The sequence below is a fragment of the Dama dama genome, chromosome 15, assembly GCF_033118175.1.
Source record: "Dama dama isolate Ldn47 chromosome 15, ASM3311817v1, whole genome shotgun sequence".
Lineage (NCBI taxonomy): Eukaryota > Metazoa > Chordata > Mammalia > Artiodactyla > Cervidae > Dama > Dama dama.
Genome location: NC_083695.1, coordinates 55,377,458 through 55,521,636, shown reverse-complemented (window position 1 = coordinate 55,521,636; position 144,179 = coordinate 55,377,458). Strand labels below are relative to the sequence as shown.

General features: G+C 37.8%; 1 protein-coding gene across 6 annotated transcripts; it reads right to left on the bottom strand.

Annotated features, from left to right (window-relative positions):
• Nucleotides 1-28,116: 28,116 nt before the first annotated feature.
• On the bottom strand, nt 28,117-115,216 carry A1CF (APOBEC1 complementation factor). Of its 6 annotated transcripts, XM_061162085.1 has the most exons (14): nt 115,129-115,204; nt 94,495-94,690; nt 85,126-85,269; nt 69,021-69,155; nt 67,116-67,246; nt 61,842-62,080; nt 55,166-55,330; nt 49,542-49,639; nt 44,640-44,913; nt 42,476-42,681; nt 39,436-39,572; nt 38,593-38,741; nt 35,210-35,300; nt 28,117-34,193 (listed from the first exon to the last, which is right to left on the bottom strand). In XM_061162085.1, the coding sequence occupies exons 3-14, from the start codon at nt 85,222-85,224 to the stop codon at nt 34,187-34,189; spliced, it is 1,731 nt and encodes a 576-aa protein (XP_061018068.1). In that variant the 5' UTR covers nt 85,225-85,269; nt 94,495-94,690; nt 115,129-115,204; the 3' UTR covers nt 28,117-34,186. The 6 variants fall into 6 exon arrangements, with proteins under 6 accessions (XP_061018068.1, XP_061018063.1, XP_061018067.1 ...); XM_061162080.1 differs by having other exon boundaries at nt 28,117-35,300; XM_061162084.1 differs by having other exon boundaries at nt 28,117-35,300; nt 42,476-42,657.
• Nucleotides 115,217-144,179: the final 28,963 nt, after the last annotated feature.

Sequence of the window (144,179 nt, the reverse complement as noted above, 5' to 3'; positions counted from 1 at the left end):
GACTGAGATCACATTTTCTTTACATTTTCCCATTTATTATTCATATATTTTTCATTGTAGTTAGTTGTGTGTCTATTTTTCTTAGGTTTTGTTTTATTAATTAAAATTTTAGCTATTTTATTGACATAAATATTATATATAAGTTGTATTAATTTCAGGTGTACAGTGTGTTGATTTGATACTTGTATGTATTATGAAATACTGTAAAATGATCACCACAGTAAGTCTAGTTAACATCTGTTATCATACATAGTTATACAACTTTTTTCTTATAATTAAAACTTTTAAGACCTGTTCTAGCAAGTCTTGAATATCCAATGGTATGTGTATATACATATGTTTGCATGTGTGTGTGCATACTCAATCAATTCTAGCTATTTGTGACCCCATGGACTATAGTCTGCTGGGCTCTTCCATGGATTGTCCAGGCAAAAATACTAGAGTGAGTTGCCATTTCCTCCTCCAGGGAATTTGCTTGAACCAGGGATCGAACCCACATCTCCTGCATTGGTAAGTGGATTCTTTACTGCTCAGCCATCTGGGAATTCCCATGTATATGAATATCACATTTTATTTATCCATTGATGAACACTTAGCTTGCTTCCATATCTTGGCTGTTGTAAATAATGCTGCAATAAACATGAGGGTACAGATATATTTCCAAGTTAAAGTTTTCATTTTCTTTGGATAAATACACAGAAGTGGATTTTGCTGGATTGCAGGGTAGTTTTATTTTTAATTTTCAAAGATACTCTGTACTGTTTTCCATAGTGGCCCCATCTGTTAACATTCCCACCAATAGTACACATGGGTTCCCTTTATGTCCTTACCACACGTGTGGACTTTACTGCATATGTTTTCTTCTAGGCTTTTAAAGTTTCAGGTCTGGTGCTCAAGTATTTAATCCATTTTGAATCTAGTTTTATTTTATAGTGTACAATAGTGGGCCAGTTTCATTCTTTTTGCATGTCCAGTTTTCCCAAGGCCATTTATTGAAGAGACTGTCCTTTCCCCCTTATATATATTTTTGGCTTCTTTGTTGTAAATGTATGCATTGTTTTATTTTTAGGCTCTGTGTTCTCTTCCATTGATCTTTGTGTCTGATTTTATGCCAATACTATACTGTTTGATTACTGTAACTTTGTATAGTTTGGAATCAGGAATATTTTTCTTAAGTTTTAGACAGTCTTTACATATTTGGTATATTGGCCCTTATCCAGCAATTTGATTAGTTTTTTCCCCCCAGTTTGTTCCTTGTCTTTGACTTTGTTTATAGTAGTTTTTTTCCGTGTTAACTTAAAGTTTTATTAGCTGTATATTACTTATTATTTTTTTGTACCTGGATTTTGAGTAAAGAAAATTTTCTCTGCTTCTAAGCCTTAAAGGAATTTACCCATGTGATCTTCTAGTGCTTACCTGGCTTCATTATTTACATTTAGAAGTCTAATCCATTTGAATTTACCTTGGTGTATGGATCATACACCATTCCGTCTTTTCAAATGACTATCCAACTGTCCTAATACTGACTTGTCTTATCTATTCTTCACTGATTTGAGATTCTGTCTTTATTAACTACTAAATCTTTAATGCACTTGGATATAAGGACTTGGACCTCTAGATATTTGTCAAAAGTTTAAATTCCAGTATATTGCTTCCTTGGCATCCATTTTGTGCAGTCAAGTGTCTTGCAGGGGCCATCAACTGACACTAGCCCATTCTGTGCATGCTCTAGATAATTGTCCACAGAATCATAAGTAGATGTAAATTCCCGATATGACTTTCTCAGTGATCCTTATGCGAGAACAATGCCCCTCATCTTCCAGGGCACTCACAATTTGTGCCCCTTAGATAAGACCTTGCAGAGCTCACTGAAACCCTGGTCTTTTGGGGTTTTAATTAACCCATCTGGCCTTAGCTTTGGCATTCTTTTTAAATTTTTTTGGTCAAGTATCTTTCTTACATCTATGGAGTGATTATATGATTTTTCTGTTTAACTCTATTAATATATTCCATATTCATAGAGCTTCTAATATTGAGCACTTTTGCACTCCTGAAATAAAAATAACTTTGTAATGATGTACTTTTTAATATACTGTAGAATTATATCCTCAAAATATTTACGATTTCTGCAACAATATTTGTAGATGAAATTGATCTCTTTTGTGTGTATGTTTTCAGTATTTTCCTGAAAATAGTAACAATGTTATACTGAATTTATATAAAGATTTTGAAAATCTGAAGCTGTTTTTCCCTTTTTGTACTTTAGACCATTTAAAATGTTTCAAGGATTACATAATAGTTTAATGTTTTATATAATGCTCTTGTGGAAACATAGGCCTGGTGGCTTTATTTTATTTTTAAAAATTTATGGGAAGCTCTTTGACATTATTACTTCTGTAGAGATTGGTCAATTTAAACTTTCAACTAATTTCCTAGGCAGTTATCAATTTTATCTAAGTTCTATTTATTTGATAGCATTGTACAAAACAGTCTCTCATGATATTTAAAAATTTCCCTTTGTTTTTCATGTGCTCTTTCTCATATTTGTACTTCTCTCTCTTATCTTGGCTTCCCTGGTAGCTCAGCTGGTAAAGAATCCACCTGCAATGCGGGAGACCTGGATTCTTCCCCTGGGTTGGGAAGATCCCCTGGAGAAGGGAACAGCTACCCACTCCAGTATTCTGGCCTAGAGAATTCCAGGGACTATATAGTCCATGGAGTCGCAAAGAGTTCAACACAACTGAGTGACTTTCACTTTCGTCCACTCTTATCATGTAATTGAATTTCCCCTTATCAGAGGCACCCTCCTTGGTCACCCTATCTAACATAGCTCCCTCCCCCTCTCATGTCTGTTTTACTTCCTTCCCAGCAATTGTCACCTTATGAAACTGACCTGTGGAATTGTTTGTCTTATTTACTGTTGTGGTCTCAGTACCTAGAACATGGCCTGATTAATAACTTTTCTGAAATGAATGAGAAAATGAAAGAGTGAATGCATCTTTTATGTGCCCAGAGATAGACACAAGTTTTAGAAGAGAAGAGTACTACAATTTCTGTCCTATTTTTGGTGCCTTTCTCCCCAGGCAGAAATTATATATCTCCTTAATCTGCTATAGAAGAGGATGATCAGTCTTTTGGTTAGGCCTTGATGTAACTTTGAAATTAAAGTTCTTTCCAAATACAAGGGTATTCACTGCAGATGGTGACTCTAGCCATGAAATTAAAAGATGCTTACTCCTTGGAAGAAAAGTTATGACCAACCTATATAGCATATTAAAAAGCACAGACATTACTTTGCCAACAAAGGTCCATCTAGTCAAGGCTATGGTTTCTCCAGTAGTCATGTATGGATGTGAGAGTTGGGCTATAAAGAATGCTGAGCACTGAAGAATTGATGCTTTTGAACTGTGGTGTTGGAGAAGACTCTTGAGAGTCCCTTGGACTGGGAGGAGATCAAACCAGTCAATCCCAAAGCAAATCAGTCCTGAATATTCACTGGAAGGACTGATGCTGAAGCTCCAATACTTTGGCCACATGATGCAAAGAAACGAATTATTGGAAACGACCCTGATGCTGGGAAAGATTGAAGGCAGGAGGAGAAGGGGATGGCAGAGGATGAGATGGTTGGGTGGCATCACTGACTCGATGGACATGAGTTTGAGAAAGCTCTGGGAGTTGGTGATGGACAGGGAAGCCTGGTGTGTTGCAGTCCATGGGGTTGCAGAGTTGGACACGACTGAGGGACTGAACTGAAATGAACTGAACTGAAGCACACAGTCAGGGCGGTAAATGTTTCTACACAGATAACAGCAGACTGCTCAGGATGATCAGTTAGAGTGTAAGAACAATATGTGTCTTTAGCTGGAGCCCAAACAACTGTGCACTCTGACCACATTGGCAGAGAGGTCAGCACAGCAGTGCACCTTGGCCCACAGTTTGAGGCTCACCACTGCCCTCAGTGGTTCTCAGCCCTGCGGTTCTCACCATTGCTTTGAGGTTCTCCACCTTTTCTGTACATCAGAAATACCCAAGGAATGCTTTCAAAATATACTGATGCCTTGAACCTACTGCTGACATTTTCCTTTTATTGCTGGGATAAGAGTCCCAAAGTCAGTGGGCTTTAAAATATCCTGAATAGGGGACTTTTTCCTGGTGGTCCATTGGCTAAGAGTCTGGCTAAGGCTCCCAATGGAGGGGGCCTGGGTTTGATCTCTGGTCAGAGAACTAGATCCCACATGTCACAACTAAAGATCCTGTATGAAGACCCAGTGCAACCAAATAAATAAATTAAATAAATAAATCTTAAAATCTCCCAGGTGCTTTGAATGGGCAGCCAGAATTTAGATGCACTGTTAAAGGTGTTATTACTACATTGTAAGAAGAATAAAGGAGTGATGGACTCAAGGGAGTTTGTATCAATGGTAACAAGTGCTATCTTGCAATTCACCTTATTTACACTTCTTTCAATATAATCCCATCTTTTAGTAATGGGGCACAATTTTAATTTTATCCTTGGAGTATGTCAGTTCTTTTCTGAAGCTATTTAGGGGATCTGGAACTCCCCCTAGAAGCTAGAGGAGTCCACTAATGAATTTCTGATAGACCCTAGAAAACTCTGGAGAATTCAAGAGAGCACATATTGGCTGAGCTCCTAGGAACAAGGCATTGTACCAAGTGTGGAGATTAGGGAAAAAGCCACGTGAATATGATATTGGGGAGAAAGGCTATTGATTACAGTATAGTTTTTAATTTTGAAAAAATAGCAAAATAACCCGTCTTTCAACAGAATAAATGGATTACTAAACTATGGTATTCCATACAAGGAGATGCTATAAAAAAGTTAACATGTGTGAACTAGGGTGGAACTCAAGGTAATTTATCAAAATATGAGGAAAAACATGGTAAGTTGCAGATCATATGTACTACATGTTAGTAGAATACCATTTAGATAGTTCTAAAATGTACCAAAGAACAGTATATGCTATTTTTGGATATATACAACGTGATAACAGAGAAAAGATATGAGAAAAAAATTGGAATGATACTTCTGTGTGTAAGCTCCATGAAAGCACAGGGTGTTGTTTCTTTTACTGATGTACTCTCATTCCTAGACCAGTGTCTGGCATTTAGTAGTGCTTGAAAAATTTTTGCTGACTAGAACAGCCGGTAAAAGGGAGGGAAATGAAGTCTGGAATGAATTTACAAGGTCTTGAACTCTAAATGGTACTTTTCTTTCTTAAAAAACATTAAGGAATAATAGCAAAACACAAGTATTTGATAGAGCTTAAAGGTGGATACATGGGTGTCCATTATGTTATTCTTTTAATTTTTTTCTATATGCTTAAAATACTGCATTGATAATTTTGAAAACACCACAGATGCAGAACAGACAGGAATGAACATAATTGATGGGAATGGGGTGAGGGGGCTTCCCTGGTGGTCCAGTGGTTAAGAATTCGCCTGCCTAGACAGAGGACACAGGTTCAGTCCCTGCTCCTGGAAGATACCACATGCCACGGATCAGCTAAGCCCATGAGCCACAACTACTGAGCCAGTGCTCTAGAGCCCTCCAGCCGCAGCTACTGAAGCGTGCATGCCTGGAGCCTGTCTCTGCTCAGTAGCAAGAGAAGCCACCACAGTGAGAAGCCTGCGCACCGCAACTAGAGAGTAGCTCCCGCTATCTGTAACTAGAGAAAGCTCGTGTGGCAGTGACAAAAATCCAGCACAGCCAAAAATAAATAAACAGATAAATCTTAAAAAAAAAAAAGAAAGGGGTGAAAAAAAGTGGGAGTCAAAAATGATTGAGATTTCAAATCTGGGTGGCTGCAGAATAGCAATGCCTCTAAGTTGCCATTGCTAAATGGAAATCAGGAAGGAAACAGAGGATGACAGCACCTCTTTTGGATGTATAATACTTAAAATTCAGGCTGCATTTCATCTAGAAATGCCCCCTGACTTCCTGGAAATGTTCATTCTGATACCATCAGTTTTGAGAAGAAAAGTATCAGGATGTCGTTTAAGGGCTTCACACTCAGCTTTTCCTGATGTATTTTCAGAGCAACACAATTAGAAGTTGAAAACTGTGGGAAGTTCCTGAAAAGCAGTATTAATGAAGGGACCTGCCATTTGGCTCAAAATTAATACCTGATCACCTTAAGTGCCAAGGGATTAAAAGCCTTGGCATATGGAGGTGGTGAACTCTGGGGAAGGAGCGACGAGAGGGCAGCAGAACAGGATTTTGTTGGATCAAGATAAAATTGGCCTGCCAGGCTGGTTGCACAAATAACTCTAGGCCCCCATAGACAGCTTTTGGGCTTAACTTCTGCCTATTTTTGTCCACCTCGTTCTCTCCATGTGGGTAATTGGTTCATGTGAGAACAGAAACACCCCTAGCACTTAAATTATCTGGACTTGGTTCTCAGGACTTGTACTTAAATAGCCTGGCTCTTAGCAGGAGGAGATGTAGACTGGGTGGAATGAAAACTCTTCAGTGAGAGTCAAAAGGCCTGGATCCCTGTCCTGGTCCTGTCATAAACCAGCTGGTGAGTTTTCGATAGGTTTCTTTGTGTCTCACCAAGCATTTGTCCTTGAAGTCTCTGAACTCTATGGCTGATATTATAAGTAGATTTCATCTTTAGTGCTCTTGTAGACTGATAGTAGCTACTTGGAGAAGTGTACGGAAGAGAATTGAGAGGTGGTGTATGGGTCCAGTGGGAAATTGTGATCTCATTGATTTGCACTGTCTAACGTCTGTGGGGACTAGATTGTGTGAGCTTGTGTTCAGTCATGTTTGACTCTTTGTGACACCATGGACTGTCGCCCGCCAGACTCTTCTGTCCATGGGAATCTCCAGGCAAGAATAACATTTCTTATCCAACTTCAACCTTCCCCTCCAGCAAAATACACCACTGATAGATAATAGCCTCTCCTAGAGAGAGGAAGGGTGAATCTACATTTACTCTGTGGGATTTTTCCCTGTGTTAAATCTACAGTGCCATCTACTGAATCAGGTAGGAAATAATACAAAGACTGTAAAAGCATTTTACAGTCAAAGGATGGGATGGCTGGATGGCATCACCGGTGCAATTGACATGAACTTAGGCAAACTTAAGGAGATGGTGAGGGACAGGGAGACCTGGCATGCTGCAGTCCATGGGGTTGCAAAGAGTCAGACATGACTGGGCAACTGAACAACAAAAAAGCATTGCAGATGACAATGAAAGGAAATCTTTTCATTTAAGACCATATGTTTTAATCTCATAATTTAGCTGCAGTTTCATTATAATATTTTGATATGAGAACACTTTTGAAAAACTCACAGTGTTTTTAAATCCATGTAAACAATCATGAGTATGTTGTTGATACATGTTGAATCACCTGTTTCCCTTTTTTAAATTAGTTTTTTAAATCATAGAGTCAAAGATTAAAAACTCAAAACCCCAAAGTACATTTCTGATGTCCTTGTAGACACAGTAAGGTTTGTTTGAGTCTATTAGGTTTTGCTCCAAATTAGTATTGGCAGAACTGTTTAAACTAGTGTCATGAAAACAGCTTCATGATCCAGTAAATTTGGGAACTACTGTATGCTCAGCCCCCATCTCACAGATTCACAATGTACATTATAATCATAGAGGTTTTCAGACATTCTGAAGACCAAAAATGTATTTAATTTGTCTAATTCGGTGCTTCCTAAAGTTCGTTGAAGCACTTCAAATTTTAGGCTTCACTAGTGAGTGACTCAGTGGTAAAGAATCCTCCTGCCAATGCAGGAGACTTGGGTTCAATCCCAGGTTGAGAAGATCCCCTGGAGAAGGAAAACGGCAACCCACTCCAGTATTCTTTCCTGGGAAATCTCATGGACAGAGGAGCCTGGGAGGCTCCAGTCCACAGGGTCACAAAAGAGTCTGACATGACTTAATAACTAGATGGCAATGATTTCAAATATTGGTCTTTCGTATGCCAGACACAGTGTTGGGTGCTTCACATATGTTAACTGATTCATGCTTCATTATAGTCATTTGATTCTGAATTGTTGAAATGGTTGAAACATTTGTGGAGCATATGATTAGAATGTGGCAGTGTTAGACTTAAAACCCAGGCCTGCCTGCTTCCTCAGAAGCTGCTGTTTCTAACTGTATCATGGGATCTCTCAACAAGGCCTTTCAGGTACCGAATAGCTGAGGACAGAATCTTCTGCTTGACAAGGGGATGGGAGTCACAAGAGCCCTGCTTTCAGTTGGCCTTTCCCTGGGGTAGAGACACTGTCAAAGTCTGCTTTTGTAGAAGCAGCTGATTCTCTTCTCCTGAAGGTAAGAAATCATGGCCTGCTGAGCTAGCTGGTCTTTGCATGTTACTCCTCAGAACCTTCACCATCTACTTCCACAGCTGCCCTTGTTTTGGAGAATACCTGGAGAGAAACAGTGTCCCTAGGGAACTCTTAATTTGCATAAGATGTTTTGCCTCTAGTCTCTTTCCAGGTCTGTACCAGGCACTGGTTTTGTTAGCCATGAAAGCAAAATTTATAGTTTAATTCTCTGAGATTCAGTTTTCAAAGTCACTTCCCTGAAGAGATCATAGCTTTTATACCTTACTAGTAAAGAACAGCTATTAAAGAACAGATAACTTCAGAAGGTCACTTGTCAAGAAGCTATTTTTAGGGATACTATTTTGGGGACTTTCTGTAGGAAAGTTGGATGAGAGCAGGCCTTTAGGACAGAGGACAGGAAAAGATGGGCTCTTTAAAACCTGGCTGAGACTCTTGCTTTCTGTGTGATTCTCAGAGTCTCAGTTTCCTCAGGTGTTGAAAGGAAGTGAATGTACCTAGTACTTGAGGCTGAATTCAGTACCAAATGAGATCCTGAAAATCTGTTTTCTCCCACTCCAAGTTGTTATAAGTCTATAAAATCCAGCAAAGACAACAATGTGGGCAAACAATTGACAAGGTTTATTAATATGGTGAAGGAAACTTGCATGTCTGACCCATGATATAGAAAATGTTTTGGATTCTCTCACCTCTTCAAATGGTAGATTAAAAGGAAAGTGAATTTCAACAGTTTGATCTGGAGAGAGGCAGCCAAGATGGTGAAATAGGAAGACCCTGAACTCGTCTCCTCCCATGGGTGCACCAAAATTACAACTACTTGCTGAGATCTATGAGAATGACCTGAAGACTAGCAGAAAAGATTTTTCCACAACTAGACACAGAGAATGGAATCACAATGAGACAGGTAGGAGGGACAGAGGCACAGTATAGTCAGGACACACTCCCCAGGGTTGTTGCTCCACAAACAGGAGGAGTATGACAATTGTAGAAGTCCTCCTCGAGGAATGAGGGGTCCAAGTCCCACATCAGACTCCACACCTTGGGAGTCCTGCATTGGGAAGACAAATTCCCAGAATGTCTGGATTTGAAAGCCATCAGGGCTTATGTTTGGGAGAGCCAGAGAGTTATGGGAAATAGACTCTATTCTTAGAGGGTACAAGCAAAATCTCACACTCTTGAAGTCCAGGTAGAGAGGTAGAAGATTGAAAGAAACCTGGATCAGACCCACTTGCTGATCCAGGAGGCAACAGGGACCGCCCCTGGGGATGGAGATGCTAGTGGCAGGTCTATTTGAGAGCTCATTCTACCATAATAACATTGATTCTGGCAAGCAGTATTTTAGAACTCTCTCTAGACTATTAACCCTAGAAGTCCAGTCCTACCTTCCACAAGACTGACATCAGCTCCATGTCCCCCCCATGCCCGGGTCATACAGCCAACCATGCAAGAAAGCTACATTTATCTCCAGCAGTCCTGCAGCCACTACACAAGCCTCAGCCTTACAACCAACCAGACTGGAGGCCATCCTCGCCTAGCACATCCAGAATAGTCAGCCCACTACAACAGAAAGACACATGCAGCCCACATAGAGGGCACACCTACAGTACACAGCTCTGGTGACCGCAGGGGACAGAGCCATTGAGCCACATAGGACATCTATATGAGGCCACTTGTCCAAAACTGGGAAATACAACCAACCTACCACCTAGCACAGAGACACAGAATTGGGCAAAATGAGGGCATAGGGAAATATATTTCTGATAGAGGAATGAGACATAATCTCAGACAAAGAACTAAAAAGTAGAGATATTCTATCCAATAAAGAGTTAAAGGTTACGATCATAAAGATGCTCACTGACGCAGGAGAAAAATGGATGAACATTGAGAATGTCAACAAGGAGATGTTATAAAGAACCAAGCAAAGTCGAGGGTCCCCTTGTGCCTCAGATGGTAAAGAATCTACCTGCAATGTGGGAGACCCAGGTTCAATCTCTGAGTTGGGAAGATCCCCTGGAGAAGGGAAGGGGTACCCACTCCAGTGTTCTTGCCTGGAGAATTCCAAGCACAGAAGAGTCTGGTGGGCTTAAGTCCATGGGCTCGCAAAGAGTCACACATGATCAAGTGACTAACACTAAACAGAGCAGAAGAATATAATGACTGAAATAAAAAACACAGTAGAAGGAATCCACAATAGGTTAGATGATAAAGAGGCATGAATCAGTGAACTGGAAGACAAAGTTGGGGAAATCATCCAAGCTGAAAAGAAAAAAAAGAATTTTTTAAAAAATTAGTATAGTCTGAGACCTCTTGGACAACATCAAGTGTACTAACATTGGCATTTTAGGAATCCCAGAACGAGAAGAGAGTAAGTGGTATTTCTTCTTATTTGAAGAAATAATAGCAGAAAATTTCCCTAATCTGGGAAAAGAAATAAACATCCAGGTTCAGGAAATACAGACAGTCCCAAACAAGATGAAGCCAAAGAAGTCCACATCAAGATACATTATAATTTTAAAAATTCATTAATTTATTTTAATTGGAGTATAATTACTTAATAATATTGTGATGGTTTTTGCCATACATCAACATAAACCAGCCATGGTATACTTGTGTCCACCCACATCCTGAAACCTCTGACCTCCCTCCTCACCCTGTCTCTCTACGTTGTCCCAGAGCACCAGCTTTGGGTGCCCTGCTTTATGCATCGAATTTGCACTGGTCATCTATTTTATATATGGTAATGTACATGTTTCAATGCTATTCTCTCAAATCATCCCACCCTCACTTTCTCCCACTGAGTCCAAAAGTCTGTTCTTCACATCTGTGTCTCCTTTGCTGCCTTACATGTAAGATTGTCAGTACCATCTTTCTAAATTCTATATATATGTGATAATATTCAGTATTTGTCTTTCTTTCTGACTTACTTCACTCTGTATAAAATGGCAAAAGTTAGAGATAAACAGAGAATCTTAAAAGCAGCAATAGGAAAGCAACTACTTACACACAAGAGAAGTCCCATAAGTCATGTGTGACTCTTTGCGACCCCGTGGACTTAAGTCCGCCAGACTCTTGCTGACTTTTCAGCAGAAACATTACAGGCCAAAAGGGAGTGGCATGATATACTCAAAGTGATGAAATGAGAGAAACCTATAATCAAGAATACTTAGCAAGACTATCATTCAGAGACAAGATAAAGAGTTCAGACAAGCAAAAGCTAAAAGAGTTCGGAACCACTAAACAAGCTTTACCAGAAATGCTAACATGACTTCTCTAAGTGGAAAAGAAAAGGCCACAACTAGAAATATGAAAATTACGAAAGGAAAAATCTCACTGGTAAAGCAAACATACACTGAAGATAGTGGATCAGCCACTTATGAAGATAGGAGGAAGTTAAAAAGACACAGGTAGCAAAATCATCTGTATCTATAAGTAGGTAAGGGATATACCAAACAAAAGTATGTAAAATATGTAATAGAAAATGTGGTGGAGGGAGGAGTTAAAATGCAGGGTAGCTAGAGTGCATATGAATTAGATCAGTTTAAAACAGTTATATGTAGGTTGCTACATGTGGACCTCATGGTAACCATAAAGCAAAAACCCATAATAGATACACAAATGAAAAAGAAAAAGGAATCCAAACATAACACTAAAGACAGTCATCAAATCATAAGGGAAAGGAGTAAGAGAAGAAGAAAGGAACAACCAAGAACAATAAAAACAACCAGAAAACAAGCAACAAAATGGCAATGTGTTTAAAACTCCAGAGATTCAAGGTCAAACCTGCCAGAGGTCTAGTTGCCTGAGAAATTCAGGTGCCTGAGGTGAGAGAAAATTGACCCTCGCGGCTCAGCTCATCTGCAAAACTACTCTTGGTTCTGGGGAAATCATTTAAACATCACAACCCTCCTTGATGGGAAGGAGTTCAGTCTGTTAGGGGGGTTGCTGTGCATCTTCTTCCTGGAGAGATGAGAGCAGCTGCAAGGGAGGGGTTAAGGAATGTCTTAGGGTGTGGGGGTCCTCAGCTTGGCTTCTAGCCTAGCTTCCTGCAGAACAACTCTTTGTCCTTGGAGGAGGGGAGCTGTAACACAAGATTTAATCTAACAGAGGGGTTGTGTTAGTTTGGAGTATATGAGAATCAGCTGCCAGGTATTTTGCCTTTACAAGAGCCCGGTAATAAGCCCAGAGCTGATTCTTCATTTGCAGTTCTTATTAGTGAAAGATGGAGGCAGGATGGTCAGAGAGAGAGATTTGAAGATGCTTTACCACTGATTTTTAAGATGGAGGAAAGGCCTTGAGCCAAAGAATGCTGGCAGCTTCTAGAAGCTGGAGAAGATAAGGAAACACATTTCCCCTTGGTTTCCGGAAGGAATACAGTCTTGCCAACACCTTGATTTTAGCTGGTGAGATCCATCTTGAACATCTGATTATACTGGTAAGATACTAAATTTGAGTTTGTTTTAAGCTATTAAATTATAGAAGTGCTAGGAAACCAAACTGATATCCTGAGTTTGGCCCTTCTCTAGGGATTTTTCCCAAAATGTTACATCTTATGTTTCAAAAATGCTTTTGAATCAGTTCTTTCTTTTTTAAAATATATGTATTTGGCTGTGCTGGGTCTTAGTTGTGGCTTGCAAACTCTTGGTTGTAGCATGTGGGATCTAGTTCCCTGACCAGGGATGAACCCTGGGGCCCCCTGCCTTGGGAACATGGAGTGTTAGCCACTGGACCATCAGGAAGTCCTCAGTTAATTCTTTCTTATCCAGCCTCACAGTTTTGCCCCTGGGTCAAGCAAACTTGCAGTCTAACCCCAGGGTCTCTGGAGGACCTGCTTGTACCTACTAGGTGATTCTTCCTGTCCTTTCTGGGGATATAATTTCTTTTCTCTCTTATTGAGCCCAGCATGGTCCAAGCTGAATTATGCTGGATTTAACCCTATCTATCATCCTGGCAGTTAGGAGAGGAGGTGGGAGCATCACTTTGGGAGTTACCTGTTGGAGTAGGAAGGAGAAACTTTGGTAGTGTCTTCTCACACAGGAGAAGTACTAGTTCTTATTGTGGATGGGACCTCTGGAAACTCTTGGGGAAAGGTCTATGGCATGAAATCCTTGAGGGAATCCACCCAAATGTGTCCATCCCACATTTCTAGGATCCTGTGTTTTCTCAATCAGAGCCCTGGCTTTAGCTTAACTGACATATTTTGGCTGAGTCTTGAAATGTGAGTAACTATAAATCCAAGGGCAGCACTGTAAGAGTCAGACAAGTTATATACTGTGCACAGTGGACAATCAGTATTAATGAAATAAAGAGGAATAGAGTAGACACCCTCCGATACTTCTGAGAGTACTATGTGGACTCGAATAAAAGATGAGAACAGGTGCTAGAACCACCAATGATGTTTTGTTTCTTACTGAAATATCTTTGGAGTTCTGCAACACTATTAACTTCTAAACATGCTCTTCAGCTGTGTTTGCTTTTCCCCTGCAAGAAATAAGCTACCAAAAAGGCCCTCTGCTTCTCTCAGCCAGCCAGCAACCACCACACCTGTTTCACATTACTCCTCTGTGGCGCACTAGAACAACTTGGTAACTAACTCCAGAGACTAATTCTCTTGTCTTTGTAGGAATTGTTCCCCAATAACTTTCAAATACCTGAGTCATTGTACGGCCAAGAGCATTTCCTTCCTACAGAGCATTTTCCAGATCAGCCCCGGTGAGATCTTCAGCAGCTGGACTGCGCCCTGTGCCAGGGACTGTCTGCGCTCTGCAGTCTCTTCAGCATGGAGTCATCCCTGACATTCGGGTAGTGAGTGAGCCAGTCCTGACACTTTGTAACACTGCCTGTTTTCTTGGACCACTTCTGGTATCACCTGGGTGATCCAGGAAGCAGATACCAAGATGAGATTAGACATCCAAGAGATTTATTGGGGAAAATACACATTTAGGGAAGGGAACAGAAGCAGGTTAGAGAACCTGAAGGCTGTGGTGCAGACCTGGCGTTTGTAAGAGGAGAGAGGGAGGGAAGGAATGATGGCATAGGAAACTCCCCAGACCACAATGCAGTCCTGGGAAAGGCTTGGTTAGTCTGATAGGGAATCTCTGAGCAAAGTCTGATTGATAGAGGAGTCCTGTGCTGGGCGATGATGGCCCAGTTCTAATATTTCTGCTGGCTCTTTGTCTGGGAGCAGCCTGGGGCAGGTGTAACCTAGACATGAATGACCTGGTAGATCCAACCACGCTTCCTGTTCTCTTAAAGAAGGTCTGAGTGGTGGCCTTCCATGGCCATGACAGTGCTCAGAGTTTGAAGTTTATTTGTGCCATTTATTTGCTCTTTGGTTATTCATTTCTCTAAGCCCCAGTGATCACATCTAAAATCGTGAGGTTTATAGTAAACCTCACAGGCAAGCTGTGAGGCTTAAAGGGTTAAAACATGTGAAATGCATAGAAGACAGATTTTCACATGGAATAATCAATGATAGTAGACAAAATAGGATTGGTGACTCTGGAACCTATTCTCCTCTTTGAGTCTACTTATTGCTCTTGTGAATATTGTAGGGTGTCCACTCTATTCTTCTTTAGTTATTTTACAAATACAAAAAGTACCCTAGGCACAGTTTAGAGTGTTGCTGACTCTTGTAGTACTGTTTTAGGATTTGTGAAGCTCAGGGGTGAGTTCTCTGGAATCCTCATAAGCTTGAACTGTGTGGCTACCACTCAGGGTCCCTTTCTGGTTCTTAGCTAGATTCTTTCCTCCTGTGGTGTTTATATGGTAGAGAAAAATCTCATTTGTACACATCAACATCTCAAGTAGTTTTCCTAGGAATTTGAAGTTTAAAGCTGTTCCTATATCCTCATACTGTGCAACATCAAAGTAGTTCACATACATTTTATTTCATTCCTTCTTTACTTGGCTGTTCCAGGTCTTCAGTCTTTAGTTGCAGCATGTGAACTCTTTGTTGCAGCATGCAAGATCTAGTTCCCTGACCAGGGATTGAACCCAGGCCCCATGCATTGGAAGTTCAGAGTCTTAGCCAGTGGGCCACCAGGGAAATTCCATTCCTCAAATGTTTATTGAGTATAGTCAGTGGTCAGGCATGAAGATGAAATATTAGTAAGATGATTGAAATACTCAGAAACTGTAGTCTCCAGGTGAAGTTAGATAAGGACACTACTCTGAATTTAATGTGAAAAGCCCAATTAAAAGAAAAGCCATGAAAAAGACAAAAAGATATAGTGAAGTGATTCCCAGGAGACTTCAGGGAAAAGATGGCAGCAGGGACAAATCCAGAATCATATGTAGAGAATGTCAAGAGATTTTGTCTGACTGCAGTTCAAGCATCTCAGACTTTATGGCAATATCACATTCTTCTTCATATATTTCTTCCAAAGCCCTTTTGCAAATAGTAACTTGGAAACAGTGCTGGGGATACTGTGGCTTACAACGAGTATGCAAATTGACTCTGATAAGAGTTTAGGGCCCTGTGTATATATGTATGTAATGTGATTTAGCAATACAAGTAATACATGCTTTCTGTGTGTGTTGGTGATACCTACAGTGGTTCCTTGAGCACCATTTTGGTTCTAGGTATTAGCTAGTCAACCTGCTCTTGGGCTTCCTAGTGGCTCAGCAGTAAAGAATCTGCCTGCTAATGCAGGAGACTTGCGTTCAATCCCTGGGTCAGGAAGATCCCCTGGAGAAGGAAATGGCAACCCATTCCAGTATTCTTGCTGGGAAATCCCATGGACAGAGGAGCTTGGAGGGCTATAGTCCATGGGGTCGCGAAAGAGTCAGATACGACTTAGTGACTAACTACAACAGCAACCTGCTACCACTTTTGGAGAGGTGGAGCAAGACTCCCTAGTTAAATTTAACCGAAAATGAATAAGAGCAGTCTTACATCCAAAGCCAACATGGAGCAGCACTTGTGAAATTGTTACTCCAATAGATGAATAATAAAATCCCTGGAAAGAACCAAGTTTTGTGCTAGAAATACTCTTTTCATAGCTGTCTCAACACAGTGCAATCCTCCAATTAAACTATAAAGTAAAGTGGCCTGGGTGGGGCATTTCTTCCCATCAGAGGAAATTTTAGATAAACATTATTTTTTCCTTTTTGGCCGTGCTGTAGGGCTTGCAGGAAACCAGGGGTTGAACCTACAAGTCCTAACCACTGGTCCACTAGGGGAGTCCCTAGATATACATTTCTTTGGAGAAAGGAACACATGAGGACAGGACTCTGAGCAAAATTACTGAATTCATGTGGGATTATTTTCATTCTCCTAGATGACCAGATTTTTCTTGACTTAAATTAGAGGTGTTAAAAGATAGATCGAAGCATATTAAAAATTTTCAGAGTTTATTTGAGCAAAAATCAATTGGATTTGGGCAGCACCAGATTGGAAGTGGGCTCTCTGTCCATAGGAACCAAGAGAAAGACATATATAGAAAATGCCAAAGCAAATTATTTGATTGACTACAACTTGGCTATGATCAGTTATCTATAGATTTCTATTTCATATCTAGACATTTACAGGCTTAGAGTTAGGTTTCCTTATGTAGGCCATCATAGCATTAGAGCCACCTCAGTCCAGTGGCCTCCTTGTTTAACAGAAATAAATTTTACTTCCAAAGATTTTCCTATTGGAAATTTTGAATTTGAGAGGTAGCAGTTTTCAGGAAAGAAACAGTTTTATGCTGATCATGATCTGGATTGCCTGTGGAACCTATCAGGTGTGTCTGAACAGTTTTCTTAAGTTCCACTAAGATCAGTTTAATTATCTACAAAATGGAAATAGCAAGTACCTCATAGAGTTGGAGAAGACCCTTGAGAGTCCCTTGGACAGCAAGGAGATCAAACCAGCCAATCCTAAAGGAAATCAGTCCTGAATATTCATTGGAAGGACTGATGCTGAAGCTGAAGCTCTAATACTTTGGCCCCCTGATGTGAAAAACCAACTCATTGGAAAAGACCCTGATACTGGGAAAAATTGAAGGGCAGGAGGAGAAGGGGACAACAGAGGATGAGATGGTTGGATGACATCCCCAACTCAATGGGTGTGAGTTTGTGCAAACTCTGGGGGATAGTGAAGGACAGGGAAGCCTGGCATGCTACAGTTCACGGGGTCATAGAGAGTAGGACATGACTTAGCTACTGAACAACAACAACACAGAGTGTTGTAATACGTAAATGAAATAGTTTAAATCAACTCATTTAGTAAATAATCTAAGTAAAGGAGATGCTCCAGAAGTGCTAGCTCTGTTCCATTTGATAACACACATGGCAAAATCTTGGCCAACTGGAAGCTAGCTTTCCAGAAAACTTCATTAAACATATCCTTTCATCTGCATTTCACAGAAGAAAAGCTGGTATATGGTGTAAATATTAAGTTTATAAACTTCAAACCTAACTTCATACATTCTAAACTTGTATAATTACCAAGAGAAAGAGAAAGGGAGAGAGGGAGAAAGAGAAAGAAAGGAAGAGAGGAAAAGAAAGAGAATTTTTGTTTACCATGGAATCTTTAGCATTTAGAATTACCTGGCACATTGTAGGCACTTGATAAATATCTGTTGAATGAATAAGGACCCAGAAATCCTTAAAGAGCTTCTTTTTTGTTTTTTTTTTTTAACTTTTTACTTTGTATTGTTGTATAGCTGATTAATAATGTTGTGATAGTTTCACGTGAACTTGTGAAGAGACTCAGCCATACATATATATGTATCCAATCTCCCCAAGCCCCTCTCCAATCCAGGCTGCCATCATATCACATTGAGCAGAGTTCCATGTGTTATGCAATAGGTCCTTGTTTGTTATCCATTTTGAATACATCAGAATGTACATGACCATCCCAAACTCGCTAACTATCCCTTCCCCCCCAGCAATCATAAGTTTGTTTTCTAAGAAAGAACATTCTTTATTAGGAGTTCAGTGATGCTGTAAGTCAGAAAAAGAAATACACTTATTTTACCAAGGTCTTCAGTGAAAAATGTTGCAAGGAAAATACTTACTGGAGATTTCCCTGAGTTTCTCTGAAATGTTCTGTTTAATCAGCAACTTATAAGTATTCAAAAATTCATTAATATTTATTTTTTGGTTACTATATGCAAAACAGCAAGATATAGAATCTTTTCTCAAGGAAATCAGATTCTAACAGGAAGATAGAGCATAGGAACAACTGAAACGTCAGGCCTCATTGAAAGAATTGAACAAGCATGAACCAAAATTGAAGCTGTGATGCAGTAGAATAAGGAATTCCCTCTCATGGAGAGGCGCAGGGAGTTCTGTGAAGGGGAAATTTTACTGTATTTGAGTCAAACCCCAAAGTAGGAGTTAACTCATTACAAGTGACTAAACCGATAAAGAAGACTAGAAGGGAGATGGTTATGGGGGAAGAAATTCCAGGCATAAGACAAGACATGGCTGGTAAAGAATCAGAGAAAGCTTTTCCTGGGGATTTTGAAGGGATAGGTCCCAGAGAAGACACAATGTGAGAAAAGTAGAGAGGACAGGTGATCACTTTTACCAAGTTTGCTGCAGACTTTGTGCTTGCATGCCCTTCAAAGTCACTTGGGAAATATAAAGAGTAAAATTCCTTATAAATTGCTTCTTGAATGTGACTCTGAGACTGAATTGAAAGAGACTAGATTTTATCTGGGAAAAATAGGCAAGGGGCATTAAAAAATAGTTCCTTATATGGGAATGGTGCCCCCATGTTTGTAGCCTAAACCAAAGACTAATGGCAGAAGAATTTCTGGCCAGACGATGGATGTCATCTGACTACTCCTGCAGACTGCTCTCAAGGGTTTAGAATGTGGCAAACTAAAGCCAGTCTTTGAGATAAGCTATTTAACTGCAGAGAAAATGTTCATTCTCATTATTTTGGATGTTAAATCTTTCTCAGTTGGATTACATATTTCCTTACTTGATTAAACATAGAACTCTAAGAATAATTTAATTGCTTTAATGACTCAGGGGTCATCATTATGGACATTAATTATTATGCCAGGTTGTACAGAGTGAGACCTTTGGAACTTAGAGTGTGTCAGACTTCTTGCCCCTGCATTTATGGTACTGCCATCACATTCAAGTTTTTAAAAAATTATTATTAGTTCCTTTCTCTCCTTTCCGCTGCCAATGCTTGGTATGAAGTAAAAGTTCATTTCTAACCTTCCAGTGGTCAGAGTGAGAGCTTTTCTCTGATATAAAGCAAAGGGTCTTTGTATTTCAGGGGCCCTGGTGGAGGTAAAAGATGTTTCTGTTTAGTGAAGTTTATAATGGAAATATTAATTGGTGGGTCTTCTGTAAGATCTGAGTTTCAGCCTCAGCCTTTTCCCTAGTTGCTATTAACTGTTTGGCATCACCTAACCTTCCTCAGACTAATTTCTACATTAAAAATAGAAATTTGAAGACATATACTCTACAGTCCCCGAATGATGGATACAGCATGGATTCAGCAGTCAGACAGTATTTGCAATTTCTTTTTTCCTTTTTCCCCCTGTGTATTTTTTTAAATTAGTGGGTAATTGCTTTACAATGTCATGTTGGTTTCTGTCATCAACAATGTGAATAAGCCATAAGTATAAATGTATCCCCTCCCTCTTGAGCTTCCCTCCCACCCCACATCCCATCCCAGCCCTGTATTTACGATTTCTTCCATGCAAGCTTGACAAGTTACTTGGACAAGTTAGCTCATCTCTATGCCTCCTTCTGTTTCCTTTTCCATTTTGGTGGATCAGAATACTGTTTTCACTGTGGAGTGTGGGTAGGCTAAATGGGGAAAGTTCTCACAGTGCCTACAACCCAGGGGAGAATACTTGTTAGTTCCAGTTCCCTTTCTTCCACTGGAATCTTTTCAGCAAAATTGAGTGCCTGAAAGATCAGAATTCCCCAAGCTATTGAAAGTCTCTAAGTGTCATTAGCCAAATAGGCCACTGGATGTCACACTTGATCTAAGCTACTGCACCTACCTTGTCTGGTGCACTCTGGCTCTGGAGAGTCTTGGGCTTTTAGAGCCCAAGTGGACCTTAGTGATCTTTGAATCAGAGTTTGAGTTGGAGTCTGAAAACTGAAATTTGTTTTGCATGTGTTTTATTTTGTTAAGTTTTAATGGAACATAAATGCACTCAGGTAGAGTGCCCTATTCTAATCTGTAGAGCCCTACTTGGGTCTTTTGTTCATGTGAATTACCCACCTGGTTCCTCAAGGCAATGGTGTGTAGAGCACCTGATCTCATTTTACAGAGGAGGAGACTGACCACCCAGACATGGTTTGACTGAGGACATAGGTTGAATTGGTGGTAAATCAGGCCACTTGCCTCCCTGGTTGGTCCCTGATGTTCAGCCAGGTACCCTAGATTCCATCAAGATTATGTACCTTTAGGAAATTTCCATTATACGAAAGCAGCTGAGAGGGCTCATTATCTGAAGCTCTCTCCTAAGCTCTGTTCAACCACAAGCCTCAGAATATTTTGACTTTCACCACAGCACTAGATGGGCAGTGTTATCTCATGAATGTTTTATCTTATGAACTTGGTTGGGGGGTTGGGACTGTGTTTGGACATTGGAACATGTTTCCCAAAGCACTTAGCAGAGAGACATTAGGCTAACAATAAAGTCCACAACCTCTAACAGGAAATCAGTAAGACAAGCCAAGGGTCATGATTTATCCTGACTCTTATCAGAAAAAACATGCCAACAGAGTTCACTCTGAGTATTAATAAGTTATAATGTAACTGTACACAACTACACAGGAGTTTAAATTTTCATAACTACCAGACAGACAATATACACTAATATTGCTCACACTCTACCCACCACCTTTGGAAAAACCAGATCAGAGAGGATAATTATCTCTCAAATTTAGATTTCCCTGGTTGTGTTCTTTTTAGGATAGCAGAAGGTTCTTTCTGAGACAGGATCAGCAGAATTGTAGGCTTATAGGAGTTACCAAGATAAGAGTAAATCAGGCTCCCATTGAGAACATTTTACTGCCTAGGTCAGGGATTCCCCAGCCTCTGAGATCTAGTGCCTGATGAACTGAGGTGGAGCTGATGTAATAATAACAGAAATAAAGTGCACAATAAATGTAATGTGCTTGAATCATCCTGACACCATCCTCCTGCCATCCCCTGGTCCATGGAAAAATTGTCTTCCACGAAACCAGTCCCCAGTGCCAAAAAGGTTGGGAACCGCTGGCTTAGGGCACTTGTTGGGATATTCTGCACAATTTGGGAAGGCTGTGGTCCCTTCCCCGGCAGCCAGGGGTGTGGAGAGTGAAGCAAGCCTATCTCTTTAGTTGATAAGGATTTTGAAATTTCTAAAAGGAAGCTCGCTGGCAGTCTCTTTAAAGTCTAATTTGAAGAACTCTTCTGTCAATGGTCAGAAATTGTATCGTAGTCTGTTAAAAGTGGAACAAATGTTAAAGAGAATGAAGTCTAACCATTTTCTCATTGCACAACCAGAAACAGGGGTCCAGAGGAGACAGAGTCCCTGGCTTCCACAGCAATTTAGCTGAGCCAGTACTTTTTTCCTTTCTTTTTCCTTTTTTCAGTACTTTCTTGTATCCATATCATCAGAATTCTCATCCCTTGATTTCTTGAGTTACCCTGATGCTTTTACTATTCCATACTCATTTTTAAATATTGAGGTCTTATTGACATATAATAAACTATATAGAATAAAACTATACAATTTGGCAACTTACTCCAGTATTATCACCTGGAGAATCCCATCGACAGAGAATAGTGGTGGGCTACAGTTCATAGGGTCACAAAGAGTCAGACATGACTGAGGATGCACGCATGACATACATATATATATATATATATATATATATACTCACTAAGTTGTCATTGCTGTCTGGATGATGAACATATTCATCACACTTCAAAGTTTCTGACTGCTGCCTGGTAATCCATTCTTCCTTTTCTCCACACCTCCCACCCCAGGCAAACACTGACATGCTTTCTCTCACTATGGAGGAGTGTGCTTACTCTAGAATTTTATATAGATGAATCTCTTTTGTCTGAGTTCTTTCACTTAGCATACTTACTTTGAGCTTCAGTCATGTTGTGGTGTGTATCAGTTGTTCATTCTATTTATTGCTGAGCAACATTCAGCTGCTGATGGACCTTTAGACTTTTTCCAGTTGTTGTTGCAAATGAAGCTTCTATGAATGTTCATGCACAGGTCTTTGTGTGTGCATGCTCAGTTGCTTCAATCCTGTCTGACTCTGTGAAACCCTATTGACTGTAGCCCGCCAGGCTCCTCTGTCCATGGGATTCTCCAGGCAAGAATACTGGAGTGGGTTACCATGCCCTACTCCAGGGATCTTCCCGATCCAGGGATTGAACCCACATCTCTTAAGTCTCCTGCATTAGCAGGCAGGTTCCTTTGCCACTAGCGCCACCTGGGAAGCCCTGGTCTTTGCATGCATCTATACTTTTGACTGAGCCACTGAACTGAACTGATACTTTTGATTGGATCTAGACTTAGTAAAGGAAATGGCACCCCACTCCAGTATTCTTGCCTGGATAATCCCATGGGCAGAGGAGCCTGGTAGGCTGCAGTCCATGGGGTCGCTAAGGGTTGGACACGACTGAGCGACTTCACTTTCACTTTTCACTTTCATGCATTGGAGAAGGAAATGGCAACCCACTCCAGTGTTCTTGCCTGGAGAATCCCAGGGATGGGGGAGCCTGGTGGGCTGCCGTTTATGGGGTCGCACAGAGTCGGACACGACTGAAGCGACTTAGTAGCAGCAGCAGACTTAATAAAAGAATGGCTAGATAATAGAACAGGTATGTATTTAACTTTTTTAGATGAAGCTTAATTGAGTTATATTTGATCTATAACACACAGTACATATTTAAATTATACAATTTGATGTTTTGACACATTTATACACCTGTGAAAACATTACCATATTCATAATAGTAAACATATTCATCAGAAATATTTCCTCAGGATCCTTAACTATCACTCTGCCCTTCTCAGCCGCAAGCTCAGGCAACCACTGTTTTTTCTCAGTATAGATTAGCTTGTGTTTTCTAGAATTTTAGGAAATGTAGTCATACAGTATGAGTTATTTGATGTTTATTTTCTTTCACCCAGCATAGTTATTTTAGAATTCATCTATGCTGCAGAGTATCAATACTTCATTCCCTTTTCTTAAAGAGTAATATTCCATTATGTGGGTGTATTTTTGTTTATTATAGATAAAGCTGGTAGGAGCAGTCATGTATAAGCTAAGACTCTGGCCACAAGTCATTGGAAAAGACCCTGATGCTGGGAAAGATTGAAGGCAAAAGGAGAAGGGGCCACACAGGTTGAGATGGTTACAGAGCATCACTGACTCATTTGATATGAATTTGAGCAAACTCTGAGAGACTGTGAAAGACAGAGGAGCCTGGTGTACTGCAGTCCATGGGGTCACAGAGTCAGACATGACTTAGAGACTGAGCAACATAATTCTAGATTTGTCTTGGGCTGGATCGTATAGTACATGTACATTTACCTTTCTAAGGTGGAGTTTTCCAGAGTGACTGTATCATTTTACCTTCCAAACAGTAGTGTGTAAGAGTTCTGGTTCTTCCACATTCTTGCCAACGTTTGGTAGGTCGATCTCTTTAAGCTTTGGTTACTCTAATAAATGTATAGGGACATTTCCTATGGTGTTAATTTGCATTTCCCTTAGGACTGATAATGTTGAACATCTTTTTATGTATTTATTTGCCACTTCACTAAAGTGTCCAGCCACATCCTTTGCCCATTTTTTATTAGGCTGTTTGTTTTCTTAGTGTTAAGTTTTGAGAGTTCTTTACATAGACTGTGGTGTTGGAGAAGACTCTTGAGAGTCCCTTGGACTGCAAGGAGATCCAATCAGTCCATCCTAAAGGAAATCAGTCCTGAATATTCATTGGAAGGACTGAGGCTGAAGCTGAAACTCTAATACTTTGGTCACCTGATGCGAAGAACTGACTCATTTGAAAAGTCCCTGATGCTGGGAAAGATTAAAGGCTGGAGGAGAAGGGGACTACAGAGGATGAGATGGTTGGATGGCATCACTGACTCAATGGACATGAGTCTGAGTAAACTGCAGCAGTTGGTGATGGACAGGGAGGCCTGGCGTGCTGCAGTCCATGGGGTCGCAAAAAGTTGGACACGACTGAGCAACTGAACTTACAGTCTGAATACATGTCCTTTATAAGATACATGCTTTGCAAAAATTTTCTCATTGTCTGTGTCTTGTTTCATTCTCTGTTGAATGCCAGAAGTTCTAAACTTTGATGAAGTTCAATTTATCAGTTTGTCTTTGTATAGACTATACTTTTGATATTATATCTAAATAATCTTTGTCTGAGGGTCACAAAATTTTTCTCTTATTTTTTTATTCTATAAGTTTTATTTTATTTTAGGTTTTAAATTTTATTCTATCATCCAATTTGAGTTAGTAGTTATGTACAGTGTGAGGTAGGTGTCAAAATTTGCTGTTTTACATATAAATATCCAATTGTTCCATCACTATTTGTTGAAAAGAGTAGCCTTTTTTCACTGACTTGACTTTGAACTTCTGTCAAAAATCAGTTGTGTTTGTGTGTATATTTAAACTGTTTCACTCTGTTGATCTATTTCACTATTCTGATGTCAGTATCACAAGATCTGGGTTATTTTAGCTTTATAATAAATCTAGAAGTCAGGTAGTGTAAGACCTCAAGCTTCCTTGTTTTCAAAGTTGTGTTAGCATATTCTATTTGCATTCTATATAAATTTTGGAATCGTCAATATCTAAGATATCTTCTGGGATTTAGATTTTGATTGGGATTGCATTGAAACTATAGATCAGTTTGGGGAGAATTGACATTTTTAGCAACATTGAGTCTTCTGACCCATGAACATGGTGTATCTATCTACTCATTTAGACTTTAACTTTTTTTACTTTGTTTAATCTCAGAAGTGTTCTATAGTTTTCATTGTATAGGCCTCATATCTTTTGTCAAATTTAAGTCTTTGTATTTCACATTTTTGGATGATGTTGCAAATTGTATTTCTTTTAAATTTCAACTTTGGATTCTTTGTTGCTAGTACATAGAAATATAATTGATTTTTGTATTGATCTTATAACCTGCAACCTTGCTAACTAAATTATTAGTTCTAGTAGCTTTTTTTTTAGAGTCCTTCAGATTTTCTGTATAGACTATAATGTCTCTGAATAAAGACAGTGTTACTTCTTCCTTTTCAATCTAGAGTTTTAAAATTTCCTTTTCTTATTGCACTGGCAAGAACCTCCAGCACACTGCTGAATAGACGTGGTAGACTCGGACACCAACGTCTCTGCTGTTATAGCCTTTTTCCTTTGAGACGTCCCTGCCAAGGTTGGGGGCATGGGTGTCTGTTCAAGCCTGCCTGAACTTGCTCTGCAATCATTCTTCTCTAAGACCTTATTACCATCTGGTGGGTGCTGCTTGGATGCAGAAGCCAAATTCCGTATATTCTTGGCTTTTTCAGATCTCACTGTTCTCTCTCCCCATCCCCATCCTCTTTCTTCTCTATGATACTCTGTCTATACTATGAATCACTGTCTCTTACTCTTTCACTTCCTGTAAATTCTTTGAGTTGATAAAGCTTTTGGAAAAACACAGCCAGATATCCTTGCGTGGAATCTCCAATGTTTGGCCAGATATCTTTACTGAAGCAATGTAGACAGATGGACCTTCTGCGAAAGGGGGACAATACAGTGAGAGCTGAAGTAAGTTAATGTCATCCCTTCTTTTCCTTTGTCTCTTTCTCTATACCTCCATCCCTTCCCCCTTTCTGCCTTCCTCCATCTTTCACTCTCTCCCTTTATCCATCCCTCCTTCCTTTCTTCTTTCTATTCAACTAGCAATTCTGAGCACCTCCTGTCGGGTACACCAACCTCCTTAGCTCTAATCCTCTGCAGCAGTGGGCAAATGCTCCTGCATATGCACAACAGTAAAGCGATTCACAAATTCAAAAACTGAGTTGGGTTCTCTGATTTTGCTAACTCTCAGATAACAAGCATATTTACATTCAGTCTAACTTGGTAACTTTTCACTGTTTTATTATTATCTATTGCTTCCCAACGAATTATCCTGGCACTTGGCAACTTAGAAAAGACTTACAACCTCCTACGGAGCAGGGATCGAGATGCACTTTAGCTGGGTCCTCTGCTTCAGAATTGCTCATAATCTGCCATTAACCTTGTTAACCTGGGCTACGGTTCTGTCAAGGCTCTGCTGGGGAAGAGTCTGCTTCTGGGTCCAGTCGTGGTTCTTTGCCTGACTCGGTTCCTCACAGGCTGTTCTTTCCGTATGGCCCTTTCCATAGCACTGCTCACAACACGGCAGCTGGCTTCACCAGAATGAGCAAATGAGATGAGCTAGCAAGATGCCAGCGAATGGAAATCGTCATCTTTTATAACCTCATCTCAAAAGTGATATTCTATATTCTCTTCATTAGAAGTGAGCCACTTGGTCCACCTTGCGCTCAAGGAGAAGAGATTATTTAATGGTGTAAATACCAGGAGGTGGGATCAGTGGAACCATCCTTACCATAACTCTACTTTGAATGGGTGCCAATATCTCAAGAAATTGAGGTCAATTGGCAGTTTCTTTTTATTTGGTGAAGGGGAGGGAGCCAAGATTTATATGCATCTACCTTGTGTCAAGCCCAGAGCTGAATGATCTTATGCACCTTACTTATTTCACTCCCACATCTTTCCTGTGATGTATTTGTGGCAGATATATTGAGGCTTTCCCTCAATATTCATTCTTCCATTCTTTCCTGTTGTTGTTCTGTTGCTAAATCATGTCCAGCTCTTTGCAACCCCATGGACTGCAAAATGTCTGATGGTTGCCCAGGTGCAGACTACATTTCCCACTCATTTTCTGCAGCTAGGGGTGGCCATGGGCCTAAGTTCCAGTTGATGGGTTGGAAGCTGTAGTGTTGCGTGGCAGCTTCCAATAAACCCCTTTTGGAACAGCTAATATGTACCCTTTCCCCTTCTTTGTCCTTCCTCTGTCCTATTTGGAATGCCTAAGTGCCATCATTTTAGGTCATGAGATTGACACCATGCAGGTAAAACAACTAGAAGAAAGACTTTCTGTTTATGACATTGGGAAGCACAGTATCAGCACTGTATTGCCTTTTGGGACTTTAGGGGAGGGACAATAAATTGCTATCTTATTTAAACTGCTGTCAAAATGTGTGGTTTTGGTTTAGCACAGGGTTGGCAAACTTTTTGTAAAGGGCCAGATAGTAGCCTTTAGTCTGTGTGGGCGATCTATGGTCCTTGTCACAAATTCTTCCTTTTTTTTTTTTTTTGTTATCAAAAGAACTTTTTAAAATGTAAAAACAGTTCAGTCCTTTAAACAACAGCAACCATCCATAGCTCAAGGTCCAACAAAACACAGGCAGCTGGATTTGGTCTCCAGGGATGGTGTGCTGACCTCTCTGCTCTTGTCCTTTAAGGGAACAGTAGGAACCCCAGGGTAAATGTTGACTTCAGGGTCCACTTACCTTTCTGGAGCCATGTTTTCTCATTATTTTTTGTTTCTGAGTATTCTTGTTTTCTTTATTGATTGGAAAATAATGCATTCAATCATTAAAAGTTACATTTACTCTCAGAAGTTGCACCAGAGGAAACTTTTATAAAAGATGTCAATGTAAAGAAGTCACCAAAGGGACACTGCAACTATGGATCATTAATATTAAGGTATTTACTAAAAAAAATAAATTTTAATTTTCAGGAAAGGAAAATGAATCAGCAACACATGTTGATACCTTTTAAAACTTTATAATGGTACTTGAAAATTCAATTAAAATCATTTTACCATCCTGGAATTATACTAGTCATTACAATATCACATTATTAATTATCTTATGAGATTTATGCTTCTATAGTGCACATTATATCTTCCAAACCAATGATTACTTTCCCAATGAATGAATGTTGTAATTTTACTCAGTATATTTAGATAGATCACAGAGTTTTATAAAACATTGTACGCAAAGTACAAAAATAAGTGCCTTATGCACAGTCTTTAATACTGTTTTCGTTTCTTTGGTACCTCAGCTAACTAACTTCACATAAATAATGTCAGTAATAGCAAGAAGGAAAAAAAGCAAGAAATTGCTTAACATCTAGAAACTAGAGATACATTTTGCAGACATCATGCTTTTTATCAAGAGAAGAGATAATATCTGGCTATATTGTAGTCAGAAAAGTAAAAAAAAAAAATGAACTCATGAAGAAATAGGGATAAAATGCCAATAATTACATCACATCTTTCAACCACTGATAATGACAAATTGATTTAAACAGACTGATCTTTACCCTAGGAGCTCAAATATCTCTTATGAATTAGATTGCAGAAAATGCAAAGTTTCAAAATTTACATTTGGAAAAAGTATGTATACTTCATTGTAAATCATCTACTAGAAAGTAATAAAGGTATAGACAAGGCTTGTTAAACATTGTTAAATTTTATAAACACAGGTATATTTAGAAAATAGAAATAGTTAATAACCACAATGTTCTCAAGTAAATAAAAAGTATGGATCCCTGCTCATTAACATCATAAGTCAATATGTGAATTTGTCAACTCCATGTATTAAAGCTCCTCTGGATATCTAACTGTATTGTTTTCTTCTTTTAAAATGTTTGGGTAGTCTGTTATGTTTCTCCTGGGGAAAATATTTGAAAACTCATTTTTACTTAAGTAGAAATAACAACAGATCGAGTTAAATTTGTCTTTAAAAAGGTTTACTCTACCAACCTAGTGTTTGGCTGTGATAGTGGAAATGAAGTTTAGAGCAGAGTTGATTTATTTTGGGGATTCTGACTAAATGACAAAACCTACGAGCTGATGCACTTAAATATATGCAATTATATTCATTTTTAAAAACTGCGTATGGATCACTAGACTGTGTACCCCACTGAGGGAAAATTTTTTTTTAAAAATTTGTATTCACAGTTTCTGGCATAAGAGTAAGTGCATAGTAAAAACAGACTGATCATACATTCTATGAATATTTTTGTCGGCTCATAGCAATAGAGACTAATAACACTCAATATTAGTAAAGAGAATAAAGGAAGAGTGAAAAACTTTCCTTGTTAACAGGAATTTCTATCTATTAATATTATTTTCCATTACAAATAATAAAATCTTTATATGGGATTATATGAGGATTGGGGGTGAAGAACAGCTGATGAATAACCATAATGGTGAATTAAATGCAGGGGAGTTAGTGTTTGAGCAAATCTGTAAGACATAGAAGGAGGGGAAAAGGCTACGTGCCTCTTAATGTGAAGCTTTATATAGGAAATCCTTTCTGTTTTTAGGTGCAGGTAACTTGGTGAAAGAAAGAAACCAGCAAGTGCTCTAAGACCTTGCTAATGCCCTCCGGATTTTGACAGACCAAGCACATGCCTCTAAGGGCTATTTTTCATCTTTTCTGCTGCACTCTTTGGCTAAGTGGCTGTGAGCTCAGTGAAGGAAAGGCAGAACTCAGGACCCAGCACCCCGGGGCAGTGGGAAGAAAGCAAGGGCCAGAATGGGGTCATAGAGACTCAGCTAGATGGACAGTGGGTCGAGGGTAACCCTGGAGGAGATGATGCATTCTCGTGTTCACCATGCTCCTACCCCAGTCAGAAAGAAGTGGTCAGGTCTTTTAGTTTAAGCTATATCTGCTCTGGAGAGAATAAAGCCACGTTGACAACATTAAGAAAGCAAAAAGAGCCATAAAGATGGTCACTGTATAATTTGTTGTGTAAACTGAGACACACTTGAGAGTAAGGGGGGCGATTGTTTAATTGTTGATAGTTAATATTTATAATGGGACAGCAGACGTAAGCCTACACTGTCCTGGCAAACCAGGATGTACAGTCACTCCAGGGAGATGCTATTAAACAATGAGTGGCATGATTTCTCGTTGGTCTCTAAGAAGTTCCTGCTGGCAGCTTACTTTCTTTAAAGAGCTGCGTCTTGCTATTTCTTCTCCCTTTAGGCAAAGTAACATATGTGAAGAGAGAGTAGGGGCATCTTCTTTTCTTGATATCTCCCTCAAAATAGGGGCAATATCCACAAGAGAGAGGTAGATGCAGAAGTGTTCTATATTTTATTCCAGGCATTTTTGAATGAATGAAGCCTTCTGGTTTCATATTGTTTTTTATGTCACGATTGGTTATGAACTTCTCTTTACTACTAGCTAAAGTATAAGGTATTGTTTTATCTTTCCTACGAAACTGAGGGCAACTGAGGATGTGTAAAGCCTGCTATCTCCCATAAATGAGTCTCTGTGTTCAAGGTATACATTGCTGTCCCTATTATACCTGTTCATTCTATATTCTATATAACATTGCAAGAGAAAGCTGGCTTTTAAAATGTTGGCATTTGAGGGGCAATAGAATATTCTATACCCATTTTTTATTGAGTAAAAAATTTTTTAATGTTTTATCCCATAAATAAAGAGATATGTATGGGGGGAGTAAAAAAAAAAATCTTATTTTCCTAGTAGTTTCACTAATTATGAAACTACAGGATATGTTTGGCTTTGTCTTAATGTTGGCAAATACAAATATACAGCCTGGTGAATACTTGACATGTTTTATGACTATGTCATCATTAAACTGAGAGTATTTTCAAGATATTACTAGAATGAAGTGAAATATCAACATCAGATTTGAAAAATTAACAAAACCACTATACAACTGTTGCTTGTCAGGTAGGAATGTCTGTTGCCTTGCTTCTCTTTCAATAAGTATATTAAAATTCCTAAGTTATACTATTAATATTTTCTCTTAAAAGTGTTTACCATAAAGTTCACTTATGGTATCATATTTGAAACTTAGTTTGCCTTTAATAGATGTCTTTACAATATATAAAAATGTAGCTACAAAATATAAAAAGTACAGATTCTCTAGTTTAAACTGTAGCTACGTTTTCACCTCCTGGAAACTTCTGTATGAGTTCAAGGGTGAAGGGGATACATGACCATGGCCTTGTATTATTCCCTTTTAGTTGTAAGTTACTTTTGGGAAATCTGGGATGGGGCTGGAGTTGCACAATAATAACAAACTTTATCAAACTTTGTAGCTTTGAATACAAGACAATTTACTGAAAAATCCTAGCTTTCTTTATTGACTCTTATTCTGCCAAGCTACCCTGAAAAAATCTCCCTATCCCCATGAATGCAAATTGTGACCCAGTTGCCCAAGAAAGAACTATAAAATAGTCATTTAAAAATACAGTGAAAAAGAACACAAGTTAAAAATTACATCGAGGTAATATTTCTGAAAAGGTGATCTATATGATTGGAAGAATATTTTGTTTTTTAAAAAAAACTTTTAACTTTTAAGTAAGACAAAGTTATTTCCTGCATATCTGTTATCAATACATAGCTATAATTTAATTTCCATCCACCATTAAAAAGTTAAATATCTGTGGTTTGGAAATATGTTCTCATTTGTTAGATATTTTTTGAAGTTGATGTTTTCTTAACATGAGGTAGCTTCGTAGCAGCATTTTGGGTGCCGTCACCCGAATACACCGTGGTTTGGCATGATACTAGGTTTGGGCAGGGTTGGCTGGGTGTGGGTAGTCATCTAGGAAAATTTTATTTTGTGGCAGTTAAGGGCAGTTCTCGCTGTATTAATGGGGTGGGAGAGAAATTCAACAATTTAAGAAGAGGAGCATTTTTACAGAGAAGAAAGACTGACATCTAATCTCACTGCTATTTCATTTCCTCCTAAGAACTATAGGACTGATTTTAATTCTCACTAAGCTATTAATACCCAAATTTAGAAACCCAATTCTAACTTACTAGAAATTTCTAAATTATTGGCTTGGGTATTTTGTTATTATCACTTGGTAGGTTGATTTTAAATTTTTCCATGAAGACTTTTTTTCTACTAAGCAATAATTTAAGAAATAGGAAAATATCAATACACAAAGAATGATAGGTATTAGATAAGTGCTAATTTCTATAGTCCAAAAACATAAACATGCAAAAAGAAACTTTGGTTCTACATTTGCTTTTTTTCAAACCTCAAGTTTTAAAGTTTCAAATTCATCATAGTGGGACTTGTTCTACATTATTTAATTTGGGCAAAGGAAATGAAAACATATGGCATGGTGAACACACTGAAACTTTCATGATTTATGTTCTAAATGGGATTCCCTAAATTTTACTAGAATAAAGTTTTAGCAAAAAAAATAAAACTCTATCTGCTTACTTAAATAAAATTAGTACTCAGGAAGTAAATGTCATGAATACTTATTTTCCCTTGAGCAAGAATGAGATGATATTCCAGTGGCAATTTTCTTTATACTTTGGTATTATTGTATATTTATGTTTCTGCTCTTAACCTTTAAAAAAGTGATTATGATTTCATTTGGAATAATAATTTTTTTCTCATGAAGAGATTCTTGTATTAACTAATTGTCCCTTTTGATTACATTTTAAACTACTCTGGATCAGACCTTGTATTGTACATATACTAGCCATGCAGAGTGATTTTTTACGTTTATTTTCAAAGATTTTAAAGAGCATTAAACTTTTGTCCTTGGAATTTGAAATGCTTCTTTGGACTGAGTAGAAATTTGCCTGCCTTCACTGTAGTTACTCTCCTTGAGTATGAAAGCAGGTCCATGGGGGAGTATAAATTTAAACCTAAGAATTGCTTAAGGAAATATTTTTCACTTTCTTCTATTTAGAATTGGTTTGGCCAAAGAGTTAGTTTAAAGCCAGTATGAATTATAGTCACATCCATACTTCTCATGAGATGAATATATGTAAAAATAAGATCTGGCTATTTGTTTTCATTTAGACATTTTTTTTTCTTGCATCTTTCTACTTAATGAAAGTGAAATTAAAAAAAAATTAAAACAGAGTGGAAATACAAAGAATACAGCAGTTCCCAGATTTAGCTGCATACTTGAATCACCTAAGGATCTTAAAAAACAAAATGAAACAAAACTACTGATGTCAGGCTCCAATCCCAGGACATTCTGATGTAATTGGTGTGAGGTGTGACCTTGGCTTTGGTGGGTTGAAAAGCTCTCCAGGTGTTTCTAATGTGCAGTCAAGTCTGGGAAACACAGTCCTTGGAAACAGGAAAAGTAAAATATAGAACTGAAAGCACAAGACCTTTCAGTGTTTCAGCTGTAGCCTTGAAGCCTTCGATACCTGATTGGAGTTAACAGAACTTTCAGGTTACAAGGACTCTTAATTGTTGTTGGAATTTACCTGATTTTGACTGGAATCTGGCCTGATCATTTGGATCATAGAATTCCATTCAAGAGTTGACAAATTTTTCTACGCTTTGGTGTCTATGTTTGCCCTTTAGTCTTGCAGAATTTTACAAAGGCCAAGGGATTTTTGAAATGAAAATTGAGTATTGAATGTCTTGCACCACTAATGAGACTGCAGTGGTTCACAATAGGTATTCTGTGTTTGGACTTTGCTTATTTCTGTTTTGAACAAAAAGCCATCATTTACAAGTACAAAAAGAGAGCAGCGCCTTCTACTCCCATCTCCATCCCAGAGTCTGTAGCACTCTCACCTCGGGTGTTCTAGAGAAGAGGCCCCACACTCTGGAGATTTTGATAACTAGCACCTTTGCTGAGTATCTTTAGACTCAGCTTCTAATATTCAGTGATGGACATGAGGTTCTCCTGTGATAATTTTCAAGACCAAAGGACTCAGATATGGTAAAGCGGTCTGATACTTACTGAAAGTAAAAGGAAGAGAAGTCAGTGGATTTCTCAGCAGATTTAGTACAAGTGGGTTAGAGAGTCCATGGCTGAACACAAGATGATATAACTGTCTCTGAATGCTGGAGGGTGGGCTAGGTGCTGCAAAAACATCAAAGAAATATGAGTAAATCTTCTCTCCTCTCTTAGTTTGAAGTGACTTTTCAGCCAATTTGAATAGGAAAAAGTATCATAAATGGTATTCTGTAGATTTGATTTAATTTTTTACAATATTGGAGATGAGCAAAATGAGACTGAGAGGAAAATAATATGAACAAGTCAGGATGTTTAAAATGAGAAAAAGTCATTTCATGTTGGTATGACAATTATCTTCTGGGGATCCTTTGGATTGGTAGGAGTTCTAGGGAAAAAGAGGTGTGAGCTAATGAGTTAAACAATGGGCCTGGATTTGTTTTTAACAACAGCTATAACAGATCACATCAATTACCAAGTCCCCAGGGGATGGAGGGGATGAGAAGATCCTGACCTACAACAAAATGACTGGATGGAATTTTCAGACTGACATGATGCTGATTCCTCTAAACCATGGACAATCTTTCACAAGCTCCAGGCTGTGAACATGCTCCGTGCAGTGGGCAATGGGAAATGTACTTGGAAAGGCATCTCCTACTGTCCCTCTGCCTTTTGTGACTGTGCATTAAAGCTATAAGCCAGGGGCTAAGACTCTGGAATTACTTGGCTCCCTTGGTTGTTACTAGTTGTTCAAGTCTGTTTAACTCCTGAATTTTTGCTGGCTAAAAGGTCTCTCTCTACTTTGTCAAGGTTTGTAAACATGCTCCCCAAACCCTCAGGAACCCTGAAAGAAAAACTTTTGGGGACAATAACTCTTTAGCTATCTGTTAGATAAATGGCTCCTTAACATTGCATTTCATTCAGAATAAAGTTCTCTTAACATAATTTTACAGTTAGTATAAGCTGTACAGTCTCAGGACAGGCATCACTTTGGGACAAGTATTGTGATCACTGGGGGACTGAGTTAGAGGTTTATTTCTTCTGGACTGAGTTTGTGTGTTTTATTCTTAAGACAAAGATGTCTTCAGAAGGTTCCATATCCATCCCCTCGGGCAGTCACTGCAAAAGTGGGGTAGACCTCGTACGCTGCATATGCTGCTAAGTCTTGTCCCAGGGTCACCGCCTGCTTGAGCTGGGCTGCGGACACAGATGCAGTTGGACTGGGGACAGCGTAGCCTGGAGGAGGAGGCAGAGAAAACTTCATGAAGGGGGTTTAGATTTGCTTCCTTTTGGCTTGTTGTCTTCTTTTTGAAAGATAACAATTTAGCATGGTTGCTTAAAGCCCAAAATTAATATGTACATTTTTTTTTTTAAAGAACATTACAGCATACTAACACATATATATGGAATTTAGAAAGATGGTAACGACAACCCTATATGCAAAACAGAAAAAGAGACACAGAAGTACAGAACAGACTTTTGAACTCTGTGGGAGAAGGTGAGGGTGGGATGTTTCGAAAGAACAGCATGTATACTATCTATGGTGAAACAGGTCACCAGCCCAGGTGGGATGCATGAGACAAGTGCTCGGGCCTGGTGCACTGGGAAGACCCAGAGGAATCAGGTGGAGAGGGAGGTGGGAGGGGGGATCGGGATGGGGAATACGTGTAAATCTATTGCTGATTAATGTCAATGTATGACAAAACCCACTGGAAAAAAAAAAAATAATATGTACATTTTAAAAGGTGCCCTCTGATGACATAATATCTGGACTCATGCATTAGGGAACAGTGTTTCTGAGTAGGGTCAACCACCTATGTCAGAATCATTTCACTCTTAGAACACTAGACACATTGGGGATAGATCCCAAGAAACAGACACTTCACAGGATGCTGAGTTGAGCAAAGCTTGAGGTTCAGAACTTTTTCAGAGGGTCTCAGAACTTGTAAAGGAGGGTAGGCAATCGATGGGTTGGCAAGGCATGGGGGGTGGGCTCTGTGGGTCCGGTTCTGCACCCCACCTCACCTAAACAGAATATTAAAAACCATTGCTATACTCAGGATTGTAAGGACTGCATAGACCAGTAGGATAAATATTTAACATTTTAGCACATTTCTATGTAGCAGCATAAAAGCAAATACCTAGTGTGACCACATTTTGACCTAACTGGACAGGACCGAAAATACCTAACCCCACCATCGGTCTGTCTTTGGTGTATGTGGAGGCCATGATGCTCATCCTAACTGTCAGAGAACCAAGGGATTTGAGTAATAAGGACATAAGCATGTACGTTCATATTACTGTTTTTCTAGCTGATCAATATTCCCTTTTGAAGAAAAGAGCATATTGACTATTATCTACAAGCAATATTTCCCTGTTATGTTTTAGATCAAAACCTGGTTCTTCCTGAGATGATCCCCAAATTGTGAAAGATAACAAGAAAAAGGGAAAAGTGTGCTTAAGCAACAAATGGGGACCTGATTTTTTTATTTTTTAAAAAGCCCATTGGTTTCTGTGTTGTGGAAGTCTGCCCAACCCCAGACACATTGATTTCTTTCTGGTGGCTTCTCAGGAAGTGGTGGCAGGAAGCTGGCTGGACTAGTTTTTAAAAAATTGAATCCACTCCTTGGCTTGTGCACTTGGGGCAGTAATGCTGACTAATGCACGAGTGGAGTTTGGTATATTTTCCACGGATATGAGAAATGTGTTAAGAATTACTTTCATAACTTTGGAAACAGTATTTCTAAAGTAAGTAAGTAAAATGTGTGTGTGTGTGTGTGCGTGTGTGTGCATAGAGCATAGATTTTATCTTTAGGGATTTTGAGTTTTCTTTTTCAATTTGGCTAATTTCTAAATAGCAAGAGTATTTGTGTTCCAAACAGAGTCTTCCCTTGGAGCCTGTTATTCTTTGCTTGACTTCATAATGAGTTATAAAAGATCATCTCAAATTCTTAGGCATTCCCAAGATGATTCTTCTGCTCTAAATAATTTTTTATTTCTTGTAGGGGCAAATAAAAGTGAGGATAAGATAAAACGTTTTTGAGTAAAAAGCAAATCCTTTCCAGTGTGAAAGCAAACTTTTAAAATTCTTCTGGCAGTGGCTCATTTATTTTCACAGTACATGAATTAGATGTCTTTGGGGTACAGCTCTCTGTAAGACAGGGGTTTAACTTGCTGCAAGAACTGAGAAGCCTGGCACAAGTCCCCAGAGGATAGATGAGTCACCACCCTGTTGTATGGAAAGCGAACACAAAGCTTATGGCCCCAGCACAACCCAAGAGGGACCTGGCCCTTGGCAGTGGCTGCTGTTGCCTTGGTAACCTTGAAGGCCTGCATCACACATCTTCTCCACATTCTACAGAACAAAGCTGGAATTGAGATCATACTTGTGTGTGAAGCGTGATTAGTTTTAGCCTCACTTGCCAGAATGGAAGACATATTGGCAAGTTTTGAGAAATAAAAGGAAATGAGAGCAGGCTCAGGTGTTGTGGATGTGAGGAATATAGCAGTTCTCATACCCACATGCAATCAGTATATAAATTAATCAATTGATGGGCATGTCCTATTTCTAGGTCTAAGTCTGATTTGGGCTTGTTGTAAGTATGCCAACAGTGACAAGTCAGAATGACAGATTTCTTTGAAAGATACAAACTTTTATTATTAAGAGTGGAATTGCTCAGACTAACTGCTGAAGGAAAATTTCCAAAAGACATTTCTTGTCTGGTCCTCTTTAATCTCTAGAGGATTCATTTTAATTATCAGTATTTGTTGTGGGTATATAATAAATGGGGGAAAGTCTTAAATGTGACCCTGAAGGCATGTTGATCTACAAATAGGCTTTATTTTAAGTGATCAGCATACGCCCCAGACCTAAATTATACAACAGATAAAATGAGCCCGATTATCCAGTTATTGAAAGGGTCTCTCTCTCTCTTCTGTCTTCCTCTCTTTCACATACAGAATTTACTTCAAATAATTTAAAAAAATCTGCTGTACATGTTTTTTTTCAGAAAGCAAAGTAATAAAAGTAGGATTGAGTAGAACTGAAGATTAGAACTGGGGAGGGAGTCCCAAGGATTGCTTCAAAGCTGATTGACCTTGGCCAATGGCTTTATCTTTCCAGTACTTGGTTTCTCCATCTGTACAATGGGCATGATGGTAGAGTCTGTCTCTTGTGGTGTCATGAGCATTGCTGAGATAGGTGAGTGCCTGGCACATAGTTAGACTTCAAATAAATACAGCTATTCATAGACAGTTCTAAACTCTCTTACTAAAAGTAAAAACCAACACAAAGCCAGAGGCAGAGCGACTGCTTCATTCTCCATCACACAGATGCTTATAGCTGAGCTAAGACTAGTTGCCCGCACCCCCGCCGCCCAGCTCTATTCTCTTGCCTAGACATTAAAGGCTCCCTAATCAGACTTGGAGTAGGTGTAGCTCACAGACAACTCTGTCAGTCCATGGTACCCAAGAGGGTCTCCCAAATACTCTCTGTAGGGCGTCATTTCGGGCGCTATTTTTTCCAAACCTGGAAACGCAGTAGCAGAAGCGGCGGCAGCTGCGGTCTGGGCGTCGGCTCCATCAGTGGGGATGCCCAGAGCCTGCAGGGTGTACTCGGCCGCGTATGTCTTTGCTTCATCCACGTAGGCACTTAGCTTCGGAGGTGTGAAAGGATGGCTGGAAAGCACATGTTATTGATAAATGTGTGCTGCTGAGACAGATGAAAACCTAAGGCACTGTATGCTTTTTAAGATGATTGGATAATGGAATTTTGTGTGGGCACTTATCTTTCTTTTTGCTTTTAAACATTTTAAGTATCTATGCGTGTCGGAATATTTTTGAACTTATTTAGAACATGGGTGAGATGACACTCCTGGAGGGTACTTGCAACTCATTATAAACCTTTTCTAATATATATGTGAAACATGATGGTTCCTAAAACGTGTAGAAATGCAGGTTCAAGGTAAAATTCTGAAGGTAATAACCACTAACAGAGAGGTTATGTTTTTTGTCCGAGATTTAAATGGCAGAGTATGGTGTTATTAGGTGTAAAATGGTAATTTCGAATAGTTCAACCCAAGTACTACACAGATAAAAACATGGGCTATAGTTTTCATTTCTATTACACTTAATATCCACAGGTTTCCATTGGTTGATGAGAGTACCCAGTCTTAATTGTCTCTGAAATTTAGGGGCTTTGAGATGCTAGTCTCATAGCTGGCACATATATCCCAAATACACATCTCAATGTATGCTTTGAATAAAATGAGTCAGTAGTAAGCTTGAATATTTATCTTCTTTAGATAGTGATAAATATATACTACATTTTCAAGAGACTCTTATTCTAAAATTTAAATGATAAGTTACGTACATGGCAGGATTCTGGCTGGCCAGGGCAGGAATGGTTATTTTGTATAAGAAGAGTTGTCTTTGATCTTGTCCAATGGCAGAGTGAAGCTGATACACAGGTTGTCCCCAGTTATTTTTCTGACAAATTTCTTCCAATATCTACAAGAGTAGGGGGAAAAAGTGACTTTTCTTTCAGATGTCACATTTGCATTATTTCTCCAGCTTTCAGGTTTTTTAATTGAATCTTCACAGTTTAAGCAAATATAAGAAGATAAAAAATGCCACATGGTTTAATGACTCATAAAATTTAAGATGAACTCAATTTGAACTCCATTTAAAATGTTATGTCTATTAATTCATAAAAATCATTTTCACACCATTTATTCTAATATGCTTTTAGTTTAGTCCTTTAGCTCTTTTTACCAATACTTTCGATTTGTTTGATATATTCTTTTTTTTTTAATTGATATTCCAGCACCGTGTGGCTGGATCTACTCATTATTACTGTGAATCCTTCTGTTTATAATGGGTTAGAGAAAATAACCTAAGGATTTATTTCTATTTCATGGCATTTGTCATCGGGTTTTAACTTTACATTTTCACAAAAATAGAGTTAAAAAGTTTGATGGGTATTTCTTGATGGACGTGAATAGATGGGTGTTGATAGTTGCCATGTTTTTGTCTGGCAAAACACCACTTCTGGATATTTTTACAATGATCTGATTTTTAGAAGCTGCCTTCTGTCATTACTCCAAACCAAATCTTTCCTAACGGCACATATTTTCTTCATCCTGAAACCATTTTTGTTGGCCCATAAGCCCTGATGCTCCCACTGGGCAGCAGATTCAGTAAACTGTGCAACAGAAGGCATAAATCTGAAAAAATAACTCCTGGGGTAGAACTGTTCCCTAGGCTGAGTCCATGGATCTTCTTATCTCATTTGCGCAAACCCTCGTCCAGCAGCAATGGCACATTTTCCTGTTTATTAAACTTTTAGGTTGTTTCTGTTTCCTCTACTAACTTTTGCTTTTTAGTACTCTTAGTTTTGTAACATCTTTTTTCATCTACAAAGTGTTCTCTTAGGTTCTGGGGCAATAGTCAGTTACTTGAGGGGGTAGATATTTTGCCTGCTTGTTTATGCCCATTGTGCAGACACGTGTAAAGGATTTTAACTCTAACTCCTGACTCTTCAGGGCAGCCCTAGTACCTCTGCTCTTCTTGTTGGAAGTTCATAACCCCTCCAAGAATTTGTCAAGGCTCCATCTAGGCTGGTTGGTGGTGGCATGACCCTTAATTTCTAAGCCACAGTTGCAGAAATTCAGAGAGGTTAATTTTTAAAACTTTCATTAGTTCATAGAGATGGTTACTGATGGTACTATAAAGCATGATCAATTTCTCACCTGGGTTAATATAAAAGCAGAGATGATTACACATTCTATAGTGTCTCTTAAAACTATTATGTAGAATTTATGACAGTGATGGGGCTTCCCAAGTAGGGCTAGTGGTAAAGAACCCACCTGCTAAGCAGAAGACATATGAGACGTGGGTTCAGTTTCTAGGTCAGGAAGATCCCCTGAAGGAGGGCATGGCAGCACATTCCAGTATTCTTGCCTGGAGAATCCCATGAACAGAGGAGCCAAGAGGGCTTCCATCCATGGTATCACAAAAGGTCGGACACAACTGAAGTGACTTAGCATGCAGCATGCACATGACAATGATTATTTTTTTTTCCTTAAAATGTTTCTGGATATCCCAGTACTTTAATTAGATTGCTTATTTTAGGTTTTAACCCAAGATATATTGGATGACTAGCTTTTGTGTTTCTTGAACAAAGCTCCATCATTGTACTTAATTAGATTTTATTGTAGTTATTTATGTGTCAGGATCCTCTCACTGGATTGCCATATGATTTTTGATGGCAAGGATTATGTTATATTTGCTTTTCCATCTTTAGCTCCTAGCATAATACTTGGTGCATAATGCTGGCCCCACAAATGATTTTAAACAGACACATTATTACTGTTTACTACTCTAATAGGCATCCTTTTAAAAAAAATTACCTGGGGAGGGTTGTAGAAACTATAGATGAGCTCCTTTTTATGTATAAGAAAACTATTAATCCTACCAAAAATAATCAACCAAAAAAAAAAAAAACAAAAACCCACTTAAGATGAGCTTTTAGAAAATCAAGTTTTCTACTTGATTGTAATCATAAGGCTACTTCCATAGATTTGGGGCTTATACCTTTGGGGTGGGAGTCAGGAAGTTTCCTTTAGGATGTGCAAACTGTCAACTGGATATTGATTATTCAGCCAAAGTATCTTTGCAGAGTCCAACACAAAATGCATATCCAGAGGGAACAGTTTGAGGGTTAACATTGATCCTGTTTTTTATTTTTAACCCTGTGATTCAGTTTCCATACTGGAACAACTTTTACAGCTTTAAATTTTCCAGTAATAAAAATCATACCCTCATGCAGAGTTATGGAAACTTAGAACTGTGACTTGAAAGCAAAAAAATTTACCATGAAAGCCACTGCCCCAAGATAATCACTGGAGAAGACTTGATTTGATATGACTGATGGCGTATCACAGCTAATATGAGTAATGACACACCATAGATTACACAGTGCTTTCACTTCAACAGTGTTTCCAAGAAAAGATGTTCTAATGAATCTATTCATTCCCTGTTGTGAGTGCTCTTCATTGGCTAACTGACCTTGCTTTATTTTGCTTTCATTTAAGGTACTGGTTGATAATTCTTAGTAGTCAGGATTTTTGCATTTCAGTGGATGATTATTTAAGATGTCAAAGTATATAATTAAAAACAAACAAACAAAAAAGAAAGAGTCTGAAGTGGACCAATGGTATTCAGTGCCCACTGCTGTCTCACAATATGTTATATTGATTGGTCACTTTATCTATGTAATAAAACAAAAGAAAACAAAACAAGACAACAGCCCAAGTAAGGATCAAATCAAATCCATTGATGAATGGTGAATGATGGTCTTTGACCCAACTTAGGCAAACTATCCCAGCTACCTCTGGAATAACATTACATACCTGGGGAGCAAGTTTAATTCCTTGGGGCTTTAAAGTGACCGGATTCATTGGGGTGAGCTCCATCCCAGGTAAAAGGTCATAGAGTCTGTCTTCTCTCTTGTCTCCTTTGACCTGGTATCCCCGGCCCAGGCCTGTGTAAGCCAAATAGCCACGGCCGCCCAGTCCTCTCACTCCCGCAGCCCCTACAGGTACATTCATGTAAATTTCTAGGAATGTAAGAAGGCATTAAACTGAATCAAACCACCAGAAAATCACCCTGAATCTTACTGTAATGGAAAAGTTAGCCCAAGTCACATTGATTATTGCCCTGAAGATGGATAGAAAACTCCAGGATTCTAATGTAATGAAACTCAACATAATATGGTATTTACCATAGGCATCTTTTTTTTTTTTAAACTGTATGTAGAAGAAAGCAATACTATCAAAGCTATGGATAAGTACACATGCCACTTTAAAACTTGGATATAGAGAAAAATTTTGCAATTTCTCTCTTCAGTTCATTTTGTGTTGACATTTTTTTTACACTAATGTTGAGAGATATATATATTCCACATTTCACAGTGTAATATGACCACATGTATTAAAATAAGTCTTGCCTTTTTGTCTTTGACCAGTGAATTGGAAATGAATTCTAGTTTCCCTAATGTTCCATTCCTGATGACCTGTTGGAAAACCAGTGTTTAGAAAATGTGTTTTAAAATACACCATTTTCTTATGTTCTATCAACGTGAGGCTTAAATGTCCGTTGAGTTTCATTAATAGATTACTTTTGATTTTTTGTTTTGCCACATTACTACTTTGATTTCCTATTAGTGTTGTAAAGAGATAAAAAGCTGATTACCCTTCATCCATGAATATCATTCATTGATTTCTTTCTTGTTATAAGACAGGTATTTTTCCCCTTGGAGTAGAGTTTGTTTTTTTCCTACATTACAACTGGTTGACAACTTATACTTAATGTAGGGATTGTTTAATGACGTGATTTTAGATGATAAATGTACAATGGTTTAATGACATAATTTGTCATCAAACATATAAACAGATTGTCCTGAATGGATTTCCTTCAGGAAAAGGTTCCTAAAGGTTTCTTTTATATTACGACTTTGGGTGAAGTGATTGTATTATGAGAATGGAACTTTCAAGGCAGTTGCAGACTAGAACTCCTAGGATGGTCAATTCAGTTCTCCTGAAAAATAGTAAAACACAGTAAGATAATTGTTTCCACAATAATCTGGACATGCCCCTTGCTTCTAGTCAAACCCAAGAATAGATTTAAGTACACAGTTTGTTGTTGAATTGCCCAGACTGTTGTCATATTTGGAAGACAGAATTGAGATTCTGTTGGCATTGATTCCTAGCAGAACCATTCTGAAGGATCCCATTAGGCAAAATCAAGACAGTTTCTTGAAAAAATGCTTTCCTTATCTTTGACATTTTTTGAAATAACTGAGCTCAGAGAACTGCTTGAACATTTGGAATTCTCATAGGATTCAGTAGGAAAGATTTGTTTGGCAATGAGATTGAGAGTTGTTTATTTATTTTTTTTTTTTCTCTTTGGACTTTTACTATTTAGTTCCCCATATCCTGGAGAAACAAGTTGATTTACCTAGTAATGTGGCTTTTTGGAAGGCATTATACATATTTCTCAGGGGAGGTCAGATGAGAGCATCTCATGTATCTGTTAGAATATATTTATGATAATTTGTGATTTATATCTGGACATGATGGCACTGAGTCACCATCCAATACACATGTGTCTTGACATTTGAGGTAGTTGGTTTCCACTGAACCGTACTGCTCCCATTTGAAAGTTTTGTAATGAGTCACATATGTTTGTAATATGGTAGTACAATGATAAGGAAGAAACTAGTAATTGTGGATCTGAGTTTTAGTGTGTGCATATTTTATGGGCCTGTGCAGAGAGCAAATGCATACATTTACACTGTATTCTGACCAAGTTTTTCAATAACCAGTTGTAATGTGAAAAAAGATTCCTAAGGAAGGAAAAATATTAATGTAATATTTGATTTTCAATAAGCAATTTTCCAGTTCTTTTCTCCCAGTAGACTCATCCAGTTAGACATAACTTAGACACAAGTCTATTGCAATACAAATAATTTGAAACTGCAGAGCTTCATCTAAGGCAAGAGCTGATTAATGTTACCTCTAACAGAAGGGGCCCGGATAATGGCCCTGTTGCCAAGATGTCCTTTGGTGGTTGGGAAATGAAGGCTGGGAATCGCTGTATAGGCCTGAGGGGCATAGAAGACAGGTGCTCCAAGGTAGGTGGTGGTGGGGTCGTAAACATGGCCCAAAGAGTAGGTATACTCTCCCTGCAACATGGTGCCCCTTCCGCCTGTTCCTCGGGTGTACCTAACGTAACTGTCCTTGTCCACTGGTTTGGCTAGGGTCACTTCAATGGGGGACCCGTCCAGCACCTGTTGTAGACAGTAAGGAAAAAGCAACGTGAGAAGATATGAAGACAACCAGGTGTGGCTTTGTCTTAGTAACACGCCTCCTTCTAAGGGTTAGTCTATTTGCTGCTATCTTTACTATTTCACTTATCTGTTTGAATGCAAAGTGTTGCCTGGCATGTCAGTAAACAAAGGATGCTGCAGCCATCAAGCCATCACATTACAGCTCGAAGGAACTCAGGATGGGAAAGAACAGGACACTGGCTGTAGATAGCTGAGGTGCATATCAAAGGAATGATTTCAATGAGCCCAGACTCTTGCATTTTCCCATATACTGAAAAGTGCTAAATTCCTTAACTTGAGATATCTGGTTTTCTTTACCAGTTATCTTTTGTTATTTTAACTACCTGGTCTTTATTGCAAAACTCCTATATATCTGGGTTCCCTCTTACCTCTTCAGAGCAGTCCTTTATAACTATTGAGAGGCTGTCTCCCAGGCTTCAAGTCCTCAGAATATCCTCAAAATGAAACAGTTCTCAACTTTTAGGTTGTGTAATTTTTCCAGTCAACATATGCACCATCTTTTCATAGGTTCTTGTTTTGTGTGCCCTGTGAGTTTCCCCTGAATGGTTTGTTGGTAAATTGCATATAATCTGTCAACAGGCCAATAATTGGCCACTGTCTATTGACATATTAGTTACAAATCTATTAACTGAATATAGTCACTGAGACAGAATTATGTAATATTTTTATGTGATGTGTTTTAAAATACATACTTATATAATTATATAATTCTAAGAAATTTTAGGTTAGTTATGGGTGGAATATAATCTCCAGTTCCTAGCACAGTGCAATGAAGATGAAAGGAGATCAATAAAAGATCTTATCAATTGTTCACACTTTGTTATGGGCAGCCTAGTCAGGCCTTTCCAGTTGCCAGCCAGCTAAGTGTCTTACTCTTTGGAGCTACATAATAGCTGAGTTTTTACTGGAAATGAAGAGAGGCTTAAAAGTAGGACCCAACTTAAGGAAGTGAAACCATTGAGGGTACTGCGTTTGTCCTCTATAGATACGTCCTTAAGAATCAAACTTTTGATCTGCTAAACAAACAGGAATAGCAGGTCAGTACTAATGTTTCTCAAGTCAGGTGCTACTTAAAACTTGTCTTCAAATATTTTTGAAGTGGTTCTTTTCTGATACAAGTTTTTTACATTTTGCAAACAGATCTGGATGTTGAAAATAATGGCCATGTGTAGATCTACAAGTGTGACTTGCTTTTTTATGTGTTGTTTGCATACATAAGAGACAAAAGATGGCTCTCAACAATTACTTGATACTTTGATATATTTACTATCAGAGACAAAGTGTTTTGAGGAGGCATTTGTAACTTCTTTCAAATAAGAATATTATTTTTTTAATAAAGAAAAGAAATATTAAGTGTTCCTGCAAATATTCCCTTTCACAGCAGCTGATGATTTCATGGGTGATTCAGTGGTTCCTGGATCACTGATGTCTGCTGGACGAAGTTCATGCTTTATGATCATCCTGATCATTTGGGATCAGCCTCTTGTTTCTAGTTACATGTATCTGCCCTCCTTTTTAGTAGCAGGAATCAGTATCAAATATCTTCCGTCGAACACATGGAGGGAGAGAATTCAGCTCATATTCTACCATATTATATTGATGTTGATGTAATTAGAAGAAACAGACGGAGTATTAAAGAAACACCTTGGATGCAATCCTTTGTCTTTGTTCCTGTCTTAAGAAAGATAAGATACCTAAATAGGTCTGTACTTACAGGCACTTCTATATCAAGAGATGTTTTTAGTGGAATGATTCTTTACTGAAAAGTCAGATTTCTTACTGTAATAGACTTTGTTCTGCATGCTTCTGCTCCTTTACAGTTTTCTAAACCCAGTATTGTATTTTACTTATTTTGTTTAGGTGCTTCAAAGTCTAGGACAATATCATATTAACCTGTATATCCCCAAGCCCAGCAAGATTTCTTTCTCATTGTAGACATTCACAGGTATTTGTAGAATAAGTGAATAATCATGTGCGAAGCTCAGTTCATCACCCTTCTGTCCAAATAGGTTTCCCTGCTTGACTTCCCTAACATCATTATCCTGGTCCTCTATATTGAAAACCTAAAATGACTTATCCTTCTTTTCCACTGCTCTAGCCAATCAGTTCCTGGATCCTTTGAATTCACCCTGCATAGTTCTGTGTAGAGCTTTCTCCTACATTCCATTCTCACCCTCATTCAAGCCCTTATTTCTTCCCATTTGAGTGACTTTAATAGTTATTTAACTAGTTCCAATTACATCTTTCTCCCTATTCTATGAAACTTCAATTCTTTATAGGTTGATTTCCCTAAATTGTTAATGGGATCATTACTTCACTGCACAAAAAACATCAAAGCCTCACCTTGTCTAATAGATTAAATTTAAATATCCTTATGGATACTTAAAAACTTTCATAGTTCTAGGCAAACTTACTTTTGATTTTCCCATATCACATTACAGTTAAGTATTATAATATTTAGTAATAACTTGAATATGTATTTAACTGTATAATGCATGTATACATTGTTGTAAAAATATCTAGCCATGGGTTTCCCTGATAGCTCAGTCAGTAAAGAATCTGTCTGAAGTGCAGGAGACCCAGGTTCAATCCCTGGGTCAGGAAGATCGGCTAGAGAAGGAAATGTCAACCCACTCCAGTATTCTTGCCTGGAAAGCCCTAGGGACAGAGGAGCCTGGCGGGCTACAGTCTATGGGGTAGCAAGAGTCAGACACAACTTAGTGACTAAACCACCATAAATATGCCAGCTGCAAAAATTAGAAACAGTTTGAATACTTTTCCACTATGATGATTCCAATGCAATTATTTAGCATTTAATTGATGATGGTCCCTTCTTTGCAAGCATCATGTATCCTCAGAAATGTTTTCAAATTGAGAAACTAATCTCTCAAATATTTTCAAAGAAATATTATTATGACACTAAATGTAATTATCAATGAAGAAGAAATAATATTTTGCTTCCTAGGCATATATTTAATATATATGCATTATATATATATATATTTATATATATGCATTAATATTTTGCTTTCTAGTTTTCTTTATGTGTGTTGGAGTCGGTAGTCTCCCCCACTATGCAGCCCCCACCCCACCCCCCCCCCACAGCAGGATTCACACACTTCTGTAGATCAGAAATAGCTCCTAAGCCCAGGCCCCCCTATGTCTGAAAGCCTTGTGCTGGGAGACCCTCTATTTGCCCTGGAGATCTGCTCCCCATTGGCTGCCAGCCTCCAAGCTCCCACAGGGAGTTCTGCAAGGCTCCCCCTTCAGGGCTCCTGGGCCTTCCAGATTATGATTGAATTTAGTCAGTGGGGAGGGCTGGCCAGAGGTTGGAGGAGAGAGAGCAGCAAGTGTGAGCTATTACTTCTCTTGGCTCCCTCCCTATGAGGTGACCTTGGCCTGAATATGTCCCTTGGCCAAAGTTCATTACTTTTCTCAACAAGATCTGCTCTTGACAATGCTCTCTCCTTTAGGTTTCCTGTTCTCTGGTCCTTTGTCTCCTTGGCTCCAGGACTGCCCCAGGCTCCTGCCCTGTCTCTTTTAACTCTCCTGCCCCAGGCTCATACCTTTATTGTTAGTCCTTTTGCCAGCTGTCTCCTATTAGGACTGACCAGTGTGAGGCCTGGCAGGTGAAACAGCCCTGTGCTCATTCGATTCAGAGCAAGGCAATCCATCTTTACTGTTCTCCAATTATACTTTGTTCTTTACAAATTCTGTGCCTCTGTCTGAGGTTACCTCTCCTTTGCCATTTTTTTTTTTTTCCTTTTGAAATTCTTCCCAAGTATCATGGCTTCTCTTAAATATTATCTTTCACATCTATGAAGATTTTCTGATTCTTAATAACCCACCTCTTTGAATATTGTCACCACTTCTTATCCATTTTTTTTTTTAAACAAAATTTATCTGACTGGACTTTGTAAAGGTATTTGAGTACTTGTTTTAATCCTCAGTTGACTTTTAGCCCTTTGATAAGTATCTTGGTTTGATCCTTTAAGTATTCCAAACAATATTTAGCATGATAAATGGTTTACAGAAGATTGTCAATATTATGGGATTAATAAGTAAACATTATACTGGTTTCTATATATAAATCATAAGTTAGAATATAATATTACTAGTTGTTTTCCCCAGAGCTTACTCTTGGCAAGGTGAAGAGATTCCAAGCTTTCCATACTTGTAATATCAAACTCTAAATGCAGAATGATAACTTTGACATCTTCTCAGGTCATCAGTCTCCAAAATACTGGACTACAAAGATTACAATTTCTTTGAAATAATGAGAGAAAACTGAAATTTGGAAAATCACCTTGGGATACTCCATTCCAACTCTGTATTTCTAAAAAAATTGAGGGCCAGTGACTTGTCCAAATCAGCCAAAATTAAAGATAGAATTGGACATCTCCATTGAATTTTCCATCACCCTTTTGTTTGTCTTAGATGGACTAAGGCAGCCATGTCAGAGATGGAGGAAGCCTGAGTGAGATGGACTTGCAGGACTGTTCTCCTGGGTAAAACCTCCACAACAAACTTTGGTAGAATCTACATAGGTTTTCTTTGTCCTACATTACCTTCCCATTTAAAGCTTTCATAGCCTCCACTGCATCTTCTCGGTTAGTGAAATGCACAAAAGCATAGTCTCGGATTTTCTTCACCCTTTCCACAGCACCTGGAAGCAGAGTGGAAGTAGCTCCATTAGCAAACCTGATGCACTTAAACATTTAGCTTGCAAGAATCTTTTTTTTTGGAGATTCAGTATTTAAAGAGCTCATTGAGAATATTTCCTGTGTTCGGGTTTAAAATTCTGCACATTCAACAGAAGATTTTGTTTGTAATTCTTTAATAACACTTATGTTCTGCCTTATTATTTATAGATTTATTTATGGATTTGTTTTTCCACTTCCTAGATTATTATCTTTGAGGATAGAAGGGTATGTTTTTCAGTATATTATATAAAGGATAGTAATTTATTCATGGTAAAATATTTGTTGAGTTGAACTCAATTATTGGTCATCTTATATATTTAGGTAATTACCTTTTTAAATTTTATGGCTCTTTCCTCAAAGACATCTTGACTCCTTTGATTTGTACAATAAAATTTTAAAGTTAGAAGAGACTTAGCAATAATTTAATTTTTAATTCATTTTACTTTATTTGTTTTCAACTTTAAGATTCTGAATCTAAATCTCTGACAAAGTAAGTGAAATTTATGAACTCACATAGCTAAGAACTAGAACATAGATCTCTCATCTGCTTATCTCGTTTGATCAAAACAAACAAACAATTCTGAAAGTACATCTGAGAACCAAGATAGTTTCTTACCATGCTGGTTTAAAATATCAAAGGTTGGAAACAATGTACATATCTACTAATCCTACTAGAGGAATCTCTTTAATAGAAGTATTCACACATGTGCAAAAGGATCATGCTTAAGAATATTAATAACACTAGTCAGTTGAAATAAAACAACTTAATAATAGCAAAATAAAACAACTTAATGTCCATTTTCATGAGCATGATTAAATACATTTGTATTAAATAATACTAAGAAGTCTTTAAAGAGAGCAAATAGGCTCATGTATACTTACATGGAAACCTTCAGAACCTGTTGTTAAATCTAAAAAGTTACAATATAGTAAGTATAATATTATAGCTTTTATATTTATAAAATACAAACCCACATATATATTGCACATAAATATAAATATACACACAGAAAGAGAACTGAAATGATCAAGATTGAATTGTTAATAGGGGTTAGTTCAGAGGAAGATCCTGATGCTGGCAAAGATTGAAGGCAAAAGGAGAAGAGGGCGGCAGAGAATGAAATGGTTGGAAAACATCACCGACTCAATGGACATGAACTTGGACAAACTCCAGGAGATAGTGGGGGACAGAAAGGCCTGGAGTGCTGCAGTCCATGGGATTGCAGAGTCAGACACAACTTAGTGACTGAACAACAGCAACGACGGGAATAGGGGAAAAAGTTGGGGAGAATAAAGGGGGCTTTCATATTTTAATGTGCATTCTTTGGTGTTTTTACAAATATTTGCAATATTGATATATATACTTTGTGTAATAAAAAATAACAAATCAACCTAACCTATTATTATGTAGAGGGATTGCTGTACGTGTTGATGGACATGTGTAAAAATAAAGTTCTACCAAAATGGTTGAACTTTAGATTTTACATTTTATTATTAAAATGTCCTTGCTTACTCAATTTTAAAAATAGAACTTTTGCCTAAAGATAGAAACTTGCTTAATATTAACTTGTTAGTTTACCATGCAAATTATCCTTTTTCAGTTAGTCACTTGGGTATATTTTGAGCACTCAGGTTTTCTTCCATCCTTAGTTTCCAGGGACAACCGAAGATGGGACCCTATGCCAGGGAGGATCAGAAAAGGATATGTCTTCTCCTTTTTCCCTCTCACTGTCAAAGTTCAGTTATTTACCCTCTTAGATTCAAGGTCATGAAGACAATTTGAGTTTCTATTCTGCTACATGTTTCAATGGCTATAAACTGTCTTCCTCTGGAATGATGATAGGGTGCTAATGTAAAGATAATTTTAAAACATTGTGATGCTTCTTTTTCCCCCTCAGTATTTGATTCTTTACTTCTTATGACAGTGGTCGTATAGAACAAAGTTATATGGCTAAGTTGAGAAAATGAAGGTATTTGAGACCATGAACCATGCAGACATGTAATTAACAGCATTGCAAACATGGTCTCTTTATTCCTTCAGTATGAGGTTGGAATAATTATTGTGGCTTAACCTCGTGCTTCTCTTGGGTGTTAACAGGTAAAAGATGGGCCAGTGAGGACCTCTACCTTCCCGGTCTTTGCCCCATTCACTCTGCAGTGCCATCCTCCAGCTGGTTCCGCTAATCTGTTAGCCCCCAGAGGCATCTTGGTATTGTCCTTATCTAGTTCCTGCATAGTATTTTGTGCACAGGGGCTATTCAATAAATATTCCTGGAATGAGCAAATATTTTATTCAATTCATATTCTGTTATCATTCACATTAGTTAGGTGGCGTTTCAGATGATAATAGATTTTGGCATACTCAAATTCTATTTGCAGATATTGAAATCAGCTTGCGTTTTTTGAACAATAATGTTTAGCCACACATGTTTTTAGAAATCATGGTATGTGAAAATGTAACCTCATTAAGCAGACAGATTAGAAAGTGAGAGTTTTTTAAATTATAAAAGCTGGTTTTCTTTACAATGGTGTTTACCATATGGCTTATTTAAATATGTTTCTTCTTGTTTATTGATCGATCATCATTTTACAGAGGGTGAGACAATAAAATATCAGTGGTCATCTATAAGACTCTAAGACAGGGAATTGGAAAACAATGACTCTGTTCATTATCAACTTGTCAGCAGCCATTGAATTACCTGAAGACAAACACATCTGCAGTCCCAAGGGGAGACTATCAGAAGGTCATGTTTCCCAAAGTATGGTCCTCAGACCAGCGGTATCAGCTTCCCCAGAACTTAATGGAAATGCAAACGCTTGGGACCCATCCCAGACCTATTGTTTTTCAGTCGTTCAGTCATGTCCTACTCTTTGCAACCCCATGGACTGCAGCATGCCAGGCTTCCCTGGCCTTCACTGTCTCCTGGAGTTTGCTCAGGTTCATATCCACTGAGTCAGTGATGCTAGTGAATATGAAATTCAGGTGAGTGGGGCCAGTAATCTTTTAACAAGCCCTTCAGGTGATTCTGAAGGTAAACTGTTCTAAGAAAATCAGATTTTGTAAAATGATTATAATTGGAATTTTAGCAGATACTTTTAGGCTACACTGTGGAAGAACATACATTTTCTGGCTCTAGTTTTTGTTTTAATTATCATTATTTCTCTGAATAGCAATATAATATTTTCAGTTTAATAAGGGTTAAAATAATATATTGATAATTATTTGCAAGAATACTCAGGGTCCTTTGAGGGATCCAACTTTCAATAGAATTTTTAAAAAGTTATTTTTTTGTTTCTCTAATTTTTCTAGGTAAGTATAAACTTATCATTTCCACTGGAAAAGAAACTGGTTAGCTCTTTTTTCCCCCCAATACAGCAGAGTCGACAACCCTCTGCAATTTATTTTTTTCTTTTTTTGCAGAGTGCCAAGAAGCAGCAACCACATATCATTATGGCGTCCTAAGAGTTGTGCCACCAGCCTCAGAGAGAAACAGACCTGGCATTTATTATTTTCACTATAATTAAAAGGGCCTAGACACTTGTCTCTCTTCAACATGCAGACTAGAAAGCTGATAGCCACTGACTATGAAAGGAAGCAGCCTTTTAGTAGTTTCTCATTCCAGCCTTTCTGCCTCCCTCCATCCCTAAGAATAATGTTTTAATTACACAAAATAAATATTATTCACTATGGGAAGGAAGAAACTCAATGCTAAGTCATGGTGGAACAATGTTTATACATGCACATATCAGTTTCTATGCTCACAATTGCATCAACTTCCAGATCTGCAATTACATGTCACTTCTCCTAAACAACCTAACCCTAGGAGTCAGGTTGCCATTGCTATTTAACTCCTTCCACACACACACATCCTACCTGTTAGTTCCTTCCACCATGCCTGGCACCTAAGAGCTACTGAAACAATGACAGGTGAGTGAATGAGTGGGTGAATGGAATATGTGTAGGTCATGGGGGTCTTTGACTTGTTAAGGACAAGCTCTTAACCAGACCTGGATTTACGCCCAGAACCTGCCACTTTCTGGTTGTATGATCCTGGACAAACAACTTATCTGCTCTGGGTCCTGGTTTCTTTAAAATAATGGAAGTAGTAAGGTACCCTACATCGCAGAGTTGTTGAACACACCATTATACTCAATTAGCAAGGAAGGAAGAGTTCCTGAAGTGTGGAAAATGACAAGTCTCTGGTGAATCTTTAAAAAGAGAGAAAAGAGATCCTTACTAATTACCTTTAGAATAAACCATCAATTTATGCTATTACATTTGACAAAGCAGTCAGAGTTAGAAACAGGCAACATAACTATGTGAAGTGATTATTCTCAGGCAGTTTTAAGGTGATGGTATCATGGTCCATGCTTATCAACAACCTAGGAAATTCTCATTTATGGAAAGATGTCACCACAGTGATAAACTTAGACTAACATGCTCTAAGGGATGCTAATCCCACGAGATGATCTGCCAAAAAAATGGGATCCATGGCCCTCAAATTGGGAAGTGAGTCATTCTACATCTCCTCTTTTGGAGACTTTCAGAGCAAATTAGGTTAAGAACGATGATAAGTCCCACAGACAAATTTTTAATTTTACTGAATCTGGTGTTAGGAAACTTATTTGACCATGGATCCCTTTTAAAAGTAACATCTATTGATAGTTTATAGAATTAGTGTCCTGCAGAACTGGCTTTGAGAAATTCTTGTTTGGACATTGTTCCTTAAAATGTTTACCTGTCTCAGTGTCGCAGTTCCGGTACGAGGAAAAAGAGATAGGGAGTCAATCTCATGGCTTAGAACTGATGATGAAAAGTATTGACAAAATGAAGAGTAATCAGTTCCCCTCCACCATCCTTTTTCTTTTCTAGTCACTCAAATGAGCTTTCTAGAACAAGCTGTTACTTCCTTTCTTAGGCATCTAAAGTCATAATCATATTCCATTAGACCAGTGGTTCTCAACTGGGGGCAATTTGCTCTCCCAGGCACAAAAATTTCTGGAGACTTTTTTGGTTATGAAAATTGCAAACCATTACATTCTGGAATGCACAGGACAGACCCCCACAGCCAGGAATTATTGGCCAAAAATGTCACAGATACTGAGGTTTAGAAACCTGCATTAGATCTTTAGTTATGGTCATGCATTCATTACCACAGTAAATATTTATTGAACATCAACTAAGTCCCAGGCACAGAAATAGGAGCTGAGGAGACAACAGAAAAAGAGCTCATGGAATTTATAGTTCAGTGAAGGAAATATGTATTAAGTAATCACACATAAGCATGTAAAATTATAATATTGATAAATGTTGTAGAACCTTACATCCACATTTTCTAATCCAAAGGTCGAAAAATAGTTTTAATAGTCTGTATGTGATTATGAGAATGATACGTGAAAGCTATCTTATTTAAAGCTACGGGAAGTCAGCTCCAGCAGAAGTGTTTTAAATATATTTTGAAAAAGTGATCCTGTCTGGCATGTCCTACCTGGTTTAATATTATTGAATTCTTTCTCAATCATCTCTTCTGAGGTAGACAGCATTAGGTTTCTTACGTACAGGATTTTCACCGAGGACATTGTGTCTTCGTCAACTTCTACTTCTGGTTCTGCCCAGTCTACTGCAATAGGATGGCCCCATAACTGAATTCTTCCTGTTGAGAAAGATCAGATATGATTAATTATATAGAAATTAGGACATCATCTCAGTTCATACTAAAATGGCCTTTTAAATTGAAACTTGAGATGTTGATTGAGCAAGAATACTAATATTAAAAGAGGTGATGGTTGATCTTAAAAGGCATTTCAGGTAAGAGCTAGCTATAAGCAAGTTCTGGGCTTCCCAGGTGGCACTAGTGGTAAAGAAACCCACCTGCCAATGCAGGAGACATGAGATGTGGGTTCAATCCCTGGGTCAAGAAGATACCCTGGAGGAGGAAGTGGGGAGGAAACCCACTCCCATATTCTTGCCTGAAAAAATCCTATGGACAGGGGAGGCTGGCAGGTTACGGTCCAGAGGGTCACAAAGAGTCGGACACAACTTAGCAACTGAGCACTCACACACAGAAATGAGTTCTGAATGACAAGTGGCTTACTGTAATGATTGGGTATCAAGGGAACTAGAACATGATTTGAAGTGGAACAGAAAGGAGGCAGCAGATGTCATGTTTGGATCTTAGAACAGTCCTCACAGGGTGAAGGTAGTCACTGAAGATGGCAAAAAGGGGAGAAAGGAAAAGGCTGAATTTAGGGCTCAGACATAGAGTCTGGCTTCATGAAGCATTAGAAAGGTCACTAGAATCTTTGTGATCAAGTACCACCACAGAACTGTCCAAAAAAAATGGTGCATGTGAAAGGGGTGTAGGTCTCAGGTACATTATCTGTCCCTTATCCTCAGAGCTCTGATCAACAGGATTCTCTCCTAGTTCTTTGCCAGAACATAGAAAAAATTATTATGTTTCCAAATTAAGATAAAGAGCAATGGTAGAGTCTATGATGGGAAACTGAACTCATCTTAAAGAGGTAGCTGTTATCCTACATATATTTTGGTATTTCTATAATTGTGATTAATTGAACGTCTTGCACTCTATGTTTCCCATATTCTGTCTCACAGAGACTTCTCACAGTAACTCTGTGCGGAGGGGTATGACTTTCTCAGGTTTACAGAAAAGGAAATGAACTTTTGAGAGGATACATTGCCCAGATCCACTTTACTTCTCCCCTGCTCCCTTTTGCTTTTCATTACTCAATCTTGTACCCCTATATAGTGAAGATCCATGCTGAAGTGATAAGAGGAGAGTGAGGGTCAACTCAGTTTCTAAGTTTGATTGGAAATATGTGTATTTTTTATTAGTTTTGGAACAAGTGATATCCTGGAAGCAATAAAAAGTGTGAGAAAAGTAAAATCAGAAATCCTCAGTATTGGTAAGAGTATAGTTGTTTAATTATTACATGTTTAAGGCAATTATTGTCAATCAAAATGCATCTTTTTATCCTTTAAAAAGCAGTCAATGAAAGCATCTGTGGCATTGACATTCTAAAACCCAAACAAAAGATAGACGCGGCCTAATGAGTCAGCCAATCCTGGGGAGACTGTCTCCTACTCTTCCAGGTCTTCCTTGCATCCTAGACAGTTTTGTCCATCATCCTCTTTCCTCCCCGCCCCCCGCCTTCCACTCCCCTTCTATACCTCCGTCCCTTTTTGTACCATTCCCTTCCTTTTCTGTGCTTTACACAGACTTTGCTAAAGGTCTTATCCCAAGGTTCCTAAGGTTCCCAAGTGACTCTGGTTTCTGTAGCTCAGTGGTTCTTAGTCTTGACCCCACAGTAGAAGAGCTTAAAAACACATGGGTTCTACTAGATTTGTTGGACTGAGTTCCTTTCTACCTGCAGGGATAGACTGTTCAATTTTCAGAGTTTTTTGAGTCAACTGATGTCACCTTGGTAGCTGGAAATGAGCCATAGTGGGAGTGTTATACTAAGGAATCCCAAAATACTGCAACCAAGGCTTTTGATTTTCCCCTAGGAATTGCCTCATCTCTAATCCCAGGATCCTTCTTCCAAATTCTGATCTAAGTGGCCCAGTCTTCAGGATTTTGAAAAGCATCTCAGTTAATTCATCCAAAATTGAGAACACTATTCTAGCTCATTGACTTTTGCCTACCAAGACTGAGACCACATTAAGTCATTCATAAGCCTGAAGATGTGGAAAAGGTTAAAATAGATAGAAGTGGGAAGGGATGCTGGAAACAGTGATTTCCATAAACATTCCTGTGAAAATGAGTATTGGAAAGTGATTTGTGAATATGAACTTTGAAGTCAGACAGGTTCCATAATCAGATCAATGATCTTGGCTAAGAAACAACCCTTCTAGCTTCACTTTCCTCATCTGTAAAATTGGGATAATAAAAATACCTACTCATTAAGGTTGTTGTGAAGACAAAGAAGATGATGCATGGAAGGGAGAATTTTCTCTTTTAAATGATAATTCAATAATGTACTTTCCTCTTGATACTTTTTGGTCTATTTTGGAGATGTATAGTTTATAAAGAATATGCGTTCTTTGAGTCTAATGTAAATGGTATCAAATTACAAATGATTTTTTTTTAGAATCTCCCTTGTCCTTTAGAAGAAAACAATGTACATTGTAGATGCTTAATAAATGTTTGTATCCTGAGTCATTCCCCAGGTTTTCCTATATCTCCCACGCAAGTAAATGGCTAATATCATCAGTTGATGGATATAGCAGTGGATCACAAAATTTGGTGCCACAATAGAATTACCTTGAAAACTTAAAAATATCAGTGAGTGAGTGAAGTAAAGTTGCTCAGTCATGTCTGACTCTGCAACCCCGTGGACTATAGCCTACCAGGCTCCTCCGTCCATGGGATTTTCCAAGCAAGAATACTGGAGTGGGTTGCCATTTCCTTCTCCAGGAGATCTTCCCAACCCAGGGATTGAACCCGGGTCTCCCACATTGTAGGCAGATGCTTTACCGTCTGAGCCACCAGGGAAGTCCACAAAAATATCAGTGCCTCAATGCTTCTCTCTGCTTCCAGAGAATCTCTAATTGATTAGAGATTGATTTGGATACTGGCATTGTTTAACAACGTCCTCAAGGGTTTCCTTGGTGACTCAGTGGTAAAGAATTCACCAGCCAAAGCAGGGACACAGGTTTGATCCCTGGTCCAGGAAGATCCCACACGCCACAGAACAACTAAGCCTGTGTGCCACAACTACTGACTGACCCAGCACTCATGGGCCTGTGTTCTGCAACTATGGAAGCCTGCATGCCTGGAGCCCATGCTCTGCAACAAGAGAAACTACCGCAATGAGAAGCCCAGGCATCGCAACTAGAGAGCAGACCCCGCTCGCCACAACTGGAGAAGGCCCTCATGCAGCAATGAAGACCCATCACAGCCACAAATAAAATAAATAAAATCCTAAAGCCTTCTTAGATGATTCAAATTTGTAGCCCACCATGGACAATCCTTGATTTAAATGATCAAATCTCAAGCTTGAGGTCTCAGGGGCAGTTGCATCCTGGCAACTTGTTATAAATGCAAATGATCAGGCCCCACACCAAACCTGGGGTCACCAAGAGTCTGACACGACTTAGCAACTAACAAAAAACAACAACAAAACAAACCACCCCAGACCTACTGAATCAGGAGCTCTGGTGGTGGGGCCTCCAGCACTGTCCTTTAACAAGCCCTCCAAGTGATTCTGATGGAGACTAAAATGGAAAAAGCACTCTTGGAACTCTTTTTCAGAGCATCCTTAGAATGCTTTGATAAACTCTGTGCTGGATGCATCATCTTTGCTCCATATATGCCTCGGCAAAGATGCAGTGTCAGGAGAGAGTTGCTACTGTTGAGAAGGTAGGTGGGGGAGAGGGAGAGTCAATACACCACTTCAGACCACAGTTTTCTCTCTGTCTCAAGTCTGGATCAATTAAGAAGGAAGAGCTTCTTGTGGTCCTCACTTATCGTGTTTCTGAAAGATCTCCTTATCCTTTCAAACTAGGCTCTCCAGAGGATTGCCCAGTACTGAAATCCTGTTTTGTCCTTTAACGGTGAGGTCCAAATGGGTAACAGATTTTACTCTCAGGCTTTCGTAGAAATAAAACAGTTTGCTCTGACTGGCTTATTTGCTGCATCTTGTTAGTCTGCTGCTGAGGCACTCTGACTTAAATCCAAGGACTGAAACTCCAACAGCTGAGGCTAATTAAAGGGTCAGGCAAGGAGGGCAGCCTCAGATAATGAGGAAATGAGGAACACCTGGAGAGAGTGGGGCTGCCTCTATGTTGCTGCATCCTGGCCAGAGAATCATAGGGAAGAGTTAGGATCTTGGGTGGAAGCTTAACATGGTGCTTGAGAATTCTTGCAGCCCAGGTGCTCAGCCCTGACCCGACTAGTCGGCTCAACTCAGGAAGAGACGGAGGCTTTTTTTTGTGACTTGGTATGCTGTTTTCTTTGAAGAAAGGAAGCTGATGGGAAGTTTTAATTCCCCGGGAACACTGGTTGACTTCTGAAAACCCTTTCTCCTATTTTGGATTCTCTTTCACTGCCATTCTCCCGCTACCCCTCCCAAATGATTGTATATATCTGTACAGGTAATAAAGGAGGAAAATAATTAGTGTGGGCTGCAACAGTGTAAGCTGGTTTCTTCACAAAGTGATGGCTAAGCTGGGCCTTAGAATCAGTGAGTCAGGAGAGAGGGGAAAGGGTAAGTCATTCTAGTAGGAGATATAGCATTGGGAATAAAGGATACAAAATGAGCAAGGCGTTGTCTAGGACATTGAGTTTGTCTTGGGAGAAAGGAGGGGTTTTTATTGGGAAACAGAAGATACAAAATATGTTTGAAAAGAACTGGAACCCTGAGTGAAAGGCCTTGAATGACAGGCTCAGAGGTTTACGCTTTATCTCATATGCAGCAACAAGACAGTTCAAATAATATTTTTTAACTAATGAGTGAGTGACAACATTCAGCCTGTTAACAAGGAGAGGCTGATTTTCTGCTATGTAAAAGAAAGGATGATGGGATATTTTAGGAACACTACTATGGTGGTAACCTTCAGGATGGAGTCGGTTGAAGGTGGGGTCCATTGAAGAGAAAGCAGAGCTGAGAGAATAATTAGGAGAACATGATAAAAAAAAAAATAACCCAAAGTTGGGCATATATGTGTTTAGTCTACAATTATGGCCCAAGAACATGATGGAAATGAGGGGCTTTTCGATAGCAGAATTGTTGGTGTTGAAGAGGACAGTAAAATACTAAGTTCTGGTCACTGAGAGGCTAGGTAAGAAGTGTGAGGAGTTTTAGTGATTCTATGCCCCTATGAGTCAGGCACCTTGAACACTGGGTAGTGAATTTATGTTCACTTTTTTTTTTGACTGTTCACTTTTTAATGGACGCTTCCATGTTGAACCTATTCACCTCTCAGGACAAAACATTTTTACTGTTAAATTTTAAATATTGATTTCATCTTCCCTAATCTTTGTAAAATTTCCCTTTCCTGTGTTTTATAATACTAATGTTGTTATTCTTCAGTCACCCAGTCATGTCCAACTCTTGATGACCCCATGGACTACTTGTACAAAATTTATGAATATTACTTTAGATATAAAAATATCCATGTCAATAGATTCAGCAATTTTGGGGGCTAGCTCATATTTTGCACTTTAAGCTGCCTTCATAGTATTAAAAAATATTCCTCAAGCTCAGAAGCCATATTTCAATTTTGAAAATTTTCAGAGGGCTAATCCTGTTAGTATTTTTTAAGAATGTGTATAGGGCAGCATACGTCTAGGTATTACTGCTGTTTTGCTTTGTTTCAAATTAAGGTGGTCTTCCATAGTGCTTAAGAGAAGCATTGATTCCTGTGTGTTCAATCCGTTATTCTCGAAATCCTTATCATTTTAATGTTAATTCATTTCAATATCTTACTTTGTGTAAGTTTTGGCAAATATTTTAAATAAGCACAAGACTTTCAATAATTTTTCCTAAGTTGATCTGACTGAGACAGTGTCTTGGTGGAACTTTCTAAGCCTGGGAATTTATGGTTTTTGCTCAGACAGGACCTACTTTGTTTTTATAGCACCTAACTAAGGTGTCCTTTTATGGACATCACCAACAGGGCCTCCCTGTCCATCACCAACTCCAGGAGTTTACTCAAATTTATGTCCATTGAGTCGGTGATGCTACTAGGGAGTCATAATAAAAGTATGCCACTTAATTGTCATTGGGATAATGTTTCACTTGCATATTTATTATTTCTTCATTTTGATGGATAATATACCTTATTTCTAATAAGTCTGATAATGAAAATGATACATAAAGATACCTGTTGATTGACAAATTTAGGGAGATTCTTCAGTTTAAAAATTCAGTACAGGGTTTCTATAGCTCGAGGTTCTAGATTTCTCCTGTGCATGTGTATTGGATTTAATACACAGAGTGAATAGTTTTCAGAAGCTGATCTGTGAAAACTGTAAGGAACAGAATTAACTGTGAGAAAAGAAAGACAGAGAGTTTAAAATGTTACCTAATGAGAGATAAAGAGCAAAGAAACAGACTGCAGGGTTTTGCTTCCTTTGCTAAGGAGCCCAGTAGCCGGAAGCAGGCAGAAGGGAGTGAAGCCTCCTCTCTGAGGATGGTCCTCACCTGGGAGAAGCTTCCTCCGGGCCATGGCTGCTGCCCGGTGATTCTCGTACTCCACGAAGGCAAAGCCGCGGTTTTTGGTTTTATCTGCAGCACTTGGGTAGACGATGACATCCACGACTCCTTCGGTGACCTTTTTCATCTCTGATAAGATTTCTTCTCTCTTTTTGGTCTTTGGGATTCCCCCAACAAACAATCGGCAGTTGTCCACACTGGCACAGACCCCTAAGAGGCGCCCATTTCTGCCAAAAGAGCAGGTGTTTTGATTGGTGAGAATCCTTGTGTGGTTAAGGTGTAAGACAGAAGTCGAATGCGTCTGGCCTTGGAACTTCTATGGTCTGTGGATGTGTGATGTTTGGCTACCTTTAGGGTTTAGATTGCTTTTGGAGAGTGGTAAATGCTTTTGAGAAATTCTGCTTTAAAAAAAATTTTTTTTTAATTGGAGTACAATTGCTTTACAATGTGTTAGTTTCTGCTCTACAAGAAATCAGATTAGCTGTATGTATACACATATCCCCTCCCTCTTGAGCCTTCCGCACGCCCTTCTATGCCACCCACTAGGTCATCACAGAGCCCGGAGTTGAGCTCCCTGTGCTATATAGCAGCTTCCCATTGCTATCTTACAAAAGAAAAACAATTGAAGCTGAGTAGTATCTGCTGTCTTTAGACTCATTGTAAATTCCCTAGCTATTGCCAATCCTCAACCCTCCCAAATATTAATATATCACCAATCCTGAGGCCTTTACACCTGGCCCAATCTACACATGTAACTTGCCTGGCTGCCCTGAAGGTATCTGAGGTTGCAACCCCTGGTGCTCCCTTTCTTTTCCAACCAAATAGAAGCTATTCTGACAAGATCACTATTCAAGATAGGCCATATACAGATTTTCACATGTTATCTTATCTGACTGACACAAGGGGAATGTAAGATGGGCAAAATAGGTATTGTTTCCATTTTGCAGTTGAAGAACTTGAGACTCCAAGAAATGAAATGACTTGCTTAAAATTTTGTCAGTTTTAAGATATAAAATTGGCCTCTGGGCTCAATTCAATCCCCATTTCTCACACTGTACAGTGTTGCTTATTAGCAAGTTGATGGGTATGTTTGCCAAGATGAGATCGGTTCAACTTTTCCAGGAGCATTTGGCAAAATGCATAAAAAAAGTCTCCGTTGTGGGAACCATAGGCCATATAATGGCCCTCTGGAGGGAGTGTCCTTAGAAATAGAGATGAGCACTAGAATTTTGTGTAAAGTTATTCGCTGCTACTATTTAAAATCTCTCCCAAATTGGAAATGAGCAAAATATTCCATCATAGAGAACTGGTTTAATGTATCTCAGCTGAGATGAAATTGATTCTAGGGCTGGATATTTCCTCATTGTATACTGTGGTGTGTTTGTCCTCCCTAGTTCTCACCCACTGAACACCATTAGGTCACCCAAGAAAACCTCTTCACCATCTCATATCCCTTAGGGTAGACAATACTGCTCCTGGCTGAGATGCACTGTTAAATAAAAGATGAGCATTCGTAACATAGAATGCTCTGTAGTCAATAAACACAGTAACATAGGAGAGTATTTGATAGTTGAAAACACCAGTTCACTCTGTGCTGTTGGGTTAAAAAAAAAAAAAAAAGACTATAAAATGAGTATATGAGAAAGCCACTTTGATTAAAACTGTATAGAAAGTCTAGAATGACTATAAGAATTCAACATAGTTATTATCTTATCTTTGGACAATAGGGCAATAAAGGAATGGTTTGAACTTTTATTACTTTTTTTTTTTTTTTAGGCTGTTTTTCTGTGTTGTGTATTAGGCTATGTGACTTTTGTAATAACACAAAATTACTAAAAATGGGTAAATTTCCCTTAAAAGAAACCACTAATTCATTAGGAATAAAAAGTGCTTAAGGGGGAGATTGCTCTTAATTCTTGCTTCTAGTGGTTCTCAGTTGTGTGGCAGATGTTTGACCAGGGTCTATGTTTTGCTGAAGAATCAATAACTGCATATCAGACCTGTGACAGGTCCGTCTCTATTTGGTGAACATTGTCCTAGGAATGTGGTTTTTCTGGAGCGGTGAAAGTGTTGATAAAACGAACTTTCAGTTTTTTTTAAAAAAACAACTTAAACCTTTTGCTTCAAGATATTATTTATTTAGAAAATATATTACTGATCATTAAGGGGCTGGTCTTATCAGTTACCAGTAGGGGGAGCCTGGAGTCTCCATATCCAGTTTTCAGAGCTGTGTGATTTGTCAGGCAAACCACTCTAGTATTCTTGCCTGGAAAATCCCACGAACAGAGGAGCCTGGTGGACTAAAGTCCATGGGGTCACAAAGAGTCCAGCATGACTGAGCGACTAACACTTTCACTTTCCCAAGAATTGCTTGGAGATGAAAAACTATCTCTCAAAAGCTGAGGGCATGACTTAAATGCCACCAGAAGCCAGGCATTTAGAAGATACTCAGGGGATATTTGATGATGAGGAGGGTGACATGACAATTTTGAGTCTTTGCAAAGGTTATTCTCCTCTCTATAAGAAAGGTTCTCTCTCTGGCAGGACCCAGGCAAAGAGGATCTGGTGCCTATTGAACTATTTCACATTCCCTTTATCCTACTCATTAAAATTTAAAGTCACTCTGTGCCTTCAACTTGCTTCTGGCATCCACCCTGAACTTCACAATTTTGGCCATCACTTTTCTCTTTCCAAATACTTTGTCATATTTCTCCTCTTCCTTCTCACCCTCCTCCTGTCATCACCATAACCATCAGCAGACATTTATAGAGCATCTGACATATCAGGCACTGAGTTTTACATGCAATATCTCTTTTTTTTTTAATGCCCCCCATGAGGTACAGATACTTTAATTTCTATTTTACAGATGAAGACACTGAAATTCACAGAGGAGAGTGTTATTTCTCAGTGGATCGTGCTTATTATTCATACCCTATCTATTTTCAAAAAGTATTGACAGGCTCCAGTGTGTAACAGTATCCTAAGGAGATCCAGCAAACACTATTGATTCCTTACACAGTCAATTCTACATCCATCTCAATTTAAAAGCTCTTTTGGCAATAATCCTGACTGTCAAGATATCCAGATACCATGAGAGATCAAGGAATGGAGAATCCTCTAATTCCTGAGGACATATAACTAATATCAAAAGCTATACTAGGATATAGCTTTTTATAGTCCTTTGTGAAACAATTTGGTATGTATTATTTCATATGATGGATGCCCAGAATAACTCTGTGTGATCACACGATGGCATAACAGTGATGCTGAAAGAGGTCAAAGAATTTGTTCCAAGGAATCTGGACTAGACCTCAGATCTCCTGATTCTCATCCCCCAAAATTCTGCACATAGCAGAAGTCTTTTGGATCCCTGGAGCCATATGTTGGGGGAGCCTCCTTTATGTTTTTTCTAAGACTCTGTTCTAGAATCCAATCTTGAGACTGAATGGCTAGACCAGTAGCAGCTGCCAAGTCCAGTCAATCCCATTGTGGCCAAGGGGTTTAAGAAAAATGATCCAATAGTCAATTGACTTACACAATTACAGGGGTAATGTGGAACTTATTTTGGGCCTATAACAAGTGAGAGAAAAATAATGGTAGGAAATCTACTGTCTTTGTACTCATCAAATTTCAGATTCCATCACTTTTAAGGTGTGACTCTTACAGGAAGGAATGCCTTCCTTCCTTCCGGTGAAAAACAGCATCTCAGAATTAATGTTGCTAATGTGTGACTTCTGTCATTTATTGACCTATTACTATGTTCTGAATACTGGGCTAAACATTTAAAAATCTTGATAACATCCCCATAATAAATCTATGAAATAAGTATTATTATTATTCACACTTTGTAGATGAGGAAATTGAGGCTCAGAGAAGTCAAGTCACTTTTTGACACTCAACTGAAACCTGTCTGACCCCAAGCTATTCCTTTTTCACTCAGTACACTAATCTTTGCTCTGGGTGACCCTGGGCTTCCTTAAAAAAGGATTTATGGCAGTTCCCTCTAGTTTACGTTTTGGAACTCAGACATTTTCATGAAGTTTAGTCCTATTGCCAATTTATTGACTGTATAGGGTCAGTTGTGTCCTGGAACCTTCTGCTAATTTCAAGTCTTCAAATATTCCCTTTATTTGGCTGACCCCCAAGTTTATGCTCCAATCGTGACCATTCTCCTGACTCTAATGTCACACAGTCATCTCCTCAGTGTCTTCCCTGGGACATGTAATGTTCATTTCAGGTGTCGCCTGTCCCAAACATAGCGCTTCATGTTTTCCTGCTATTCTCCCAGCCTGTTCCATCTCAATGACACTATCACATCCAGAGAAACTTCGACCAAAATCCAGTTTTCTTCTAAATCCAATACTTAGCCAGTCTTGTCTATTCAACCTCCAAAATATCTCCCACATCTGCCATTTTACCACCTACACCAATAACCAGCCCCTTTGTCTAACCACCAGCATTTCCTGCCTCATTCTAGACACAGTGGCAGCCCTTGAAACTTATTTTCCCTCTTTTAGTCCTTACCCTGGGTCCTTAATAGCTGGAGGAATGTTTTAAAAAGTATGACTCTAGTTAAACTCTTCTGTGATTTCCCCTTTTATTGGACTAAAATCCAGATTCTTAAAGAGGAAATATGACTCTCCAACTAACTGTATTGCCCTCAATCCTCCTCGCTTCACTCTGTTCTGAACATTGGCTTTTTTCCTGTTCTCTAAAACATCATGCTTACTGTCATTTTGAGACCCTTTTTACTTGTTGCTCTTTCTCTCTCTGCAATGATCTTCCTCTAGGTCTGACTATCATGGTGGATTCTTTTCATTCAAGTCTCAGATCAAATTTTGCTTCCCAGAACTGTATTTTCTTAAACATATCAAGTTAGAACAGCAACCTCTTCACACAGCTTTATCCCATTTCCTGGTTTTATTTTTCCAAACTCTTTTGAATACATCCAGTTGCTTACTATGACTGGAGGAAAGTGTTCCCTGATACTTCTAATGGTTTGAACAGTGGCCAACACATATTTATCAAATGGATAAATGAATGAATTTTGTTTCTTTGAATAGTTTACAGAACTTAGTCTGGCACCTTATATAATGTTGGCTAAATAAATGTTTCATTAAATTGATTTCCAAGGAAAAGAACTAACCTATTTTTTTCCTGATTTTGGCTATCTTTTGCATATACTAACATATAGATAACCTTGATAGAAGAATAGATAAAGGTACATTGATTCACTTTTAATCTAGAAGAGATAGATCTTACCTGATTTCATAATTATTAAGTTGCTTGATTGCATTCTTGGCTTCCTGTTTATTTGAGAATGTTACAAATGCATAGCCTCTATTGTTGCCATTAAAATCCATCATCATTCTCATTTCATAAATTTTACCAATCTATAAGTAATGAAAAGAGAGAATTCATATTTAAACACACATACACACACATAATGTTTTGTGAAGTCTGCCTCTACCACATTTGGTATTTGCATCCCATATGAATGGTTCACATGTTTTCATGCTGGGTTCAAATTTGTCTTCTGACTCATCGGCAAAGTCAAGATAAATAAGGAAAACATGTGCAAGTGGCATTTCGGCCTGAGTTGCCAGAATATATATATTTTTGACAGAGCAAGTGACCTTTCATCACACAATTATCTGGGGATTTATACACTGTTTTAAGGACCAGAAAACACATTTGTCATCAGAAGTACAATTTTTCAATAGATTTGTCCTTATTCTCTACATTGACCTCTGAAGTCTCCATAGTTTTATCTTTACTTGGTTGTACTCTACCCTTAGTGTTTAAAAACCAAAACTAGGAACATTTATTTGGAACATTGCAAAACTGACTTATTTGCTATCTTTCCCCGCACCATAATACAAAGGTGAACAGAGAAGTTTATTTCAGAGGATGGTCTGGGAAGCCCTGTTTTCTGCAGGGCTGTAGGCGTCTGTAGGTGGAAGGCAAATGTTAGTGTTAATGCAACTGATCCGGGGCCAGACCTCCATGGCCACGGGTGCTCCTGCTTTGCCTCTATGCTACTCTCTCCTGCTTCCCCAACCATTCTCCATGATCCAGATACAGTCGTTCATTATTGCTGGTTGCTGTAAAAGGATGGCTGACACAGATGTGAGGAACATGTGTGAGAAGAGGCGCTATTCAGCAAATGCTATTATTGCAGTGCTGGCTCCCCATCAGCTCAGCCCCACCCCATGCCACTCCAGGTATTTGGTGATGGACACCTCTTTCTCCTGGGCTCATTAGAAAAAAGTTCAAGCATGTTTCATCTGCATTTCAGGTGGCTTTGGCACTTATTTTCACATTCAGTATATAAGATTCTTACAGGATGAAGTCCTCATAATTTGTGCATGTGCCAATTGATGTTGTTTGTATAAAATTAACAGTAGTTCTGAAACAGGCTGAATTCCACACATACAAACACACACAGAGCTGATTTGGGCATTAGGAAAAGAAATAGCTAAACTCTCATTTTCACTACATTTTCTAGGAATGTGATTGTTTTAAACACCACCTGGTAAATTATCAAGAACGTCAATTTTGCATTTTCACTTTAACTTTGGGTTCAGTAACAAAATATAATTTAGAGTTAAAACTGAGGAAATTTATTCCTCAATTATGTAATAACTTTGAAAAACCATGTTGTTAATCTTGTTCATCACATTCAAATTTTTAGAAAGAAATTTTTTCATTCTGGATCAGTGTATACAGGTACATGGTTGAGCCATGACTAACACACACACATTTTTTTAATGTGACAGTCTTACACTTTATAAAACCATAATAACATTTCAAGTTGAAGCAATAGCTTATTTTAGGCAGGTTGTTGTAGTGTTGTTCTAGACTGACAGATATGTTGAGCTTGCAGTAAGATGGCTTTGCCAGTGGAGATGGGGGATTGAAGTACAGATTTAAAAGTCATCAGCAATGGTAGTTTCAGCTGTGAATAATAGAGCAGAGAGAATTCAAGGCATTGATAATTAGAGGCAAATCACTAATAGCTAGGAAGGTTTTAACTTTGTCCATGATTGAGGAATGGCGATTGGAAGTGAAACCATCACTGACCAAGAAAAATGAGGGTGAAAGCAAGGTGAAGAGAATAGTATCTTTTTCCTTAAAAGATTAAAAAAAAGTCATCTTCAGACTCACTTTTTCACATAGTGGGATAAGCTCATCTTCAAAAAGGTCTCGGGGGAGTTTTCCAATAAAAATTTCACAGCCCCTTTCTGGGGGTGCAGCATCCCAACCAGGTGGGGGACCACCGTATTTTCTTTGTCCATTTTCCTGCAAATTCCATGTGGAGTATAGGAGGGAGAAAAAAGCAATACAATCTTTAGTTTGAGTTCCTTGAGCATTTTCAAAATAATTTCTTAATAAGGAAGATGCTTATTGACAAGTAATAGTAGTAGACTGGTCAGATAAAAATTGAAGTCTCCTCAATGTGGATTTTAACACCATGTTCTTTGCTTCAGGGACTTGCTCCAGATAAGCACAGTGAAAACTTATAAAGTGCTGGACAAATATAAGGGGTCATCATTATTTTTTGATTGCCATTCAAACTCACCAATGCCTGATCATCAAAGAATCTGACCATAATTTGAATCTGGGGTTCTGATTTAATGTTGAAGTCTCTGAGGGTTCTGGACCTGGACTATTTGGCTCTAGGATCCACTAGCTGTGGGCCTTTGGACAAATGTCTTGATTTCTCAGATCCTGAGTGTTTTTCATCTATAAAGTGGAGACATAATCAGTTTTTTATTAAAGGAGATAATGCATCGGATGTCCATGGCACAGGTCTTGGCATGTGATATATATTCAATAGTTACTAATCCTCTTCTTGCCTGCCTAGATTGAGATTGTTTCATGAGCAAGGCAATGTGAACCCCTAATTAGAAATATCATGAAGGTTACCATTGGAACTGGCTAATTTGGGAGGTCCCCAGGGAGAGACTTAAATCTGTCTTTGAAGTTGACAAGACTGGTGAGAGGTGTTCACTAATGTTGGATCTTTGTGGGGAACCAATGCTGTTCTCAGCCCAAGTATAATTAGCTTCTATTTTTTCCTTTGTCATAAAAAGACCTTTGGTAAATTCAGTGTCCTTTTTTTTTTTTTTTAATTGGAATATAATTTCTTTACAAAGTTGTGTTAGTTTCTGCTATACAACAGTGTGAATCAGCTATATAATGTCCTTTTCAGAGAGGAGTAACACAGGGTTTTCTGCCAGTGCTGTCTTTATTTTTCTGAAAGTTAATGACCTAAAAATAACTTCAGGGGCCCCAAAGTGAAAGATAGGCCTAATCCACCACTTCTGAGCTGACAGTTCATTTGCTAAAGAGGGATAAATTTACTGTTCACTTAGGCATAGCCAGAGCTCTTTGTTATTATACTTTATTGTGATTTTTGGAAAAAGGAAAATGTAAGGGACCAAATGTCTGTATTCATTACTAACTTCTACCATGATTACTTAAAAATTTTTTATACCATAAAATGATACATGATGTTGGAAAAAACATGGTAATGTATAAAGTAAAAAAGAAAAATTTCTCAATGTGCCACCCTACCTGTTTGTAGAAGCAGTTGTTGTTTGTCTGCCTTTCCAAATACTTTTCTATATATATTTCTAAAAGACACATTTTAGTTATTGAAGGACATTGTTCTACATGGTAGTTGTTTGTTAAAAATCAAAGTAAAGCAGTTTCTAGTTTCACTGTTAAATCTTTGTGAATACTAACTTGAGACTTTCTCAATTATTTTATAATTGATAATACAAAAGCTTTTTGGATTACGGTATTTAAATAATGTCTTTAATTGTAATCACGTTTAAAATTCCTAATAATTTAATCATGTTGCTTTAAATTAAAAAGATGTCATATAGGTGTTCTACATTGCCTTGATTACTTTTTGCTATAAATAAGTAGGTGCTTCTCATTTTATTCCATAAACATGGAAATATTTGCCTCAAGAGTTCTTGTATTTTTTTCCTTCCCCTATATTCTTTTAGGATTATTCATTAAAAAAGCTTTCACTGAGAAATCTGAGAAATGAACTGTTTTATACTTATAGGAAAAAACTTAAGAATTCAATGAGCTATGTCTCAACCAAGAATTTCCTAAAAAATGAATTTGATATTTTTGGAGACATATTAAAGCTTTTATTTACTTAACAAATATCTATATAGTGCTTACTACATACCAGTCTCTCTTCTAATTTCAAACAGTATTATAGATTATGGACTATGACTATCCTGATTTTACAGAAGACATTGAAGCCCACAAAAGATTAAGTAATTTACCAAGATCCTGTGGTTGGGAAGTGGGGAGTCAGAATTTAAAGCCAGGCAGTCTAGTGTCAGAGTCTATCAGCTTAATTTCTACTATATTTTGCTTTGTTATATGAAAGCCTATTCACTTATAACAGATTCATACATTCAGTTACTTATTAATGAAAAAATTGTCATGCCATTAAATTGCAGACTCTCTGTTGCTTTTAAAATCATTCCAACTTCCAATCATTTTACTACACAAATTTTGGAAAGAACATATTTCATACCTACTTCTTACAGAGAGAAATATTTCTATTGCCCATTCTATAGTCCACCTCCTAGGACTGACTGTTACTGCTGAATTGACACAGATCCCTCTGAGGCCATTTCTATTTAAGTATCTGGAGATATACTTCCCAATGGATTATTGGAATAAATTTACTATAAACTTGGCAATATTTGTATTATTCAACCTAAGGAAACAAAGTTTCATTGCATAATAGTGAAGTGGCTATTTCAGAATTTCTCATTTGACAAGTTTTGATAGCTTGAAAATAAATAGGCAACCAGCAGATTGACCTTTAGAATTTCCTCCTCAAGTTTCTTGCTATTGTTAAAAATGTCACCAAACTGTTTTGTGCGTATCATATATATCGGAGAACTTATGTGATTATGAGTCAAAATGATTGATTAGGAGAGATTATTAATTCTGTTGTTTCTGTAACACCAACAGTATTTTGGGGAATTGCCAAGAGTCTGACTGGTGCAGAGATGCCATGAAGTTCAGACACTGGGGGAGATTTGCCCTATGAACAACCCACTGGGCTCAGAATGCACCAATTAGTGGAGGTCCAGGCCAGTTTAAGACAGGCTCTGGGCATTAGTCATGGGGTTAGAATAGCTGTCCATTACTTGGACTGTTGGAAGCTGAATTGCTGGTATTTTAGGCACCATGTTTATAGTTGAGTTTAAAATAGATAAAGCACAGTTAGAGCTGCTCCTCCCTCTCCTGGCTGATGTCCTTCTTATGGGGTGCATTCTTCCAGCAGCATACATGTATAAATAGTTAGAGATTAAAAAAAACAGGTTTTTGTTTTCTATGAGAGAATGTTCATTAAACTTTGGGATCTTTTATTTTTCCATTCAAAGATGTGAATGTCACATATAAATAGATGAAAATCTTCAACTACATAAATTTCAAAATAAAGACCTAATTCTAACTATAAATCCAGTGTCTTTAATTTAGATACTGAATACTGAGCTTACCCATAACTCAGTTATATGTTAAGAGTATTTGGAAGTCCCTTCTGCCACAGATATTTTAAGCCGTTTCATGAAGGAACCTCGGAGTCTTTAAGAAATTTTATATACCATCTTCTTCACCTTGGATAAAACCATCCAACCTTTAATACATGATTCTGAGCAATAAATCTTTGCTTGAAGGACAAGCAGACTGAGTTAATTTGGGCCACCTGGCATCTGATCTTTGACTACATCTGAGAAATCTGGGCAAAACTACCTTTTTCCTGTAAGAGTTAAAAATGCCCAGATACTTGCTTCTCTAGTGTCCCTTGTAGCTGGGATAGTTCTGGTTATAATAAAGTTAAATTGGGTTCTGGTGCAGAAACTGTCATGGTGCTAATATTAGCATTGACGGTGGATATGTCTTATTACCATTCCAGATTTGTGTGTGGTTCTGGGTTTCATTTCTAAGAGTTTACCCTTTTTGAAATTATTTTGTTTTAATATTATTATATATTTTTAAAGTTGAAACAGTTGATTTCCAGTGTTGTGTTATTAATAGTTTTAGGTGTATAACAAAGTGATTCTGTTATACGTGTATATATATTTATATATATATATTTTTTTTCGTAAAAGCTTACATCTTTTTTACTCTTGAATCTAGTTCTCCAAATCCAAAATTTCTAGAAACCAGTACCCTTTTAATAAACTTTTCTGCTTAATCAGACAGAGTTTACTTCTAACACTTGCCCATAATAGTAACAGCAACTGGAAAAACAACAGCTAACCCTGAGTCAGGATCTGTACAAATGCTTTCCATGTATTAATTAATTTAACCTTCTCAACAAACATATGAGGATATTATTATTACTTTCATTTTGTGGGTAAGAAATTCAAGGCGCAGAATGTGTCCAAAGGCATACAAACAGTAAGTGACAAAGACAAAATTTGAATCCTGAGTTCGTGCTTGTAGTTTTAGCATTAGTTTTCTTTTTTAAAAATATTAACCTAATATGTTCATTTTACAGATGAGGAAGCTGAATCCAGAGATATTATGTGGCTTCCGTAAGGTTGCATTGGTTTAATTTATTGCAGAAAATATAGACTAAAAGTTCTCTGGTTCTCAGTTGGTGAACTTGGCATATGTACTGCTCAGAATCTGTGAGGACCTTTCTTCTCAGGCTTAGCAGTCTCACAATTTTCCATATTGTGTGCCACACTGACTTTCTTGTTCAACTTCATCAAACATGGATACCAGATGGTTGGTTGTCTTGATAAATGGACCCATTCATAAGGACATTAATTAATGAACCCTCATTCAGTCTATTTTCCTGAGTAGTAATTTCAACTCCTTTCACTGGTTCTTTGGAAATTTTATATTCCAAATCTGTAATCATCTCTGTGGTTCCCTCTGGTCCTTTGTTTTTTCTTGCCAAGAGGGAAGAAACTGTGTATGTTTCCTTACTAAACTGCTTTCAGATGTTCCCCAACCCATTTTCCAATTGACTATGTTTGTATCTATTTCTGTTCCTGTTCTCTTAAGTGCTGGACAATCTCCCCAAGTTTGGTGGCATTTCTAGCCTTCACAAGCATGCCAGTCACCAGCGTCATACCAAGAACAATGGTTCTATGGCTAAACTCCTGTGGTCTGTCCTCATGGTTGATGCCTACACATGGAGAACAGCTCTATGGACTGTGTCTATTGGAGTTCATACATTACTACCATTTTTTCCTAGTTGCTGATTTGTGAAATTGAATAAAGGTCTTTATTAGACCTTATCATTATTATCTTCCACCTGTAAAGCATCTATATACCTCAACATGTGATAGGGTTCAAGGCAAATCTTAGGGGCCTTAAATAAGAGGTACCAAAAGAATCTCCTTAGTTGTGATTTTACCTTTGGTCTGCTAATGCTACTATTGTTGTGGAGGACAACAGGCAGTGCTATAAAGAATGTTTATTTTGTTAATTCTGTATGAAAGATAACAGTCTGTTTTGTGTATTGTTTGTTTACCCACACACTTTAAGATCAGTGACTTCAAATTGGTAAAATCTACTTTAGGCTGAGAAGTTTTCCAAGGCAGAATTTATCTAACTTATATACGTTGGAAGTTGGCATTACCCTTGTTAGTTTTTTTTTTTTTTTTTTTTTTTACAATCTTTGCAAGGCATACACAATATGAATGCCAGATATTTTTCTTAAAATAGAAAAATAACAACTGTAGCATAAAACTGAATAAGTGGGATGTTGGAATTTGTAGAAATATGGTACTATAGTTAGTAACAAAGAGGCAAAGCCAGGGCATGACTATAATACATGGATATAAATTTAGTTTTTTATCATACAGCCCAGAGTTTCTCAAAATATCATATGTGAGGTGATATTAGGTAGTTTATAGTCAATGTTTTATTTTAATAGTTATGCATTTATTTTATTGCACATTAGGAATGTAAAACTTTTCCTATTTACATAAGTTAGAAAAAGTCTACTTTTAAAACTAAACAGTATTTCTGTTCAAATTTTTTAATAAATTCTAAATATTATTAGTGGTGGTATGTGTTTATGGCAAAAATCACACAGATGCAAATAGATTTTGACTTTTGAAAATTTATCTATTTGTTTCAGTCTTCAAAAGGCTCTCACATTTGATCTTTAAAAAATGTATGGTTTGTCCATAGAAACAACTGTTAGCAAATTACAAATCATGTTCCTGATGTATTGTTTTGGAAGAGTGACTGTTGAAATCCTATCACCTAGGAAGAGTTCTGATGTCAAGTGGTTAGTTGTCTTATGAAGGCAGAATTAATTTGTTATCAAATGATGACTTTAATGATATCTTCTAATATTTCCCCTTTATTTTTAAGATTTATGTGTGACAACCACCCTTTAGGATTTCAGTATCTCAGTAGTGGAAGTATTTAAAAGCAAACAGGTTTTTAAAAATAGCTTGTGTTTTATAAAGCTTCCTAGGCATTTTTGGCTAATTCATGGGAATATGAAATTCAAGATTATCCTTATACAAATTTAGAAATCAGAAAATATATTTTTTGGAGTACATATGTGTGTTTCTGCATAAGTGAACAAGGGAAATGCCAATTCACTTCTAAGACACTGTTTACATTTGCCCTGAGGTTCACTAATGTGGACTGCAAAGCATATATTATCTTGCGACTAGAATTTACTGTGTTCATGTTCACTTCTGGCTCTGGGTATGTGTCTCGTCTCACTGCTCCAACCTGCAGGAACCTACAAATTATATCTAAGAAATAACTAGATGAAAACTTTGGTGATTCCTTTATCTGTTTTGGGCTTGAATCATTTTGGAATGTGTAATTCATTCAATAGGCCCATCCAGCTTTTTATTATAGATACAGTTTGCCCTTTTGCATTGACTGACTGGCAGTAGTTGGAGACCTGGTTAAATGACGTAAAGATATTCACATGCAGATTTGAACATATGACCTTATGTAGATAAAAAACATTTGTTTTGGGTTAATTGTTCTTCTATCTTTTTCTAGTTCAACATATGCCAAGGAGAATTCTGAATGTACTTGTTCTTTTAGCATGTGAGAAATCTTATACAGTAATTATTCTCCTTACCACGCCCAGAAGAATTTTTGACAAGCCAAGGGACTCAGCAAGGCACTAAATCTTTCCTCAAGAAATTCTTCATTTAAAAGGGTAAAAGATTAACAAGGTGATTGCAGAGGTCTTGGGAGGGTATTAGGATGCTTGTGAAATGGAGTCTGACTTATGCTGTATTTAAGTGTGGAAACATATTCATAGAATGAGTTTTGAGTTAGTTAATAGGATCCTTAAAGGAAATGTAGGGATTTTTAAAATCCAATTGCATATCCACTTGACACTTCGTCCATTAATTATTCAATACTTAATGACTTTCTTTGCATTGATTCACTGTCTTTAACTTATGCAAAAAAGAAAGTATTATTCTCTTTAAGTGGTGTATAATTTCCCACAAATGGAAGGTCATTATTTAACACTACAAAAGAAGGAAACCGTGATCAAATTCTAGCCAGACATTGTTATCTACTAAAAACTGATCCCTAGTCCTGTTCTCTGTTTTAAAAGATTAGCAGGTGAAGGAGAGGTGTTTAAGATGTACCTCTAAAAACTTTCCTCATCAGAAAACTTAAAAGAGAATTGAAAGTGGAATAATTCTCTCACGGTGAAATTCAAGGTTATTGAATGCTCTGTCAATGTATTGTTCAACATCACTTCAGCTCTCTGCCCTGCATCTCTGAAACATTGTTTAAAAAAAGGATCACGGCTACTGAAATCCCACCCAGCTTCATGATTATATGCTTTTGTGATCTCATTTTTTTCTCTTTAGCTTATGTTAGAGAGTTCTCTTTGCATGTCATAATAAGATTTCAGGTGAAGATTAAGAGCCAATTATTTTTTGTTGCTGATTGATATTAAACCAACATGTAACAGTTTTAAAAGTCCTGAAGTTACCTGCAAACAATGTCTAAAGTTCAAAACTGCCATCAGTGCTTCTGTGTGAGTCATGAAATTTACACTATTTTTTAAGCCAACAAAACAGAAACTGTCATGTCTTTCTAGTTTAAGGGAAAGCACTATAGTTCATATTTTGCAAATATTTTGAACCTTATATCAAAGACCTCATATGTAACCCACTCCCTATTAGACGAGTGGAGAAGAAATTCATTGCTGTTTGAAAATAGCTCCTGGAATGCATTTCTATTCCTTGGGATGCTGAAGTTCCCATCTCATGTCAGGTACATGCACTCTCCACAAAAGGATTCACAGAGCTGCTCCTTCATTTGGAGTCTTCCACACCAGGCTGTGGCATTGCTGGCTAGTAAAAGCAAAGCTTCTTAGGAGCTTGAAAATGAAGTTAGCCTATGGGTGGCTAGAGTGGTGACCTTAGGGAATTACGCCTGTGATGATCTAATGGTACCATCCTGTCCTCATGTTTTGTGGCACCTATTTAAGGAATTAGCATTCATGCACTTGATGAGTGACATAAGTCCTTGAATAATGGGGACCGAAGCAGGTGGTAGGAACAGGCAACAAAAGAAAAAGGAGGACCCAAGAGCTATATTTTGTCAAGGAGTCAAACTCTTATTTCAGTCCCTGGGATTTTTGTGTGGTGGTTGGAAAAGAATGTCAGTGCCACAGGGTTTTTCCATCTGCTTCTCGCTGATCTAGTCTAGTTGGAGCCAGTTATAAACTCTGGGATCCTAAGTTACTTATTTTTATGGCATTGTTTGTAGAAAAAGTTGCCATTTCAAAAGTACCCAAGGAAAGTTACTAAAGCACATTAAACCAAACCAAAGAGATAGGGGAGTTAATTTGAGGCACATAAGCAGAGAATGGTCTTCTAATCTGATTAATGTTGATCTAGTGCCATCTTTTGTACCTTTTGGCTTGTAGATATTTATTTAGGAATTGAACAAATTAGAAAATTAAAATGTATAGTTGCAGTGAAACTCCAAATAAGAGAACACGCATGGAAAGGAAAGTTTGAGAAATGGGAATTAAAATCTGTATTTTGTTCCTAGTTTGAGGGAATTGCTCCTAGGGGCAGACTGATGACTGATTGAAAAGGGAAGAGAAAGATGAAGCACACTGATTTCTTATTTATCTGCTGTAATCTTACTGAAATTGAGGCACTCTATTGTCTTCACTGCTTGCAAGTCGTTGTGCACTTTACAAATATTTTGGTTAATCAGTACCCCCCAAGTGGTCCCCTCTGCCAAAGATGCTGCTTTGTTTTTGGCTCCTGGCCACGTTTGTTTGCCCTCATCCTTTATGTCCCAACTTCAATGTCATCTTGTCTGAAGAAGGCCTTCTACCATTCTGTCACTTGACCTGATTTATGATATTCATAGCATTTAACATGCTATGCTATTATTTAATTTCGTGCTTATTTTCTGTCTTCCTTTGAGTAATTTTCATGAAGGTAGGCACCATGTCTCTATTTGTGGAGTAAATAAATAAGTGAAGGAATGAGGGTTAGGCTTGAATTGGTGGGTAGGACAAGGAGGGATGCTCCTACTTCCTTTAAGGAATCTTAAACCCTCCTCTATGTTATAGGGCATTTTCTTTAAGAACTATGAATTAGAGAGCAGACTTGTGGTTGCCAAGGAGGAGGGGGAACAGGGGAGGGTTGGATTGCGAGTTTTGGGTTAGCAGATGCAAACTATATATATATATATATATATATATATATATATATATATATATATATATATATAGTGGATAAGCAAGGTCCTATAGTATAGCACAGGGAACTATATTCAATGCCCTGTAGTAAACTATAATGGAAAAGTATATGAAAAAAGAATATATATATATATATATACACACACACATCTGTATAACTGAATCACTTTGCCGTACACCAGAAACTAACATGACACTATTAAACACTGTAAATCAATTATACTTCAATATTTTAAAAACCTATGGATTAACTTATAGAGTACTAAATTAAGGATAAGAGTTGGGAGTCAACGAACTTTTTCTGTAAAAGGCCAGATAGTTGATATTTTAGGATTAGACAAAAACAACATTTTTAAAATTGTGAGAACCGCTCATGTCCTTAAATCACTGCAAAAACAGGATGTGGCCACATTTGAGTCATGGATCAGTTTGCTGACCTCTGGCTTATGTCTATACTGAACTGTATAACTCTGGAGCTGGTTTTCCAACAGTGAAATGGGAGCATTGGACTACATCAGTATTAAATATGCATACAGCAAACATATAAAGAATTAGAAAGAATCACCTAGTGAACCCGAGCATCTATCATCCAGCTTCAATAATGAAGTTTTCTTCATGAAATTTTCCTAGGTTTTCTATTCCTAACTGAATGCTTCTTACAAATATTTTCTACTTTATGAGATTTTTTCCTTGAAATAAAAATAATCCATATTCATTATAAAGAGTTTGGAAAATAAAGAGCACAAGGAAGAAAAAGCTATCCTTGTCAGAGATTATCTTTTATTATCTTCTAATATTTGTGTGTGTGAATAATTTCTTAAAATATGATCTGTAAGCTGATACATACAGGTTTGCTTTCTTATTTTTAACTAAATTTTAAAATTTGAACATTTTCCCATGTCTTTCTTTGAAATCACAGTTTTATATTACCATATAATTTGGAAATATAAGGGCAACCTATTTTATATGACCAGTAATATTTTTTTGGACATTTGTGATGATGTGTCCAATATTTTTAAACATTATAAATTCCACTCTGATGAACATCCTTATGTCTAAATATTAATCCTTATTCCTTAGATCAAAGACTATGGTCAATTTTAAGGCTCTAAACAGAAATGTTATACCTATTTAATGCAGTCTTATGTTGCCATTTTAAATTCTAGATAAATTAATTTTCATTGCAATTACTTTATATGCATTTTAGGTCAGCTGCTATAATTTATACTTCTGTAATCTCAAGGACTAATACTAACACATTGTGTTTCATAATAAGGATTAGGGGGAAAAGTGAAGAAAATTTTGTTAAAAACAACCACTGCATTAGACAAACAGTAAGACTGACAAACCACATAAATATTTGTGTTGTAATAATTTTTAGAAAATAGATTATCTATAGGGTAATTGAACAAAGTATTAACACACACCATATTTTAAATCACTGAAAAATACTATATAACCATCGGGTCTTCTTTAAAATATATTCAGACTACTTAAGAGTGATCTTTATTAACTATATATTTAGACATCATTGTAGTAGAACTGGTATAAACTGACTCCACATTGGGTAGAAAATTATCTGAAAATATTCATCTATGAAAATGTGTTATTCTAGTTTTAAGGAGAAAATTCTGGATGAAAGGAGCATCAGATGTCACAGAGTTGATGACCCACACTAGTAATACATTCTGGAGGAAAGGATCATCATAATGTTATTTTTTTCCCCTTTCGTGTCTCAAATATATGGTAGTTTTGGAAGATCTGGGAAGTACAGTTAAGAATGGAAAAGTGAAAAAAAACTCCACATCTAATTCCATTGCCTAGAGACAAATTTTATTTACAAGTTAACATTGCAGCCCACATCTGAAATCTCTCTATGTGGCATAATGTGACTAAGTTGAAAGTTTAGCTTGTCAACATTACACAATTTTTATAATAATATTTATTGAACCTCTATTCATTAAAATTCTTTTATCATTTAAAGAAATTTGATAAAAATTTTAGTTATCAATTCTAAAGATATCCAATTATTATTTAAAAAGAATATCACAAGACATATTTTCAGATCCTCATGAACACGTTTTATTGCATCAGTTTGGATATAAGAGAATGACTCATGTTATTAAGTAACCTGCAAAATTCTATTTTTGGCAATTGTATTTGTCCTGCTAGTGATAAGAGTGCACAGATTAGTCACACTCTCTTTTTGGAATTCTTGTTTTGCAAGTATTCAGCATTCAATATCAGAGACTGCAAACATACAGCTGAAGCAAATCCTTCAAACCCTAACTTAGCAAATACTGTAATATTTTAAAATATCATTATATAGGTACAACTCCCTCAATTGCATTAATATATTTATTAATATCTGTACTTTTGAACAGAGACTTTTTAAAAAGTACATCTGATGTTCTTTTATTTGATGATGATGTTAATGTTTTCTCTAATCCAGAGTAGGAAGACTGAAATAGAAGGCGGAAGGGTTTTCCCTAAACTGCAGAGTTTGAAGCTATGTCTCAGTACGTGCTGGTTTGCTTTTCCAATTAAACAAGTTTGCTGACCAATAACTACACTGAGCATATGCTAGAATAACAAAACCTTGACTCAGAATGGAGCAGGTCCTAGCCAATCATCTGGGAAGTTAAGGCCAAGAGCTGTTAAGGGACTTGAGTTTGGGGTTAACATATATACACTAGTATATATAAAATAGGTAAACAAGGGCCATTATATAGCACAGGGAGCTATATTCAATATATTGTAGCAACCTACAAATATATATACTTACATATATTTTTATATATAAATCTTAATCACTTTGCTGTATACCTAAAAGTAATACAACACTGTAAAGCAACTATAGTTCAATTTAAAAAAGGAACTAAAAGAGAAAAAAATGATTATTCTTGTGTGTGGTAGACACTGGGTTAAGTAACAGGTCTCTGATTTGAAGTCTTGGGTGACTTTCTACGCTTTGCAGTCAAAATCAGACAGGATTTTCCAAATCATTCAAAATGATTGAACTGAATCATGTGCATATTTACATCTTGATTAGAGGCTTTTGATCTACATAGCAAAGGTTTCAGAACTTTAGGTTTCTACATCACGAGAAAATTTCTGGTCCAGTAGTCATTCTGCTAATAAGTGATTACTTCAAGCGAATCATGTTACAAAGTTTAAGCTCAACAAAGTGCTTTTAGCATGCTCTGGCATGCTAATCTCTCAAATAGCAATCTTAAAGATAACATTATAATAGCACTTAGTTCTGTAAATCTTGCTGGAAATTTTAGCCAACTGCAGTGGAATTGTGGCCCATAAATCTTGGGCAAACTATCTAACTCCTTGAGCTTTGTTTTCCTTATCTAGAAATTGGAGATGATCTTAGTAACTACCTCACAGTGTTGTGGTTAGGACTAAACGAATTAATAGACATAAGCAGTTGGAATATAAGTGCCCAATAACTGTTTGCTATTTTGTAATTGCTATTAACTTGTGATCTAAATCCTTATTATTATTTTCTGAATGTAATTGATTATGTAAGACCAAAATGATAGGCAAATAGGCCATATATTTTTAGGTGTATTTTATTTGAAAATGCTTTACATAATAAGGGTAAAATAGCCCTATTATTTTTTTCCTTTTAAATGAAAATGTTCTTAAATTATTAGGTTTATGAAAAGGTCTCCATTGCTATTTGAGCCTTTAAAAAATGTATTATTTGCAAGATTTTTACATTGCTTTAATATGCTAAAATTTTCTAAATGATTACTTAGTGACTTTTTACATTTCATTTGTAACAGGATTTAAAGATGGAATGGAATTCTTCTGGCCTCTGATGTGGATATGAAACTTACTGGACCAGCAAGCAGGACAAGAAGGTAGGGAGAAACTATTTAACAACTTTAAGTGAACACCTCCTACCCCTCCCCATCTGTGAGTTAGAAAAAGTGTTTAATAGTTTAAGAGGAATTTTTGGAATTGATTCAAAGATCTCTGGAGCCCACTGCTGGTGTGTTGTGAATCCTAGTTCCCCCTAAGTGGGATGAATCTTGAGGTGCCTCTCAGTTCACCTAAAGTAGAGGAGGGGAGTAAGGAAAAAGCTCATGGAGCTTGCTATGTACTCCCTGCAGTTGGGAACACCCCAGGATGGTAGGTCTAACTCACCCCTGGAAGTATCTCATGGTGAGCAATAAGCTGGCCATTTGCTTTGATGTTGGTGAGAAGGAGAACTGGTTGCTTCATCTCATCTGCACTTGCAGGTTTTACTGGGTCAGAATGTGAGTTTCCAGGGGTCTAGAGTTTGGCCACATGTAGGAATTAGGGTTGAAGTTCCATCTCCTCTAAGAGGGATGCTAGGAGTGTCAAAAAGAGCTCTGTCAGAGGAGACTGGGTCTCAGGGAAGTAGCCTCTACCTAGAGGGACCCCAGGCAGTGGAATTCAGGGTGTCTCTGATGACTCTCAAGAGTACCCTAGGAGCTTTACACACCTGCCAGGCTCAGAGACCAATGCCAAAAACAGTCAAGAGAAAACTTTCCTGTCCCCTCTCCTTTACTTTCATCCCTTTCTTCTGCTTCAGTTGAGTCAGGAATTCTAGTTAGTACACTGGTATAGGGAACTAGGCTTCTGAGAGCATAAAGAGAAAAAAATAGAAATTGCCTTCCACCCTGATATGTGTGGGAAAGGGAAATAGCTTTCACTTTGAATGAAGTTAAGTTTTTATTCTACTGGACTAGACATATTCATTATTTAGCGGCTGATCTTTTATTAGCTGAAAGTTACCAGAAAAGTCATGAGACTTGCCCTGAATTTCATCTAGGGGAAATGAAAGAACCAGTGCCCAGAATAAAGTAAAAAGGACAATTTATATTGTTTTAGGGTAATTTCTCATAAACTTCTGCTTGTTGAGGGTAATTATATATTCACAGTTAAGACACTGATATTAGAAATAGTGTCACACTAGAAATATTTATATATATTTTAATCATTATATTTCAGATCATTAGAAGTTTGTTTCCACAAGGAGAATACCCTTATGTATGAATATTGACAAATTGCTTTTCAAAAGGGTTTAAGTGCTTTTCACTACCACTGTTCTTATATGAGTGTTTAAGACACAAAGAAGTTAAAAAGATAAACTGATTTAAAAAGTATTGATTTTATAACACTTATGAGACTGCTGTTTACAAAAGAAAAAGAACATTTTTTTCAGCTAACCATACATACCTGAGCAAATGTAAAAAATTATCCTAAATATTTCTGTCTTATAGACTGTAAATGCTATCAAATTTTCTCTTTGGCTTATGAAAACCCCTTTATGTAGGAAAAGACTGCATAAAAAATTTGTCAGGCATTAATTTTGAAGCACATTAAATTTCGAGGTAAAGGCATTTAGATTATTAATGATCCTAAAATAGACTAAGTATTAACAACTAATAATGCATTAGTATCCCCCTTGGCTTAAACTTTTAGGAGTCTTCTGTGACATAATACTTTCTGAAATCTTAAAAAAGACTAAATAAATACTCTTCATTAGGATGAAAAATTAGAAATAACTTTGAGCATTATCTCTAACAAAGTATGTCATGACTCATAAGATTATTACAAAGGGTGCTACATTTAGTTTTCAATTGATCTGACAAAGGAACTTGCAATAAAGGACACTACTGTATATGTTATTGTAATCTACTTATGACTTTCATTTTCATAATAGCACAAAGTTTTGGTTAAGTTGGGGAAGTATGTAGGAAAAAGATAACAGCTGAGAATTAAAATATTAACACTTTGTTGTACTGTAAAAAGAGCAACATTAAAAAAAAGAGCAGTGTTATTTCTTCAGATAAGATAATTTATATGTATAATACTAGTTTGCTTTTCAATGTATCATAAACTCTCTAACAGAGGTTATCATAAAGATAATAATATGCAGATAATTCTGAACAACTAGTGACTATGAATAGTTTTAGGATTTTTTTTCTTCTTTCCTTTTCAAAAATGCAGGACATGGAGAGAAATTATTATATATCCTAAATGGCTTGAGTAGTTATTTTGAGAAAACATCCTGGAATAGCTATGCTGACCAAATGGTCAGTCCTTGGATCCTTCATCTACAAGTTGTCATACATCCAAAGTCAGAAATCTCTCTGGAAACCAAAGCAAGTCTCTGGATAGTTTGTCTTCTGCTGATTTCTTGAAACACCAACTTGGTTCTACTTCACTGACTGCTCTCGGTGGTGAATTCCAGCTGCCTTTTGTTATTCTAAATTGGCCTTTCAGAACTGTGATAGTCTTCATGATTGTGAACACTAGTTCAGTTTCCAAATGACAAGGCAAAATTGAGTTGATAATCCAGAGTAGAGAGAATATCACCTGTAAGGTCCCCTGAAAGACCAAAAGGATCCAACTTCCTCTGCCCCAGGAAAGGAATGTCCATTTTAAGAGTTACACAGCTGACCAGTCACATTTTACATGCTAGGATCACCGATATTCTCACCACTCTGAGTTCAGTGGTGAGCCTCAGCAGATGGCACGAGAAGTTCCTACCTGGACCAAGCTATATCCTGTGCGCTGGACCAGTGCGCGGAGGGCTGCTTCCTTCTGGGTTCCGCTCAATCCATCCCCGGATTTGTGATTTGATTCCATTGAGAGTGATTATCAGCAAAAAATCAGGTTAATTAGGGTTGCTCACTGAAACCAAATTTAAGATAAATTAAGTAAATTACTATTACCTAGTCCAAATGTGTCCCTTTCATGAAGGACATCTTCAGGAAACATTCTCTATAAATGAGTCACTAAGGATAGAGTAACTGACAGTCACCCACAAACCAGACCAGTTAAATATCCTCGTTAAAAAAGAGCTTTTTAAAAATCTTCAATTTTAGTTGAAATTTAGAAGTAAAAATTGAGTAATACCTTTTTTTTCACACTTAGAAGGCAGACCAGTAATTCTCAGTCCAGTTATCCCAGAAAGTCACCAAATGCTTGAAAACAAAGTTGTTCTTACCAATTAAAAGAATACATAGAATGGTCCTTGCAAATGCGGGGAGAGAGCCCTGTTACTAAATCAAATCAACTAGGATATGGTATGAAGAGCCTGAAAGTTTCAATTTCATTTATCTGTTCTGTTACCTAGGACATTTACCAACTTATTCTTCAAAGATAAATTTCTAGACCAGAGTGTGCTGGTACCAGATATACAAAAGTCATGCAAACTACTCTGTAATAAAAGTGTCATGTAGGGTTTAGCAGAACAAGGACAATGGATCCTTTTGAGTGGTGCTGGAAGTGCCTACTGATACCTGGATCATATATGACATGGACCGCTCAGGAAAGGATGTGAGGCCTTTGTAAAATCTAAGAAATAACAAAAATTTGCATATGTCAGTGTTGATCTATGTGGGCTTCCCTGGTGGCTCAGTGGTAAAGAACCTGCCTGCCAATGCAGGGGACATGGGTTTGATCCCTGGGTCGGGAAGATTCCTTGGAGAAGGACATGGCAGCCCACTCCAGTATTCTTGCCTGGGGAGTCCCATGGACAGAGGAGCTTGGTGGTCTACAGTCCATAGGATTGTGAAGATACGGACATGACTGAGTGACTGCATATTGCTGCTACAAATAGGAAACTTCAGCATTTCATTGTCTATACTTTCTATTTGGGAACAGGATTTGAGCCCCATTCCGAATTTGATGGTTGCTCAAATCTACAGGTTCCCAGGGCAAGGACACATCCATGGTGAAGGTCCCCATTCAGACTGGTGAGAAGCCCTGGAGGTTTTCATGTGCAGAGAGGGTTGAGCGGGAGTGACTCAGTGAAGCGTCTGTGCTGGATTTTTCACTCTGCCTGATGTACTCTGCCAACCAGGACAGAGGAGGCTTGTTTTACACTGATTTGAATCACATGCAAATATTATCACTATAGGCCCTCTAAAAACTTCTCTGTCCTATGTTTTGGGGTTTCCTATACTACTTTGGTTTTCATTTAAAGATTCAGAGTAACCGTACCATTAACAATACAGGGAATGGGTAAAAAATTAGGTGACAAAAGTGAAGCTGAGATAATCATTGGAGTAAAATGCAGCTTCAAAGTATTCTATTATTAAAAGTAATAAAATAAAAATGTTCCCAAACTAATAGACAAATATCATCTAGAACGTAATATTTTTCATATAATTTAGAAAACTCAATCGAGATTCCAGCGAGAATATTCATTAGCTGTTAAAGGGATAGAACAGTTTCTTGTTCTGTATATAAGCATGGCCATTCTTGCCCAGAATTTTCTGATACTTCTTGCCTGCTTCTGACCCAGATCGATTCGGTCCTCAACCATTCATTCTCTCAAGAAGCAATTAGTTAGTGCTATCTGTATGCCAGTTTCATTTTCTGCCCAGCTTTAGGGCATTGTGTTCTATGGACAGTTGACTAAGTTTCTGTGTCTGTTACTTTACAAAAGGCAGAATTTTGTTTGTTTCCATTTTAATTTTGTATCTTGGCTAAGACAAACTGGAATGTATTTTTTTTATAGTGGTGGATTGATATATATATATATGCAGCAATTCAGAATGACTTGTAGCTTTACTGAGACATTTATAGTATAAATAATTTCTATGCATACTACAAAGTAGTCATAAAATGATACCTATATTTAGTTTATAATTCTAAACTGCTGGTGAAATAGTTGTAGAAGTTTCTATGAAACAATATAAATCATCTTAAAAAATAAAACTACAAAGGCATTTTGTATTAAAAAAAAAAAGGCATTTTGTGTCATTGGCAGCAACATGGATGAACCTAGAAATTATCATACTAAGTGAAGTAAGCCAGACAAAGACAAATATCATATGTTATCATTTATATGTGGAAGCTAAAAAAAATGATACAAATGAACTTATATTCAAAACAGAAATAGACCCACAGACATAGAAAACAAACTTATGATTACCAAAAGGGAGAAGAGGGGAGAGGGATAAATTAGAAGTTTGGGACTAACATACATTACTGTATGTAAAATAGATAACCAACAAGAACCTGCTTTATAGCAAAGAGAACTATACTATATTTTGTAATAACCTGTAAGGGAAAAGAATCTGAAAAGAATACATATATATTCTATATATATTCAGTCATATATATGTGTGTGTGTATATACATAAAACTGAGTCACTGTGATGTATACCTGAAACTAACAGTGTTGTAAATCAACTATACCTAAAAAACTTGTAAGTTAAAAAAGCCCAAAAGGGATTTTGAAGATTTGAAAGAAAAAGCTAGTTGTTAAGACTAATTCTAACTTGTTCACTTTTCCCAAATGTTACTAAAATTGCCTTTTCATCAGGATATTCTCATGATCCCACAGTGCTAGATTTAACCCATAAGAGCAAGGAGGTCATGGATGGACTGGGGTCTGATGAGGTTAGTCTTGTGTGTGTTACAGATGTTAGAAGGCAAAGTCTGTTGTCTTCTTGCCAAGTTGTAAGTTTACTTTTTGCTGAACTTCATCTTCTCCATCAGGAGATAACAATCTGTGGTGAAATGACAAGTTTTATTTGCAAAACTTACCTTTAGTTTTGGTTAATTATTAGTAAATGTGATTAAGCATTTTGACACAGAATGGCCTTTTGATCACATACATGTTCACTCCGATATTATTGAGAAAATCTGTAGAATATCTCAACATAGTATCAAGTGTTTGGAAATTAGGACATGAAAATAAAATTCAAAATTTGGACTAGAGACACTTGATCTTCAATGTTTATTCCTCAAAAACAATCCCCTTTCAACACTGACCTAATCTAAGGGGTGAACTCAAATCCAAGATAAATATATTCTTAAGCAAGTCAAACTTTTGTTTAAAAATTTGGTCGATTTGAAAAAAAGACTTTGCAATACATTTTCTAATTTTATACCTTATAAATACATCAGATCTGAGCTTCTGAATTTTCAAAGAGTAATTTCCAGTATTATTTATTGAGGCAATAGAATTCAAAACCTATACATAGCAGACATTCAGAGCTAAACGAAAAGCACTCAAACATTTATCACTTATTCATTCAAAAGTTGTATACTGGGTGCATGTATGCATCCTAAGTCACTTCTGTCATATCTGACACTTTGTGACCCTATGGACTATAACCCATCAGGCTCCTCTGTACCTACTGTCATCCAAGAATTTTTGAGACACTGGGGATAAAGCAGAGAACAAAACAAATCCCTCTCTCCCCCAAATCTCATGAAGTTTTATAGTGGGTGTGATAAACAATAGTAGGCAAGATAAACAGGCAAAATATGCACTGGGCTTATGTTCATTTCAGAGAAGAATAAAAGAATGGAAAAGGAATGTGAAGTATATTTGTTGGGAAGGGCATGGAATTTTAGATGGTACAATCCTGATATAGTGAATTTGGGAAGGGACCTGGCTGAAGTGAGGGAGGTATTTGGGAGAGAGCATTCCAAGAAGAGGACTTGGCAGGTGTGAGGGCCCTGAGGTGCGAGCTTGTTGATAACACAGTGGAGGTCTAGGTGGAGAGGGTGCAGCTGAGTGAATCAGTAGAGAAATGGGATCTGGTGTCAGAGAGATGATGACAGGCCAGGTTGTGAAGGATCTTGCAGTTCACAGGAAGGACCTTGGCTCTTGCCTCGAGATGTGAAGATGTGACTCATGTTTAATGGAATAGTTCTAACCATCAAGAACACATTGATTTGCATTCCTCTAATAATGAGCAATGTTGAGCATCTTTTCAAGTGTTTGTTGGCCATCTGTATATCTTCTTTGGAGAAGTGTCTATTTAGGTCTTCTGCCCAGTTATTGATTGGGTGTTTTGTATACAGTGAGCTGCATGAACTGCTTCTATATTTTGCAGATTAATCCTTTGTCAAAGAGGCTCAAGAGGAAAGGGATATATGTATTCATATAGCTTATTCACTTTGTTGTATAGCAGAAAGCAGCACAGCATTGTAAAGCAATTATACTCCAATTATATTTTTAAAAAAGTAAGAAAATACATTGAAGGGAGTCAGACAGGCCTAGGTGAGGGTGAAGCAAGGGAGGCAAGGCAAACAATCTGGTTCTGTTTTCATTTAAAATCTGCCATTTTGTTCACCATGAATTCTTTTCATTGATTCTTTATTTTTTTTTTTAAATATTCCATTAATTTATCATTTGTCTTAACTACTGACTTTTATGATGCCTCTTACATTTTGCATTTAAGACAGGGCCTTGCTTCCCTTGCTCTGGTTGGAAAGGTTGAGAGGCGAAGCAAGGAGACCAGTTAGAAATACTGTGACATCCAGGTGAGAGAGACCAGTGGCTTCTGGTAGAATGGTGATAGTGGGTGTGCTGAAAAGTGATCAAGTTCTGGAATATATCTTACAGATGAGTTGTATGCACTGGGAGAGAGAAAAACAAGAGACTGAGGATGATACTGTTCTTTGGCCTGGGCAGCTAGAGAAATGGAGTTGCCATTTTACCGAGATGAGGAATAAGGAGTTTGTGGAAAAAGAGCAGGAACTCGGTTGGAGGCATTTTGATTTCAAGATGCCCATTAGGTAGCCATGTGAAGAGGTTCAGTGCACAGTTAGATATATGAGTCAGAATGTTATAGGAGATTTATTGACAGAAGATACCAATTTGGCTGCAATCTGCCTGGAGATGATGCTTAAGCTGTGAAATTGTATGAGATCAGTAGGGACTGGGTGTTAGAAAACAGGTCAAAGGACTAATCTCTGGGGTACTCCAACTTTTGGAAGCCAGGAATCAAAGAGGAATCGGCAAAGGGGAATGAGATGAAACAGCCAGACAGGTAGGAGGTGAACCAGGTGAGAGAGGCGAATTGGAAGCCAAGGAGGAAACAAAAAGGATTTTGAGATCAAGTGCCTGGTCAGGTGTGCCAAGACCTGCTAAGGCAAGTAAGATGAAGCCTGAATAGGGATGCAGACCCTGGAGCTAGACCTCCTGGATTCCATTCTGCCTCTTACTCTGTGCCCTGGAGAATTTCCTTAACCTCTTGGTCACTCAGAATCTTCCACTGAGGGAGCAGTAGTCTTTCTCTGGGGGTCATTGGGTGAGTATTACATGAGTAAATATTTTGGGAGGGCTTCGGAAGAGTTCCTAGAATGTAGTAAGTGCTGGATTCATGTTGGGCACAGATAAGTAAAAATAGAAAAGGGAAAGAGAAGAGGCCATCTCCCCAACTTCTCAGAGACTGTACAGTAAGAAATTCCAGAGGTTCGTGGAACAGTTGGTTACCTAGATGAGAATAAAGAAGAAAGGGGCAAAGAAATGGAAGTTGGATAGAGAGAGATGATGGGAAATATTAGGAAAGAATAAAGGAAAGAATCATGGATTCCCCTCCCCACAGTATCAGTTTGCTTATTTGTGAATCAGGATAAAAGGCAGGTTGTGACATTGCTCTTGTGGAGATGAACTGAGAAAACATCTGTGAAGTGTTGAGTTAGGTCTAGCATGCTAGGTACTCCCACCTGCCTTTCTGTCACTGCTAATTACTCATGTTGGAGGGCAGAAGCAGAGGAGGGAAACAGCGAAGAGATTGCTGAAAGGTCTTTCTCGACAAGACAGCACTTCCTTCTCCTCCTTCCTTTTTGATTATGAAAATGAGGTGAAGGAGAGGCTAATAGTATAAAAAACCAGAGGTCTCCTCCAGCTCTGCCAACTTTCGTTAATCTGCCCTCAAACCCCACATCCTGTTTTTTCTTAGCAAAGGAAGACTTTGTTCAAGCGTATGCTCACCACTAAACCTGCTGCATAAATATGCTACCCTCTTTTGTGCTTCCATTCTGTGGCAACTGAGTCTCAGTTTCCTAACATTTAAAATTTAGGATAATATTAGTTCCTACTTCATAGGGTTTGTTTTTAAGGATTAAGTATTTTAAATGTATTCATATTTAAAATGGCTACTGACATTTAAAAACTGCCCAGAAAGTGTTTGCTATTTTATTATTTAATTGTGATTATAATTGATCTCTAATTCCAAGGGGTAGCGTTGCAAGACCACTTGTTGGGAGAATAAAGTCCCAAGTCCTTAGGATGATACGTCATATATTCAGGACCAGCTCCCAGATTCCCTTTCCAGTGTCACTCAGAGACCCTGCTGCTTGGAATTCCCATGTTTTCTTATATTAATACTTCTGAGCTCTCAGTTTCAAATGCTCTTTCTTTCTTTTCCCTTCTCTTCCCTACCATTCCCTTCTCGCATTTCACCTGACTACATCTGCCTTGTTCATCCTTCCAGACTACTGAAATAGTGTCTGCTCTGTGATGATTTCTTTGATCCTCTCTATTGATAATGTTAGATGCCACATCCTTAATTCTCTCATGAAAGCTGATACCTTCCTTGGTTGTTGGAGATAGTACTATAACTATTTGCTTACTTAACTAAATTGTGAACGTCCTGAACATAAGGAGTATGTTGTACTCATCTTTGCCTAGAAGAAGGTTTAGCCTGACTTTATGCTTAGTAAATACCTGTGGAACAAAAGAAGGACTTTTCATGGGTATTTTATAAATTGTAGTGACTTGCACTGATCAGAAGTAAATTGAGTCTGCATCTAATTTCCTAATACTTCTTATTATGCTTGTTCCAGTCACTTCCTGAAAGTTCTATCCTAGAATGAATTTGCTTTATGTAAGGAATTGATTTGCAAGTTTCTCTGCATTTATGAATGAGTCATCATATCTGGGAGAATACAGTTTTATAAAATTAAAAGTTTGAGTGCAAAGTGGTTGAAAAATAAGAGCTTATGTTTGGATTTAATTTTTTTCTCAAGGCCTTTCTGGTTTTATATTTGCAGTGTTAGTGCCTATTTGATAAACATAAAGTGAACCTGGAAGTTATTGGGGACCAAGATTTCTGCCTGCCTGAAAGTCACAGGTGGATTGGAATGAGCAATCACCTTATCACTTGGCTGAGACTGATTGATAGAAATTTCCAGAGTTCACTATTGGACAAGATCAGAGCTACTGTTCCTGACCTTTGACCCTGATGGTCTCTAATGCCAGTGGGTCCTGGCTCAGGGAAGGTTGCAGGGAACAGAGATAAGAAGGAAGCTGGAAGAAAGAAGAAGGTTGGAGGGGAAGATCATGACTTTTCCAAATCTAGAGCTGTCAGAAACATACTGTACGATGCTCTTTTTTTCTCCTTGTATGCTGCTTCTAAATCAGAACCCTAATCTGTAAAGAAGAAAAGCATACATAAAAGTTGAACATAAAAATTGGGCTCACATAGAGAACCTAGTTGTTGAAGGGAAAATATGAGAATATGAGGGGAATTTAGGCGATATTTGTATCTAGATTTGCCTGAAGTTATAACGATATGGGAAGATCTTAATGCCCTGGTGGCTACTAGGGAAACAGAGAAAGTGGGAAAATAAGGTTTTTGTTTGTTTGCTTTTAAAGTCTCTCAAAACAGTAAACTGAGCAAGACACGAGACAAAGGTAAGAGACGTGCAGGATGGAAAAATCACACTTACAGGACGAAGAAAGAATGGCTTTGCAAAAGCTGGAATGGTAGCTGTAAATGAGAGGCAGAGAGGAACAAAAAGCAGGTGAAAGACAAAGGCAGAACTAAGGTTAGACGGTTTCTTGGTGAAAAACTAATTGAAGTAATTGTCCTCAACTTTAACCAAGAGGCCAACAAATACTTGCTATCTATTGCAAATGTATAATGCCAGGCATTGGGCTAGACAATCTAGAGTTAGCAAATGGAGTAGTTTTGTTAATTTATTTCTATCTTATTTGTTTTGTATTTTGCTTTTTTCCTGAAGCGAATGGATAGGGAAACTGAATGGAAAGTAACACCATTCCTGACTTGGTAAGCGCAGAAAAGCTGTTCTTTGTGACTGAGGATACTTGGGGTCCTGTACTAGCAATGTGCCATGTGCGTGTCAAATTGACGGGAGCTTCACTTGCTGTTGGGACCTCTCCAAACCAAATCCAGTCTTTCCCTAAAGTCTTATTGTTGCATGATGTGGGCCTTGTGGCTCAGATGGTAAAGAATCTGCCTGCAATGGGGGAGACATGGGTTCAATCCCTGGATTGGGACGATCCACTGGAGAAGGAAATGGCAACCCACTCTAGGATTGTTGCCTGGAAATTCTCATGGACAGAGGAGCCTGGTGGGCTACAGTCCATGGGGTCACAAAGAGTTGGACATGACTAAGCTACTAACACACCAGGTTGGACATAACTCTTAGGCAACATGCAAGTTGTACAGGTGATTTTGTCATGAATTTCAGCCTTCTAATATCCCCTGGGAATCTTACACAGGAGTTTCAAATTGTACTGAAATGGTTTGTGAAGGGTTTATGCCCAAGTTGACACGTTTGCCTGATGAGATTCATTAAAAATTACTCTGTAGTACTTGATAAAATAATTTAAATTAACTCTAAAGTCTCTTTGGAAAAGTGTTAACAATTAGTCTTAAGCTCATTTTGGAAGCGAATTAGTGTGATAGCTCTTTATTTGGCCATAAATCATGAATAGTAACAAAATTAATGCAGAATATGCATACATAAAATTCCAGAGTGTAGCCACAACAACATCTCACAAAGTCCTAATACTTGGCGTCTTATTTTTAAAAAACAACATATATAAACAAAAAAATCAAATTAACCAGAATACCTTCTATTTTTTTCAGGCACTAGTAATGAATTATGCATTAAGTTGGGCATGGTCAGTTTGAGCAAAAATTAGACAAAAATTAACTTAAAATAATAAACTTGTTCATAGTAGTTATATTAATTTTGCTGGTAAATACTGACAAAATCCTCCTTTTAGAGTAGCCTGCACATTTTTAGAGAAAGACAAGTTTGCATTTAAATTTCAGTTCTGCCACCATGATTTTCATTCTTCTGAGACACTATTTCCTATTTTAAGAAAAGAATAGGAACATAGATACTTACATGTTTTTCTTTCCTTTTTTTTTAAAACACAGGATTAAATAAATCAGATCATGGACATGAGAGCATCTTACAATGTGCCTGGCATATGGAAGACACTTAATAATCATTCCTTATTTGTTCCTTATCTGCTGCTTTGGCTGACTTTTTAGCCATCATGGTCTGTGGCTCTCTGAATGGTTATTCTCCTTTCCAGAAACTGAGGGGAAGAGAAGTGCAGTTTTGAATGTACTATATTATCTTGACTTCTTTCTTACTTCTTTAATAATCTAGTTATTTCATTTACTTGCCTTCATTTATCAGCAGGAAAAATCTCTAGGGTCCTCAGTGTTTGTGTGCTTTTGTGTGTATGTATGTGTGATGTCTTATAAAACAAATTAATTTTTTAATAAAAATTAGAAATAATATAAATATCCAATGATGAAGAAATATGTTAATAAGCAGTGGTACAGTATAGCTAATAAAGTTGTTGTTCTAGTAGAGCATGTCATTTAAGCAGATATTTGTAAAATATAATAAAGTAAAAAAAATGGTGGGTTACAAAACTCTATATAGGCTGATTTCATTTGTGTTAATTTTTGTACTGTACATTTTTGTTAATGTACATTTTTGTACATTATAATCATCAGACTGACTATAAAAGGCTAACTGATTATTATTAATTAACTGGGTGGTTAATTAAAAATTATTTCATCATTCTTGCTTATTTAACTACCTTAGCTCTCTATAACATACAGCTCTTACTCTAATTTTAAAAAGTTAAATTATATTAATAAATGAATGCCAATGTAAGCAAATCATCAGAAACTATGAGATATGGTCAAGATTCTGTTCTGAGGAAGCTGTTTATTTTCAGCATTTTTCTAAGTGATAATCATTTCACTAAAGAGGCTAGGAAAAGAGCAACAAAGACTAAAAGAAATCTGAAGGAATTAAACATAAAAGTAAATTAATAAGACAAAAATTTGTAGATAAATACATGTAAGAGCTGATTGAAGAGATGGAAAATTAGCACATCTCTGGCAATCTTGACAAGATAAAATGAAGAAAACTGTTTTAAAAACAAGGAAAAAATTGAATATAACCACAGATCAAGAGACTTTTAAAGAAAATGCTTTTATCAATAAATTGAAAAATGCAGTAGTCAATTACTTGGGAAACTGTGAATTTTTAAAATTGCTTCAAGGGTAAGTTAAAAATTTGAATATACCAATGACTGTAAACTGTATTGGAAAAATCATTGTATTCTTCCCAAATAACAGATCCAAGTGGCTTTATTAGGCAAGTTTTATAAACTTTGTATGTGTCTGTGCATGTCATTCATGTCTGACTCTGTGACACCATGGACTGTGTCCACCAGGCTCCTCTCTTCATGGAGTTTCCTAGGCAGGAATACTGGAGTGGGTTGCCATTTCCTACTGCAGGGGATCTTCCCAACCCAGGGATCAAGCCGATGTCTCTTGCATCTCTTGCATTGGTAGGTGGATTCTTTACCACTGTGCCACCTGTTGTAAACTTTAAGTTTTCTTAAATGAGTTTTACAGACTCATTTAAGAAATATATATTATTATAGAAAGAGTTTGAAGCATAGAGTAATAACAGAAAACATGTGAAATTTTGACAGATTTAGCATATCTCTTATACAAAGCCAAATATATCACAAAACAGAAAACTATAGACCAATATCACAAGTATAGATATGAACTGCATACAGCAAAATATCAAAACATTAATATACAATAAACATGGGTTTATTACAAGACTACAAAGATTATTCAGCATCAGGGATTCTATTAGTTTAATTCATTTCATTGATTTAAAGAAGAAAAAATATGAGCGTTCGAGTAAATGTAAATTCAACACACACTATTGGTTTAAAAAAAGGAAAAAACTCTTAGTAACAGAATAGTAATTCTTAAATTAATAGAGTATCTATCAGAGACATGCAGCAAACATTATACTAGTTAGTGAAATACTGCAATAATTCATTCTCAGTAAAAAGAAGTAAATCAACTATATAAAACTATTAGAACTAATATATTTTTTGAGATTAATCCTTTGTCTGTTTCTTCATTTGCTATTATTTTCTCCCACTCTGAGGGCTGTCTTTTCACCTTACTTATAGTTTCCTTTGTAGTGCAAAAGCTTTTAAGTTTCATTAGGTCCCATTTGTTTAGTTTTGCTTTTATTTCCAATATTCTGGGAGGTGGGTCATAGAGGATCTTGCTTTGATTTATGTCGGAGAGTGTTTTGCCTATGTTCTCCTCTAGGAGTTTTATAGTTTCTGGTCTTACATTTAGATCTTTAATCCATTTTGAGTTTATTTTTGTGTATGGTGTTAGAAAGTGTTCTAGTTTCATTCTTTTACAAGTGGTTGACCAGTTTTCCCAGCACCACTTGTTAAAGAGGTTGTCTTTTTTCCATTGTATATCCTTGCCTCCTTTGTCAAAGATAAGGTGTCCATAGGTTCGTGGATGCAACTCCTGCAGCTCAATTCCAGAAAAATAAATGACCCAATCAAAAAATGGGCCAAAGAACTAAACAGACACTTCTCCAAAGAAGACATACAGATGGCTAACAAACACATGAAAAGATGCTCAACATCACTCATTATTAGAGAAATGCAAATCAAAACCACAATGAGGTACCATTACACGCCAGCCAGGATGGCTGCTATCCAAAAGTCTACAAGCAATAAATGCTGGAGAGGGTGTGGAGAAAAGGGAACCCTCTTACACTGTTGGTGGGAATGCAAACTAGTACAGCCGCTATGGAAAACAGTGTGGAGATTTCTTAAAAAACTGGACATAGAACTGCCATATGACCCAGCAATCCCACTTCTGGGCATACACACTGAGGAAACCAGATCTGAAAGAGACACGTGCACCCCAATGTTCATCGCAGCACTGTTTATAATAGCCAGGACATGGAAGCAACCTAGATGCCCATCAGCAGATGAATGGATAAGGAAGCTGTGGTACATATACACCATGGAATATTACTCAGCCATTAAAAAGAATTCATTTGAACCAGTCCTAATGAGATGGATGAAGCTGGAGCCCATTATACAGAGTGAAGTAAGCCAGAAAGATAAAGAACATTACAGCATACTGACACATGTATATGGAATTTAGAAAGGTGATAACGATAACCCTATATTCAGAACAGAAAAAGAGACACAGAAATACAGAACAGACTTTTGAACTTTGTGGGAGAATGTGAGGGTGGGATATTTCAAAAGAACAGCATGTATACTATCTATGGTGAAACAGATCACCAGCCCAGGAGGGATGCACGAGACAAGTGCTCCGGCCTGGTGCACTGGGAAGACCCAGAGGAATCGGGTGGAGAGGGAGGTGGGAGGGGGGATCGGGATTGGGAATACATGTAAATCCATGGCTGATTCATATCAATGTATGACAAAACCCACTGGAAAAAAATAATAATAATAATAAAAAATAAAAAAAAAATAAAAAAAAAAAACTATTAGAACTAATAAAGAATACTACAAAGACAGTTATAAAAATATTTCATGCTTAAGCAGAAAGAAACAAATGAGTATCTAAAAAATATTAACAAAAATTTTAAAATAACAACGAACAATGTGAAATATCCAAAATCCATAGGAAGAAAATATGAAATTCTACTGAAGGATCTAAAATCCTTGGTAAATGGAGGTCTTATTATAAAGATTAATTCTTCTAAAATTAAACTAGTGCAATACCAATTTAAATTACAATTAAGTTATTTTGAAATTTGACAAACTGACTCTAAGTTCATCTGGCAAGAAAACTGGCAACATATATCACAGCATGTATTGAAAGTGTGAAGTTACTTGGAGCTAGCCCAGTCAAAAATTAAAACAGGCAATGGTGATCATTTGGTATGCATAGAAATATTGAATTACCATGTTGTGTACATAGAATTAACATAGTGTTATAGATCAATTATACTTCAACAAAAATAATTAAAATAGGCACAGGAATAAACAAATAGATTAATGGCATGTTAAAAAAGAAAACTAGCCCCATAGTTACTTTTATACTGGAACTGCCAACAGGTGTAATCATAGGGAGATCATAGACAATTTGAGACAAAGATGAAGGTGGCATACCATCTCACAGCATATACCCAAATTCTAAGTGGAAAAGAAATAACCTTTATAAACACTGTATAACTGCTAGAAGAAAGTATGGGAGAACATTTTTATAATCTTGCAATGTGGAAAGTCTTCCTAACTAAGCATATTGAAAGCCAGAAATGAAAAGACTAATAGATGTGACTATGTAAAAATTACAAATATCTGTAATGGCAAAATAAAGTTAAGAAGAAGCCACAATCTAGAAGAAAATGATTGCTACTACGTAATATACAGAAATTAATATCTGTAATATACAAAGAGTACTTAAAAATCAATAGTAAAGAGACTCATAAATAAGTGGGCAAAGAGCAAAGGACACAAGCAGTCAATTCACAGAAAAAAGTAGTTTATAAATTTATTTAAATATATTATTTATGTTTAGTGACAGAAAAGACAAATCAAAAACCAAGATACTTGGTTCTGCCTTTTGTGGTGTTTAAGTCATGTCCAACTCTTGGCGAGCCTATGGATTGTAGCCCTCTAGGCTCCTCTATCCATGGGATTTCCCAGGCAATAATACTGGAGTGGGTTGCCATTTCCTTCTCCAGAGGATCTTCCCAACCCAGGGATTGAACCTGGGTCCCCTGCATTGACAGGTGGATTCTTTACCACTGAGCCACTAGGAAAGCCCTTTTGCCTTTTATGGGGCAGAATTAAAATTTCCAAATAATACAAATAATAATAAACTAGCTGACATTAACTGAACAATTACTATTGGCTATGTTCTAAAAGTGTAATATATAATTTATTTAATCCATATTAAAACTCAGTGGGGTAGGTATTATTCCTACGATGTAGGTGATAAACCAAGTAAGGTTAATGAGCCCAAGGTTACTTGGTAATAAGTGGAAGAACTATGACCTGAAACTGTGCTTCCCTGTTAACTTGGGTGGTAAAGAATTCACCTACAATGCAGGAGACCTGAGTTCAGTCCCTAGGTTTGGAAGATCCCCTGGAGGAAGGCATGGAAACCCACTCCAGTATTCTTGCCTGGAGAATCACCATGGACAGAGGAGCCTGGCTGGCTTACAGTCCATGGGATCGCAAAGAGTCAGACATGACTGAGGGACTAAGCCTAACTATGACTTGAATCTAAGTAGCCTGGGCCTAGCATCTTTGCTTTTAATTACTGAATTTGACTTCTCACCTACTTTGGCCACATGATATGAAGAGTTGACTCATTGGAAAAGACCCTGATGCTGGGAAAAATTGAGGGCAAGAGGAGAAGGGGACGACAGAGGATGAGATGATTGGATGGCATCATTGGCTCAGTGGACACGATTTTGAGCAAACTCAGGGAGATAGTGAAGGACAGGCTAGCCTGGTGTGCTGCAGTCCATGGGGTTGCAGAGTCTGACGTGATTTAGCAACTAAACATCAGCAACATCTCAGAAATAATAGGCAAGTTGTGACAGGGGAAAGAGGGAGATTATATCTACCAGCCTCCCTTAGAATGTGAAAACCATGATACCGTGATATAACTGATGAAGGTGATACTGTGAGTCTATGTTCTCTTCCATGGGGACAGATGTTATTGGTCATTTAAAGCAATATGGTAAGTTAGCCTCTTTGCTTGAATGAAATGAGCTATTGTTATAATTTTTAAATAGTGCTGTGGATGGACAGTCTGATGGTTCAGTTGGATGCATTTAGAATCTAACACCTGCTGGACATAATCCAGAATGGACACATGGTCCTTACCAGCCCTCTATTATGTCCTTGGTCACACCTCATTCAAACATCACTCTGTGACAAAGTGTGGAGTCTTCACAGGTGACCAAGTCATGTGTCATTTGACAGCATGTTAATTTCTATTCCTATATTTAAATTAAAGCATTATTTGTTTCTTGTTTATCTTTAGCTTTTTTGGATTGTAGAAAGTCAGAGAGGAGGGTGTCAGCTACGGACCAAGTATCTGATGCAGTAGTGCAGTTGTGGGTAACCAAAGCCACAAGTACTTCTAATGGGCAACAAACACAACTATTTTGGTAACAGGGTCTTCTCTCTTTCTCTTTCCCTCTCCCTCCTCCTCCCTCCTTTTCTTTCTCCTTTAAACATCCATTTAACTACAGTTAAAAAACTACCGTTTTCCTTTTCCTTTCTCTTACTGTCTTCCACTCTTTAATCTTGTACTTTATTCTCTCTCCTGCTCCTTTGGTGACACCAATGGTGAAAGAAGTTGATGATTCCATCCAGAAGGTATACCATATTTTTAAGACAAGTTATTAACAGTTGTAGAGAAGCAATGCTGACAGACACCATCTCTAAATAAATGGCTATTTTTGCAAAGATGTATAGGACCAGCTGATACTTTGATTACTGTTTGTTGATGTTTAAATCCATACATCATCCTACTTGGAATCATTCCGAGTCCTAAATAGAGTAACTTGAAATAGCAAATCCTAAGATACCGGGAAAATTGCACCACAGTAAAAATATCTATGGAGAAAAATAAAACTGTACCAGAGTAAAAATACTGTTGGGGCTACCAACTAAGAATTTATAAAAAAAAAAAAAAAAAAAAAAGAAGCAGCAGCAGAAATATAATAGACAAATGATTGGATTACAGTTTGTGTACATTTCTTTGTGTATATACTTACACCTGGACTAAATTAGAGCATTATGAACATTTGGGTGATGAGAAGGCATGTCTCTTCAACTTTTGTTTTAATAATTAAAAATCAGGAATCACACACAATCTCTGTTGGAAAGATAAGACTAGCCAAACTCTTGGGAAAGCACATTCATCTGGCCCACATATCATTATTACTGCAAAACAGTCCTGACATTTGGAAATTCTTATTTTGTTTGAGGAAAAAGTCCTTTCAAATAGTCAAAATTTTTATTTTCACTTTAAAAGTCTGTTTAAAACTGCAAAACTTATGGTCCAGTAGAAACACCTGCTATTTAGCATATTCTCATTAAGTGGTTATTACAAAGGTACATTTTATCTTCTTCAAAAGATACTTCACCATTTATTTGCTTCAAATGACCTTTAAATATCAACAAAGAGCCTTTAAATCCCTGAAATTTAGCTTGAAACTATAAATTACATGAGGAAAGACAGGAGAGGAAGTGTTAACCTATGTGTGTCTTGTCAAACTAGGACTTTGAGATTTAACTGCAAATGTTCCTGAATTTTAGCAGAAACTATGAAGAAAGAACAGATTCCCTACCTGGCCTCATGGCATATTCACCTGTATTGGGGAATCATCCTTACCATCTCTAGAGGAACTATGATTCAACTGGTCTAGAATGGAACCCAGGATAGTCTAAAATGGTATGGTCTGAAGCCTCCTCAGGTGATAATATGCAACCAAGTTTAGAACTTCTGAATTAAACTCTAGTCTATATTTGTAAAATATAAATATAAAATATTTATATAAATAAATAAATAAATAAATAAATAAAATATTTATAAAATATAAATATAAAATATAAAATAAAAATATAAAACAAAATGAAATACAGAGAGCAATTTATTCTACCTGCCAAATAGTTGGGATATACACATTTTTAAAAATTACTAAAAAATTCTGTAAAAGAAAGGCAGAGACTAGGTTACAGGAGAAAGAAAATAATTCAAAATTGTCTTTAATATTTGTCCTGTCTACATTCTCATTACTTTCAATGAGTAAATGTTTTCATAATTGCTAGCATTTAGAAATAATGTCCTTGAAATATCAAAAACCCCCACATTCTTCCTAGAGTCTGGCATAGGTGATTTGTATCCAAATCCATTTCCATGAGGACCAACCAATAAGATATTCGTATTACCACTGTGTGCATAAAACTCTAGGTCATGGCTCTATATATGGAGGGGAAGCAAAAGCTGTGAGGTAGAGAAAGGATAGAGGGTAGAAAGTCAGGATGGCTTTTAGAAGAGAGAGGAGCAGTTGTAAAAAGCAGTTGAGTCAAGTGAACAGTGAAGCAACTTAGCAGGTCTATGAATCCCTATAACTGAAGTCCTTAAGGCCTCTTTATCCAGAACAGTCTCCAGGATAGGCTCCTAATGGAGTCTGGATCTTGATTTTTTTCTGCTCACTATACATATATATCCATACTTGTTGCTCTTCTTATTCCTATCACCATCCTTCACCCTCTCTTCCATTACTAGACTTAGCCAAACTAGAAAGAAGCTTTACGGCTTACTACACCTAGTTACTGTCTACCACTGCTAGATCAATCTTCCTAAAATATTCCTTCTAATATTCTTCATTGGTCTCATCACTATGAAGAAATAGTCCAGTCCCTTAGCCTGACATCCAACATCCACCATGATCTGGTCCTCACTCTACTTTCCTGACTATCTTTCGGTGCATATCTAGAGCCATTCTGTGCTCAAGCCCTTCAGGTTTCCCAGATACATCAGTGACTTCTTCTTAGGTTTCTTTGTACTTGTTTCCCATTTTCCATGTGCCTAGAGTCCCCATCCTTACTTTCACACTTGCTGAGATGAATTTAAGCCTGTACCATCAGATTGTGTGTGGATGTACATACATAGGAATGCACAAGCACACATGTGTGGCTGTGAATATGTATGTATACACAAGGGTGAATAAACTCCTGGTCACCAGTGTTGACAGCACAGCATAGCTGGTTCTGACACCACCACTCCCTTACAAATCCTCCAGCCTCTGCTTAACTTGGATAAGAATATCAGAAGCTCCGAACTAGAGATCCTTATAAGTGACCTGTACTTGATAACATTGAAGATTGATGATTAAGTTTTTTAATCTAAAAAAGACATTGAAAAATTTTGACAACAGACAGAAACTGTTGCATGTGTTGGAGGAGGGAGTGGGAAATAGAGAGGAAATGGAGATTCTTATTTTTTTTTGAAATGGAGATTCTTAAGACCAGACAGCATAGGCACTTTCTATTCCCTTAGGGTTATATTTTGATGGTTAATTTTTTGTATCAAGTTGACTGGGTCACAGAGTGCCCAGACATTTGACCCAGCATTATTCTGGGTGTGTCTTTGAGGATGTTTCTGGATGAGACAGATGTTTGAATCTGTAGACTGAGTAAAGCAGATTGCTCTTCTAATGTGGGTGGGCCTCACCTAGTCAACTGAAGACCTGAATAGAATAAAGGCTAAAGGCAATTCTGCCCAGCCTGAGTGCTTGAGTTGGGACAGCAGTCTTTTCCTACATTCAAAGTTGAACTGAAACGTTGGCTTTTCTTGGGTCTCTAGGCCTCTGGCTTCCAGATAGGAATTACATGTGTGCTGTCCTGGGTCTCCAGATTGCCAGCTGGAGATCTTGGGACTTATGTGCCTCCATAATGAGATGAGCCAGTTCTTCACAATAAACCTATTTATCTATTGACAGATAAACAGATTTATATATATCTTATAGATACCAGAACTTTGACAACACTAAAACCATGTACATGTATGTATTAGCCAATTAGGATTCCAATTGGAATATTGGTTCTGTTTCCCTGGAGAACTCTGGCTAACACATATACATACATGGATTTGGTGTTGTCATTGTCCTGGTACATGTAACATCAGGGTATCAGCCATCATCAGACGGCTATCATGTTACCCTCACTCAATAATAATGTTCAACTCTGACCCTATGCCTGACTTTCTTAAAGATCCCTGGGAAAGAGAACTGGCAGAGTTTAGAAATTCTAGAATCACATAACTAACAAGAGTAGAATTTTCTTGCAGTTCAGTTCAGTTGCTCAGTCATGTCCAACTCTTTGCAAGAGTCAGTCACTCTTTGCGACCCCATGGACAGAAGCATGCCAAGCTTTCCTGTCCATCTCCAACTTCTGGAGCTTGCTCAAACTCATAGTCATTAAGTTGGTGATGCCATCCAACCATCTCACCCTCTGTCGTCCCCTTCTCTTCCTGCCTTCAATCTTTCCCAGCATCAGGGTCTTTTCCAATGAGTCAGATCTTCGCAACAGGTGACCAAAGTATTGGAGCTTCAGCTTCAGCATCAGTCCTTCCAATGAATATTCAGGTCTGATTGATTTCCTTTAGGACTGACTGGTTGGATCTCCTTGCAATCCAAGGGACCCTCAAGAGTCTTCCCCAAGACCACAGATCAAAAGCATCAATTCATACACCCAGGAATTGAATCCAGGTCTCCTGCATTGCAGGCAAACCATTTACCAACTGAGCTACCAGGGAAGCCCCGAATTTCCTTGCATGTATGTTTAATTTCTAAGTTGACTTAGAAATTGGTAAAGTGGTAATCAGCATACAATGTAGATATCCCTCAGCTTAAAGGCAGATACTTACCCAGTAGTCCTGGGACCAATAATTGGTGTGGCAGATTACAGAGATCTGATTAGTTGTTGAGGTCTGGTGTTATCATGTGTCTTTTTATTTTTGTTGAGATTTGTCCTTTTGAACTTATTTGCTGCATCTGTTACCCTCAGACCAATTTGGAAAAAGTAAGTTGAAAACTCAATTCTTAACAAAGCTGCCAATCACTGACTAATGGGATACATTCAATCCTGGAGAGAATCTTACAAAATCAACTATCTAAAGCTCTGTACTACAGTGACCCTGAGGCAATCTGACGCTTGCTATAAAGGACAATCTTGTGCTTCCCTTTAAAAAGCAGCTTATATAAATTCTAATTTTATTCTAACTTACATGCATTGGTGTAAAATTCCCTCATTAAATCGTTGTCTCCTCAGCCATCGTGTTCTGATATTTAGCTTTCTTTTGAATTCCCATTGCCATTTTTATCATTTATGCAACCCTTATCTATTTTTTTTTCATTTATTTTTATTAGTTGGAGGCTAATTACTTCACAACAGCAACCCTTATCTAATATTGGGCTTCCCTTGTGGCTCAGCTGGTAAAGAATCACCTGCAATATGGGAGACCTGGGTTCAATCCCTGGGTTGGGAAGATCCCCTGGAGAAGCGAAAGGCTACCCACTCCAGTATTCTGGCCTGGAGAATTCCATGGACTGTATCATCCATGGGGTCACAAAGAGTTGGACATGACTGAGTGACTTTCATTCATTTCATTCATTATTTAATATCTAGATCACTGTTACAATTCAACCTCTAGTTTGTTCTAACTTTAATGCCATCTGTAAAACACTGGTTAATTTTCTTAAATATTTCTTTAATATTACTCTTCTATTAACATAATTCCAATAGCCTCATATAACTATCAATGTCAATTTTTCTATTTTGTTACCTGTCAAACATCTCTAATACTTCATATTAAGTTGCACTTCATATTTCCAGCATATACCTTCCCTCACTCAGGCCAATTGAAGGATGGCTAGGAGTTAGGTGAAGGGAGAAGGGGGGACAGGATGTCCCTGTAGGGGACAGGATGTAAGTGACATAATATGGATGGTTGAGAAGTTGAGTATGATTAGACTGTTGAATACAATTTGGGGAGGGTTTTCTTGAGGTATGTCTTTGAGGATGTTTCTGGATGATATGAATGCTAGAATCTGTAGACTGAGTCAAGCAGATTGCTCTTCCTAGTGTGAGGATGCCTTATCTAGTCAACTGAGGGCCTGACTAGAAGAGGGGAAGGGAACGAGAGTGACAGTAGATCAGGCTGGTGAGGCAGGCAAGAATTAAATCATCTATCCATTGGCGAAACAGAGCATTCTTGTTGTATTATGAAGTCACTGAGATCACCTCGGAAGAATTCTAGGACCCTGTGTACTTTAGAAAGAGAACTCTTGAGTTTTCTTGCATGCATGCATGCCTTGTTGCTCAGTCGCGTCCAACTCTTGTGACCCCATGGACTGTGGCCTGCCAGGCTCCTCTGTCCATGGAATTTTCCAGGCAAGAATACTGGAGTTTGTTGCCATTTTCTACTCTAGGGGATCTTCCTAACTCAGGGATCAAACCCACATCGACTGTGTCTCCTGCATTGCAGGCAGATTCTTTACCCACTGAACCATCAGGGAAGCCTGATGCATTAACTTGAGGATAGTTTAAAGGCAGAAAGACTAGTTTAGAGACAGATGGGGGAAAGGGGGCAGAACGATAGTTGAAAATAAATGTAGCATGAAGAGAAGGAGGGCCCTAAACTCTCCAAGGACATACACTCATCTTCTTAGCCTTTAGCCTCATTCTTAGTTGTCACTTCATACATATTTGCTGAACAGAATGGAAATTTTATATAACCTCTCTGACTATTCCAGATTTTGTGCCCTTTAACTTTCTAGTTTCACCACATGATATTGGAATATACAATATTTTGCTCTGTGTTATTCATTATTGGTTCATAAGTCTTAAGGGTGTCATAGTTATGAACAAAAAACTATGGGATTACAAATTCATACTGACTTAGGTTCAGCTGTTGAGTTCCATCCCTTAAGAATTTTGCAAACTTGGTTTAAATTATTTAACCAAGTCCCAGTTTATTAATTTCAAAATTGAGGATGATGATACCTGCCTCGTAGGGTTGTTATAGTGATCCAAAGTGACTGGATGAGTGCACATTCTGGTACATGGCACTCACTAATCTTTTCCTTTACCTCTTCTCCTTCTCCCCCAGTTAGGTGGCTGTTTTATTCAATAAACAGTATTATGCAGCTGTTATGCATATATAACACTTTTAGGTTTGGAAATTAAATAGGATACTTTTCTTGCCTTTCAGAAACTCCTAATTTTGTAAATAATATTCATTTCTAACAAAGTAAGAGGCTTTGAAGAAGGGAGTGATTAATTATCCCAGAGCTGCTGTGGGAGCTCTGGAGAATCCTTCATGGATTCTCCTAAAATCCTTGATTTTAGGGACAAATGTACAATGTATCTTTGTATGCAGCACAACATCTAGAAGAATGATGAACTCAACAGAGTCTCAATAAATCAGTTCCCAGTGGGTAAGTTAACATTATAGTCTCCCTGATGCCCTTTCATCTTGCCACTTCCCTTAAAACGAACACTGACACCAACCCCCTCCGTGGCAGTGCTGGTGCCCCAAAGCTCCTCCGCATACGATTTCCTCTTCAGGGGTCTGTTATCATGCCTGTGCAGGGGACTGGTTTGGGGGCAGTTTATATTAGCTCATGCTTGCTTTTTTGCTGTGCTAATGACCGTCATTCAACAATCTGCACCTTTATAAGTGCCTTTGAATACTTTGATAATTTTGTTGTTGTTGTTGTTGTAACTATGAAAATAATAAAACCTGAGAGGTTTGTTCTCTGCGGTGATTTCAGATCAGATTTTTAGGCTCCTGCCCTTGATAATTACCCAGGTCCCTTTGAATCACTCTATCCTGACTTTGAAAATGGCAAACCACTCCAGTATTCTTGCCTGGAAAACCTCATGGATTTTCCTCCCATGGAGGAGCCTGGTAGGCTATAGTCCATGGGGTCGCAAAGAGTCGGACACGACTGAGCAACTTCACTTTTCACTTCACATCTTGGCTTTGTTAGGAGGCCCTGCCTGTGATAGAAAACATCTCTGCCTTGGAAAAGATACCACAGAGTCAGCGAGAAAATCGCTCCCCATTTACAGAGCAAGCCAGTCGTGGGGATAGATAATTTCTAAGCCACTGACTTCCACACTAAAATACTTTCTACATGTTGACTTCATAGCCTCTCTCTCTCCTAAACCATTTTCTTAGTAAAGCATTGTGTAATCAACACAGAAATGAGATGAGAATTACAGCTGTAATAGCTGAGGGTTTGTGTACACTTGCTTGGCATCGTTCTGAGAACTTCATGTGTAATTTCTGATCCAATCTCAAAGCAACCTTGATTTTACAGCAGAGGAGACAAGCGCAGAGAAATTACCTTGCTAAAAGTCACAAGGGTAGTAAGTGGTGAAGCTAGGATTTGAGCCCAGGCCTTCTGGGTCTAGAGCCCTCTGCTTTTCATCTTCCTCTTGGCCATGCCAGCACCATGAATCAGTTTTTTTGTTTTCATCAGAATTGTGGGAATACTTTGAAATCTTGAATTATTATTATTGGAAGTATTAAATTGAGTTATTATTATTATAGTAAATATTTGATTTTATGGCTTATTTTGAAAGACAAATAAAAATGAGAGTTTGTAGACATTATAAGATTTTCTCTTATCTTTATTCTCCTCTGGGACCACATAATGGCATTCTCTGATTGATTCCAATGTAAGTAAATACACTTGTATTAAGTAACTGTTTTGAAATGAGGGAGAGATGGAGGAATTAGTATCTGGTAGGCATGATGCTCAAATGACTTTAGTAATACATCAAAATTGTTTAATAAGTAAATTCTTTCTCAAAAATCAAATACCATTCAAATCCCTTGTTCTCTGATTAGCCATGACACTTCCACCCTGAGCTATATCTCCTCAACATCTTCTCTTCCCCACCATTGAAACTGACTTGTCCGAAGTCCTCTTTCCATAAGACTTGACCAGGCTGGTGACTCTGCTAGGTGATTTTAGTCTTCCTTGATAGCTCAGATTAGGTAAAGAATCTGCCTCCAGTGCAGGAGACCCACGTTCCATCCCTGGAAGATCTTCTGGGGAAGGGAATGGCTACTCACTCTAGTATTCTTGGCCTGGAGAAGCCCGTGGACAGAGGAGTCTGGTGGGTTACAGTCCATGGGGTTGAAAAGAGTCAGACACAACTGAGAGACTAACACTTTACCAGACTGGTAACTATGCTCGATGGTTTAGGTTAGTGTTCCTGAATGTTAACACCTCAAAGTACCCTGGTCATTCTCACTCTGTATCCCAACTAGTTTGTATCTTAAAAAGGAACTTCTGGAAACATATTCTTTTTAAGCTAAATGAAAAACTCTCTTGAGGCTGGTGGAACTGCTATTTGGGTGCATCTGGGTCTCCATTTAAAGCTCCAAATTAGGTCAGTTTAAATATGGGATTCCCTCAGCATTCATAGACCCAATTATCCTTTCCCTGGGGAGAAGGGTGTGCCCTCTAGGTGGGAGGTGCTATGTCCTCTTCAGACACTAAGAGAATTCTAGTGTAAGGCAGCCAAGTCCTTCAGGACAATTATTGTGTATTTCTAGAGAGATCTCCACTGTATTCCTGGCCTGTGCCTGCATGTATTTCCTCTGTGATCTGGGCCTTGCTATCTCTTCATTCACAAGATGGGTCTCCTCTGACTGAGTCTCTGCTGTGTCTTCTGTGAATCTGAGCAGAGTGGGGAGAGGAGGACTCAGAATGGAGGGAATATTTCTCATAATCGTGGAAGTCCTATTACTCTTTCTCTAAGAATGTGTATAGAGAATCCGGCTGCATTAGAAATGCTATCCAGTGGGTGGTGGTCCAATGGAAAGGGCCTGCCTGAGGACTGGAGTCCTGCATATGGGTTCTCACTCTAATCGAAAGTGTCTTTTAAAACCTTGGGACACTCACTTAGCGTTTTCTCTGTCAAATAAAGAACCTCAAAGTTTTCTTCTAACTCCAAGACTCGAGGCTTATCAGTGTTCCACTTTTACTCTTTTTACAAGGTCCCTGTGCCAGACTGCTGGAGTTCACTCCTGTGTCTACCACTGATTAACTGGGTGATCTTGGGCAAGGTTTTCCTTGTCTCTGAGACCTCATCTCTTGTTTGAAAAGGGGATATTGATATAAGAACTGTTATTATTATCATTGTTCTCATCCTTGTTATCATAGGGTGTCAAATGGTTGGTGTTAAATGCCTAAACTATGAGGCAGTGTTAGGGTTCTTCAGGACAGAAGATTGAAAAGATTCATGAAGTGAATATTTGTATGTGCCAACATAGTTTTCTCCTCTGTGGTATCAGATTCTGATTTCTGACTTCCACTGCAAGTAAGCAGAGGCTTTAGGCTAACAAGTCAATTCACTTCCTGCAGAAGGCCCCAGCTGAGCACTAAGTATAAACCTAAGAGACAAGCTGGATAGAATTATACTAAAGTTGAGTTAATAGGAATGAAAATCAGTTGCATGTATACCTAATACCCTTTCAGTGCTCTGTCAGTTTTTCGGGAGATGTTATAGATTTGTCCCTTCTTTGCTTCCTTCACTATGTTAGTTGTGGCATCTGCACTGGTTTAACTCTTCAGGGTTGTTTTCTTCTGGGACCTGCATGCCACTGATTCTCCCCTCACCTTCCATGGGGTTTCCTATGCCTTCTCTTCACAGTTTCATCAAACTTCTTAATTCATTCACAGTTAATGAATCAGTTAATGCCCAGGACAGTAGTTGAAGGCTCCCAACATAGTCTGCATTATTGCTACATAAACATAGCTGGGCTTATAAACTCTGGGTGAGAGATCATTCAATGATGAATAATGACAATAACCTTGAAGAAACTAAGATTACTAAGTTGACTGTGAAGAAATTTTCTTTAAAAAATCTAAATTCTTCTGTATTCAATGCTAGAATAGTCTATAGAAATAAGGTGTCATAATTGTTAATTCTGCTATGTATCAATGAACCTCATATTCTTAAGTCAATTCAGCATTCCAAAAAATGGTGGCTTTTTAACTGCTATAGGAATAAAAGACATTATTATGCATTGAAGGAAGGAATGTTTTTTATAGAATTGCAAGCCAGTTTGCTCACTTAGTCATTCTATGTGGCCAAACTGTCATATGCTAATTCTCCTTAGCCATATTATTGACTGGAGCAGAACCCTGAATATAATCTTGCAGACTAGAGAGAGTTATCTTAATTCTTCTTCTTACTTTCCCCTTAATATTAGCAGGGATGAATCTGGAAAATATTTTCCATATGACTGTTAACACCTACAAATATAAAATTCCACATATATATCGAAATAAGGAAAAAAAAAAACTTAGTTTATACATCTTTAAAAGAAAATAAAACTAGAGAGCTTAAGAAACCAGCATATTTTAGTCAAGACAACCATTTTTATAAAGGGAAATATTTTAATTGTGGATTTGGATCCATCAAAACTATTCACCACAAAATGTCGATGTATTAAATTAAAAATTTAAAATAGTTTTTAAAGCTGACAACCTGGTTAAATAAGGTTTAATGGGATAAAATGAAAAACTGCTGATAGAATCAGCAGTAAATATTTGTTAATTACTGCCTGGATTTTACCTTATCAGGCCAAGGAGCAGATGGGACTTAGATTTCTGTATAGAAGGTCACTGAAGTCCTGCTGCTCCCTTTCCAGGTGCTTTCCCTGGGGGAGTTTGGACTGTGAAGACTGCACTTTAGAGGAGCCTGGTTACTGTTTCCATGAATAAGATAAAATGGTGTTTATCCTCTGTGGATCAATACCATCTTGTTTGAACTTATTGAGTCATTTAGAGACACAGAAAGTAATGAAAACCATTGTGCAATAGTACCCAGCATAGTACCCAGCGTCCTGAGGGATGACAGTATTTTAAAAGACAGTTATTGAACCAGATTTGTAACATCAACTGGCTGTATGATGAAACGAACACGCACTGTGACAGGGGGTCCTGTAGGTTTCAGTGGAAAAGGCTTTGGATTCTTAACTAAGAGTCTTCTTGAGAAACATTCTCTAAAATAGAAATGGTATAGGATGCTTGTTTTTTGGAATAAAAGAAAATAATAAATTCTCTTATTTTCTAAACACATATGATTTGTCTTTGTGACTCATCAAAACTTCATTGTTTATGTACAGTGTTTGATTTAAATGATATTAGCATTGTTTTGACAAAGGGGAGCTAATGGAATGGGGAAGTTTGGAAAGTTTTAAGAAACTCTGAAAAGTTTTAGGAAACTATTGGAGGTTTATACCAATAGGGAAATGGACAGGGAAGAGAGTTTTGCTGAATTTTTGAATTCGCATTGCCAAGGACTATGCTTAACTAGTTTTGCTTTATCATCTCCTGTGTTCTTTACTAAATTCTGCAGAGCAAATTTAACCCCCATTTTATATTTGAAGGGGCTTCCCTGGTGGCTCAGATGGTAAAAAAAATCCGCCTGCAATATGGGAGACCTGGGTTCAATCCCTGGGTTGGGAAGATCCCCTGGAGAAGGGAATGGCAACCCACTCCAGTATTCTTGCCTAGAGAATTCTATGGACAGAGGGGCCTGGCAGGCTACAGTCCATGGGGTCGCAAAGTATCAGACACGAGTGAGCAACTTTCACTTCACTTTTACATTTGAAGAATCCGAGATTCAGAGTTGAATATCATGCCTAAGGTCACAAACCTAAGGAATTTGGGAACAGGCATTCCAGCCTAGCTCTGTCAGGAGAAAAGTCCAGTGTTCTGTCTATAATTAATTTGAAAAATCTCTAAGATAGACATACTCCTGTTTGACGGAAGATGGTTAGACTCTAAGTTGCCTTAGAGGTTTTTGATCATGATTATTGAAATAGTGATGGTTTCAGTCAATTCTTGTTGCTATGGATACCGGACATGGACTATAAAAATGATTTGTTCTGTCTTCATTTGTGTTCTGAAGAATACCATTTCTGAGATAATAGATGTCATCAAAAGAAGATGCACTCTTGTAAATTAAGCTTAGGAAACAAAACATTGCCTACTCTCCTAGATAATCACAATGAATAAACATATTTGCTTGCTGCTGTATAGTTGCTCAGTCATGTCCTCTTCTGTGTGACCCTGTGGACGGTAGCCCACCAGGCTTCTCTGTCCATGGGATTTCCCAGGCAAGAATACTGAAGTGGGTTGCCATTTCCTTCTCTAGGGGATCTTCCCAACTCAGGGATTGAACACGTTTCCTGCATTGGTAGGCATGTTCTTTACCATTGAGCCAAGAAGGAAGCTATTTACACATAGAGTAAATCTCCTTGTGAGGACATTCTCATGGTTTTACGCTTGGGCTCTGGAGTCAGAACACCTGATGGGGTGCTTAGCTCTGCCACCTCCTAACTGGGTGATGTTCAGCCCATTCGGTAACTTATTCATGCCTCAGTTGTAAAATGTTATAATAGTATCTAACATATATGGCTATTCTAAGAATAGCTTGAGATAAATGCATGAAAAGTACTTAGACTTGCACTTGGCCATATGCTTAATAAATATCTGTTATCATTATTATTACTCAAAATACTCATGTAGTAACAAGATCTGCTTTAATTGTCTAATTGCCATTTCCTCAACATACTTAACAACACAGTCCCCCTTTGGAAGCCACATGTATTAACATCCGCTGAATACAGTGTAGGAAAGGTTACATTTGGAACAACACAAAACCAGCTTGGTATTAGCCCAGGTGAACATAATAACTAAATATTCAGTGTTTTCATATCCACTATATTACTTTAGGTTTGTCCATAATAACTAATTTCTTTTCTTTTCTTTTCTTTTTGGACAACCATCTTTCCCCTTCCTTACATTTGATAAATAATAAACTGAAACAGTAAAATGTGACAATTTTCTCAAATGGAGAGAATCTATACTATTCCAGAAAATATGGTCCTTAAAAATGAACCTGTAAGTCATTTGTTTATTACCTATATTTAGCAGAGGAAGGCTTCAGTGCTTTAAAATAAGTGATTTTACTTTTATTTCTTAACCTATGCTCTATTGTATGCATCTCAGCACATATAATAAAGAATTTTTCAGGCCATACCACCACATCTTTGATGCTCCTAAATTATAGCAAGAGTTAAATTTGCCAACACATGTTTTCCAAAACAGTAATCCTGCCCAATGCAAAATAATGCTATGTTAGTCATCTTCTTGAAGACACACAGTACACAGCTGAACAGTCCAAAAAACTTGTTTGACTTGGAACACATTTCTTTAACCATTCTCCATGGAACTTACTCTGGCAATTATAGAACAAAACTATTTCAATTAGAATATTTAAGAGATTTCTGGGAGGAATGGGATATTCCTGTTAAGTGTCCTGATTGATTTCCTTTTTTAGATAGAATACCATCATAGTCTGATTGTGAATCATCTTTTCGGAGTGAACAAAATGATCACGTGAAATATATCCACTGCAGCACAGCTGCCCAAACCATCCTGAAAGGAAAAGATCTAATAATTAAGCCATCTGAAGGTAGAGATTTAATACACTCAAGACCAAAGATTTTCCATGACTTTTTTTGTTTTGTTTTCTTGTGTTTTTGGTGGTGGTGCAGGATAAAGGAGGAAAGGAAGTGAGAGAAATGATTATGTGAAATCTAAAGCATGGTAGAAATTATGACCCCCACAGAGAACACAGAATCTGTCAGTGATGTTAATACCATTTCTCTTGTTAATTACACTTTTATGCTTCCCCAGATCCGAGGACCAGAGCAGACAGTCAACCACAACTCTCCCGGCTGTCTGGCTATTGCTGAATACATTTCTCAGAAACATTAGCCTGGCTCTTGAACCTGATGTGATAAATCTACACTACTTTTTTACCCTCAGAAATTGATTAAATCAAAGAACAAAAGCTGGTTGTTGTCTCATTTTGAGATTATATAATCATCCTAATATTTTCTTTTGTTTTCAGATGGCTTTATCAGTATAAAAGCAAACTAGAAAAATCCTTGAATTCAGCTCTCTTGTGGAAGCGCGTAAAAGCTGTTTCACTGCATTTCCACTGATCCACACGGCACAGTTTCACAGAATTGAAATAGAAAAGTCAAAACACATGGACCATACCTGAGTGATTTCAGAGATCCCCACCCGGAAAAGGTTTCCTTGATTATGGCGAATTCAACGTGTCACTCTGGTTATGCTCTAATCATCATATCAAACTCCAAAGGTTCAGTGGCTTTAGGTTTGGTTTACAATTCCTGGGAGTTAAACTTTAACTCACCCTGTCTCTTGCATCCATGCAGCCCTTTGACCAGATAATTGGGTCACTACAACCCAAGCAGAATCTACAAAATTACTGTTGTCGTTTGTTTACCATATTAAAATGAATTTTGTATTAAAAATCATTGAGGTGAATATTATTTTGATGTGTTTTAAGTGACACATATTTTAAAAAGTAGAACTCACTGCAATTTGGATAACTAAACTTTCCTTTATATTAGCCCCCTTGTTTTCTGCTATGCCAAAATGATATTAAGCCTATGGTAATTTAAGAGACTGTTTCACACTCCTTATATCATTGTATTACATGGAATAAAGTGGGGAGTTTTAGGTCAAGTATGCAGATAAGTGCATGCTTAGAAAAGTAGAACACACAAGATATTTACATAACCAAATAAATCATGTCAGATCATGTTGGGGAAAGCAGGCTTCTTTTTATACAAGCTGCTAATTCAGATTTTAAGATAGCCATATAATCAGCCATGTACTGAGGTTATATGAGAGCCAAGGCTGTTCATTACTTGAAATCTCAGTGGCAACTGTGTTTTTATTAAAGAATAGGCAAATGTATTTCCAAAGATATAAACTCAACATTCTCAATTCTCTGATAAGAGCTCCAGTCTATGGAGGAAATTTCTAAGAGTCATAAAGCCCACTGAAAAAAATAAAAACCCTCCTAATTTTGAGTAAATTGTAAGGGTTTATAAACCACAGGCCCCAACACTAAAATTAGAGGACACACTTAGCTTCAGTTCTAATAAGAGGAGTTTGCTTTCCTAGGAACCAACTACTAACAGAAGTACCTGCTCATTCTGTGTTTTATTTTTTTTTTACAATCAGTCATTCCATAATATGGTATAGAGGAAGATAAGTCGATTGCTGACATCTGGTAATATAGAGCGTACTGTTGGAATGCTAGTTCTGCCCACACAGTTTTCAGCTCTCAAATATAAGGAAGTCTAGATATTCCTAAACTTTTCCCAGAGCAATGCCTGACAAAGTTAAGCAAAAACACTCTGGGAACTGTTGCTTTGCCCTGGAACTGTGACATTGGAATGAATCCTGAGGGAGGCAGCAGGCCCCTCCGAGCTGACAGCTCTCTGAGGAGCGCATCTCTCTACAACCTCCTCAGGAGTGGATGCCCCTCAACAGGCAGTTTCTTTGGTTTTCCTAGTGAAGGCTCAGTCTGGGTGTGTGTGATTTCCCAGAGTGTGGGGAATTCTTACCCTGAATTCACCTGGTGCTGCAGAGAACTGTCGATACTGTGAGCTGGTCAGCCTGGGAGGATTTTGTTGGTCGCTTGGTATGGTTGGTGCCTGGATAGTGAGGAGTGGAGAGGATGAAAAGAAAGCCAGGGGTTTGAGGTATCTCATGGAGTAGCAAAATACGACAGTAAAAGAAGGCATTATATTAACTAATTATTTAAAAATGTATCAGTTACCTATTTGAGGGGTCCTGGCATTCTCTGTGGCCTTGGGACAAAGAAAAAGCAACTGATCAGAATGAGATCAAATAAATGACCTTGATCTCATCCATCTAATCAAGGGAAATGACGTTCCTTGAATGGCAAGGCTTGCTTTCACTGTGTAAAAATAAACCTAGGTTAGCCCTCCTGGGGCCTCGTTATCCTGGGAGAGAGAAAGCAATGATCAAAATGTTATACAATGTAAACAAACAAATTCGGTTTAAATAATGACTGGTAAATATTTTTTATTGTTTATTCTTCAGTTACCTAAGGACCTACAATTTGCCAAGCATAGATGGACATTTATTTATTTAGTTTCACATATTTCATTACAAGTACAATTTTCAGAATACCATAAAACTGCTATAAATGGGCATGTATGAGTACACTGATACTAGTTAGTTGATTTCCATGGCTAGTGTAGGACTCATTGACTAAGGTGTCTGAGTTTTTATTTTTTTACATTTAAACTTGTAAATTTTTAAAAATTAACTTCTTTTCCACCCTTAGTGGAATATATAATACTAATGATAATAATGATAAGGCTAATTATTCTTCAGACATATCATACCGTCTTTACTTTTTCTGATCCATATATGTAGTTTTTTATATGTTAAGCATAGAATGTTGGTCTTTTCTGTCTTATCCAAGGCAGTCCAGTAGATTAGATGAGTAATTTTTTAAAATGAGGGTTGAATTTATTAGTAGACTGTAAAATCAGGATACTGAGTCGTATACAACATATTCAAGCCAGAATATAATAGAAAATACAAAGTGAATTGTGTCTAGAAAGGGCATGGAGTGTTCCTGAAGCTTTTGTTTCAGTTATATATGTGTGTGTGTGTGTGTGTGTGCTGTTTTTGATATAAATTTTATGTTTTGTATTGTGAAGCATAGTTTGAAAAGCTTGCAGAATACTGTGTTAGTCTTTAGGTATTCAGTGGTTAACAAACCAGATACAGGGTATATGGACTGAGCAAATTTTCCTCCCAGTGACTGACTGAGTTATAAGTATCTTGAAAGAGAAGTACAGGATGCTAAACAGAACAAAACACAGGGATCTGCAATTACACCTAAAAAACAAGCACATTCCTAGAAAAACAGATCAGATTTGTGCTGACTAGAGGCAGGCATGAGGAAATTGGATGAAAGCAGTCAAAAGGTACAAGCTTTCAGTTATAAAAGTACTAGGGATGTTTCATTCTTTTACAAGTGGTTGACCAGTTTTCCCAGCACCACTTGTTAAAGAGGTTGTCTTTTTTCCATTGTATATCCTTGCCTCCTTTGTCAAAGATAAGGTGTCCATAGGTTCGTGGATTTATCTCTGGGCTTTCTATTCTGTTCCATTGATCTATATTTCTGTCTTTGTGCCAGTACCATACTGTCTTGATGACTGTGGCTTTGTAGTAGAGTCTGAAGTCAGGCAGGTTGATTCCTCCAGTTCCATTCTTCTTTCTCAAGATTACTTTGGCTATTCGAGGTTTTTTGTATTTCCATACAAATTGTGAAATTCTTTGGTCTAGTTCTGTGAAAAATACCGTTGGTAGCTTGATAGGGATTGCATTGAATCTATAGACTGCTTTGGGTAGAATAGCCATTTTGACAATATTAATTCTTCCAATCCATGAACACGGTATGTTTCTCCATCTGTTTGTGTCCTCTTTGATTTCTTTCATCAGTGTTTTATAGTTTTCTATGTATAGGTCCTTTGTTTCTTTAGGTAGATATACTCCTAAGTATTTTATTCTTTTTGTTGCAATGGTGAATGGTATTGTTTCCTTAATTTCTCTTTCTGTTTTTTCATTGTTAGTATATAGGAATGCAAGGGATTTCTGTGTGTTAATTTTATATCCTGCAACTTTACTATATTCATTGATTAGCTCTAGTAATTTTCTGGTAGAATCTTTAGGGTTTTCTATGTAGAGGATCATGTCATCTGCAAACAGTGAGAGTTTTACTTCTTCTTTTCCTATCTGGATTCCTTTTACTTCTTTTTCTGCTCTGATTGCTGTGGCCAGCACTTCCAACACTATGTTGAATAGTAGTGGTGAGAGTGGGCACCCTTGTCTTGTTCCTGATTTCAGGGGAAATGCCTTCAATTTTTCACCATTGAGGGTGATGCTTGCTGTGGGTTTGTCATATATAGCTTTTATTATGTTGAGGTATGTTCCTTCTATTCCTGCTTTTTGGAGAGTTTTAATCATAAATGAGTGTTGAATTTTGTCAAAGGCTTTCTCTGCATCTATTGAGATAATCATATGGTTTTTATCTTTCAATTTGTTAATGTGGTGTATTACATTGATTGATTTGCGGATATTAAAGAATCCTTGCATTCCTGGGATAAAGCCCACTTGACACCATACACAAAAATAAACTCAAAATGGATTAAAGATCTAAATGTAAGACCAGAAACTATAAAACTCCTAGAGGAGAACATAGGCAAAACACTCTCCGACATAAATCACAGCAAGATCCTCTATGACCCACCTCCCAGAATATTGGAAATAAAAGCAAAACTAAACAAATGGGACCTAATGAAACTTAAAAGCTTTTGCACTACAAAGGAAACTATAAGTAAGGTGAAAAGACAGCCCTCAGATTGGGAGTAAATAATAGCAAATGAAGAAACAGACAAAGGATTAATCTCAAAAATATACAAGCAACTCCTGCAGCTCAATTCCAGAAAAATAAATGATCCAATCAAAAAATGGGCCAAAGAACTAAACAGACATTTCTCCAAAGAAGACATACAGATGGCTAACAAACACATGAAAAGATGCTCAACATCACTCATTATTAGAGAAATGCAAATCAAAACCACAATGAGGTACCATTACACGCCAGTCAGGATGGCTGCTATCCAAAAGTCTACAAGCAATAAATGCTGGCGAGGGTGTGGAGAAAAGGGAATCCTCTTACACTGTTGGTGGGAATGCAAACTAGTACAGCCGCTATGGAAAACAGTGTGGAGATTTCTTAAAAAACTGGAAATAGAACTGCCATATGACCCAGCAGTCCCACTTCTGGGCATACACACTGAGGAAACCAGATCTGAAAGAGACACATGCACCCCAATGTTCATCGCAGCACTGTTTATAATAGCCAGGACATGGAAGCAACCTAGATGCCCATCAGCAGATGAATGGATAAGGAAGCTGTGGTACATATACACCATGGAATATTACTCAGCCATTAAAAAGAATTCATTTGAACCAGTCCTAATGAGATGGATGAAGCTGGAGCCCATTATACAGAGTGAAGTAAGCCAGAAAGATAAAGAACATTACAGCATACTGACACATGTATATGGAATTTAGAAAGGTGATAACGATAACCCTATATGCAGAACAGAAAAAGAGACACAGAAATACAGAACAGACTTTTGAACTCTCTGGGAGAATGTGAGGGTGGGATATTTCAAAAGAACAGCATGTATACTATCTATGGTGAAACAGATCACCAGCCCAGGTGGGATGCACGAGACAAGTGCTCCGGCCTGGTGCACTGGGAAGACCCAGAGGAATCGGGTGGAGAGGGAGGTGGGAGGGGGGATCGGGATTGGGAATACATGTAAATCCATGGCTGATTCATATCAATGTATGACAAAACCCACTGGAAAAAAAAAAATAATAAAAATTAAAAAAAAAAAAAAAAAGTACTAGGGATGTAATGTACAACATGATAAATACAATTAACAGTACTGTATGTTGTATATGGATGTTGTTAAGAGAGTGAACCCTAAGAGTTGTTATCACAAGAAAATTTTCCATTGAATTTTGTACCTATATGAGATGATGGATATTCATTGATATCGCTTGTTGCAATAATCATTTTAAAAAGAAACAGAAGCAACACCACCAACATAGAAACCTAACCTAGTGTGGGACTGGGTGGCAGTGAGGAAGGCCTTTCAGAAAAGCAACTGTTTAAACTGAGACCCAAGGCATGTGTGAGTGGAGGGTGGGCATTCTAGTCCGGGAAAATAGCACGTGCCAATGCCCTGAGGGTTGCACATTCAAATAACTGGTAGAAAGCCAGTTGTGAGGGGTGAGAGGGAGGTAGTGGGGGAAAGTGGCCCATAGTGGGCCATGTATGTGGTGTTTCAGATTTCCAGCATTATCCTGGAGCAAGGGGAAGTCACTGAAGAGTTCTAAAATGAATCCCATTCTCTATTTGTATATATTTTGGGTGTAGAGTTGAGAAAAAAATTGTCATGAGATGATACTGTTGTATATGAAATTTAGAAAGGTGATAACGATAACCCTATATGCAGAACAGAAAAAGAGACACAGAAATACAGAACAGACTTTTGAACTTTGTGGGAGAATGTGAGGGTGGGATATTTCAAAAGAACAGCATGTATGCTATCTATGGTGAAACAGATCACCAGCCCAGGTGGGATGCACGAGACAAGTGCTCCGGCCTGGTGCACTGGGAAGACCCAGAGGAATCGGGTGGAGAGGGAGGTGGGAGGGGGGATCGGGATTGGGAATACATGTAAATCCATGGCTGATTCATATCAATGTATGACAAAACCCACTGGAAAAAAAAAATAAAAATAATAATTAAAAAAAATTGAGGTATAATTGAGATATTGCTGCTGTTCAGTTGCTAAGTTCTGTCCGATTCTTTGCGACTCCATGGACCTCAGCACGCCAGGCTCCGTTCTCCTCCATAATCTCCCAGAGCTTACTCAAATTCATGTCCATTGAGTCAGTGATCTCCTTTTGCCTTCAATCTCTCCCAGCATTAGGGTCTTTTCCAATGAGTCAGGTCATATAAAATTGATATATGATATTATATTAGTTTATCCTTTTTAAAATCAAAATATGCTTGTCTTAGAATTGTTTGATTCATGTATGTATTTAAATAAGAGTTAGTCATTTCGATTTGAGGGAGGCTTAGCATCTAACAGACTTCATGGTGGTAAAGATTAGGACGGTGGCTCTGGAGCAAGAAAGAATGGAATAGGAGCAAAAGCTTTGCGAAGTGGACCGTAGCCATCAGGCCCATAGAAATGCTCATTAAATAGGAGCTGTCGTCCATCATTTGCTCTTTGGCTTGTGGATTTTAAATAATCTTGCCTTTAATATCAGATGACTTTGCCACCTAGCAGAGCTGGCATACTTAGGCAAAATTTGCTGATAATTGCTAACTTAGGTAAAATGAAAGTTTTAAAAAATTTAAGATAAAATTCAAAGCCAAAGGTTATCAAGTGTAAGAAGCTTTAGTCCCAGTCATAATCTTCCCTCTCCTTCCTTAATAAAAATGTTCTCCATTTCTTCAGAATGCAAAATTTATCGTGGATGTCTGATAGGTTGGTGAAGTTGCTTAATTCCCTGGAAGGGAGCATTCTAGATAATATAAGAGCCATGTTGGTCACATTACCTAGGGCACAAGCCTAATTGTCTTTTTTGCCTATGATGTAGAAAGAGCTTTGAGCATGGAGCTGGTGCCTGAAGAATCCAGGCCTGATGCTATCACTCATGAGCTACTTGACCCTGAGCAGGCTCCTGCTCCTTGTCTGAGCCTGCGTCCCTGCCTTTAATGAGGCAAACCTCTACCTCCCTTATCTACCTCACTGATTATTGAGAGGGTCAAAGTATATGTGAAAATGCTTTAAAAATAGAAGAGTACAGAGGAGAATGATTACAGAGCAGATGAAATTACACCCTCGAGGTTATGTCAGTGCAGCTTCTTGTTTTAATCTGTGAAATAGACGGTCTTCCAGGATTTTAAGCCTGCTCTTTTAGAGGTTTAGAACATGTCAGGCCTAGAAGCCTGATGCTATTATTAAGGCATGCAAGACTTTAGAAGACAGTAGAATTTGATTCAATGGGTTAGAACCCATCTGTTCTTTAAATGCCATGTTCTAGGATTTTAGACTTTTGACGAGTTATTGGTTTTGTAACTAGAGCCATCTAGTGTTGAACTGATTAAAACACACACTTGCACATACACCCACACATGCATGCACCTGCGCGCGCGCACGCGCACACACACACACACACACACACACCCTTCTTTGGTTTGTGCTTGAGGAAATTGCATTAGGTTCTCCTAACATATTTGAATGGTATTTTCAGTATCACATAATTGTAGGATTAAATGAAGTCTTGAGAAGTTGTAGACTAATCTAAAAATCACATCAACCAATGGGAAGCCACACAGGCCCTGTCCTTTAAGCATGAATGGAGTACCTTCCACTTTATAATCCTTGGTCCTTTTGGTAGCATTCCTATATTGAAATAAATGTTCTTGAAATTTTAGTTTGCAAAAATCATATTGCTTTTTTAAAGCAATATTACTTAGTTCAACCCCAAAGCAAAAGCAAATATTAATTTTTTAAATAAAAGAACAATCTTAGAAAAGGAAATCCAGCTGGCAGCCTGGTGTTTTCCTTTCTTGATACTAGAAATTTCTGCTCATTAGATTTTAATCTGTTTAAGGTCCTGTGCTCAATTTTCTTTAAAGAAAATAATTCCCACAGAAAAATCTCCACTAAGCTCTTAGATAACTTCTAGAGAGGAAGTTATTATATAGTCTCTCTTAATGATTATGATATTACCCATTTTCTTGAGTTAATTTTACCAAGTTTTGGAAAAAAAAGATCATTTCAAAAGGTAGGAGATATTCTGGGGGATGCAAAGTTAAAACACATATGTACACATACACATATACATTCCAGACAAGATGATTATGGCATAATCATATTTTCCCTCATTTGCATTCAGTGTACCACTTGTTATGACCAACTGGTATACTGAATTCTTCAGGTTCACAAAGCATCTGAGAAGTATTATATGGCAATTTGGGCAGCATCTTGAATTTTTTTCCTATAAAACTAGATCTGGCTAATTTAGCAAATCTAGGTTTCCCACATCCAAGCAGGAAAACATTAAGTATTAGTTGCTCAGTCATGTCTGACTCTTTGTGATCCCATGGACTGTGGCCCACTAGGCCCCTCTGTCCATGGAATACTCCAGGCAAGAATACTGGAGTGGATAGCCATTCCCTTCTCCAGGGGATCTTCCCAACCCAGGGATCAAACCTGTGTCTCCTGCACTACAGGCAGATTCTTTGCCATCTGAGCCACCAGGGGAGGTGTCTCAGATAGAAAACAGTATTGGATATAAAGAGGGGATTTTTTCTGATTTTCTTAAATACTAGAATAACTTTGGGGTTAAGGATAGCAGAAATGGGGTAATAAAGTGTTAATTATTTGCTTTAATCATTTTCAAATGGTAAAAGAAACCTGAAATTAATGTTGAGACAGTTAGGAAGAGAACATTAACTTTTCAAACAACCGAAGCTGCTCTTTAATGGGCCTGATTCCTAATTTGTGTTCATTGTGGTTTATACAAAATGAAAACTTACATTTCAAATGCACTATGTATTTCCAAAGCACTTCTGATGGATCTTCACCACAACCATATTGGATTAGGACTTGGCAGAGTTTAATGTTTAACAGCATGATGTTAGCAGTCCATTCGCTTGGGTTATAATCTCAACTAAGCACTCAGTATCTGCCTCCCCTCAGACAAGTCTTCTGATCTCTGTCTCTATTTTTGCATCTGGAGATGAAATCATGGTAACACCTGCCTCAGACTTCCTATGAAACTCAAAGGAGAGAAGGTGTGGAAAGAGCTTAGTCCAATGCCAAATGCATAGCAAATATTTACCTATTAATTGTATATTGATTTTAAAAGAAACTTTGAGAGTTAACTGTCCTTCCATCATCCCAATCAACAGAAAACTGCGATTCTGTGTGGTCTCAAATGTACTGCTCTGAAAATTGTTTCCTGTCAGATGCTCCAAGATCATTCACATGGTTTGGTGAACAGCATGCATCTACAGTAGATAAAGAGTGTGCATGTGCTTTGAGAATCATAGATCACTATAGAAATTAAGATGTCATATGCATTAAGATGTACGTTTTTCTTTCATAGCAACTCTAGGAATCGATGAAAGCAAGAAGGCAATTTCCTCTGTTTTGAGGAAGAGAAGATGAGCTAAGAGGGTAAATGTTTTAACAAAGTGATGTTATACCAGGAAATAGTACAAAGATGAAGCAAAGCATACAGGCTTTTGCCATTTACTCACCAAGTGGCCTTAGAAAGTTTCCTAATGTTTCTGAATATCAATTTTTCCTCATCTGTAAAATGGAGCTGGTCATCTCTAATTTATAAAATTCTGTGGACAGAGGAGCCTGGCCGGCTACAGTCCATGGGGTCACAAAGAGTCAAACACAACTGAGCAACTCAATAGCAACAAAGAGTTAAGTGAGCTTTGTGTTTGTACCATGCCTGGCACATGGTAAGTTCCTGTCTCATCTCTGGGTCTCTTGCTACCACACTGGAATCCATCCAGAATAGGGTTCTTATCCTGCTTCTTCACTAACAAATCAGAATTTTTCTTTAGACTGCTTGAGAAGCCTTCTGTTTCCTGAATCTAAGGATCTAAGTCTTTCATAGCTTACTCTTGATCATTGTTTCTTTAAATGTTGCCCCTGAACTGATTCTCTCTCACCTTTCCATGCATGTAGATATTAGAAGTTCTATTTGTTTTTTTAACAGAACTGTGTGTTATTGTTTATTTTTCTTTGTTTTCAGTTCCATCTTTCATTTTGTGTATCATGATAAACATTTATTTATTGTCTGTATATGATTATGGTATTATAAAGTGATGCACGTCCAATTCTTTTTGCTATTTTTGAGACTCTCTTTTAAAATGTCTTATGTCCCTTTCTTTATTTTTTTTTTTTTCTGTTTTTTTCTTATACTTTTTTTTTCTTTTTTTTTATTATTATTATTATTTTTTTCCAGTGGGTTTTGTCATACATTGATATGAATCAGCCATGGATTTACATGTATTCCCAATCCCGATCCCCCCTCCCACCTCCCTCTCCACCCGATTCCTCTGGGTCTAGATATGGATCTGTTTTGATTCTGTAACTCAAGACCTAAGTTGTAAAACTTAGTCATTGATCCTGTTTACTTATCCTGTTGAGTAGCATTTTTTGTGATTTGTATATTAAAGACAAAACACAATAAACTTTAACAAATGGGATTTCAAAAATAAATAAATAAATAAAATGTCTTATGTTCTTGTAGTTTTGTCATTTTTAAATTGTTACATTTAACATATAGAGGTTATATTTCGTATGTGCTTTTATAAGTAGAAATCACGGACCACCTGGGTTTGCCAACTGGGCTGTGTCCTCCAGAGAGGTTTTACATTTGCATCCTCTAGGGACACTGTTTTACATTAATTTTTTAGCTTGGTACTTATGATATTATGCAATGTATATTATACACATATATTTATACACATACATCATATATGTGTGTGTATACCTTAAAACTTGCATAATGATATACTAGGTTATACATATTAGAAGAAATTTTATCTTATTTTGATCTAAGATTGAGACAAACAAATTCCACTTTAATTTTCCTTTGCCAGTGGGCAAATATTTTCCAGTCTGCATTTCATTTTGGATGGTGCAGTTACATTAAAAAGTCCTGGCTTTATGAAGGCACTCAATACCAGTGCTAATACCATGCTTATTTCTGGTCCAAGGTCCCCACCTGGTTACAAAGATCCACTTCACTTGGTTACTAATAATCAGCCTCTGTCAATTTTTTGTTTTCTTATTGTCTTTATGCATTTATATGAATATGTTATATTCTATCCACATTTCTAGGTGTTTTAGTGGAAATTATATATATTTGAATTAGGTTTTGGATTCATACAATAAGAAACCCAAAATAGCAGTAACTTAGATAGAAATTTATTTATGTAATGTCAGTCGACAAGGAGGCAGTAAAATCTGGCTGGGTGGATATAAGCTTTTTTCAGAGACCTGGCCTCCTTCCTGCCTTCAGCTATATCATGACCCTCATCTTCATACACCAGAATCCTGATTAAGCTGGCCGTCATCTCTAAGATCCAGGCAGCAGCATACAGAAAGGGGTTTAGAAGTCATAAGCCTTCTCTTTAGTGAAACTTTCCCCAAAATCCCACTCACCACTTCTGCTTACATCTCATTGGCCAAACTTTGGTCAAATGGACTCAATTAGATCCTAGTTGGAGGAATTATTCTTTTAAGGCTGCCCCAAATAAGTACTCTTGCCTGGAAAATCCCATGGATGGAGGAGCCTGGTAGGCTGCAGTCCATGGGGTCGCTGAGAGTCAGACACAACTGAGCGACTCCACTCTCACTTTTCACTTTCATGCATTGGAGAAGGAAATGGCAACCCACTCCAGTGTTCTTGCCTGGAGAATCCCAGGGAAGGGGGAGCCTGGTGGGCTGCCGTCTATGGGGTCGCACAGAGTCAGACACGACTGAAGCAACTTAGCAGCAGCAGCAGCAAATAAAATCAGGTTTCCTTTACTATGTAGACAGAACTGAGGTGAGCAACTAGTCTATCACACTTTTTGAAGAGGTCTAAGGTACAGGATTGTACCTAAAGGAACAATGTTCATTGAGCACTTGGGTCACACTTGATATGGGAGTTATTGAAGCCAGCATGGTCTCTGCTCTCATGAACTTTTGTATAGAGTGAAAATTTGTCATATACCAACTTAATAATTATAGAGACAATTTCATGTCTCTGAATCTGTTTTATCACTTGAAAATTTATATCCAATTAGCTTTTTTGGTGATAAATTTTATGTGTCAACATGGCTGGTGTGTAGTACCCAGATACTTGATGAAATGTTATTTTAGATGTTTCTCTGGAAGTATTCTTTAGATGAGATTAACATTCAAATTGATAGACTTTGAATAAAGCAGATTATCCTCCATAATGTGGGTAAGCCTAATTCAATCAGTTGAAGCTTTAAGAGAAAATGACCTTCCCCAAGGTAGATGGAACTCTGTCAGGAGACTGTCTTTGGGCTTGAAATGTGACTATTCCCTGAGTCTCCAGCCGGCTGGCTGACTGTGCAGGTTTTGGACTTACCAAACTTCCAGGATTGAATTACATGAACTAATTCCTTAAACTCTGTTTGTCTCTCTGTCTCTGTCTCTCTCTGAATAGACACACACACACACACACACACACTCACACTCAGATGCTTGCTAGAGGCAAGCTACTATAAAACCTACATTAGAAATTTGATAATTATCAAAAAGTGATGATAAAATCAGAAATGAACAAAGTCAATAAACATTTATATGTGTTAGTCGCTCAGTTGTGTCTGACTCTGCGACTCCAAGGACTGTAGCCCGCTAGGCTGCTCTGTCCATAGAATTCTCCAGGCAAGAATACTGGAGTGGTTGCCATTCCCTTCTGCAAAGGATCTTCCCAATCCAGGGATCAAACCTGGGTCTCCTGCGTTGCAGGCAGATTCTTTACCATCTGAGCCACCAGAGAAGCCCCAGTAAGCACTTGGGGAAAGGCAAATCTGTGAAACATAAGTAACAAATTCAGAACATAGTCTGTCCAAGAATTATTATCCTCAGACGCTTAATAGGTATTGGTATTTATTGAAAAAGAATTTGTTGTTCTTTTTTCTTTTTCTTTTTTTATTTTATTTTATTTTTTTCCCTTTATTTATTTATTTATTTTTTTTCAGTGGGTTTTGTCATACATTGATATGAATCAGCCATAGATTTACACGTATTCCCCATCCCGATCCCCCCTCCCACCTCCCTTTCCCCCTGATTCCTCTGGGTCTTCCCAGTGCACCAGGCCGTATCACTTGTCTCATGCATCCCACCTGGGCTGGTGATCTGTTTCACCATAGATAATATACATGCTGTTCTTTCGAAACATCCCACCCTCACCTTCTCCCACAGAGTTCAAAAGTCTGTTCTGTACTTCTGTGTCTCTTTTTCTGTTTTGCATATAGGGTTGTCGTTACCATCTTTCTAAATTCCATATATATGTGTTAGTATGCTGTAATGTTCTTTATCTTTCTGGCTTACTTCACTCTGTATAATGGGCTCCAGTTTGATCCATCTCATTAGAAACTGGTTCAAATGAATTCTTTTTAACAGCTGAGTAGTATTCCATGGTGTATACGTACCACAGCTTCCTTATCCATTCATCTGCTGATGGGCATCTAGGTTGCTTCCATGTCCTGGCTATTATAAACAGTGCTGCGATGAACATTGGGGTGCATGTGTCTCTTTCAGATCTGGTTTCCTCAGTGTGTATGCCCAGAAGTGGGATTGCTGGGTCATATGGCAGTTCTATTTCCAGTTTTTTAAGAAATCTCCACACTGTTTTCCATAGTGGCTGTACTAGTTTGCATTCCCACCAACAGTGTAAGAGGGTTCCCTTTTCTCCACACCCTCTCCAGCATTTATTGCTTGTAGACTTTTGGATAGCAGCCATCCTGACTGGCGTGTAATGGTACCTCATTGTGGTTTTGATTTGCATTTCTCTAATAATGAGTGATGTTGAGCATCTTTTCATGTATTTGTTAGCCATCTGTATGTCTTCTTTAGAGAAATGTCTGTTTAGTTCTTTGGCCCATTTTTTGATTGGGTCATTTATTTTTCTGGAATTGAGCTGCAGGAGTTGCTTGTATATTTTTGAGATTAACCCTTGGTCTGTTTCTTCATTTGCTATTATTTTCTCCCAATCTGAGGGCTGTCTTTTCACCTTACTTATAGTTTCCTTTGTTGTGCAAAAGCTTTTAAGTTTCATTAGGTCCCATTTGTTTAGTTTTGCTTTTACTTCCAATATTCTGGGAGGTGGGTCATAGAGGATCTTGCTGTGGTTTATGTCGGAGAGTGTTTTGCCTATGTTCTCCTTTAGGAGTTTTATAGTTTCTGGTCTTACATTTAGATCTTTAATCCATTTTGAGTTTATTTTTGTGTATGGTGTTAGAAAGTGTTCTAGTTTCATTCTTTTACAAGTGGTTGACCAGTTTTCCCAGCACCACTTGTTAAAGAGGTTGTCTTTTTTCCATTGTATATCCTTGCCTCCTTTGTCAAAGATAAGGTGTCCATAGGTATGTGGATTTATCTCTGGGCTTTCTATTCTGTTCCATTGATCTATATTTCTGTCTTTGTGCCAGTACCATACTGTCTTGATGACTGTGGCTTTGTAGTATAGTCTGAATTCAGGCAGGTTGATTCCTCCAGTTCCATTCTTCTTTCTCAAGATTACTTTGGCTATTCAAGGATTTTTGTATTTCCATACAAATTGTGAAATTATTTGTTCTAGTTCTGTGAAAAATACTGTTGGTAGCTTGATAGGGATTGCATTGAATCTAGATTGCTTTGGGTAGAATAGCCATTTTGACAATATTGATTCTTCCAATCCATGAGCATGGTATGTTTCTCCATCTGTTTGTGTCCTCTTTGATTTCTTTCATCAGTGTTCTATAGTTTTCTATGTATAGGTCTTTTGTTTCTTTAGGTAGATATACTCCTAAGTATCTTATTCTTAAAAGAATTTGTTGTTCTTTAGTCGCTAAGTCGTGTCCAACTCCTTTGTGACCCCATAGACTGTAGCCTGCCAGGTTCCTCTGTCCATGGAATTTTCCAGGCAAGAATACTTAAGTGGGTTGCTATGCCCCACTCCAGGGGATCTTCCTGACCCAGGGGTCAATCCTACATCTCCTTCATTGACAGAGAATTCTTTACCACTGAGCTGTCAGGGAAGCCCCCACAACAAAAATGAAAAGAATAGGCTACTATAAAAAAGAAATCTTGGGCAAGTGAAAATGCTTAATCATTTGAATTTCAGCAGTAAGAGTATATTTAGGTATAATTTTTAATACTAATTATTTTAAAAGTGGAATCTGTATACTGCTGTTGTAAAGAGTGTGCTAAATTGGTTGGTAAAGAGATGCTTACTTTGTAAAACTGTGTTTGATATGTTGGAATGAAGCTGGGTCAAGAAAAGAGAAGACAGGGTTCGCTTTAAATTTTGTTCCCATCATAGGAATGGCAGTTACGCTATAAAGAAGGCTTTGGAGAGAGGAGGTTTCTTCACCATCTGGTTTATCATCCATACCCTTAAGCCTTCCCTTCTTCTTTTTCTTTTTTTTTTTATAAAGGGACTCGAGTCCCAGAAAGAAGTGAGCTGTGCACGGCTGACAAAAAGTTTAGTTTAGTGGAGACCATCAAGTTCTAGGATAAGCAACTCCAAAACTTGGATTCCAGCTTTAAAACTTGGTTCTAGGTTTGAATTTGGAGGTTGAGACTAGAATTCTCTGGATGATATGGCTGCGTAGTAATGTCTGGTGACATGGTGCAATGATGAAGCATTTATGCTCTCAAGCTTGATTTCCTGCTTATTTACAATGTAGCTTCCCCACTCAATACTTGTGAAATCTTGGTGAATTTATTTGAAATTTTGGTGCTTGAATTCATTCTCTCTAACATGAAGCATTTTGAGGATTAATATATTTATGTAATATGACAATCATGTAAAGCATGTAACCCATTGCCTGGCATACTTTAAGGATTCAATGAATGTTAGCTATAGGTTCTTGAAGTAAAACTAAGTTCCCATGATATGAAGAGGTCACTATACAGAAAGATTCTCAATAAATGATGAAGGGAAGACTTCCTTTACATTGTTATTTGACAGAAATATGCAAGAGAGGGTGGGAGTGCTCATAGCATATCCAGTCTTGGTCAAAACGTGAGTTAAAATTTGTGCTTGGTGTTCTGGGAAGCGCTATGATATCTGAATCCTGGAGTGAGAGAATTGGAGAGGAAGACATAAAACGCATCCCAGGTTGTGTTTGTTTTGGCCAACTCAAATATTCCTGGATTCATTGTTGGAAATATTTTGACCTGGCCACACAAATTACTTCTACCCCATTAACTTCACACAGCGGAGCACCGCTGAAAAGAGAACAACCAAACTTTACAACATCACCCAATTCCGTTCACTCAGTTGGAAAATGAGCTCCATGTTAATGGCAGTTATTGTGGATCCCTTTGCTGCAAAAGGGACATTCACCCAAAACACCAATTAAAGGCACATTTAATTCAGCAAGACCTACTTTGCTGAGATCTTTTGAGCTCAAACATCTGACTATTGACTTTATGCCAAAGGAGTTGTTATTGTTGTGGGTTGGGTTTTTTTTCCATTTTTAATAGGGAAGTAGATTGACATTTTCACCATTCTGTGATTTTTACATTCCCATATAACTGTGACTAGGATAGGCCTTTAAAAATGACTCATCTCATTAGAGCTATGCTCTCTGTGTTATAAATACAAAATGAGCAATTATTTTGAGTGGCTTCCCAGGTGGTAATAGTGCTAAAGAATATGCCTGCCAACACAGGAAACGTAAGAGACATGTCTTTGATCCCTGAGTCAGGAAGATCCAAACAGACAGCCAGAAATAGCTCCGTTTAATGAGTCTGAGCTCTGGCCAATCTGGTTGTATGCTTTCTGAGCCTTAGTTTTTCCCATCTGTAAAATGGGAGTTTTCAAACTTCAGAAGTCGATGAAGAGTAGGTGAAATTGGTTCTATTTAAAGAGCTTGCTACATGCTGAGCACAGGAGCATCTGATACATGTTAGTTTCCTTCTTAGGCTGATAGAATTATGGCAGCATCTTGGACTCTCAGATGAAACTGTCATACTTAGGGATCTTGTCCCCTCTCCCAGGCAATGGCCCTTAGGTTGCATAACTCAAATTAGTGACTCCAACAGAGTAGATTTCTGACTTAGGAGGCAGAGCTCTTTTTAAAAAAAATCTAGCAAAATTTATCAGAATAAAAAATTAGCTACTGCTAAATGAGTCCAAACTCAGCTCTTCCAGTACTGCCTCAAGAAAACTGTTGTACACACACATATAAATCCAGAAGCTGGATGTTAAATCTAGTGATTGCCTACTCTACAGGTTCCACATGCTTCTACTTAGGAGCATGTCTGAAAGTTTTTGAAAAATGTTTACTAAAGTTTACAACAGCACATTATAGACTTTTAAAATATTTCTTTAAAATAAACTTTAAATCGGGTGGAGAGGGAGGTGGGAGGGGGGATCGGGATTGGGAATACATGTAAATCCATGGCTGATTCATATCAATGTATGACAAAACCCACTGGAAAAAAAAAATAATAATAATAAAAAAAAATGCAGAATAAAAAAATAAAATAAAATAAAATAAACTTTATTTTTTGAACAGTTATAAATTTACAGAAAAATTGTGGAGATGGTGCTTAGTTCCTTTATATCCAGCACCCAGTTTTCCCTTTTATGAACATCGTCTATAGGCATAGTACATGTGCTACAATTAATAAACTAGTATTGACATGTTATTTCTAACCAAAGTGCATACTTTATTCAGATTTCCTTAAATTTTACCTGATATTCTCTCCCCATCATAGGTTCTCATCCAAGATATATTGCACTGAGTCATCGCATCTCCTTAAGTTCTTCTTGGCAGTGAGAGTTTCTCAGACTTTCCTTGTTTTTGATGACCTTGACCATCCTCAGGCATACTGATGAAGTGCTTTGTAGGGTATCCTTTAATTGGTTTTTATCTGATGTCTTTGTCATGATTAGACTAGAGTTATAGATTTTCCGGAAGATCACAGAGGTGAAGTGCTATTTTAATCACGTCATATCTAGAGTACCTACTATCAACATGATTTATGACTATTGATGTTGACCTAGGTCCCCTGGCTGAAGTAGCATTTGTCAGGTTTCTCTGCTACAAAGCTGCTCTTTATCTTCCCCTTCCCACACTGTACTGTTTGGCAAAGAGTCACAATGCACAAGCCTGTGCTTTCAAGGAATAGGGAGCTATGTTCCCTCTCCTTTAGAGTATAGTATTTACCTACATAATCTATTTGAAGTTCTTCTGCATAGGAGATTTGGCTCTTCTCCCCTATTTATCTATTTGTTTCTTTACTAATATTTATATCACAATGGAATCGTGGGTATTTAATTAATTTTTATGACGGATAGTTGATTTCCAGTGTTGTGTTAATTTCAAGTGTACAACAAAATGGTTGTTGTCCCTATACTATACAGTAAGACCTTGTTGTTTATCTGTTCTAAATATAGTAGTTAGTAACTGCTAATTCCAAACTCCTAATTCATTCTCCCCTTTCCCCTTTGGTAGCCATAATTTTATCTGCTTGTCTATGAGTCTATTTCTGTTTTGTAAATAAGTTCATTTGTATCACTTTTTTGGATTTCACATATGAGTTGTATCATGTGATATTTGTCTTTCTTTGGCTTATTTCACTTAGTATGATAATCTCTAGGTCCATCCATATAACTGCAAATGGCATTATTTCATTCTTCTTCATGGCTAAGTAATATTCTATAGTATATATTAATATACAAATATACCAAAAGGCAAAATGGTTGTCTGAGGAGGCCTTAAATAGCTGTGAATAGGAGGGAAATGGAAGGCAAAGGAGGAAAAGAAAGATATACCCATCCAAATGCAGAGTTCCAAAGAATAGCAAGGAGAGATAAGAAAGCCTTCCTTGGTGATTAATGCAAAGATATAGAGGAAAACAATAGAACGGGAAAGACTAGAGATCTCTTCAAGAAAATTAGACATACCAAGAGAATATTTCATGCAAAGATGGGCTCAATAAAGGACGTAAATGGTATGGACCTAACAGAAGCAGAAGATATTAAGAAGAGGTGGCAAGAATACACAGAAGAACTATACAAAAAAGATCTTCACGACCCCGATAATCACGATGGTGTGACCACTCACCTAGAGCCAGACATCCTGAAATGTGAAGTCAAATGGGCCTTAGGAAGCATCACTACGAACAAAGCTAGTGGAAGTGATGGAATTCCAGTTGAGCTATTTCAAATCCTAAAATATGATGCTGTTACAGGGCTGCTCTCAATATGCCAGCAAATATGGAAAACTCAACACTGGCCACGGGACTGGAAAAGGTAAATTTTCATTCCAATTCCAAAGAAAGGCAATGCTAATGAATGCTCAAACTACCACACAATTGCACTCACCTCACTCTAGTAAAGCAATGCTCAAAATTCTCCAAGCCAGGCTTCAACAGTACGTGAACCATGAACTTCCAGATGTTCAAGTTGGATTTAGAAAAGGCAGAGGAACCAGAGATCAAATTGCCAGTATCTGCTGGATCATCAAAAAAACAAGAGAGTTCCAGAAAAACATCTATTGACTATGCCAAAGCCTTTGACTGTGTGGATCACAACAAATTGTGGAAAATTCTGAAAGAGATGGGAATACCATACTACCTGACCTGCCTTTTGAGAAACCTGTATGCAGGTCAGGAAGCAACCATTAGAACTGGACATGGAACAACAGACTGGTTCCAAATAGGAAAAGCAGTACATCAGGGCTGGATATTATCACCCTGCTTATTTAACTTATATGCAGAGTACATCATGCGACATCCTGGACTGGATGAAGTACAAGCTGGAATCAAGATTGCTGGGAGAAATATCAGTAACCTCAGATATGCAGATGACACCACCCTTATGGCAGAAAGTGAAGAGGAACTAAAAAGCCTCTTGATGAAAGTGAAATAGGAGAGTGAAAAAGTTGGCTTAAAATTCAACATTCAGAAAACTAAGATCTGGTCCCATTACTTCATGCAAATAGACAGGGAAACTGTGGAAACAGTGACAGACTTTATTTTTTGGGCTCCAGAATCACTGCAGATGGTGATTGCAGCCATGAAATAAAAAGATGCTTGCTCCTTGGAAGATAAGGTGACCAACCTAGACAGTATATTAAAAAACAGAGACATTATTTTGCCAACAAAGGTCCGTCTAGTCAAAGCTATGATTTTTCCAGTAGTCATGTATGGATGTGAGAGTTTGACTGTAAAGAAAGCTGAGTGCCAAAGAATTGATGCTTTTGAACTGTGGTATTGAAGAAGACTATTGAGAGTCCCTTGGACTGTAAGGAGATCCAACCAGTCCATCCTAAAGGAAATCAGTCCTGAATATTCATTGGAAGGACTGATGCTGAAGCTGAAACTTCAATAGTTTGGCCACCTGATGCGAAGAACTGACTCATTTAAGAAATCCCTGATGCTGGGAAAGATTGAAGGTGGGAGGAGAAGGGGATGACAGAGGATGATATGGTTGGATGGCATCACCGACTTGATGGACATGAGTTTGAGTAAACTCCGGGAGTTGGTGATGGACAGGGAGGCCTGGCGTGCTACTGTCCATGGGGTCACAAAGAATAGGACACGACTGAGTGACTGAACTGAACTGTACACACTAAATCTTTATGCATTCATCTGTTGATGGACACTTGAATTTGTTTCCACGTCTTAGCATTTTATGAAGTGCTGCTAGGAACATTGGGGTGCATGTATCTTTCTGAATATGTTTTCATCATTTCTGGTTATATGTCTTAGGAGTGGGATTGCTGAATCATATGGTAGCTCTTTATTTAAGTTTTCTCTTAAGCAACCTCCACACTGTTTTCTGGAGTGGATACACCAATTTACATTCCCACCCACAGTGTAAGAGGGTTTCATGGATATTTTGGAGGTTACTTATTTTATACTTTGAGTTATAATCTAATGCTACATTTTTTTTTCTTGCTCAAATTGCTTCAATTTTGACCACTGGGAGCTCTTTCAGTTAGCTTCTCTGTCTAGGTGTACTTTTCACAGTTGTGACTTTATAAATATATTTTTATGATTCATTGATTTAATGCAGTTCCTCACAAAAATTGTATACTTTATGAGGACAAGTTTGTGTCTAACTGAGTTTGGTTGTTTACCTCTGTGTCCTTAATATTTAGAAGTGTGACTGGAATAGAGTAAGTGCTCAATGAATACTGAAGGACTAAATACATGAATGAATAAGTGAATGTGTTAGACACTGTAAAAGGCATATAACATATAGCATTTGTAAACTTCAAAATAATTCTTAAGAGGAAGCATTATTATTCCCTATTTTATGAGTGGAGGAACTAAATTCAGAGAAGTTAAGTAACTTGACCAAAGTCAGACAGCTGGTAGGCAAAAAAGGGAAACCAAGACTGCCTGACTTGATGTGCATGGCAGCCCTGAATGTTGCAGTTGAGAAATATATTAAAGATCTTCAAAAGTCTAATTATAAAGTTATATGTGTCTATAATTGCACTCTCATTATTTATCTCCTTACCGCTCTCTTTATTCATACTTAAAACCAGATATTATCTATTGTCATAAATAGGACCCAAAAAAGTGAGCATAATTTTCAAAAAATTTAAATTTTGCTAGTCCTTCACTCGGTGTGTAAATTATGTAATTCTCAACCAATTCTTATATATCCCAGTTTGCAGGAGAAATTCCAAAATTTGAGTACACTATATATTTAAATCAACATATGTTACTCCAATATACTGATGAGAGTCAAATACAGCATCCTTCTGATCTTCATGGAAAGGCTCAGAAAGGACCCCTGGTTTTAATATTGCCACCTTAGTGGCCAAAATGAGTGGCAATGGGCAGTGAGTGGAAGGCAGATAGTCTTAGGGGATGGAAGGGCTGGGTTTGATGCATGCCTCTGCTGTTTCCCAACGGGAGACAAGTTCCCAAGAACTTTCAAACCTTAGAGTTCTTGTCTATAAAATGGTGTTAATCCAAGTGCCCATTTTATAAGTGAAGGTGAAATGGGGGCCTTGTGTATTAAGTATGTAATATAGTGCCTATAACATACAAAGGACTCAATGCATGGTGCTGCTGTTCTCATTTTTGTTATCATTGTTATTCCTTTCTCTGGAGGTTAAAACATACTGGAGTGATTTTTAAGTGTTTTGTTTTAATGGAGCACTCATACGAAATATAGGGAGACTCAAATTGAGAACCCATAAACTACATGTGACTAATTTTTGAGGATATTTAGTTTCAAGATGAGGCTCTACTTTTCTGGCAAAAATATTATTAACTTGAATACATTTACTCTTAAATTATAATCTAATTTATAAAGATATCTCCATGTTTCGATGCTGTTCTCTCTAAACATCCCACCCTCACCTTTTCCCACAGAGTCCAAAAGTCTGTTCTGTATTTCTGTGTCTCTTTTTCTGTTTTGCATATAGGGTTATCATTACCATCTTTCTAAATTCCATGTATATGTGTTAGTATACTGTATTGGTCTTTATCTTTCTGGTTTACTTCACTCTGTATAATGGGCTCCAGTTTCATCATCTCATTAGAAGTGATTCAAATGAATTCTTTTTAACAGCTGAGTATTATCTAGGATGAAACAGATCATCAGCCCAGGTTGGATGCATGAGACAAGTGCTCGGGCCTGGTGCACTGGGAAGACCCAGAGGGATCGGGTGGAGAGGGAAGTGGGAGGTGGGATCGAGATGGGGAATACATGTAAATCCATGGCTGACTCATGTCAATGTATGACAAAAACCACTACAATATTGTAAAGTAATTAGCCTCCAACTAATAAAAATAAATGGAAAAAAAAAGATATCTCCATGGCTCTGTTCAGCTGTCTCATACTCTTTGATAAACATGTTCCACACATTTTTTAATGACCCTGAACACAGACTATCACTTATTCCACTTACTTAGAATATTGTCATCCTCTAAACCAATGGTAGTAAATCTCCCTTTGTATTGTGACAATATTTAATTCAACTTGGGCAGATGGGTGTGCTGGACAATGAATTATGTGAATGGTAACACCTATTGCCAGCCTGTTTCCATGCCCTTTAAGAATTGCTTTCTAGGGGCTTCTCTGGTGATCCAGTAGTTAGGACTCTGAGTTCTCACTGCCAAGGGCCTGGGTTCAATCCCTGGTCAGGGAACTAAGATCACCCTAGTCACTGGGGCACAGCCAAAACAAACAACAACAACAAAAAAGAATTGCTTTCAAATACTGTGTAAAGTCTCACCAGTGACTGTCCATTCAACCCATAAATCACTGTTGCCTTAGAGAATCCTTCAGCACAAACCCTGCTGCTGGCCCCATGTCTCCAGTTGTTTAGTGTGATTCCGAAGGAGTAGTTAGTAGTCATGATAGTGGAAAGTCAGGTAGCCTCTCAGCAGGCATGTTCTTATATCAATGGTTAGGGTCCAAATGTCCATACGTGGACATTTACAGGCATCTATGGGCTGCCTAGGTGGCTCAGCATGTAAAGAACCCATCGCAATGCAGCAGATGTGGGTTCAATCCCTGGGTCAGGAAGATCCTCTGGAGGAAGGCATGGCAAGGCACTCCAGTATTCTTGCCAGGAAAATCCCATGGACAGAGGAGCCTGGTGGGCTATGGTCCATGGGGTCGCAAAGAGTCGGACACGACTGAAGCGACTCAACACCAGCACCACCATTCTAACTTGCACAATTTCCATAGATTCATCTCAGTGTCTTAGAATCACTGTTGGCCAGGCAGTGAGTATAGTATCATTGCCTCCATGTGCATATCAGTATTAGAATAGGTGTTCCTGGGCTGAAAGGAAGTCCTGAAGATGGTAGTGGACCATTCTTTATACAAGAGAAGAAGATGCACTGCCAGTACCCTTAATGGCATAGAGTTCAGACTACAGGATCCAAGGAGAGCCAGACTGAGTGTGAAGTTTTGAGAAGATCTTAAAGTTGTTTGGTGTGCATCCTTTTTATTATGCATAATAAAGTGATACAATATAAATCTACACGTAGGTAAGTCTAAAAGAGCTATTTCAGAAACTAAGTTTAAAAAAAACCCGTGAATGTAAGAAACCATTCTGTCTCAGGGACAGTTTTTTCTTAGTGGTGCATGTCGTAATGACATGTCTCATGACGGATGGCTTATTAGATTTGATAAAATATGGCAGCCAAATGCCCTCAGGTTTTAGGTTTGTTCTGGAACTTCTGGTTCTGTATTTCAGTTAACACTCTTGGTCTAATGGGTCAGCCCCTCATGGTTAATTTGCTTCAGGACTCACATCCTCACGTAGCAAAGTCTAGAGGAAGAGAAAGATCTTCACAGGTTCATTTTTCAATTAACCTCTGTAGAGACAAGCTATCCATTGCATGGCTTAAGTCTGGTTTTCTAAGTCAATTATTGGCAAAAGGGAAATTAGAGTCTCATGATTAAGATTCAGTTCAGTTCAGTCGCTCACTCATGTCCAATGCTTTGTGACCCCATGGACTGCAGCACACCAGACCTCCCTGTCCAGCACCAACTCCCAGAGTTTACTCGAACTCATGTCCATTGAGTCGGTGATGACATCCAACCATATCATCCTCTGTCGTCCCCTTCTTCTCCCACCTTCAGTCTTTCCCAGCATCAGTGTCTTTTCCAATGAGTCAGTTCTTAGCATCAGGTGGCCAAAGTATTGAAGTTTCATCTTCAGCATCAGTCCTTCCAATGAATATTCAGGACTGATTTCCTTTAGAATGGACTGGTTGGATCTCCTTGCAGTTCAAGGGACTCTCAAGAGTCTTCTCCAACTCTACAGTTCTAAAGCATCAATTCTTCAGTGCTCAGCCAAACATGAGTACTGAAAAAACCATAGCTTTGACTAGATGGACCTTTGTTGGCAAAGGTCCATCCATACATGACTACTGGCAGAACCATAGCCTTGACTAGACAGAACTTTGTTGGTAAAATAATGTCTCTGCTTTATAATATGCTGTCTAGGTTGGTCATAACTTTCCTTCCAAGGAATAAGCATCTTTTCATGGCTGCAATCACCATCTGCAGTGATTTTGGAGCCCCAAAAAATAAAGTCTGCCACTCTTTCCACTGTTTCTCCATCTATTTGCCATGAAGTGGTGGGACTGGATGCCATGATCTTAGTTTTCTGAATGTTGAGCTTTAAGCCAACTTTTTCACTCTCCTCTTTCACTTTCATCAAGAGGCTCTTTAGTTCCTCTTTACTTTCTGCCATAAGAGTGGTGTCATCTGCATATCTGAGGTTATTGCTATTTCTCCTGGCAATCTTGATTCCAGCATGTGCTTCATCCAGCCCAGAGTTTTTCATGCTGTACTCTGCATATAAGTTAAATAAGCAGGTTGACAATATGCAGCCTTGATGTACTCCTTTTCATATTTGGAACCAGTCTGTTGTTCCATGTCCAGTTCTCACAGTTGCTTCCTGACCTGCATACAGATTTCTCAGGAGGCAGGTCAGGTGGTCTGGTATTTCCATCTCTTGAAGAATTTTCCACAGTTTATTGTGATCCACAGAGTCAAAGGCTTTGGCATAGTCAACAGAGCAGAAATAGATGTTTTTCTGGAACTCTCTTGCTTTTTCAGTGATCCAATGGATGTTGTCAATTTGATCTCTGGTTCCTCTGCCTTTTCTAAAACCACCTTGAACAATGAGTGAGATTAATCAGGGTCAAATTTGAAAACCACATGGGTTGGTGCATTGAAGAGAAAGGTGGAGAGAATGTTGTGAGGCAGCCAGAAGGGTCCACCACAGTGCTTTTCTTTCTCTTTATTTCAAACTGTGTCAAGACACTTCCCTGCCCCCCCCCCCACCCAAGGCATACTTTCAAGTTTAATAATTTTGTTGAAACAAAAATCTCTTCCTATCCCAAGCATCAAGTTTTCTAAGAAATTCATGTATGAAGTAAAATCTATTTGCAGTTGTCACATTTAAATATGGGCAAAGCTGTAAAATACTTTCTTGGAATGAACATGTACAATATTTCACAGATATTTGTTAGAATAATCAAGTACTTGAATATTTCTATTATATCACAAATGTTATCAACATTTCAGGGAATCAAAGTTGGATGGGGGTATTTTAGCAGAGTACTGTGAAAATTGAATGCTGCTATTAGGGAGGGTATTTGCCTAAAGTTAACTGGTTATAGACACACAAGTGTCTATAACCTGAGTGAGAGAGCAGTTGTCATTTTATGGATTTGAGAGAAAAGGTAGGATCGGTTCTATATACCCTAGGTGTGTGTTTTAATTTACTATCTATTTTACCTCTAGGAAAGCATTCTAGGAGGTACTATTGGTGATTTGTAGTAACAGAGAAGCTCGTTTCTTTCTTCCTTTTTTTTTTCTTTTTAGAAAATATGATGGATAAGATGGTCAATTTTTTATCCAGTAGGGAGGCAGTTGGACCTTCTGGGTTAGGTGTAAAAAGTTTGATTGTTGTTCTTCCAATGTGGTATGAGAAGCAGAGGGTGGGTAAATACATTGAAAGTGGAGGCAGGATCAGAGTTTGAGAAATCTATCCAAACTTATCAGGGCAAGAAAACCTGGAACGGGGAACAGAAGGGTCAGAACACTTGAAAAAACAAATGCAAAAGTGCCATAGGTGGCCAGAAATGGGGTATGGATGAACCCCCTGGGCTTTCAGTGAAGCTGTGTTAGTGGAGTAGTTTAAGACCATAGGCTCTGTTTTAGGTTAAATACTACTCTGTCCTTTACTAGCTGTGTGACTCTCAACTAATTGTGTAACCTCCAAAATCAGTTTCCTTGTCTGTAAAATAAGAATAATGGGGGTGGGGTGGGAGGAAGACTCAAGAAAGAGGGGGTATGGCTGATTCATGTTTTATGGCAGAAGCCAACACAATATTGTAAAGCAGTTATCCTCCAATTAAAAAAAAACTTAATAATACTAGCACCCATTTCATTCTTATTATACTGTGTTTATTTCCTTCTTAACCTATCCTGGTCATCACCTATTTCATTTGTTGGCTGTATTTACTATCTTTCCTCCCAAAGATAAACTCTTTGGTGGTAGGAACTTTGTTTGACTCATTCACTGCTAAATTTCAAGTACCTTGCCCAGTGACAATATAAGAAAATAAGGAGGTGCTTTAACAAATAGTGTCTTTGAATAGATAAGAGAGGATGGAATCAAGGAAACAAACTGAAAAGCTGAATGTAAGAATGAGGTAGCTCAGTGCTTCTCCAACTTTAAAGAGCATGCAAATACCTTAGGGTTCTTAGTAAAAGTACAGGTTCTAATTCAATAGGGCTAGTTGAGGCCTGAGATTCTAAGTATACACCAAGCTCCTCCAGTAGCAAGGTCTAGGAAAATTACTGAGTCAGACACTTTTGGGATAGGAACAGGGAACTGTGTTTTTAATAATTCTCGAAGTAATTATGATGCATATCAAAGTTGGAAAACTTCTGGGCTGAATGAAAGAAGAAAAGAGATTTTAGGAAGTATGGAGGGACAGCTGAATTGGAATTGAGTGAATATCTAATGACAGTCAAAGAGGCAAAGATTAATGTACAATAATGCTTAAGTGGAGTTTTGGGGTCCTCTAATCTAAGTTTCTATTATATTAAAAAAATGATGCCTTCAGCACTCGATTTAAAAAATGAGGAATTACATATCCCATCCAAATTAATGCCTACATTTACTGGTTACCTTAACTTGAATGCCTCTGAACTTACTAGCAAACACTTTAGACAAATTGAAGGGTTTTCTTATACCTGGTGCTGTTTTGCAAAGAACCAACTATGTTGAATAGATGAAATTTGTCTCTTTGGCAAAATAATGGACCCCTTATTGAAAATAATGAGAAAGAAGTAGCCAGTATGTGTTTTAGCTTAAATGAACTTTCGATTCTTTTTCATATTTGCAAATTAAATTTGTTTGCAAGGCTATATTTAGACTGTAATATCAGTGGCTTTATAGCAGTATTAAAAAAGGAGAAGGGAACTTATTAGGTAATATTTTGTAGGCCTTGCGCCTTAGGCCACTGCTGTGTAACTATTTTTACATGACTAATGATGAAACTTAAAGGGGCATGGCTCAGACAGTAAGGGATCTGCCTGCAGTGCAGGAGATCCAGTTCGATCCCTGATCACTGCGTCAGGAGGATTGCCTGGAAAAGGGAATGGCAACCCACTCCAGTATTCTTGCCTGGAGAATTCCATGAACAGAGGAGCCTGGTGGGCTGCAGTCCATGGGATTGCAAAGTGTCAGACACACCTGAGCTATTCACACTTTTGTAATAATGGAAGGGAAAGCATAGTTATTAAATCTGCAAAGTTGGTGGACCTGGTATCTTAGGGATGAAATCTAAGAGAATCAAATTGTATTGAAGGTGATACAGAAGTGGTTTATTGGTCAATCAATAAGTATTTTATTGTCTGATTATACATCCTTCATGTCTGAAAAGAACTTCCAGCAGAGTCAACAAATATTTGAGTGTCCTCTGTGTGGAGTAGCTATGCCGTGTTCTGAGCAGAACAGAGACAGAGGACTTGAGTGCTGACTTCAAGGTGCCTACAGCCCCAGGAGGAAGATGAGACCAGTACCTGAATAACTAAAGCAAGATTCCAAAGGGTGCCTCCTCCTGGAGTTGTCAATAGGCTCCCTCTGAGAACTGAAGGTGATGAGAGTGTCCATCAACATGGTATAGATTTGATTTCAGACTTCAGCAATATTATTCAAAATGTAAACTACACATGCACATTGACTCTGCTGCCATAGACAATTTATAGTACATTCAGGTGCTGATCCAGATTTTGTGGATCTTGAAGCATGTATAATTTTATGGTTTTCTTTTTAAGGGGAAAAGTACACGCAAGGGCCCATGAAAGGGAGGGACTCTGAT

Excerpts from the sequence above, each read along its gene's own strand:
- A1CF (XM_061162082.1), bottom strand. The coding sequence starts at position 85,224 with ATGGAATCAAATCACAAATCCGGGGATGGATTGAGCGGAACCCAGAAG. Across the intron at positions 49,640-55,165 it reads ATTCAATAATATTAAACCAG|GTGCTGTGGAAAGGGTGAAG; the intron begins GTAGGACATGCC and ends CTCTGCTTCCAG. Across the intron at positions 39,573-42,475 it reads GAATTAAACTTGCTCCCCAG|ATATTGGAAGAAATTTGTCA; the intron begins GTATGTAATGTT and ends CTACTCTTGTAG.